Source organism: Plecotus auritus, assembly GCF_963455305.1.
Source record: "Plecotus auritus genome assembly, chromosome: 14".
Taxonomy (NCBI): domain Eukaryota; kingdom Metazoa; phylum Chordata; class Mammalia; order Chiroptera; family Vespertilionidae; genus Plecotus; species Plecotus auritus.
This window is the reverse complement of record NC_137780.1, coordinates 8,615,158-8,759,336: the sequence shown is the minus strand read 5'-3', so window position 1 is coordinate 8,759,336 and position 144,179 is coordinate 8,615,158. Positions and strand designations below refer to the sequence as shown.

The following is a 144,179-nucleotide window of genomic DNA, read 5'->3' as shown; positions in this document are numbered from 1 at the left end:
GCCACTTGAGGACAAGATCAGATTCAGCTTCAAGAGTCCATCAAAAATGACTAAGCACCTTCCATATTCAAGATACTGGGATAAAAAATATATATATGAATAAGATATGCTTCCTGCCCTCAAAGAACTTATAATCTAATTTCAGCAGGTAGAATATGAGGAGAGTAGAAATAGATAATTTCCACATACAAGAGTCCAAGTGATCATTGAGGTATATTCAAGGTCATATGAGAACACTAGAGGCCCAGTGCATGAAATTCGTGCACTTGTGAAGGCAGGGGGGGGGGGGTCCCCCTCAGCCCAGCCTGCGCCCTCTTGCAGCTCAGGAGCCCTCAGGGGATATCTGACTGCCACAGAGGCGGGAGAGGCTTCCACCACTGCCGATGCCATGAGCCCAGCTTCTGGCGCACTGACCACCAGGGGGAAGCTCCTGCATTGAGCGTCTGGCCCCTGGTGGTTAGTGCGCATCATAGCGACTAGTCTGTCCGCTGTTCGGTCGATTTGCATATTAGCCTTTTATTATATAAAAAAAAAAATAGGAGGAGAGCCCAGCAAGTGGGGGAGGTCTCCTTGCAGAAAGCAACAGCTCTGTCTGGAAAGACGAGTGGAAATTGACATGGAACAGGTAGAAAGGAAGGGATGACAGAAGGGTGCTTCAGGCAGGAGGCAGGGCCTGAGTCTAATACAGGAGTGGGCAAACTTTTTGACTCGAGGGCCACAATGGGTTCTTAAACTGGACCGGAGGGCCGGAACAAAAGCATGGATGGAGTGTTTGTGTGAACTAATATAAATTCAAAGTAAAGGAGCAGAGGGGAGAGCAAGAGAACCGGATAGAACAGCCGGATCCGGCCCACGGGCCGTAGTTTGCCCAAGGTTGGTCTAATACCATGGTCTGTGCCCAGCCTACCAGTCATTTTGTCTCCTGGAGTCAAGTTCAAGGCAAGGAGCAATGGGAAACAGGACAAAGAGCTTCAATTTACTTACGCTGAGGTTCACTGGGGGGTGGGAGGGTGTCACAAAAGGCCAGGGAGTGGTGTGGGGTGATTTGCATCTCCTCAGAGAGAGAGGAGCAGGAATTAGGGTACCTTTTATGTAGTGGAGGGGGGGGGATTGGGGAGATTAATTTCTTTCTATGTATAGTATCTCCCCTTTAAAATATGATGAAGAGTTAATCCAGGAAGTTTAATCTGGCTTACACTTATTTCATCACATTCCATAAGAATTGATTTAGGGAATATTTTTACTCAGTGGTGGAAGTGAACAAAAAGTCCACAGGCCCCAAAATGCAAAACCCGTCAGCCCACAGGCAATTGGTGCACAGTATGCAAATGTTTTCCCAGCCATCCCTGCGGAAATCGACCCCTTTTGCAATTTGAATTCGCCCGTGGGAGCTTTAAGACTGAAAATCAGAGGTTTCCTTTCACCAAAGGTCAGCCCTGGAAAATCATTCCCTAACCCCCAAAACAAACTCCGTTTGGGGATTTCCCAAGCTGAAGTTGATTTCCGGAATTTACCAAGTGCTTACTCTCATTACCGTTTTATGTCCCCTAATGGAGAAAATTCTCTTTCCAAAGGCGGAACTCTTCCCAATTATTGTGTGAGAAGCTGGCCAGAGTTACTGCTCTACATTTCAACACTCCGGGCTCTGCCAGCTGTAGGGAGGACCTTCACCAACATCATCCCCTCCCTCAATCAAGACTTATTTATTTCAGCCCGGCTGATGTGGCTCAGTGGTTGAGTGTCGACCTATGAACCAGGAGGTCACAGTTCAATTCCTGGTCAGGCCACATGCCCTCGTTGCAGGCTCAATCCCTAGCAGGGGGCATGCAGGAAGCAGCCGATCAATGATTCTCTCTCCTCATTGATGTTTCTATCTCTCCCTCCCTCACTCTTCCTCTCTAAAATTAATAAAAATATATATTTTAAATGCAATAACAAAATGTTATGTCTCTTTAGTCCCTTTGAACCTGAAACAGTTTCTTAGCCTTGTGTGTGTGTGTGCGTGTGTGTGTGTGTGTGTGTGTGTGTATTTCTTTCAATGGTGCTATTTATAACAAAGGTAAGCCAGTTCTTTTGCAGAAAGCCCTTCAATTTGGACTTATCTGATATTTCTCCATGATTTGATTCAAGTGATGCATTTGGGAGGCAGGAAAACCACAGGCATGACGTGGTGTCCTTAGTGAATTACTTCCAGAAGCCCATGTTATTGGTTTTTCCACTTTGGGTGATATTAACATTGATCCTTGAGGGATGTGTGCCAAGTTTCTTCACTATAAATAAAATTACCTGTTTCTCCTTTGTATGTTCTTTGTAGGTCAATACTTGGAGACTATCATACCTCTCCTCATCAACTTTTAATCACTAGTTATAACATTCATTGCCGATTTTCCAACATCATTATTCCTTCTACGTGTATTAGTTGGCAACATAATGTAAGGAAGACCTCTTCCATCTCTCCAATTTACTTACTTATTCATTCACTCATTTATTCATTAGCATAAATCATAAATATTCACTAGATTTATTGGTTTGTAATCAAATTGTGATGCTCAAATTGGCCCAGATTTCGCTAAAGGGAGCCTCTTCAAGCTGGCTGCTGTGTTCTTTTCCAAAAATCAATAATGAACTTGTACTTTTGGAGTCATTTTAGAGGTACAGAGGAGTTGCAAAGATGGTACAGACAGCTCACATCAACTCCTCACCATTCTACGTTACCATGCTACATCTGTCAAAGCTGAGAAACCATCCATTGTGTATTACTATGAACTAAACACGCCAGACTTCATTAAGGTTTGCCAATTTTCCCACTAATGTCCTTCCCGAGTCCAGTTCAGGGTACCACATGGCATCTTAGTCCACCCTCCTCTGTCAGTTTCTTTGATCTTTCCCTGTTTTTCATGGCCTTGGTAATTTTGAGGAATACTGGTCAGGTAATTTTTACAATATACCCCAATCTGAGGTTAGGGGGTGTTCTCATCATGATTAGACACGGGTTATGGGGCTGGGGTAGGAATACCACGGAGATGAAACCCTTTTCGATCACATCCTAACAAACCAGCACCATGACCTACCACTAGAGGCGTTGACCTTGATCGCTTTGGTTAAGGTAGTGACTTCCAGGTTTCTCCACTGTAGAAGGACTCTTTTCCCCTATGTTCTAGTCATTGGTAATGGTAGCCCAGCCCACACGTTGTTGGGGGCACGGAGGGGGTGAGTGTGGGAAGATTAAGTGCCATCTTCAAGAGGGGGTGAAATAGCTACATATATTATTTGGAATTCTTCTGTAAGGAAAGTTTGTCACTTCTCCATTTATTTATCTTACAAATGTGTAAGTTATTTACAGCATGTATATTTTATCCTTTGAGTGATGATTCTATTTTACATATATGTTTGTTGTAATTGTCCCAGCTTTGACCAGGAGTTCAGTTTGGTGCCTGAGTCCCCGTGACATGCCTCCATGCTTTTGGTTTTTGACCACATCCTTATTTCCTGCCACGACAAGTCTCCAGGCAAACCTTGAACTCTCCTTGCTCTATCCCTAGAATAAGCTTTTTTTTTTTAATCCTCACCCGAGGATATTTTTCCATTATTTTTTTTTTTTTTAGAGAGAGTAGAAGGGACGGGGAGAGACACAGAGAGAGAAACATCGATGTGAGAGAGAGACATCGATGGGTTGCCTCACACATGCACCCTCATGAGGACCAGGGATGGAGCCTGCAACCGAGGTACATGCCCTTGACCGGAATCGAACTGGGACCCTTCAGTCTTCGGGCCAAAGCTCTATCCACTGAGCCAAACTGGCTAGGGCTAAGCTTATTATTTATTATTTCTCCAAGGATCCCTGGCTCCCATTATGGGAGACAAGTAATTAGAAAACAAGATCTGGGGGCCTGGTGTGCTCCTGGAGTGTCACCGCGTCTACGCCAAGAGGCTTTCTTTTCCAATGTCGGTGAGACAGAGGGATGGTGATGGGAATGAAACTGAAACAGTTATCGGATTTCTGTTGTACTGATCCCAGGAACGGGCAAAGCCGTGTTTTACATCCTGGCTCCTCTGGAAACACAGAATGAACCCAACAGACCAGTTAGTTAGAAGGGAAAGTGAAGGCAGGTGGCCCGGAGGATGTGAGAATTTTAGAGAAACAGAGGATGGGGCAGGTGGCCAAACAATGGTGCTCATTCATCCCAGTTTTCTGAGCACAAGGCTGGTACATGCGGCCTATGGCCCCAGGGTGATGATTAACAGCACCCCTTTCACGCTCAAAGGGACCTCAATTTGCACAACAGATTATCTGGTCACCCTGGAAACTACCTTGAGGATACAGTTTGTGGTGGCTAAACCACTGATGAGGAATTTGAGGGTCAAGCAATGTAATCATCCTTTGCATTTCATAGAAATTTCCATGGAGATTTAAACGACTTTTCAAGATCCCTTGGATTTCAAATGTGTTTCTGCTAAGCTTTCTTCCTGGCACCCCGCTGGGCTATGGCCTCCAGAGAGATCCAGAGTGTCCACCTGAAAAGCTTATTGTTCCCCACTTGGGTTAACCCAGTGTCTGGGCCGGGTTTACACTCCCCCAGAGACTCCCACTAAGTCCCCTTTGGTGCTTTAAGAGCAGATACCACAAATGGAAAGGAAAAAATGTTCCTTTAACAACCTTTTCCCACTTACCCAATCCTCCTGCCACCTGCTCAGTGCCTTGGATTCATGTCTATACCTTCCTCCGCTGCCCGTCCTTGCCCCATCTGGAAGGACACGGGTGAAGTGAGTGTAAGCTTGACTTAATTTTCTACCATTCAGATTTTGGAATTTGGAATTTCAAAATTCTGATGTTTATACAGAGAAAAAAAGCGGGGTGGGGGGCGCTAGACGGTTTGGCTCAGTGGATAGAGTGTCGGCCTACAGACTGAAGGGTCCCGGGATCGATTCCAGCCAAGGGCACATGCCCGGATTGTGGGCTTGATTCCTGTGTGGGGCGTGCAGGAGGCAGCCAAACAAAGCTTCTCTCTCATCATTGATGTTTCTATCTCTCTTTGCCTCTCCCTTCCTCTCTGAAATCAATAAAAATATTTTTTTAAAAAAAGGTTTCCCCCTACTAGGTAAAAATGAAGAATGTCATTTATTTATTTGTTTGTTTGTTTGTTTGTTTGTTTGTTTGTTAATCCTCACTTGAGGATATTTTTTCTATTGATTTTCAAAGAGAGTGGAGGGAGGGAGAGTAGGAGGGGGGGAAAGAGGGAGAGAGAAACACCCCTGTTGAGAGTCGAGACACATCAATTGGCTGCCTCCCGCACGAGACCCAACAGGGGCCAGGGATCAACCCTGCAACCCAGGTACACGCCCTTGACCAGGAATCGAACCCTCAACCCTTCAGTGCTCAGGCCGACACTCTAACCACTAAGCAACACCAGCCAGGGCTCGTACAATGTCTTCTGAAAACCCCAATTGTCCACCCAACAATGTAAAATTCCAGGATTTCCTAGCAACGGCAGCACGCAGTGAAAATGCCTCGTGCTAAATTTGGAACCGAGAGGAACATTCGCATGTAACTGGGTTTTATAAAGCAATACTTGCTCCGGGAACTATGCGCCTAGAAAATTTAATCAACTGCAAAAGGACCATTACTGGGGTTTGTGCACGTTTAAGAGTTAAACGGTTTGCAAGACTTGGACCAGAAGGGTCTTCTGGTTTCTCTCAAACTAAGTTGCTCCAGCAAGAGTTACCTAAGTGCAAGCAAGCCCAGGTGACGTTTTTATATTTCCAGGAAGCCCTGGTGCCAAGATTCGGCCCACAGAGAAGGATCAAACCTTCGTTACAGCTCCCCAGAGTAGGAACCGAGACCGGGAAATGAGACGTTCTCACCTCACGGGGGCACTTAGCGCCAGGGCTCACGTTGTAAGAGCTGCTGGGGAATCAGGTCGTGGTCCTGGCCGAGGGTGTGTTAGAAAACCCACAGTTCCCCTGGCGCCTCCCCATTTCCTGCACGGAGGAGAGAGGGATCTTCCCAGAGGTCAGAAGGCAGGTGTGGCCCAGCTGGTGTGACCTTTGGACCAGGAGGTCACGGTTCGATTCCTAGTCAGGGCACATGCCCAGTTGCAAGCTCCATCCCCCATGGGGGTTGGAAGGGGGGGTTTGCAGGAGGCAGCTGATCAATGATTCTCTCTCATCATGGATGTTTCTCTCTCTCTCTTCTTCTCCCTTCTTCTCTGAAATCAATAAGAATATATTTTTTAAAATAAACCAACAAAATAGAAACAGACTCACAGATACAGAGAACAGAATAAACTGATGGTTGCCAAATGGGAGGAGGTTGGGAGGATGGGCTGGGGGAGGGGGGGAGGGGATCGAGAAGTACACATTGGTAGTTGCAGAAGAGTCATGGGGCGTGGATTATAGCATAGGAAATATAGTCAATAATACTGTAATAACTACGTGTGGTGCCAGGCGTGGACTTGAAATATTGAGGCAACACTTTGTAAAGTATATGAGTGTCTAGCCACTACACTGTACACCTGAAACTCATACAAAATAATACTGAATTGTAAACTGTAATTGAAAAAAAATTTTCATTAAAAAAAGTGCCATATAGAAAATACACACTCGAGTATTGGAAGTGGGATCTGGATTGCGGAATAGTCTGCGTGCGTGGTGCTTAAAAGCAGTGAAACGCATCCAAGAATGTGTAGAACTAAAAGTCCCAAGTGGAGATCCTGCTTTTTCATTTTGGGAAGAGAGAGATGTATTCATGTAGTGATGGTTCCTCAGGTTTGGGCATTTGTCGAAACCTATCTGATTGTGTGCTTTGAATATGTGCTATGCCAATTATATCTCAACTAGAGGCCCGGTGCACATGCACCAATGGAGTCCCTCGGCCTGGCCTGTGCCCTCTCACAATCCAGAACCCCTCGGGGAATGTCAGATTGCAGGCCAGGCCGAGGGACCCCACCAGTGCACGAATCCATGCACTGGGCCTCTAGTGTGCATATAGGCTCTTTAGTTAAACTTTTCCCGTCTTCCCCCTTCCCCCTTCCCTCTGAGATTCATCAGTCTGTTCCATGTTTCCATGCCTGTGCATTGAGTGTCTGCCCCCTGGTGGTCAGTGCGCATCACAGCTACCGGTCAATCGGTCTAACAGTTGCTTAGGCTTTTATATATACAGATAGAAGTGTTTTTGAAAGGACAGGTGGTGTTCAACACCATCTTAAAGGGACAGTCCAGCTGCTGGGAGTGAAGGATGGGGGTTGGGCACAGGGGAGAAGAAGTGAAAGGAGTTTCGCTTTTTCCTTTCATATCCCTCTGCATTGACTGATTCTGTTCTCATGTTCATGAACTTCTAATTTTATGATTTAACCCATTTCATTTAGAGTTGAGAATTTTTTTTCAATGCGCATGCTTATTTTAACCTATCACTTTCCAATTGCATCGATTTCTGAGACGGAAGGAGACACAGAGAAAGCCGTTTTGCTAACAGGCAGGAAGGAAAGGGGAGAACTGTATCACAGTCTCCCACACGGGAGGGGCAGGCCCCGGTGGGAGACTCCAGAGTCAGGCTCCAGAGGGAAGCTTTGAACATCAAGAACAGCCTTCGGAAGAACCAGGACTGGGAACCCAGAGGCCTTGCTTCCGCGAAGATCCCACCAGTAACCAATGATTGGGTTCCTGGGGTGGAGCCCAAGAATCTGCACTGTCGCTCTCCATGCGATGCTGATGTGTAGCTGGGGGTGGGGAGCCACGGCCTTGGATGGTATAAAAGATCGTTTAAGCCCTGACCGGTTTGGCTCAGTGGATAGAGCGTCGGCCTGTGGACTGAAAGGTCCCAGGTTCAATTCCGGTCGAGGGCATGTACCTTGGTTGCGGGCACATCCCCAGTAGGGGGTGTGCAGCAGGCAGCTGATCGATGTTTCTCTCTCATCGGTGTTTCTAACTCTCTATCCCTCTCCTTCTTCTCTGTAAAAAAATCAATAAAATATATTTACAAAGATCGTTTAACTTCCCTAAGTCTAGAAGGCTGATGCTCAGCTTTATTCAGAATAAAAATCGCCCAGTAGAGGGTGCTGCTCTCTCTAAAACAGAGAAACCCTCCAACATGCGTGACTACATCTTCCCTCTGCCATGAGTTTGGAGAAGATGGTTGAGGCAGGGTTGTAAAGAGCCCCCAACTGGCAGTCAGATCAGGTTTGAGTTGATGGTTCATTCGCTGTGAGGTCAATTGCACTGTGTGCAGGAGAAAGGAAGGGTGAAAGGCCTTTCTTGGAAAAGTTAATTGGATGGAAAACTGAAGGATGAGTTGTAGGATGGTGACTGGGTCAGGAGTGAAAAAGACAGAAGGGCTTTGAGCTTCCAGAGGCTCCAGACAAATAATAAAACTAACAATAATTACTATTGTGTATTATTATAGATGATTAATATAACATTAATAGATAACAAAGTATTGCCTGGCTGGTGTGGCTCAGTGGTTGCAACCTAGGAACTAGGAGGTCATGGTTCGATTCCAGGTCAGGGCACATGTCTGGGTTGTGGGCTCGATCCCCAGTAGGGAGTGTGCAGGAGGCAGCCGATCAATGGTTCTCTCTCATCATTGATGTTTCTATCTCTTCCCCTCTCCCTTCCTCTCTGAACTCAATAAAAATTATTTTTAAAAAATAGATAACTAAGTATTGTTTATTTAGTATTACTATTATTATAGAGCACAGACTCTCTGCCAAGCACCCTTCCAAGCACTTCATATAAAGGTAGCTATTTAGTTACAACAGAGCTATAAAGGAGGAATCATTATTATCCCAGTTCACAGAGGGGTAAACTGAGGCTGAATAACTTGCCCAGAGTCACCCGGCTGACATAAGTGCTGGAGCCAAGCTGACTTGTCTGACCCCACCATGGCTGGGTATGCAGACTTCGTCCTGTGGCCAAAAAATAGGAGAGGAAGCCAGGCCACTTAAAATGACCTTCTGCGCCCTAGCCAGTTTGGCTCAGTGGATAGAGCGTCAGCCTGCGGACTGAAAGGTCCCAGGTTCGATTCCGGTCAAGGGCATGTAACTTGGTTGCGGGCACATCCCCAGTAGGAGGTGTGCAGGAGGCAGCTGATCGATGTTTCTCTCTCATCGATGTTTCTGACTATCTATCCCTCTTCCTTCCTCTCTGTAAAAAATCAATAAAATATATTTTAAAAATAAAATAAAAAAATAAAAATAAAATAAAATGACCTTCTGCACCCTAGCCAGTTTTGCTCAGTGGATAGAGCATCGGCCTGTGGACTGAAGGGTCCCGGGTTCAATTCTGGTCAAGGGCACATGCCTGGGTTGAGGGCTCCATCCCCAATAATAGGCGTGCAGGAGGCAACCGATCAATGATTCTCTCTCATCATTGATGTTTCTCTCTCTCTCCCCCTCTCCCTTCCTCTCTGAAATCAATAAAAAATATTTTTTAAAAAAAGAAGTGAACATTTAAGATAAATTAAATAAAATGATCCTCTGCAAAGAGGCTCAGCTACTCCATGGGTTGTGGTACAGGAGGCTGTTCGGAGCTCTTGGAAAATATCTGAGTCCTCGAACAGAAGGAACCACAAGAATGAGGCCCCACTTCTCTGTCCCTGCTCCCTGAGTGCCCGAGTTGACTCCTCCTTCCAGGAGAACTGCTCTCAGGGAACACCTTCAGCGGAGGCGGGCGCCCGCCGGGGAGATTCGCCCTCGTGGGTAATCCCGATCCAGCGCTTTTATGGGGCTGTTATCAGGCTGCAGCCTCACACCTCAGGTCCACAAGTCTGTTATTACCTCCAGTATTTGCTTTGGCAAACCTTGGTTGCGAGGCTAATTTAGTTACATGGAATCAAAATGTAAGTTGTATACATACGTGCATCCAGCAGCGCCGAAGTCACTGTTCACTGTGACAGATCGTAACTATTAGAATATCCAAAAGGCAGCACTTAGGGTTCAAATATTGTTCTCAAGCCCATGCCTCCCGCCACCGTCTCCAGGAGTCAATGGACACACACTGAGAGTTTTGTCAGACACCAGAGGGGAAGGGGGAGACTCCAATTGTTGCCGCTAATTAAATATGCAGCCCTAGCCGGTTTGGCTCAGGGGATAGAGCGTTGGCCTGTGGACTGAAGGGTCTTGGGTTCGATTCGGTCAAGGGCACATACCTTGATTGCAGGCTCCTCCCCGGCCTAAGCCCTGGTGGGGCCTCGTGCAGGAGGCATCCAATCCATGTGTTTCTCTCACATCCATGTTTCTCTCTGTCTTTCCCTCTCTCTCCCCACTCTCCCTAAAAATTCAATGGAAAAATATCCCCGGGTGAGCATTAACAAAATAAATAAATCAATAAGTAAATCAATAAATAAATATGCAGGTGAGTTTGCACAACTTAACTTGTACAAGACAAAGTTTCCTTTATGACCCCCAAGTCCCCAGGCCATCGTAATCCATTGGCCATCTAGTCTCACATGATTAAAGTTAATCTAGCCCTAACCGGTTTGGCTCAGTGGATAGAGCGTCAGCCTGCGGACTGAAGGGTCCCAGGTTTGATTCCGGTCAAGGGCATGTACCTTGGTTGCGGGCACATCCCCAGTAGGTGTGCAGGAGGAGGCAGCTGATCGATGTTTCTCTCTCATCGATGTTTCTAACTCTCTATCCCTCTCCCTTCCTCTCTGTAAAAAAATCAATAAAATATATTAAAAAAAATAATAATAAAAGTAAAGTTAATCTAACGAGGGATGTTTTAAAATCCTTATGATTGCCTTGCTCCTCTTTTCCTCTTAATATTTAAGAACTAGCCGAAACCGGTTTGGCTCAGTGGATAGAGCGTCAGCCTGCGGACTGAAAGGTCCCAGGTTCGATTCCGGTCGGGGGCATGTACCTTGGTTGCGGGCACGTCCCCAGTGGGAGGTGTGCAGGAGGCAGCTGATCGATGTTTCTCTCTCATCGATGTTTCTAACTGTCTATCCCTCTCCTTTCCTCTCTGTAAAAAATCAATAAAATATATTTAAAAAAAAAAAAAGAACTAAAGGCCCAGGGCACAAAATTAGTGCACTCAGGCAGTGTAGGGGGGGGGGGGTCCCTCAGTCCGGTCTGTGCCCTCTTGCAGTCCTCGGGGGATGTCCGACTGACAGCTCAGGCCCACTCCCCACAGGGAGCAAGCCTAGGCCTTCAGTCAGACTTCCTTAGTGCTGCCATGGAGGTGGGAGAGGCTCCCGCCACTGTCGCTGCACTCGCCAACCGTGAGCCCGGCTTCTGGCTGAGTGGCACTCCCCCTGAGGGAGCACACTGACCACCAGGGAGCAGCTCCTGCATTGAGCATTTGCCCCCTGGTGGTCAGTGCACATAATAGCGACCGGTCGTTCCACCGTTTGGTCGATTTGCATATTAGCCTTTTATTATATAGGATTGTTTATATAGTATATATTAGTCACTCTGCTCCATCTTCATGGTTAGTAAAACCAAACCTAACGGGCTCACACCATGTCAGAGAGGCCCAGCCCTGGTACCATTGTCTGGGTTAAACGGTCTTCAACTGAGCTTATTTTGATTCCTCGATAAGAAAACCTGACTATCAAGGGGTCCACGATTCTCCATGACAAATAGAGGCATCCCTTAATGCAAATACTATGTTTCATAAACTTGCTTCATTTTCCCAAGGTATTTTTTTTAACAATATATTTTTATTTATTTCAGAGATGAAGGGAGAGAGAGAGAGAGAGAAACATCAATGATGAGAGAGAATCACTGATCAGCTGCATCCTGCAGGCCCCAATGGGGATCGAGCCTGCAACCTGGGCATGTGCCCTGACCAGGAATCGAACCGGGACCTCCTGGTTCATAGGTCAATGCTCAACCCCTGAGCCACGCCGGCCAGGCGTTTTCCCATGGTCTGGGTGTTTAAAATAGTGGTGGATTTGCAAGGCGAGGTCACAAGAATCTGTCTAACTGAACATAGGCCAAAGAAAAGAAAGTGTATATGCAACAAAAAAGGTGTTGTTACTATGATGCTATCACTTAAATATATGGAGAAAGACAGATTTAATTTGTAACTATTGTCTATGTATCCGAAGTGTCGGGGTTACATACTGGAAAGTTTAATTATAGAAAAATAACCAAATGAGGGATTTTATAGAAATACTTGGGTGACCTTCTGGATAATTGCAAGAGAGTATAAGATTAATGAAATTTCCTTAGGAGGCATGCTAACTCCAGGAGTTTTAACTTTGCTTTTTCCAGGCAGAAGTATTGCCTCATAGAAATTCTTAATCGATACAATTTCATGTTACACTCTGTGCCAGTTACTCTTACTTATGAAATTGCGCGGCAGCTAATATTCTTTAAAACAGATTGTTCTCTTCATTTTAAGACACTAATTTGAAAGTTTCGTTAAATAAAATATGAGGGTTTTTAGCTGAGTTCCTATCCAATTACAATATCAATTATTCAAGTTTAGAAAATCAAAATTAAGGAAACCCATATTTAAACCATATGTACTAGCTAAAAACCCTTTTCAACCCACCAAAACTTCCCACAGAAAGGATATAAAGAAAAGCAACATCTATTAGAGTCTAGTAACTAGTATATCCTAACTCTTTCTATAAAGCTGAGAGGAAGTTAATTCCTGATGTAGTGTTAAATTATTTCTTTTCTCCCACTTCGGTGGAAATGGAAAATAAGGAACACACATGGGGTGTCCTCGTTGCTGCTAACCAAGCACGGGTCAACTATGAGACTGGTTTATTACGTGTAGACCTTCCACCGCGAGTCTGAAACAGCTCCTAAATGAATCTCTCAGACCCTGACCCTTGAGATTTTAATTCTCAGTAAACACCTGATGATTATATTTCAGTCATACTAAAATGAAATGAGGTGTAAATTAGATGTATTCTTCAGGTGTGAAAGCAAAGACCTACGTGAATTGAAACTCTTGATGTGATCTCAAGAGTGTCTTCTGTCTAGCCCTGCCTTCTCGCCCAGCAGTCAAAAGCTTTCTGGGTTCCTAATTTGGTGAAAACCAGGAAACTTTGATCTCAGTGGAAGAAAAACAAACTCCCCCAAAACTCATTACAGGTTCAACTCGAAAAAGCACCCCCTCTGAATCCTAAGGGCTGCTGACCATGGCTAAACTACTCCTCCCCCAAAGCCCTCAGTACTGCAGTCCCCCCTTCTCCCCGGTCTCACTTCCAGGTGGTCAACCACAGTCAGAAATTATAAAATGGAAAATTCCAGAAATAACTCATAAGTGGCGCGACCTTCTGGGGAGGGTGATGAAATCTCGTGTTATCTCGCTCCATTGCGCCCGGGATGTGAGAATCATCTGCGTCCGGCATCTCCACGTTGTACATGCTCCCAGCCCATTTGTCACTTAGCCATCGCGGTTGTCAGACTGACTGCCACAGTATCACAGCGCTTGTATCCCCGTAACTCTTACTTTACAGAATAATGTCCTGTTCAAAATACATAGGTTAGGCAAGAAATAGCCTAGGGAACATTTTGGTTAGAGAATACACTGTAAAATGTTGAACAGATCTTCATTGTTGCCACGGGGCTGTTTATTTGATTCAGTCTCGCTATTAGGTTAAGGTCATCTTTGAGGTAAAAAAATACATATATATTTGACAGGCTCACCATTCTTTCCAAAAGTATAAAAAGGAACTAAAACCAGTGATGGGAGAAGCATAGAGAAAGCTGGAGAGAGGATCGTGATGAAAATGTGTAAGATTGGCATGCTTTTATAATAAAACATTGTTGAATATAATTATAAAAAATAAAATAAAATGTCTCATTCACTTCACTTCATCTCATCATGTAGGCATTGCATCACCTCACATCATCACAAGAAAAAGAAGAGGGATGCGTATGGGACAATAAGATATTTTGAGAGAGCCGAAACCGGTTTGGCTCAGTGGATAGAGCATCGGCCTGCGGACTGAAGGGTCCCGGGTTCAATTCCGGTCAAGGGCATGTACCTTGGTTGCAGGCACATCCCCAGTGGGAGATGTGCAGGAGGCAGCTGATCGATGTCTCTCTCTCATCAATGTTTCTAGCTCTCTATCCCTCTCCCTTCCTCTCTGTAAAATATCAATAAAATATATTTTAAAAAAAGATATTTTGAGAGAGACCGCATTCACATAACTTTTATCCCAGTATATTGTTAGAATCATTCTATTGCATTATTCGTTATTATTGTTAATCTCTTACTGTATCTAATTCATAGGTTAAACTTTATCATCGGTATGTATATCTAGAAAAAACAATATACAGGGTGCCACCGCCCCCCCCCAAAAAAATGTATACACATTGTAACAGCTGACAGGTCAATTTTGAAAATGAATTCTATTTTAATAAACACTGCCTTTATCATTATTCAAAGTGTATGGATACATTTTGGGGGACACCTTATATATAGGGTTCGGGACTATCTGTGTTTTCAGGCATCCACTGGGGTCTTGGAACGTATCCCCCACAAATAAGGGGGGACTGCTGTACATTTCAGAAGTCCCAGATGCTAACCTTCCAAGGCTGAAATGTGGTCACAGTCTGACCATGGGCGTCCTGAGCCCTGGCGCCCACTGGAAGCTCTCATTCTTGCCGTCTAGGAGGTTAATATTAAACCCTATGCCCTTCGGAGATGCCTGCCCTAATGTGGTTACATCTGTTTTATCCCACACACACACACACACACAAAAAAGCCAACCGTTAGAAATGTTATGAACAGTCACTGCAAAGATCATTCCAGGTCTCAGATAACACGGCAATATGGTGGGTGCTGTGGTTTTATGAGAGCCGTGCGAATGTTCTATAACTTTATGGCTTTACGATCCTTCGAACCCAAGGACCTCCTCCTCCCCGGTTACATGAACCCATTAAACCCTTCCAACATCACTGGGCCGGTGGCACGCCTCCAGGTCGGTTCCCTTGCTCTGGGCACCTCGGATGAACACGTGAACCTGCTAGTCACCGGTGGTCACCGGGTTCAGCGGGGAGATGACTGGGCGGCAACCTGGTGGTGTGATGTCTAGAACTCAGGACCGCTCCCTTCTAAGTGGGTCAGGGCGCGGGCAAGGCAGGCAAGGCACTCGCCCGCCTGGGGGGGCAGAACCAAAGAGGGGGATCAAAACACTTGCCCATCCAGATCAACCACACGGTGATGCAATATTTTAAAAAGCAAAAATGAATGCAAAAAAAAATCTACGATGAGCCTAACGTTGACATTGAAAATAAAGACAGATGTGGACTCTGCCCTTGGACGGTTCGGCCTCACTCACCTCACCAGGATCCTGGCCCTCCTGTCCTGACTCAGTGGTCCCAGAAATTCCACACTTTGGCAACAACCCCTTTTTACAGCATTGCCTGGGACCAGAATACTCAAGACTCAGCACATTATATCTGATGTTCATTGGTCTAGCAAATGCCCTCAAAAAAACAGACTTGGGGAGGCTGGAGAGAAAACAAGAATGATGATGCTGGGTCTTCGAGGACAGCAAGGGGACATCAGGAAGATAAAGCCCTTCTTGGTGTCTTACTCAAAGGAGACTTAATGTGTTGTATATTCTAGTTCCTGGACTTAAGGGGGCGCTGCCAGCCATTAGAGGAAGGCTCAGGATTACTTGCTGCTTTTAACTTCCCAATCACTACAACCTGTTGCCCTAAGGCCACGAGAACAGAATTTTTCTCAACAGACACATTCAGCAAGTACAGGTTTCGCAGCTGCTGCGAATGTATCTAACGCCAGAGCATTTGCAAAAACCCATCCAATTCGCAAGAACCGGTGGAAACGTACTTTGCAAAAATATGCAACGCCAGAATGAAAATGTATAAGAATAATGATACTAATAACAAAGCTAATATCAGTGTCCTCCACCATAGCTATCCACTGCTAACAATATAATTGTATTAAAGATTAGTTACAGCATTTTACATGAATCAGAACTCTCTGAAAATGGTAAAGATGCTTCTTTATATTTGGACATCTAATAGCATCGTTTTGTGGACGAAAGGGGCCACATGCTGACCTGACGGCTCAGGGGAGGCCTGCATGGCACTTGCAAACTCAGAGACCTAAAGTCACCACAAAGGATGGTCTGAAATTAAACTTGAACTAAATGCAGTTATGGTGGGCAGTTACATCCTAGGCCAGTATCTTCCCTGACAAGGTCAATCTTTACCTTAACTGAGCCTATCTGTCTTTTTGCATCTATGATAACATACCCTTGAAATGTCTGGGTAACTTGTAACTTCCCTTTTTCTGGACCCCTTGGGGCACAACCAAATGTGGTGGGCGCCAGGACAGAAACCACAGATTCCTTCATTACCATGTTAATTGTTCCTGCACCCACCTAAGTATGTGTCCATCATTTCACTTTTTATCCAATCCCAGGGGTTTCCTACCGATTTGCTTTATCCCACCTCCTTAATCTATCACCAATGAATTTCATGTAACCCACCTATGTCCCTCCTTTGATGGCAACGTATAAATACAAATGTAACCCACCATTCTCCGGAGCATTATCTCAATTCGTTAAGGTTCTGCTTCCGGGCATATGTCGACAGTTTGGCTCAAATAAACTCACAAAAATTCTTGACAGGTTTCAACGGGTTTTTTACGTTAACAGTTTCTTAAGGAATGGTGGACAGTGTCTCAGGCCACCAACGCCAAAAAAAAAAAAAAAAAATGTGCAGCAAGTAAGAATTTAGTCAAAACATCCCTGTACCTTGTGGCAGTCCTCCCTTCTATCCCCAGATAAATAGCCCCTCTCTTCCAAACAAAAAGTGGTTATTTGTTTCCTCTTTTAAACTAAATCCAGTACAAGTTCACATGTTAAAATATCAAATCATGCCGAAACCGGTTTGGCTCAGTGGATAGAGCGTCGGCCTGCGGACTGAAAGGTCCCGGGTTCGATTCCGGTCAAGGGCATGTACCTTGGTTGCGGGCACATCCTCAGTGGGAGGTGTGCAGGAGGCAGCTGATCAATGTTTCTCTCTCATCGATGTTTCTAGCTCTCTATCCCTCTCCCTTCCTCTCTGTGAAATATCAATAAAAAATATATTTAAAAAATATATATATATCAAATCATCTCTTCATTGCATTTGTAGGGATTTTTTTTCTCCCTTTCAAAGCGTCTAGAGATGAAAGAGCATGAGGTTCATTTCTCAGCCTTTTCTGTTTTCAGTTTTCCTGGGTCCTACCAAAAACATACAAGTATACACCGAACAGATCGAATGCAGTAGATCTTCTAAAACTAAAGGCTCATGTTAAGTTTTGATGCTTAAGTGCAGGGGGAGCCCTTTTCCTGAGAGAGGAAAATGGTTAAATCGACGCTGGAAAACTCAGAGACTATCCCCAAAGTCCGTGAACTGGGCAAAAACCAGGGCGTGCCACGGGGACCCAAGTCAATGGAGGAAGCAGAGCGCTCAGCGTGATCAGTCCTAATCTTACAAAACGAAGTTTCTAGACACGACATGAGGCTCCATATCAGCAAGCTGCAGAATGACACAGAGCGAATACAGGCACAAATCCCGAGGGAAAGAGGAATGACAGGCAGTGTCTTCTCTAGTCAGAGAAATTGGCTTGCATGTCTGTTTTCTATTTAGCCATGTCACTTCCCCTAAGACATTTTCAGAACAACACCAAGTACAGCTCCAATATTCCACTCAAAAACATGAATGAGAGCCCTAACCGGTTTGGCTCAGTGGATAGAGCGTCGGCCTGCAGACTGAAGGGTCCCAGGTTCGATTCCGGTCAAGGGCATGTACCTTGGTTGTGGGCACAACCCCAGTAGAGAGTGTGCAAGAGGCAGCTGAATCGATGTTTCTCTCTCATTGATGTTTCTAACTAACTATCCCTGTCCTTTTTCTCTCTGTAAAAAATCAATAAAATATATTTTTTAAAAAAAAAACACATGAATGAGAAAATGTAGAATGTGCTAAAAAAAAATGTTAAAGGTCTCCATCCAATTTGGTAGGATGTATACATTCAAAACTTTAGGAATAAATAAACCTAAATAGACAATGACCCTGGAGAGGAAATGAGGAGGTGTTAATACCTGTGTTTCACCAAGAGTATTACAATGGACCATCCCTAAATGAAGGGAGAATTTATGTTAAGGATTAAATATGTTTAGCTTTTAAAACACGCTAAACTATTCCAAATGATATGAGATGCCTAATGGAAAATGACAGATTCCTAAGAAGAGAAACAAGATGGTTAGCAAGGAGACGTGTTGCATTTCATATTCATCTCTAAACTGTTTTATACATATAGGAAAATACTGAACTCACAACCCATGGCATCTTCATGCTAGTTTCATGTCAGGTTAGCATGATGCCGGATATAAAAACTGATATCAAGAAAATGAAAACATGTGGACAAGTTAAGTTCCATTTCATATGGAATGTTCACATGATTACCAAATATGTTGTTGATTCTACAAGAGAATTAACTTCCTGGGTAAGTTCATTGACGGTTTGGCAATCAAATAAACGTTTCATTTTTTAAATATTTCCGGTTTGAAACATTAGTGAATGACATCTGAGTAACTATAACTGAAAACGCCTTCTTTAAAAAAGAAAAAGAAAGGAAAATTCCCTTCTTAAGTCTTAGCTTCCAAGCAGCCCCAGAGAAACTAACGGTTTTAAGAAATGTAATGGAATTATTGTCAGCATGAAATTCAGAAGCGCTCATTTGCCTAATAGAATGTTCCTACAGCTGTTCCTACTATCAACAATTCATTTTCCCTTAGCCTCTCATCAAAATGCTTGGGTGATGTTCTTGGCCACCTTGCAAATCAAAAGCAAATCCCTAAATAGCAGTGCATTCATATCCATTTTCTCATGGTGTAATTACTAACCATATATAATAAATTTATTTTATCTAATATAATGAAATGTCTGATTTATGATATTTGTTGCTTTGGGGTAATTTTTTAAATATATTTTATTAATTTTTTTACAGAGAGGAAAGGAGAGGGATAGAGAGTTAGAAACATCGATGAGAGAGAAACATCGATCAGCTTCCTCCTGCACACCTCCTACTGGGGATGTGCCCACAACCAAGGTACATGCCCTTGACCGGAATCGAACCCAGGACCCTTGAGTCCACAGGCCGACGCTCTATCCACTGAGCCAAACCAGACAGGGCAGGGGTAATTTTTTAATGGCATCTGCAGCCTTTACTTTCTGAGTGAAATTCAACGATAACACAAACTAAAACACTAAAAATGTCTAGGAATGAGTTAGAGCTGATTGGAAATTGTCTATTTTCTGAAACCTTTTGTAGTCTTTTTTGGAACAAAACTAACAAAAGTATTTCCGTTGCATCAAATAATTCCTTGCAGCCATTGTTCTAGCTCAGTGGTCGGCAAACTCATTAGTCAACAGAGCCAAATATCAACAGTACAACGATTGAAATTTCTTTTGAGAGCCAAATTTTTTAAACTTAAACTTCTTCTAACGCCACTTCTTCAAAATAGACTCGCCCAGGCCGTGGTATTTTGTGGAAGAGCCACACTCCAGGGGCCAAAGAGCTGCATGTGGCTCGCGAGCCGCAGTTTGCCGACCACGGTTCTAGCTAATCTTTGACAGAAAAAAGAAAAAAAAAAAGAATGTAGTCTAATCTATAATATAGTGAAAAGTACATGCCCATAAACTTTGTGCCCTAGTATGGGTTGTTGTTTTTTTTTTTTTTGGGGGGGGGGCCGCGGTGGGGAGTAAGGAGGTTGGTTTTCTCTGTATCTGATACCTGTTTTCTCATTTTACTTATTACATGTACCTTTCTGTGTGCCTCAGTAGGTATATACTAGCTGCTAAAATGCACCCGCAATAACAGTCTCCCTGTATTTAACTTGTAGAAAGCTCAACGTATTTCACTGGCATTACCTTACACCCTTCTGTCCTCTTGAAAATAAAGATAATAAAGGTAAGGAAGACCCTTTTTGCAATGACCATGGTTTTCTGATTTCTTGTATTAAAGCACAGTAACTTGTGAGAGTTGGTCTTCAGTGGAAACCTGAGGATACACAGCATGAGATACAGGCACAGTCATCTTCCGAGAAGCAGTGTAGCCTCAAGGTCAAGAGTGGGGGCACTGGCCGAAACCGGTTTGGCTCAGTGGATAGAGCGTCGGCCTGTGGACTGAAGGGTCCCGGGTTCGATTCCGGTTGGGGGCATGTACCTTGGTTGCGGGCACATCCCCAGTGGAGGTGTGCAGGAGGCAGCTGATTGATGTTTCTCTCTCATCGATGTTTCTAGCTCTCTATCCCTCTCCCTTCCTCTCTGTGAAATATCAATAAAATATATAAAAAATAAAAAAAAAGAGTGGGGGCACTGGAGTTAGACTACCTGGATTCAGAGCTGGCTCTCTCACTCACCAGCTGGACACCTTGAGGTAAATCACTTCACTTCTTTGCAGCTCAGTTGTCCTCATCTGTCACAGGGGGATGAATGATCATAATAATATCTGCCTCATTGACTCATTGGGAGGGAAATGAGTTTAAACTGTAAACAGCTTAAGACTGGCAGTGGCTGGTGTGTAGGAAGTACTTCATATATGCTTACTATTTGTGTTTCTTTTTTTTAGGTTTTTTTTTTACCTTTTTGTTGTGTTTTTCTTTTTTTTTTTCTTTTTTAATATATTTTATTGATTTTTTACAGAGAGGAAGAGAGAGGGATAGAGAGTTAGAAACATCAATGAGAGAGAAACATCGATCAGCTGCCTCCTGCACACCCCCTACTGGGGATCGAGCCCGCAACCAAGGTACGTGCCCTTGACTGGAATCGAACCTGGGACCCTTCAGTCCGCAGGCCGACGCTCTATCCACTGAGCCAAACCAGTTTTGGCGTGTTTTTCTTTTTTAATGCTTACTATTTTTTTAACGATGACATGCTTTTCATAAATTTGCCTTTAGTCTCATCAGAGTTTTATTCTCCCAGTTTTTCCGATGCTGTATAACATGGGTCTATCTTTGTTCTCATTCATCTTTAATATCTTATCACAGCACAAGGTAACAACTTTTCTCTTTCCTTTGCACCTAATTCAGCTGTTTAAGTCTTCTTGTGAGAAACTAGCCAGTTTTTTCTGTCTGGAGCTTTTGTTTATTATGTGTCTGGCAACTGGATTGGAAATGAGACAGCTATTAATTTGGAGGGGTGGGGGAGGTAAAGATGGTTGATCCTAACACTGTATTACTAGATGTGGTTATTGTTAAGGAGTTTAACGTATTTTTCTGTTACCTTATTCACATGCTATGAAAAATTCCAGGTGCGCATGAGTGGTTTTTAAGGCGTGAGATATCTCCCCGTAAATGGTCCCAATGGGAAAAGTATATTCCCCTGTCAATCATATGCCAAAATCATGTTTATTTGAAAAGTATCACGTGGGAATGAAAGGCTCATTCAAGAAAGACTTGCTGATTATCTATTATTTGCTAGAATAAACTAGACTTCCAAACAGGTCCTAGCATACTGGTAAAAATATCTTATAGCATCCAAAACCAATTTCATGAACCCATATGAAACCTTTTCTTTCTCACCAAGGAATCAGTCTATAAAGTCTATGAAAATGATGCTCAATTTGGACTCAAGTCTTGTGAAGTTGCCTCGGGGCTATAATAACAGCGATGGCTCCAGGCACTGAAAAGTGGGCTCACCCCCCCCCCCCCTACACCTTGCTAATTAAGTCAAGAATGGAAATGAATACATAAGGGAGCCACACAGAGGTCCCTGTTCAACGTCACCCTGCCAGTATCATGTAGTTGCCCCTGTTTTTAAAGTCTTCTGCCATCTCAGTGGAGCAGAATAAATCACTGCAGCCTGCTCCTCTTCTTTTCCTTGAAGGAAATACACACGGAAAAGCGATGGGTGAATGACAAATCTGTAATCGCGATGCGAAAAGGCACCGAGTTTCTTTAAGAATCAAAGGGCAGTCCCTCTCTTCCTGAACTCAATAAAGCCGCTTGGAAGCCACTGGAAGCCGGGATTCTGCGTCTACACGGCTCAGTCACCCAGGCAGCGGGAGGAGCTATTGCAGACAAGCCTGTGAGAACCCCTCACATGCAGTCCTTGAGCCAGGATAGCAGTTCTTTTGACTCGTACTGTTAGCTCCTCTGTACAACCCGAAGTCTGGTTAATGCTCAGGGGACTGAGGAGAGAAAAAAAGTCCTCTTTCTTCCAGAAAGAAAAAGAGATTAAAAACACACACATACAAAAGTACACTACTATGTTTTATACTTGGGGACAAAAATTTTTGAGGACTTCCATTGTTGGTTAAAGCAATATCTGTCCTAATATTAAGTAAATGTTTAAAAACATAAATTAGGTTATATATTTTAGCTCCTAAAATATACAACCAACACATTTAAAAATTTAATGGCAACAAAAAAAATCACATTGATGGCATCAATTTAATGTAATAAATTATGTATTGCTAAAACTGAATCACTGCCCATGATGTGAATATAGTTCTGATGGAAAATAGATGATTGCCTAAGAGATATATAGGATACAGTGAGAAGGTTTAAATTATAAATACTCATAGAAGAAGAGGAGAAGATAAAGCAGAAACAAAATTTGAAGAGATAATGGCTGATGAAAACTGCAAATGATTGATTCAAAGGCTATGAACTCCAGGTAGAAAAAAATTTTTTGAATCCACACTTGGTACATTATAGTAAAGCTGATGAAAAGCAAAGACAATGAGAATATCTCAAGAGGAATTTTTGAGGATAAAAGGAAAGACTCATCAAAACAGTAGAACAACAGCTGACATTTTTCAACAGAAACAATAAAAGCCAGAAGACAACGGAATAATATAGTATTTAAGCTCTAAAAGAAAATCACTGCTGACCAAAAATTCTGTAGCTGATGTAGGGACTTATTATAGAGCTGTAGCAATTAAGAGACTCAAGTACTAATCAAAGGATAAGCAAATACACCAATGTCAGATGACAGAGTTATGAAACAGACATATATATATATATATATATATATATATATATATATATATATATAGACACTTGATTTATGACAAAGGTCACACTGAAGAGCAGTAGAGGATCTTTCTAATAAATGATATAGGGTCTATTGGGTGCATATATAGAAAATAAATGAATGTTAGCTCCAACATATATATTCCAGACAAATTGTATATATAAATGTGAATTGTAAAACAAAGTGTTTTGAAAATACCACAGGAGAATCTTTGCAATCTTATGGTAGGAAAAAAGCTATTTAAACTTATAAAATCCAATAAATAGCATTATAATTAAAAATTCTGTTTATCAAAAGACATCATTAAGAGAGTTAAAAAGGTGAGCACCAGATGGGAAAAGATACTTTAACACTTACAATTAGAACAACTATAGCTTATTGGTTATAAAATGGTTACATTCCCCCCTTTCTATACAGATCATTATTTTTGTCCTAAGTAAATAATACTTTTTAATTATTATTCATTATCAAGGGCATTTGCTGAACTACAAACATGTATACAAATTAAAATCTGATATGAATGACATGAATGCTACTTTAGCAAACAGGGGGCTTCCTTATTAACACAAAAATTGAAATTTGTATTATTTCAATATGCATTGTAAATTAACTTAAAAATTTTTATAACCACGGAAGTGACACCTTAGAATGTTAATATCTTTCACTGCTGAGTACATATGAAAAATATTAGTATACAATTTAATTTCCCTAAACAGTTTGTTTTGCCAAAATCTTATTATTCTATATATTAGATTGTGTTCTGCATTTTTTAAAAACTCACAGTAATGATGCAATAAAGGCAGTGATCCACGTTAAAAAAAAAAAAAATGGTTGCATTTCTTTATCCCATCCCTGGATCCCAACCGGCCAGAAAGAAGAGGGAAGAATTTACACACACCACTTCTACACACATTCCATTCTCTACCACGTGTCACAAGGCCACATCAAGCTGCACGGGTGACTGGGAAGGTAGTCTTTATTCTGAGTATGTACCCAGTTAATACTCAGGGCTCCATTCACGAGGAGAAGAGGGAGAATGGGCACTGACAGGTAACTAGTAATCTCAGCCATGTTCTGGATTGAAAATATTCCCCTATTCTTTGTTTTTTATTTTTTTGGTAATTGCTTTACATTTTTGGAAAGATTTCTTCCAGTGAAATTTAACAATCATAAGCTCTGGGCAACTGACATGAATTTCCCAAGATGCTGAAGAGCTTAAGTTCTTTTTTGCTTTTCCATCTTCCTCTATGTGTTCCTCCACCAGCTACAAGTACATTATGAACAATCTTGGAGAGATCTATTTTTCACAACTGATAACTATATCATTGATGTAGAAGATTATAAAACCAATTGTTGTACTAGTATATGCACTGAGCTTGATGAATACTGATTTCTAGTTTGGAAAATGTTCTTGTTTGTTTTTTGTTTGATTGATTTTTAGAGACAAAGGAAGGGAGAGGGGGAGAGAGAGAAACATTGATGTGAGTACGAAGCATTGATTGGCTGGCTGCCTCCTATATGCCCCCACCAGGGATCTACCCCACAACCCAGGCATGTGCCCTGACCAGAATCAAACTGGCAACCTTCAGTGCACCGGACAACGCCCAGCCAACTGAGCCACACGGACCAGGGCTGAAAAATGCTTTAAAAAAAAAGAAGCTAACATTATAATCTGCTTAAGCTGCATATTGATGTCCTGATAGCCTTCTGGGACCTCAGAAAAATCAAATATACAAGAGATAAGGTTAGGAATTTCCAGCAATACCATAGGAGAACTTTAGCCTCTGGGTAGTCACAGCAAAACACTGAAACCCAATCAGAAAATTCACAGACATTTTTCTCCGAAACAAATGCAAGGCTTCCTTTTATGAGATTATGAAACCAGAGTTCAAGACAAGTTCAAATATCTAATAAAATATATAAGACACATCATTCGGCTGACTTGTCCCTTGCTAAATGTCACCTCGCTATAAAAATGACAAGGAAAGAGAAATGAAGGCAATCGAACTACTTGGAAAGCAAATAGAAAAGGTGAATTTTAAAAATGGCGTTGCTCTGAGTCTTCCATATGATCATGTTTTAGTGTCTGAATGTCTGGGTTTTGTTGCCTGGTTCTACCATTTAACACTTGTTTTGGGAAATGACTTATTTCTGGTAATTTCGTTTTCTCACCTAGAAGTAGGGAGAAAGGAGACAGGCAGTAAGTCTATCAATTTCATGTGATCATTTGGAGGATGCGATGACTTGCTACTATTCTTATAAAGTGCTTGGGACAGTAACACTCAATAAATGTGGGATGTTATTATTCTACGCATTCCAAAGAACATGGCCAGGCCGCGCCTAAGACCAATTTTAAATCAGACTCTTTGAGAGTGAGACCCAGACCTAAAAACTCCTCCCGTGATTCAAACGTATAGCCAAGGATGGAGGTGATGTGACCAAGAGCAGGCTGTACTAAAATGCAAGCCTTCAGTTGGAAGGCTACCTGCTAATATGTCAGCAATCATTCCTCTTAAGTCTAGAATTACTGGGGAGTTTTATTTTCCTTTTATATGTGTGTGTGGGGGGGGGTGCTTTTCTGTGGTTTCAAATTTTCCTATAATCAATATGTATTACCACATTAGTAAACATGCTATTGGAAACATTTTACACACATATGTGCCTGATGCCAATACAACGTCCTGGCACTCGAGATTGTGCAACAGCCCTAACTGGTTTGGCTCAGTGCATAGAGCATCAGGGGTCCCAGGTTTGATTCCGGTCAAGGGCATGTACCTTGGTTGCGGGCACATCCCCAGTAGGGGGTGTGCAGGAGGCAGCTGATCGATGTTTCTCTCTCATCAATGTTTCTAACTCTCTCTCCCTCTCCCTTCCTCTCTGTAAAAAGTCAATAAAATATATTTTTTAAAAAAAAGATTATGCAACAGTGAGATCAGGTGCACACAGAGAAACGTGTAAAACAAGCAGATGCCTCGAGTGCCAGGAAAATGCAACACGACAGCCGTTCAGAGAGAAACAGCACTTCCAGCCGGTGAAGGCTGGGAAGGAAAGGTGAACTTGACTTCCCATCAGAAGTTGAGACTCTTCCTGGTAGACAATGGGAACGAGGTAAAGGATTCTGAGACAGGAAACGGCACAGGCGGATCTGCTCTTGGTAAAGAGAACTCTGGAAACGTTGTGCAGGATGAGCGAACAGGAGGTACAAACATCCAGGGGACTAGAGAGACAATTGACCCTTGAACAACTCGGGGGTGAAGGGCACTGACCCCACTGAGAAACATCTGCAGATACGCGGACCAGCGCAATTCACACTCATGCTGTTCAAGGGTCAGCTGTTCATCGGTGGCGTGACCTGGTGTTGTCCGGGGTTGCCACCTGCTCATTGTCCCCGAGCCTATTGGATTCCCACCTCCTGGTCTCTCTCTTGCCAATTTTTTTAAACTTTGGCACCTGTTCATCTTCTCATCTTGCCATCGCCCCAGTAAATTCCATCATGCAAGTGGATCACCCATCCCAGGGCCACGCTTTAATTCCTCGAATCAAAGGACCTTCAGCTGCATCCCACAGTGGCCACCCAGTCTGAGGACCCACCCTTTCCACCAAGTCTGCTCCCCCTCTGCGACCTTAAACTTCAAGTTCCCACTCTGGGACATTCATCTCTCATTCCCTATTCACACTGGCCCTGCCCTTAAATCTCAGTCAGCCTTCCCCTCTGCTCATCCCTCACGCCTCTCTACTTCCAAGTGGCTCACGGCTGTACCTTCTCAATGGAAGTACCCCCACTTCTGAGTGAAACAGAGACCACCATATGGGGACCCTCTCAACTGACTGTTCCTCAGCTACCAAGTCACTGGCGTCTTTACTCCTTTCTTCCTTTCTTTCTCTCTCTCTTTCTTTCTTTCTTTCTTTTTTTTATTTCAGGGAGAGGAAGAGAAGGATAGAAACATCAATGATGAGAAAGATTCACCACAGTGAGTCAGTTGAGGAGCTGTGATTGGGAGCCAGCTCTGTGTGATTCCAGTCCTCCAAGGTCAAGCAGCTGTCTTACATGGAAGAGCATATACTTGAATGTAGAGCTTTGGGCCCCGATTCTGCTTTTCCCTATATGCAAAGGAAGTCAAGGAGAATGAAGTTCCTGGGGGGTTTTAAGTATTTTTTATATTTTTTTATTGATTTCAGAGAGGAAGGGAGGGAGAGAGAGATAGAAACATCCATGATGAGAGAGAATCCTTGATCGGCTGCTTGGTTCATGGGTTGACACTTAACCACTGAGCCACACCGGCCAGGCAAGTTGTTTTTTGTTTGTTTGTTTTTTGTGTTATTTTAATATATTTTTATTGATTTCAGAGAGGGAGAAAGAGAGAGAAACATCAACAATGAGAGAGAATTACCAATTGGCTGCCTCTCACATGCCCCCCACTGGGGACCGAGCCCACAATGCTGGGCATGTGTCCCTGACCAGAATCAAACCCAGGACCCCTCAGTCTGCAGGCCGATGCTCCATCCACTGAGCCAAACTGGCTAGGGCAAGTTGTTTTTTTTTAAGGTACCTATATTCATGAGGGGAGAAGGAGGGCTTATAAAATTATAGCCTTTTCAATCAAGGTACATTAAATTTCCTTTTCAGTTATTGTATCAGGGCATCTGGCTATTTTCAAAATGCTTAGCAAATCAAACTTTTTTCTGAAAATGCAATTGCCCCTGCATTAGTCATAGAGGTTTAATCATTGGTGAAGAATAACATGGCCCTATCTTTACCATATGCCACTGTAATCACTTGAGTAAACAGTCTGGAGCCATTTGTATGATTCCCTACGGGATAATGGGTTCAAAGTTGTAAAATCTGGAAATATTTTACCAGGAGAATGCTGCTATTGGCATTTCCCATTCTGAACCTCAGCTGGCGCTGTTACACCTTGCCGTTCGAGAACCTCGCTTGCTGATGAAATATGGAGCAAACAAATGAATTCTGACGCTACCCAGACACGAACTCCCAGAACTGGAACAGACCCCAGGAGACCAGCTCCCTCTCCATCGCCCACTCCCTCTATTCTGATGGAAACTCAGCGCCTTCTCTAGCAGCCCAGCTCCAGTCAAGGCCTGCACTCGCCTCCTCGCTCTGGTTACCCTGCACTTTGTTCTCCATGTGGGGAGCCCAGCAGCCATGAAATTCTCCATGCTGACCCGTGCTGGTCACTGATGGGGAGTGGGAGACAGGGGTCTTTTCTTAAGGCACCTGGCGATCGTAAATGTCAGAATGTCAATATGAGAGGCCAGGAAACTAGAAGTCATTAATGTGTATTTTTCATTTTTTTAATACATTTTTGTTGATTTCAGAGAGGACGGGAGAGGGAGAGAGATAGATAGATAGAAACATCCATGATGAGAGAGAATCATTGATCGGCTGCCTCCTGCACACCCCACACTAGGGATGGAGCCCGCAACCCAGGCATGTGCCCTGCCAGGAATCAAACCATGACCTCCTGGTTCACAGGTCAACGCTCAACCACTGAGCCACACTGGCTGGGCATTCATGTGTATTTTTCACAGACACCTACTATGCACTGACAACTGTTACTTTTTCTAATCTAATTCACCAATCCTGATGTCTCATGAATTAAAAAAAAAAACACTGAGATTCACAGAAAGGAGAAGGATTAATATGACTAAAAGCTTAGGCCAGTGGTCAGCAAACTACGGCTCACGAGCCACATGTGGCTCGCGAGCCGCGGTTTGCCGCTCTGTTGACTAATGAGTTTGCCGACCACTGACCTAGACGCTCGATTCCAATAATTACAGGCTGCTGTTGTTCCTTGTTATTAAGCCCCTATCCCAGTGGTCGGCAAACTCATTAGTCAACAGAGCGGCAAACCACGGCCCGCGAGACGCATGTGGCTCGCGAGCCGCAGTTTGCTGACCGCTGGCTTAGGCTATGATGAGCATTTTACATTTTCTCCATCCTTTGAGTAGAGATTAAGTGATGTATCCAGAAATTTGCAATTGATCAGCAACCAATCTGGCATTTGAGGTCTAACTCCAAAGCCCATGTGCTTTCCAGACTTCAGTCATTCCAGTGACTTATGGCAAGCCTTCAGGGCTTTTGCCAAAATCTTGTGCTGTATACTCTATGGTTTCCTTAGAGGCAGTACTGTTCAGTGGTTAGAACGCAGTCCTGAACTCAACCTACCAAGTTCCAATCCTAATGGTGCCTCTTACAAGCTTCTGACAACTGACTTAACCTACACCTCTCCTCGTGTTAAAACTGGGGTGAATAATTAAATGAAGTAATGCATGGTAAGGCCCTAGAGTAAGGGCTCAAAGTTCACTCGTATCATTTCAGAATTTCCTTCAGATCAGGCTTTTGCTACTTAAGGAGATGTATTTAGAAGGTGATATTTTTACAGCATAACCCTGAAAGGACAAACTTGATGTGGCCATTATATTTCCATGAACATGAAAATAAATGCATACTATTTCATTTTAATAACTCTGCATAGTGCCAGGTGCGTACTGGAAATATCAGGGGGAACACTTTGCAAACTATATGATTGCCTAACCGCTATGCTGTACACTTGAAATTAATACAAAAGAATATTGAAGGTAAGGTGCATTTGTAAAAAAAAAATTTTTAAGACTAAATAAATAAATAATATTTATTATTTTTTGAATATATATATATTTTTTTATTTCAGAGAGAAGGGAGAGGGAGAGAGAGAGATAGAAACATTAATGTGGAGAGAGAATCATTGATTGGCTGCCTCCTGCACGCCCCCTACTGGGGATCGAGCCCACCACCCGAGCATGTGCCCTTGACTGGAATCAAACCCAGAACCCTTCAGTCCGCAGGCCGATGCTCTAGCCACTGAGCCAAACTGGCTAGGGCTAAATAATATTTAAATAAAAATGTTTATGTATCACCTGAAATCATTTCCCATACTTCATCCTACTTTGGAATCATGTCCCCACACCAGGCTGCTTGCTATTCATAAAGAGATCATAGGAAGCTGAGCATTTAAAGGTTACCATGGAGGAAGCAGTTTTAAGCTTCCTCGATGTTTGGAAAAGAAGATAAAGTTAAGAAAACCAAAGGGTAGAAATGGGATGGACTGGAGCAGATGCCAAAACCAATTAGCAAAAAGGAAAGAAAAAAAAACAAAACACTGTTTGCAAGGCTACCATTTCCATAGAGCCAGCTTGACAAGAGAAAAGTTCTGAGATGCCCCAAGACTTCTCACATTCCTGAACGTTCCTCCAAACTTAGAGTCAACTTCCAGGTGGCTACTTAAAACAGTAGCTGACCTCCGGATGCCACAGCATTCAGCTTGTGCGTGAATGTTCCCGACTCTTGCCCACAACCGCTCGCGAGGCGGTACATATGTCTTCCTCACAGACTGGGCCCCTGTTCTAGAAGGGTCCCCGCTTCACTTTTCCCTCCCCTGTATCTAGAGCTAATGTACATTCTTTCAAAACAACTTCCATCTTTCTTCCCCAAACCCGTTGCGTAAAAAGCCCATCAGCCTCAGGACCATGGCCATGTTCATCTTCATCCAGCCCTGCTGCTGGTCGTCTAGACTGTAGGTCCCGGGACCCGGTCCTTTTCCTGGCTAATGTAGGGCTCCATCCAGGAGTTTTAGGATGTGACAGGGATTCAGACTGAAAGTGTTCAGCCCCAATTATTATTAAGGCTATGAAAACTCTCAACATAGACAGGGTTTTCCCTGACTTTCACAAAATATCTTTGCTCTCTTACAATATCAAACACTGAGAGTAATTTCAGGTAGAACAGCCTAGCAGGGGTCCTCAAACTTTTTAAACAGGGGGCCAGTTCACTGTCCCTCAGACCGTTGGAGGGCTGGACTATAGTTTAAAAAAAAAACTATGAACAAATTCCTATGCGCACTGCGGGCCCGGGACGAGTTGGCTGCTAAGCAGGACAGGCAGCGGCACCCGGCGGGCCGGATAAATGTCCTCAGTGGGCCGCATGTGGCCCGCGGGCCATGGTTTGAGGACGCCTGGCCTAGAGTATGGAATTCAATTGACAAGATTATGATTCCTGCCCTGGCCAGTACAGCTCAATGGGTTGAGGGTTGTCCCATGCAGCGAAAGGTCGCCAGTTCGATTCCTGTCAGGGCACAATCCAGGTTGTGGGTTTGATCCTGGTCTGGGTGTGTATAGAAGGCAGCTTAAGGATGTTTCTCTCTCACATCAATGTTTCTCTCTCCTTCCCTCTTCCTTCCTCTCTCTCTCAAATCAACAAAAAATATCTATATTTAAAAAAGAAAGAAACTATTATGATTCTTGGAAATGTGACTTGTACAAGACAAAGCTGAAACAATATACACGGTACTATCAACTGTGCATATCGATTCCCTGAGCAGGCTCGTGCTTGTGAAGGGGGAATACGGAAATTAGGGCACCACGAATCAGTTAGGAATGCTTTGAGCTTCAAGTAACAGAAAACGTACTAACAGGATCTTGAAAAAAATATAGCTTTACTCTTCTCATGTATAAAGAAGCCTAAGAGATCAGCAGCTACTGACTTCGGTTCGGTAGCCCGATGACATCGAGACCTGAATCCCTATCTGGCCATTCCTTTGGTGGTGGGGGCTGGAGGGTGGGAGTTGGGGGACGGGCAGGGAGCTTTCCTGATTTTGATTCCTGTTTTGGTTGCCTCTGCTTTGTGTATCCTCTGAAAAAAAGGGAGGAAGGGAAGTAACAGTCTCTCTCTCTCAAAAAATAAACGGAACCAACACACACACACACAAAAGCCTTCCCAGAACTTTTCCCTCCCCCACCTCAATCACTTACCTGCCAGAAAATGTTTAGATCACCCTAATTTTGAAAACAAGCTGCTCACTCATGTTGAGTTTTGTTTGTTTTCTGAACCAGATAAGCCTCACACTGCGAGGCAGGCATTTTTTTCCTGAGCCGAAGGTGAAGACTTGGAGTCCTTACCTGCTGCCTCCCAGGGCGAACCCCCACACACACCCCCAGTCTCACCCAGGCTATCTGGAGACTCAGGGGTTCCACGGGCTCTGGGATTTGACATGGAAATGCAGGAAGCTTTGGGTAACTGGTGGGAACCGTGCTCAGCTGAGCAACTGTTTCCCAAACCTGCTCCCAAGATCCAGCCTTTGACCACCTCTGCCCTTCTAGTCATTCCCTCCACAGCCCCGGCCCTCCCTGACCCTGGCTCCTTTCAAGCACACCATCAGCACACATGCAATCTCAAGGCCAAGGTTAATTTCCCTCATTTACTTTTATCTTTTCTAAGAAGTCCTTGCAAACAACTCTAATTCTGCTCTGTCGACTGTTTCTTTCCTCTCTCTCTCTCTCTCTCTCTCTCTCTCTCTCTCTCTCTCTCTCTCTCTCTCTCTCTCCCTCTCTCTCTCATTACTCCCTCTTTTCCACATTACCCCCATGGGAGCTAACATGCATTTTGCATGCTCTAGCATGCAAATTCTCCCAGACCTTGAAAAGACATTCAGAAATAAACCTTCTTAAGTTAGAATTTTATAAAATAATAACTTGTAGTTAAGGACAGACGACTGTATATCTCACACAATTAGAGATTCTCAAAAAAGAAGAACATCAAAGGGAAAGGAGGAGAAGGAAGAAGAGAAGAAGAGGAGGAGGAGAGGGAGGAAGAGGAGGAGGAGGGGGAGGAGGAGGAAGACCAGGACTCTACTGCAAGACATGACTTGTTGCCTGGATGATGTCACCATGAGGTGTGGTTCTTGTCCCAAGGAATAGCAGGTTCAAAACATTAAGTAGTCCAGAGTTTTTGCTTCCTCAGCAGCTCCCAATGCATGCCCTCTTTTACAACCAGGCAATTGTGTATTCTAATGAACAACTGTTAGATAAGAGGGTTCATTAATAGGCACCCCCACATTTCCATATCAGTGACTCCATCGCAGTCATTTGCTCTCATCTACTGAGCTTCACCCTCTGTCTTCCAGCAAACGTTTCCGGTTTCAGAAACCACCTTACCTTGGCCCCGGTTGCCGTTTCTCCTTCGCTGGTGAGATGTCTCAAGTCCAAGGTGCTGAAGAGAATTCGGTCGATAATACTGTAAAGAAAAGAAGTGTTAGTGGAGACCCATGTGGTCAGGGCATATCCTACAGACTTGGTCTTTGAGGAGACTGACTTGGGATGTGTGCCTTTAGAGGAAGTACTGCCCTCTGTCAGACTCCATCAACAAGTTGTAATTACACATATATTGTGTGTCCATCCCTGGGCTAGATGTTGCAGGGGAATTTCAAAGCAGGGGACAGCCCGAGGCAGGGAGAAGGGCCAGGCCCTGGAGTACAAGGGAGCTTGGTTCTAATCCCGCCCCCTCTGCACCTGAGCTGAGTGAATCATTGAAATGCTCTGAGCTTTCTTTTCCTCCTCACTAAAAGAGGGAACAGACTGCACAGGAGTTTCCTGTGAGTTAAATGAGATCACATATACATGTCAAGTACCTGGCGTGCAGAGGTGCTTAGTCAACATTATTATTAAAATACAATCCATGTGGACAAAAATCGTACACCTATGGATGAGGACAGCGGGGGGGGGGGGGGGGGAGGTAAGGGCAGAGGGTGGGGTGGGAACCAGGTGGAGGGGAGCTATGGGGGGAAAAAAGGAGAAACAACTGTAATAATCTGAACAATAAAGATTTATTAAATTAAAAAATATATATATACCGCCCTAACCGGTTTGGCTCAGTGGATAGAGCGTCGGCCTGCAGACTGAAAGGTCCCAGGTTCGATTCCGGTCAAGGGCATGTACCTGGGTTGCGGGCACATCCCCAGTAGGAGGTGTGCAGGAGGCAGCTGATCGATGTTTCTCTCTCATCGATGTTTCTAACTCTCTATCCCTCTCCCTTCCTCTCTGTAAAAAAAAATCAATAAAATATATTAAATATATATATATATATATATATATATATGAAAAAAAGAAAAGAAAATACAATCCATGTTCTCAAGGAAGATACTACTTATTGAAGGGATGAGGCATAGAATCAAAAACTAGATGGCGTCATAATACAGTAAGTACCATTGGAATTCAGAACTGAGCAAAACATTTGTGAAACAAGTACCATTTTTCAAACCAACCAAGACCATTTTTAAATAACTGTTTTTTGATATTATATATCACATACTCATTATGGAAAATTGGGTGCAAAAAAATATAAAGAATAAGCATTCTAATGGCATTAAATTCCAAATCCATACACACACAGTACCCATAAAGTGTTAGAGTAATGCCAATGGAATTTAAAGGCCACGAGATTGCCCGCCTGATGTGGCTCAGTGGTTGAGTGTCCACCCTAGAACCAGGAGGTCACGGCTGCATCCCCAGTAGGGGGCGTGCAGGAGGCAGCCGATCAATGATTCTCATCATTGATGTTTCTATCTCTTTCCCTCTCCCTTCCTCTCTCTGAAATCAATTTTAAAAAATGAATAACGTCCACGTGGTTTTCTAAAGGAAGTAAATTCCTCAACAGGAGAGTCGATATTTAAGTTGAGAGAGCTGTACAACGGAATACTAGATAGTTATATAATACAAAAAAAGAGTAGACCTTTGCATCCTAACTTGGAAAGACAGCCAGAATATAGTGTGAATTTTAAAAAGCAAGTTGAAAACTGATGGTTGACAAGTGAGGAGGGGGTTGGGGGACGGGTGAAAAAGGTGGAGGGATTACGAAGTACAAATGGGCAGTTACAAAATAATCACGGGAATGTAAAGTACACCATAGGGAATATAATCAGTAATATTTCAATAATTGTGTATGGTGCCAGGTGAGTCATCGATGTATGGGGGGCTGGGGGGTCACTTCCTAAGTTATATAAATGTCTAACCGCTATGCTGTACACCTGAAGCTAATATAATACTGAGTGCCAACTATAATTGACAAGTTTCAAAATTTTTTTTTGATATATTTTATTGATTTTTTACAGAGAGGAAGGGAGAGGGAGAGAGAGTTAGAAACATCGATGAGAGAGAAACATCGATCAGCTGCCTCCTGCACACCTCCCACTGGGGATGTGCCTGCAACCAAGGTACATGCCCTTAACCGGAATCGAACCCGGGACCCTTCAGTACGCAGGCCGACGCTCTATCCACTGAGCCAAACCGGTCAGGGCAAAAAAATTTTTAATAAACAAGCAATTTGAAGTCCGAAATGCATAATGGGAAAAGGGTTATGTTCGCAGGCACGCTTTCCTCTGAGATTTGGAATTACCTCAAACACTTCATACGTGTCTGTACCGTGTGAATACCATTTAGTGATTTTTAAAATGTCCTGAGGTCTGGGTGGTCCTTTCTGAACAACGCGACAGATGGCGGGAGTGGAGCAGAAGGTGAAACGGACCGTGTGCAAGTTCACCTACCGGGCGTTGACCTTGACCTGCGGCTGGACTCGTCCTGGGAACAGGTGACCCAGCGACAGGGAACCGGGCCTGCTGAGGTAGCCTCTGCACTGGCTGCTGAGGCGCCTGCGCAAAACCAGGCAGGAGGCCCCGCCCAGGGAGAGGCCCCGCCCAGGGAGAGGCCCCGCCCAGGGAGAGGCCCCGCCCAGGGAGAGGCCCCGCCCAGGGAGAGGCCCCGCCCAGGGAGAGGCCCCGCCCAGGGAGAGGCCCCGCCCAGGGAGAGGCCCCGCCCAGGGAGAGGCCCCGCCCAGGGAGAGGCCCCGCCCAGGGAGAGGCCCCGCCCAGGGAGAGGCCCCGCCCAGGGAGAGGCCCCGCCCAGGGAGAGGCCCCAGGTAGTGAAGATGCACCTGCGGGACCTGCCCATCCTGCCCAGGACGGTGGTCGGCCTGGTGGGCGTGTACAACAGCAAGACCTTCCACCAGGTAGAAATTGAGCCCGAGATGATGATCAGCCACGACCTGGGCGAGTTCTCCATCACCTCCAGGCTCAGGAGACACAGCCGCTCCGCCTTGGGGCCACCCACTCCCACTTCATCCCCCCTCGAGGAGCTAATAAAGGCATAGGCTTCTCTAAAAACAATGTTCTGGAGTGGATCCAGAGGCTTGGAAGCATGGAACAGAGTGCGGGATCTCGGAGGGAAGGTGGAGGGCATGTGGGTGGGTGGTGATCAACCAAGGACCTTGTATGCACACATGCATGGCCCAAGGACACAGACAATGGGACGAAGAGGGCCTGGGGCAGGGGGCAGGAACCGGCTGGAGGGGGTCAATTGGGGTAATAAGGGGACATGTGTAATATTTTCAAGAACAAAGAATTATTTTTTTTAAAAGTTTTGAAGCCAAAAGAAAAAGAAAAACAATGTTCTAAAGAAAGACAAAAAGAACATAAAGGAAAGTGAGGGAGAAAGAGGAACAAGCCATAAAGCCCCCAGAGTAACAAAGGACACTATCTTATCAAGTGAGCACTGGGGCTCAGAACATCTGTTTCAAACGCCACAGACGTATGTGGGTGTGGGAGCCTCAGCCAGGCTCTGCCAAGGGGAGATAGCGGTGTGGTCCCCCAATCTCTGTGGGGTCCTAGAGCCTGCAGATATCTGCTGAGACCATTCTTGCATTGACGTGTTAAACATGACTTGGAACCTATTCAATGGAGCCCATTTGAATGTTGGTGTCAAAGGACAAAGAAAATACCCCCTTGGGTGGGTAAGAGATCAACCACAGGACTTGTGTGCTTGCATATGAGCCTAACTAATGGACACAGACAGTAGGGACTGAGGGCATGTGCTGGGGTTGGGAGCGGCAGAAGAGAGATCAATGGGGGGGGGGGGGGGGAGAATGAGACATATGTGATACTTTAAACAATAAAGGATTTAAATTTTAAAAAAGAAAGAGCCCTGACCGGTTTTGCTCAGTGGTTAGAGCATCGGCCTGCGGACTAAAGGGTCCCAGGTTCGATTCTGGTCAAGGGCATGTACTTTGGTTGCGGGCACATCCCCAGTGGGGGGTGTGCAGGAGGCAGCTGATCGATATTTCTCTCTCATCGATGTTTCTAACTCTCTATCCCTCTCCCTTCCTCTCTGTAAAAAAATCAATAAAATATATTTTTTAAAAAAAAGTAAGAAAGAAAATACCCCCTTAATAGTCTGTGAGGTAAGAGGTAAACTACACTTCTACACTTTATTGTTTCATTCATTCATTCATTCATTCATTCATTCATGTATTCAACATGTATTGATGATTGACAGAGACCTGAGTACCTGGGTAATAGAGTAACCACTCACAAGCCATGTGACCTCCCTGCTGTGACACACACACACACACACACACACACACACACACACACACACACACGGGTGTCAGCCTCACTCTCTCCAGTTCATATCTGACACCATCATAGTGGTGACAGTGGCGGCAATGGCTGCAAGGAACGCATAGCCTTAGGTGTCTGGCAGGTCTCAGCATGATATTTAAAGGTGTGGGTGTGTTTGTTTTTCACTACTCCCATGATAGAAGGAAATAAAAACGAGGCAAAACAAGACAGTGCATTTGATTTATGTTCTGAAATAAGATAGTCCTGGAGGCAGACACATACAGAGGGGCTCCAGAAAACCAGCTGGCATTTTAAATCACTGACCCTCTGCCACGAGCATGCAAGGTCTCATGGAATAGGGAATAGCCACAGCACCCCTGGAAAAAATGGGTATCATTCCTCACGTGGAAAATGTGGAGGATCGTGACACTCCAAGTAACTTGCCCAGAGTCTCATCACTTCTTAGTGGCCTTTTAATCAGGAATTAAATGCTCATAACCTGCTCCAATAAAATGCACCAACAAATATATTACGGACGGAAATATAAGAGAGACAAGCAGGTCCCTGGACTTCAGGAAACCGACACTCCTGGGCCGTAGTGTCGCTAGGACTGGCCCGGCACTCAGGGCGAGGCTGGGGTGTTCTCCTGTCAAACCCAGTTTCTCAAACACCAGACCCAGCCAGACAGGAGGCCCCTCCGTACTCTCATCCAAGCACAGACAAAAACAAGGACACTTGCTCTGGCTGGTTTGGTGCAGGGGATAGAGCGTCGCCCTGCGGACTGAGGGGTTCCAGGTTCGATTCCAGTCAAGGGCACATGCGGGGTTGTGGGCTCAATCCCCAGTAGGGGGAAGGAGGGCGTGCAGGAGGCAGCCAATCAATGATTCTCTCCCATCACTGATGTTTCTATCTCTCTCTCCCTTCCTCTCTGAAATCAATAAAAATATATTTTAAAAAAAACAACAAAGAACACTCCACAAACCACAAAAATACCACCAATCCCTAGTTCTGGACAATATGAGTGACTAGTGAAACAGGAATTTTAAGGGTGAAAAAGACAGGTTAGGAAATTTTAGAAATTTTAGACATTAAGGGGCCCATGGAAGAAGCACAGAGCTGCAGAGCAGCAGAAGGTGTATCTCCACAGAATAGGGGAGCTGAAAGCTGCCACAGATGCATTTCCATAGAATGAGGGAGCTGGGACCAGCAGAAGGTCTATATTTACAAAATAAAGGGAAGGAGCCCTCATCCAGAGGCAGAAGAAGAAAGCCCAAAGGGAATAGAAAAACAATAAGGAAGGGGGCGTGGGGTAGAACCTCACACCTCCCCTGTGAGGTTCCACCTTTGAGCTCAGGCGTTACTATAGTAACCAGGCTACGGGAATAGTGACCAATCAGGGGGGATATCAAGGCACAAAGATCTGCAGCCTTTATAAGCTGTGGGACACTTTCCCCCTCCCCAGCTGGGAGTCTGTGCAGGGAGACGCTTTCCCCTTCCCCACGTGGGAATCTGTACTTGTTCTTCAATAAGTTTCCACCTGCCCTGACCGGTTTGGCTCAGTGGATGGAGCGTCGGCCTGCGGACTGAAGGATCCCAGGTTCGATTCCGGTCAAGGGCATGTACCTTGGTTGCAGGCACATCCCCAGTGGGAGGTGTGCAGGAGGCAGCTGATCGATGTTTCTCTCTCATCGATGTTTCTAACTCTCTATCCCTCTCCCTTCCTCTCTGTAAAATATCAATAAAATATATTTAAAAAATAAAAAAATAAGTTTCCACCTTTGCTATACCGCCTCCCATCTGTGGATTCATTCTTCGACTCCAACCCGGACGGACAAAGAATCTGGGGAACCATCCTGCCCAGGGGAACACCGCGTGTTCGTCCTAAAACCCCGCTTCACTACTGCTTCTTTGCCAGTTCCAGCTGGAGCCTTGCTTCATTCCTCCCACTTTATAGATCAGACTTACTAAGTCTCCTGGCTGGTGTGGTCACAGGTTCGATTCCCAGTCAGGGCACATTCCTGGGTTTTGGGCTCGATCCCCAGTAGGGGGTGTGCAGGAGGCAGCCGATCAATGATTCTCTCTCATCACTGATGTTCCTCTCTCTCCCTTCCTCTGTGAAATCAATAAAATGTGGATATATATATATATATATATATATATATATATATATATATATATTAATGTCATATTAGCTTCTTCTGAGTATCTTTGAACATGGAATTATAGCCACAGACTCACAGCCCTCCAGCAGGCCCATCTCTAGGCCCCCAGTCTTCTGAGGCAGATAAGAGCCCTGGTCTTTTTCGTCACCACTGCAAGCCTGTATCAGCACAGGCCACTCCGAGAATTTTCTCCTCCCCCACCACCCTTCCCCTTCCCTGAGAAAATGTAGGCAAAACGTCACCAGCCCTGCGGTTATAAATCCACACAAATTTTTATCTTGCATCTGAGCTTAAACAACATTTTGGCTCAGAATTGGAACCCATGATTATGGCCCGGTAACAGAAAATAAGCCCCACATTAGTAAAAAAAACCTAAAGAGAGACTGAGTGATACACTGACTAGAGGACCCAGCCGGTGTGGCTCAATGGTTGATCGTCGACCTATGAAACAGGAGGTTGCGGTTCAATTCCTGGTCAGGGCACATGCCTGGGTTGCAGGTTCTATCCACAGTGTGGGGCGTGCAGGAGGCAGCTGATCAATGATTTATCTTTCTATCATCATTTATCTTGCTATCTCTCTATCCCTCTTCTTCCCTCTCTGAAATCAGTAAAATAAATAAGTAAACTGACCAGAGTAAGTGACAAAGACGTTGAGCTACCCGGTGAATTCCCACAAACATCTCAGCCGTGCGTTTACTTCTCAAAATGTTTATTTGCAGCACCATCGAACATCTTTCACTGACAGGGGTACGCATACATTAATCTGGGGGACTTCACGTACAATTAGCACTGAGTTATTTCAACTTTATATCTTAGCGTTTTCCTAATTCCCCCCAAAATGTGACAATTACACTGTGGCAAACATCGCCTGTGGGGACAGAGGGAAGACTTGAAGCAACAAAACTCCACAATACTGTAACATAACTTGAGACGTCCCGGAGGGGGTCGCTCTCCCAGGAAAAACATTCTCGTCCTTGTTGGATTATTCCCATTAGGATGCAAAGCAGGTACCCAGTCTCCGGCCTGGCTTTGGACCAAGCAGAGAAGGCCCATCCATCTAGCAACATTCAAGCAAGTTCCGTGTAAACAAAAAGGTCCAGAATAAAACACCTAAAAAGGGACGCTCCAGAAAACGATACATCTGCATAAACTCCCAATTCATAAGAACATTTAGATTACATGAGGGTTACGGTTTGAGGCAAGTTCCAATTGAGCAGCCAATTTCCTGATTCAATTCCTACTTCATTCCTGGGGCTACTCACATGCAAATATACCGAGAGGCACAAATAGGTGACCATGTATCAGGGCTACGATGGCAATCGACCTGACAATGGGTCAGTGACATTCCTCAGCCTAAATTCCAAACACAAAGCAGGTCATGCTTTCCCATTTTTTTCCCAACCAGCCCCCCGCCCCCCTCTTTTTTTTCTTTTTTCTTTTTTTTTCCTTTTTTTGCAGCCTTCAATTGCAAAAGTGTGGAGATACATTTAAAGGCAGGATACTTTCAAAGCTGGAAATGCATTTTGTCCTCTGGGGGAAAAATGGATAGGATTTGACAAAGGGTTAAGTGAGCCATAAAGGATAAAAACTTGAATTTGTCGTGGGTACTAAAAAAAAGCATCCTCCTTGTTGGATTATTCCCATTGGAATGCAAAGTTGTTTGTCAGGGACCAATAACCAGAAACAGCATGAAGTTTAAAACGGGTGGAGAGCCCTAGCCGGTTTGGCTAAGTGGATAGAGCATTGGCCTGTGGACTAAAGGGTCCTGGGTTCAATTCTGGTCAAGGGCACAGGCCCAGGTTGCAGGCTTGATCCCCAGTAAGGGGCGTGCAGAAGGCAGCCAATCAGTGACTGTCTCTCATCACTGATGTTTCTATCTCTCTCTCCCTCTCCCTTCCTCTCTGAAATCAATAAAAATATGTGTATTTTTAAAAAACTGGCGGAGAATTAGGCACCTTGACCCCAAAGACCCAATGGTCTGATATTATTGGATGCCACTTTGTATGGGGTGCATCAGGCTGAGAATATTCACGAGTTGAAGAGATCTTCACAGACAAGTGAGAGCAATGCTTTTTTCTTCATTTCATTCCACGTCGTAGTGACGGATCTATACAATCAAATTTTTGTACAAATCATATTTTTTTCTTTAAATATCTAAAGTTCGTATGAAGAGATGGCATGATTATAATTCTTATAAATTATAATTCTTATAACTTATAATTTTTATAAATTATAATATTTATAAATTATAATTTTTATAAATAGTTTGATCTCATCTTTTACAATATATTCTGAAAGAGAGGGTTCTGCAGAATTGATTATATTACAAGAATTATTGGGGGTTGGCAGGGTTTTTGTGAACAATATCCTTCTAGCACCCTTAGATTGAGTCAGTGGTTCAGAACCCGAGGGCCATCCCCCCCACCCCCCGCCCAGGGGACATGTGGCAATGTCTGGAGAATTGTTGGTTGTCCAGTGGGGGTGGGGGGAGGTGATACTATCATGTTGTGGGTGAGGCCAGGGAAGCTGCTAAGATTCTGCAATGCACAAGATAGGCGCACACAACAGGGAATCAGCCAGGTCAACCCGCAGCAAAGCCTAGACTGAGAAAGGCAGACCCAGCCCTGACCGGTGTGGCTCAGTGGATAGAGCGTCGGCCTGCAGACTGAGGGGTCCCAGGCTCGATTCCGGTCAAGGGCATGTATGTACCTTGGTTGCAGGCACATCCCCAATGAGAGGTTTGTAGGAGGCGGCTGATCGATGTTTCTCTCTCATTGATGTTTCTGACTCTCTATCCCTCTCCCTTCCTCTCTGTAAAAAAATCAATAAAACATACTTTTTTAAAAAAAAAAAAAAAAGAAGAAAGAAAAGCAGACCCAAAGGGCAGCTGCTGGATTATAATCCACAATCGACCTCAGTAAACTCTTTGAGTTTCAAAGCACCCATTCCTACTGAAGTTCTGATTTACTCCAACTAGAATTCAGTTAGCTGGTGGGTAAAAAAAAGTAACTAAATATGGAGAATATCTTTAATTGCTCTTCAAACAATGTTTCTCTATTTTATTGATATTTTATCAAAAAAAATTTAGAGGGATAATACATTTTTTCCCATCAGCAATGGAGCCTGGTAGCCCTATGGATATTCACGATGGCCAATTATCATTAAAAAAAAAAAAAAATTAAGCTGCCCTAACCGGTTTGGCTCAGTGGATATAGAGCGTCGGCCTGTGGACTGAAAGGCCCCAGGTTCGATTCCGGTCAAGGGCATGTACCTTGGTTGCAGGCACATCCCCAGTAGGGAGTGTGCAGGAGGCAGCTGATCGATGTCTCTCTCTCATTGATGTTTCTAACTCTCTATCCCTCTCCCTTCCTCTCTGTAAAAAATCAATAAAATATATATATTTTTTAAATTAAGCTCTATTTTCAAAAACAAATGGAAAGTTGGAAAATAAAAGTGGATGTCGTACTTCCTGCAGCTGTGCTGAAATTCTGTGGAAAGAACTCTTTTTGGAGAAATACTAGAAGGACAGAGGGGCAATGCAAAACGTCATCCCTGCATCCTCCAGGCTAGCATGCAGGCTGACCGCACACAGACGATGCCCTAGACTTTTTAAAAAATCATTTCCAGTTCTGAAAAAAAGGGAGACAGAATATTCTGGAATTCACCTAAGTACACAGGGACACTAAACTGAGTGACAGTATTTATTTTCATCTCAAAGATGAAAACAGAGTTGTTTAAATCCACTGTTTATCACCTGCTACTGCCACCAAGCAGGGGCTGATTCAAAGGGAGAAAGAAGCCCTTGGCATTTCCTGGGAAGAATTAAAGTGCAGGACAACTGAAGGCCTAGGGTAAAACACCCACAGCAGGCGCCACAGGGCCTGAGATGGTAAGTAATGCACCGAACCCCGTCACACAGATATTGCACTTGCGCCGCCCTAACCGGTTTGGCTCAGTAGATAGAGCGTCGGCCTGCGGACTCAAGGGTCCCAGGTTGGATTCCGGTCAAGGGCATGTACCTTGGTTGTGGGCACATCCCCAGTAGTGGGTGTGCAGGAGGCAGCTGATTGATGTTTCTCTCTCATCGATGTTTCTAGCTCTCTCTCCCTTCCTCTCTGTAAAAAAATCAATAAAATATTCTTTAAAAAAATATATTGCACTTGCTTAGCTTGCTTGGACATTATTAAATGCACTCAGTCAAAATGTCTTACAACGGTATTATGTCACATCGGCTTCTGCATAATTTGCTATGTTCATAAGATACTTTCCTGAGGTTAGACTTAATGAGACTGTAATTAAGTGTCTTTTCCCTTCCAGAAAATAAACATGCATTCCTGTGGTCAGTAGCGCAAAAGTTAGAAAATGATCATTTTTCCCTTTTAATAAAAGCGGAGTAACCTGAAATCAAATTAAACCTTCAAGTTTGGGAGGAAGAGACAAATTTCTTCTCTGGCTCCAGACGGGCCTTTCAAATAACATTTATCCAGGAGAACTGGATCCACACATCACCATGGTGAGTTTCAAAAGCCCCTGTTTTGTGTGAGTCCCTGCCACACTTTTCGGGAGGGACGCACATGGATCGGTGAGGGAGGAGGGGGACACCCGCCTAGCCAGCCAGATCAGCCAAATCAACCCTGGCGATCAATGGGGTGACAGATGTCGCAGCCAGATCGCCCTCACATCCCCCTGCCACACTTTTAATATTAAAAATAAAAGGATGTCATATATCCCCCCCTTTTTTTCTTTTTAGCAATAAGCATATATAGCCTAGTCCCCTGGTCAGCAAACTGCAGCTCGTGAGCCACATGCGGCTCTTTGGTCCCTTGAGTGTGGCTCTTCCACAAAATACCACGGCCTGGGCAAGTCTATTTTGAAGAAGTGGCATTAGAAGTTTAAGTTTAAAAAATTTGGCTCTCAAAAGAAATTTCAATCATTGTACTGTTGATATTTGGCTCTGTTGACTAATGAGTTTGCTGACCACTGGGCCCTAGTCCAATAAACTCCTAGAGATAAAACATATTTAGGTATTTTTCTAATTCACCTAACTCATGGCCAATTTAAACTCAGATAATAGATTTTCAAGGAATAAAACTATTCTTATCCCCTATTGAGGATAGATGCTTACTTATTTTAGCCTTGCAATTTATTATTATTATTATTGTTAATCAGTGATGTTTGTGCTGTGAAATGTGAGTGCTTTTTCTGTTACCAACCCAGCATTTCTGATGAATACCGTGCAGGACTCAATGCTTAGGGCCTCAGAGGGGTTCATTTTCAGTCAACTTTGCAACCCATCAAAGAAGATTCTAGTTTTCTTGTGAGGTACCTCCCATTTTCTCCAACCTATTTTCAGACTTTTCTGATGAAAGTATTCTGCCTGAATTATGTGTTAAATGCTAGGCAGATGCTTCTCCAATTCTAACACAGGTCGGTTATAGTTATGGATCCAAATCAGAGTCTAATAAATGTATTTGAACTTGGTAACACGGGTCAGGCACATAAAAGTTTAAGCTCCTCAAAACACATTTGGTAAAGTCAGCAATGAAATTCCTTCTCATTTCCATATACTTTTCCATTAAGTTATTAGTTGGCAATTGTAATAAATTTTTTAAAATATGTCTAATTAAAGAAAAATCAACCTAGCTTAATTCGGGTGCAGGAATGAATACAGAATATTATATATTCTTCTACCCGGAAATGCTCATTTTACTCCTGGTAAATGCCTCATAGATTAATGTGATCGTATTTAAAAAAAAAAAAAAAAAAGACTCAAAGGAAATTTGGACAAATAAGTAACTCATTATTAAGTAAATAAATGAAAGCAGTCCCAATGGACTGAATCTCAAAGACAGTATGAAAACACTTGTGTCATACTTAAGTAGAAATATTCCTATATTTCCAAGTGAAAAAAAGGAAAATATTTTATATTTTTAAACATTTGAAACGCCCAGTTCACAGCAGAAACATTCATTTCCTTTCCACCTCACAAAATGAAATGCCCCAAGAGCATTTTCTTCCTGCCCCCCGCCCCCCTCCTAAACTGCACTTTTCCTCATGTTCTGAAAGTGGTCTCTACCTTAATAGGTATCCATTTTACATTTATTCAAAAATAATGCAAAGAAAAAATTGCTGCAGTGACAAGAGTATTCTTCCTCTTTTATAATCTTCCAGTGGAATGGGAAAAAAAAAAAAACAACAAAAACAGCCATTATGGCTCTTAAGTTTGTACGATATACTTGGCAATGAGCTCACCTGAGAGTCAGCTGGAAGCTCTAATCGGTGTAAAACAAAAATGACTTTGAGTCCCGTGTCCACACAGTCACTGAGTGCCAGCCTTCTACACATACCAGTGAGGTTGGCTTCAGAAAATCCATGAGCAAACGAAAACTCTGGAAGAGCACCATGAGACCTCCAGGATCACGTAATGGTTACCTTCTCAGTCACATAAAAGTTAACAGACAGGAGCAATGAACATCCCGTACAGCCAACCCCTCACTGACCACAGGCTGGACACCGTGGGTCTGGTCAGTGCCTACAACCCACAGGGCTGTTCCCACAAGCCAAGCTGTAGGTCCCCAGTGCCTCGCCTATGCAGTCTGCTTATGCGGGACCGGGTTAAAAATGCGTGCTGTTGCCATCACACTGGTCCTCCTGAGTTCTGGTGAAAGCTTGTCCATGGTCATGCACACGGACATCCAGAGAAACGTCAATCGCCACTGCCGAGATTTCTGGTCTCCCGAGGCCTTGGCTTTGGTACATGTCTAGAGGGGGACAGCCGTTGTGCTCAGCACAGCCATTGACGTGGGCCAGGGGCAGTGCCCGGGGGGGACAGCACAGGTGCTTGGCACAGCCCTTGGAGATGCAGGGGGAGCTGCAGAGGGACAGCGTGTCGTTCTGCTCCAAGGGCTCCGGCGAGTCCACGCCCTCACACTGGATGGTCACGTTGTGGATTCCCGCCATGTGGAAGATTTCTCGAATTTTCCGGCTGGCGTCCTGATACCCCCTGTCCTTCTGGTACTTGATGTGCAGGGTGGCAATGGTCTTCCCACTTATAAGTTCCCAGATATGCACTTCATGAACACTGCTGATGTCCGGCACGGCTGCGAGCTTACTCACTAGGACAGGGAAGAGCAAGCGACAGCTCAGGTGAGAGCTAGAACGGAAACATGGAACTACTGCAGGGGCGGGGGGTAGGGGTGAGGGGGGTCCCTTTAAGCATTCTCACCAAAATGATGTATTTACTAAGAATAACAGGAAGAAAAATAGCCTCATCTACTCAGCTATACAAGTACATTGCCCCATCATCTTTCTCCTCTTGGAATTCCTCTACCAAACATTTCTTTTTAATATATTTTATTGATTTTTCACAGAGAGGAAGGGAGAGGGATAGAGAGTTAGAAACTTCAATGAGAGAGAAACATCGACCAGCTGCCTCTTGCACACCTCCCACTGGGGATGTGCCCGCAACCAAGTGACGTGCCCTTGACCGGAATCGAACCTGGGACCTTTCAGTCCGCAGGCTGACGCTCTATCCACTGAGCCAAACCGGTTTCGGCTCTACCAAACATTTTTAGGCCATAAAAGGCAATTCAAGAAAATAAGTTTAAGAACAAGGAAAAAATGCCCAGGGTGCCCTGGCCAGTGTGGCTCAGGTGACGGTGTCGTCCCATGCACCAAAAGGTTGCCAGTTTGATTCCAGGTCAGGGCACATGCCTGGGTTGCAGGCATCGATTCCCAGTAAGGGGCGTGCAGGAGGCAGCGGAGCGATGTTTCTCTTTCACATCGATGTTTCTCTCTCTCTCCTTCACTCCCCCCCCTTCTCTAAAAATCAATTTAAAAAAATTTTTTTTTAAATCAACCTGAAAGCAGGATCTAGAACACAAGAGATTCATGGTTTTAGAATGGGGAGAATAAAAATGGAGTTCACCTTATTTGGATGAAAATAAATCTTTGACATGAAGGTAAGTAGCCCAGGTAAGTCCAGGAACAGGTATTGCCTGAGCACTACATTCTCAAAAAATGTGCAGGTGAGCCCAGCTGGTGTGGCTCAGTGGTTGAGCATCGAGGTCACGGTTCGATTCCCTGGTCAGGGCACATGCCCAGGTTGTGGGCTCAATCCCCAATCCTACAAGAGGCAGCAGATCGCCAAAACCGGTTTGGCTCAGTGGATAGAGCGTCGGCCTGCGGACTGAAGGGTCCCGGGTTTGATTCCGGTCAAGGGCATGTACCTTGGTTGCGGGCACATCCCCAGTGGGAGGTGTGCAGGAGGCAGCTGATCGATGTTTCTCTCTCATCGATGTTTCTAGCTTTCTATCCCTCTCCTTTCCTCTCTGTAAAATATCAATAAAATATATTAAAAAAAAAAGAGGCAGCAGATCAATGATTCTTTCTCATCATTGATGTTTTAGCTCCCTCTCCCTCTCCCTTTCTCTCTAAAATCTATATATTTTATTGATTTTTTACAGAGAGGAAGGGAGAGGGATAGAGAGGTAGAAACATCGATGAGAGAGAAACATCAATCAGCTGCCTCCTGCACACCCCCCACTGGAGATGTGCCCGCAACCAAGGTACATGCCCTTGACCGGAATCAAACCCGGGACCCTTCAGTCCGCAGGCCGACGCTCTATCCACTGAGCAAAACTGGTTAGGGCCAAAATATATATTTTTAAAATGTGCAGGTAAGTCACAGAATCAGAGGCTGCAAAGGACCTTTGGTTCCTGGAGCTGTGATTCATCTCACTAAGCTCCAAGGGACGAGGGATGTCTCTACCGCTGATAGGAATAATTGAGGATATGGCAGCAAACACTGCTCTGAAATAACACGGGCCCTTTGGCCTGAAGAACAGGAAGTGGACAGTGGTTCTAGATCAGACCCGTCTGACTTACTCAGCTCTTCCACGTTGACCCCTTTGGGGACCATCTGCAACAGAATGATGGCGGTCTCCTTGATGAGTGGGAAGGCAGACGACAAAATGATGATCACCATGACGATGGTCAGGCTGGGGTCAATGTAGCATTGCCAGTTGCAGGGGTCCTCCTGGCCCAGGGGCAGCACATAGAAGATGATGGCCGTGATCACCACCACCACCGACCCCAGGGCGTCGCCCATCACGTGCAAAAGCACACCTGCCGAAGAAAGCAAGACCCCTAATGCACACATCCAAGTTCAGGGGCCACGTGACGCTCCGTGCTCGGGGCCCCAAGCCTGTGAAGATCTGTTGCTATTTGTCTTCTTTTGGGTAGGAACGGCAGGATGGACTCAGTTTTTTTTAAATATATTTTTAGTGATTTCAGAGAGTTAAAGCGATGTGATGGCGAACTCAAAAATTAAAAACCTACAATATCTGTTTTTTAAACTGAACCTAAAACAAGAAAGATAAATAAAAGGATAGTGATTTTTTTTTATTACAGATGCTCTTTCCAAAAAGACTCCCCACCAAGTTCTTTAGAAACTCTCCTGTTGTTGTATACGATTGCCTAACCACACTGCTGTACACCTGAAACTAATACGAAATAATATTGACTGTAAACTGTAGTTGGAAAATAACATTTTTAAAAATTAAAAAATAATAAAAATAGTGGGTGAGGGACTAAAGATCTTAAAAGAAACTTTCCCAACTCCTGAGAAGAGCAGATTATCTATTGTCCAGAACAAAATCATGTCACTAAGTCATATATCATTTCAAACCCCAAAACTATTGAATAAGCTTAAAGCCTTCATCATCATTGGTTGACTCTATGGGTGTAAGACTACACAGCTTAAAAATGTTAATTTATTATTTAGAAATGTCTATATATCCTGTTCTACTCTAAGAACTTCCCCTTAGTTAATTTCATAATCAAATAAAAACTAGCCCTAACCGGTTTGGCTCAGTGGATAGAGCATCGGCCTGCGGACTGAAGGGTCCCAGGTTCAATTCTGGTCAAGGGCATGTACCTTGGTTCTGGGCACATCCCCAGTAGGAGGTGTGCAGGAGGCAGCTGATTGATGTTTCTCTCTCATTGATGTTTCTAACTCTCTATCCCTCTTCCTTCCTCTCTGTAAAAAATCAATAAAATATATATTTTTAAAAATAAAAATAAAAACTAGATAATTAAATATCAAAAAAAATTCCTCTGTTGTAGTTAAATTTCTAAAACTAATTCATTTAGAGTTTTTAGGAGCTCACATGTTGTTATTTTCTGATCTTCCCTATAGATCCATCCTGGGTATCACTTTGTAAAACCGGTGTGAGACTCTCAAAAATACAGACGTTTCCTGGATTATTAATTTTTCTTTATATTATTTCCATCTAAGCCCTCGTCTTCCCCAAACCACCTGAAAGTAAAAGGTAGCATGGTATTTGTTGAAATTCTCAAAATCAAGGTTGGGCATTGACCCAAAGCAAAACAGTCATTGTCTGAAAAGTTGGAAAGACAAGATGTTGGTGCCCGGTGAGAAATTCACCTCTGAACCTCCAGGGCTGACCTTGGCCCAGCGCTGTGACCTTGAGCTCTTGGTAGGAGAAATGTTAGGGATGTGCCTTCCACCTGTCTCCCCAGAACCCCCACTTTGGACCTGGAAGTGGCGATTCAAGGGAGTCAACAGACCCATCACAGAAGCAGGTTTTTGGCAGAAATAACGGAGGCCATGAGGGTCGTTCAGCAATGCCACGGTGGATAGCTGCCCACCTACCCACTTCGCACCTTATCAAAATGACACTCAGTGAGACTGGGCTGCATTTTAGGTTAGCAATGCCCACAGGTGGGCAAAATCAAGAGAAATGGGAGCATGTCACCCATCTGGGAAGCTCTTGAGCAGGCAGCGCTGGGGCGGGTCTCAAGGAGCAAGGGTCAGTGGTTAGCAATGAGCGTCTCCCTCCCAATCGATGTGGTGGTGAGGCAAGAGCCGGGTCAGAGTCTACGCACGCAGCCTGCCCGCTTTCTAACCGGCTCAGAGGCGGACAGAAATTGAAGAGACCAGCGCAGACCAGGTGTAGCGCTGAGGGGCTTTCCAATCCGCCCAAGGTCAACCCTACCTCTGATATTCAGGGCTTCCGACTTCTTCTCCTTTCTCATCGGCTCCTCCGGCTCATGCTGGATGTTCAGGGGATCACCTGCATTCAAAGAAGAAACCTTGTGTTGTGTATAAGTTCTACAAACAAAAAGAACCAATGGTCTCAAAAAAAAGGCTTGTTATTTCAAATTCCTCCTAGCTTATCTGACCCCCCCACACACACACCTGTACACACACACACACACACACACACACACGCACAGGCACGCACACACACGCACACACGGAGGCTCAGAGCCAGGAACAGGCCCTGCTGGCCTTGACATAAGCCTTGGGATCCACCTTTGGACTCATTCACACTTCTAAACAATTGTAACGCAAAGAGGCAAGTGGGGAAACCCATCTCCACCCCAAAACCCATCACTCCCACGGGAACGGAAGGATGGGCAAAAGGGGGGGGAGAGGGAAAAGGGCAGCTCCCATCTGAAGAAGGGGGAGGGGTGGGGCGTGATAGCTGCTGCCCAATAATAACTAATTTCCAACACAATCAATCAATACTGTACAGGAAGGACGAGGGGGAGGGAATACATGCAAAGCGGACCCACGGATCCAGGAGAAAAACAGACGTCCTGGGCATTACAAGAAATCGTGGGGAAATGTTGGCTTAGCCTTAGAGGGCTGGAGCGGACTGCAGAGGAAATGCATTTCTTTTTAAGCCCAGAGGAAGGGAAAGAGGCGAGGGGAGAGGGGGAGGGGACCGCGTGATGGGGCGATGGGGAGGGCAAGGCGGAGGATGCACCCGAAAGGCACCTGCTACGTTCGCGAACACAGTCGCCCCCTTCTCCGCGGTCTTTCCCACGCGCAGGCTGACGCCAGAGTCCGGGCTGGGGGCTGCGCGGACGGCTCCCTGCGGGCCCCCCCAAGTTCCCTGGGCCCCGGGCGGCGGGGGGCGGCGGCGGCGGCGGCAGCAGGCGGACCAGGCGCTGCAGTCCTGGAAGACCAGCAGCCCCACCACGTTGACCGCCAGCCCCAGGGCGCCCACGATGAGCACCAGCTCGGGGTCGTCGATGCGCTCGGGCCGCGCCAGGCGCAGCGCCGCCTCCACGAAGATGGTGAAGCAGAGGGCGGTGAGGAAGACGGCGTTGCTGAGCGCGCCCACCGCCTCGGCGCGCGCGTAGCCAAAGGTGGCGCGGGGGCCCCGCCGCGCACGGCGCGCCAGGTAGCCGGTGCCCAGCCCCACGCACAGCGAGATCAGGTCCGACAGCATGTTGAACGAGTCGGAGATGAGCGCGATCGAGTTGCCCAGGTAGCCCGACACCAGCTCGGCCACGAAGAACACCACGGTGAGCACCAGCATGGAGAGCAGGCGGCACGTCTTGCCCGAGTAGCGGCCCATGTTCTCCGCAGCGCGCACGGCGCCCGCCCGGCCCCGCGCCGCGACAGGTGGCGCCCCCGACCCCGCGGAGCCCGCACCGCCTCGGGTTCCCGCCGCCCTGCCCTGCGCCCGACTCTTTATAAGGCGGAGCTGCGTGCTGGGTCCCCGCGGCCAGAGTCTAAAGGAGGGGGCCGGGCGGCGGCCGTATCTACAGAGACCGCACGCCGCCTCGGCTGTGGCCTTTCCCCCTCCCTCCCGTCCCTTGGCGGGCTGCCACGGCCGATGTCTGTCCCTCCGGGACAGAGCTGGGCACAGCAGGGAGCTGCAGAGAAGAGGGCGCGTGCCTGGATGTCACTTCCCCCAGACCCCCAGTCCTGGCCCCAAGCCGGTAGGATCCACCCAACCACCCACTGGCTTCTCCAGGCCCTTTCCAGCACCGAAGCCTGACTGTTGACCCTCAGCGATAAGGGCCTGGACTGCTGGGTGTGATCGCTGTCCTGGACGTGGCCTCCTCGGCCTACGTGCCCAGACACCAGCCGCTGGCATTAGATTCCTCATTAACCGGGGAAGGCCAGGGCACCCAGCTGGCCAACCCTGCCCTCCAGGGCGCTTCCTGTTTGGTGAGGTTTGATCTGATCCCTCACTCATCTTATCCTCTCTGCTTGCTCACAGCCCTCATAAAGGGCACATTACCATTTCTGTCACCCCCTCTTGGCACAGTCACTCCCCCACCCCCTCACCCCTCTTGATAGATAGATAGATAGATATAGAGAGAGATTTCAGAGAGGAAGGGAGAGGGTGAGATAGAAACATTAATGATGAGAGAGAATCATGGGTCGGCTGCCTCCTGCACGCCCCCTACTGGGGATCGAGCCCACAACCCGGGCATGTGACCTTGACCAGAATCGAACCCGGGACCCTTCAGTCCGCAGGCCGTCGCTCTATTCACTGAGCCAAACCCGCTAAGGCCTCACCCCTCTTTAGGATCTTCATTCACGAGGCCGCCTCTCCCAGGTGAACTACAAACAGCCCTGGGGGACAGCACCCGTCCCTTTTGTAAGTGTGGCTCTGCCACCCAGCACCCTGAACCCAAGATCTCCGTGGGAGGCACAGGGCCCTTGGCCCCCAGAGAACCAGGACAGGGCTGCGCTGTGTGCTTGTACCATTCTCCGCTGGAGAGAATGTTCCGCTCACCCCACCTGTCCCTCACAGCACGACCTGACGCTCACAGGTCAATGGGCGGACCTCCATGAAGGTTTATTCCAAACAGAGTCTTTGGTGTTGACAAAAGGATCTGTTCCAAGTAAAAGTTATCCTAAAGAGGACCGTCCCACCCCAGGACTGCGGGAGGCCCGGGAAAGGGACCTTCGGAGAGGCTACGGCAGTGAACCAAACAGACAAAAGGGTGCTTGCTCTGGCAGTTTAGGGAGTGAGGTGGGGGAGCCCTTGTGGTTTTCTTTATTGGTTTGTATCAACTTGTCTCATTCCAAAAAGGATCTGAAGGTGAAGTCTGGCCATTTCTATTCTCTCTCCCCAGTCCCCAACCCCTGAGCTTGAACCATTCCTGCAAAAAACACATTGCGTTTTGGCTTGGAAATGAAGAAAGCACAGAATGCATTAGCAGAACGTTTTTATTCTAGCCCCACTCACTGCCTCAGCCTTGGAAAGCACAGTCTTGTTTTTGTTTGTTTTTTGGTTTTTTTTAAATATATTTTTATTGATTTCAGAGAGGAAGGGAGAGAGAGAGAGAAACATCAATGCTGAGAGAGAATCATTGATCGGCTGCCTCCTGCACACTCCCAGCTGGAGATGGAGCTCACAACCCGGGCATGTGCCCCCGACTGGAATCGAACCTGGGACCCTTCAGTCCGCAGGCCAACGCTCTAGCCACTGAGCCAAACAGCCAGGGCACAGTCTTGTTTTTTAAAGCTCTCTGTGCTAAACCAGCCTTGATCTGAGGGCCTCACCTTTTACCAGGTAAGCCTCCAATCAGGGCTAAGCATCCCCCCCGCCCCACCTCCAAGAAAATAACCCTGCAGGAGAACTTGAGGAAATGGGCTATGTAGAGCATTCTCTAAAAATCAGTATTAAAATGATCAATAATTTAAAAGAAAAAGATGAACATTTTGGAGCTGTGTAGCCTGGTACAAGACTCTGAAGTATCTGAGCCAGTTTTCATTGCTATTAAACGGGAGTAAATATCTAGGAGCAGAGGTTATTGTAATGAACCAAACAGACAAAAACCCTGTCCTCATGGATCTTACACTCTAAAGAGGGTGAGAAAGACATTGAACAAAATAAGAAAGTGTGAACCCTGACAAAGGAGACACCTACTAAGAAGGGCTCCTGCTGGCTAACTGGGCTCAAAGTCAAAAACAACCCCCTCATCCCCCCAATAACAGAGCCAACCAGCCATTCATGCAAACTGCACTTCAAGGAGAAGCCTGCACTGAACAGCCTGCACTGTGTTTCTGGATCTGAGCCAGCCCCTTATGAAAAAGTTCTGGAAATCCTATTTCAACCAATAGGACTGGGGCTTTCCCCATCCAATCTGATTTCCACAGCTTCAACTAATCAGAGCAGCTCTAGTCTGACCAATCAGGACATTGCCTTTTGGACCAATCAAACTGCAGGAATTTGGAGTCCTCATTTGCATGGTGACTGACCAATCAGGGACCAGGAGCATGGACTTTTGTCCATAAAAGCCAGCTCCACGCTCGGGCTCTGGGAGTACACTTTCCACCAAGGAGTGAAGACTGTCACTCCCTTGCTGAGCTGAAACCAGGCTGGAGATGTCTCCTTGGAGCAAACCAGAGCAGAGGGTCACGGCTCAGAGCCTACCCGCCTACCTGCACAATGCAAAGCAGGCTGGCCAGGAGCAGAGCCCCAGAGGGGCCTGGTCCCACCCCCCCACCCCCCCCACCCCTGCCACCTCACAGCTGTGCTGTATCCCAATTGAGCTGTAAAGTTTTAGTCTTCACTGCAAAAATAAAAAATAAAAAGGAGAGAGAGAATAAGTAATAGGATTAATTGGGTTAATAGTGGTAAAGTGATTATAACAGCAACTGGCACATAAGAGGCACTCAATACATGCTAGCTGCTTATTTACAAAAAAAAAAAAAAAGCCGACAGGAAGAAAACGAAGGTGCAGGCTGAGGAGAAAGAGCCTGGGCGGGAGAAAGGAAGGGTAGAGGTCCAGAGGTCCCCGCATTATCATTAGCATGTTAGTGTTATGACAGCACATGTGTCAGAGAATTACCGTGGAGTCACAGGTGGCACACTAATCTCAAACAGGAAGAGGTGAACCAGGCACCGCCCACTTCCCCCTTTCTGCCTCTCACTGTCTTCCGACTCAGAAACCTCCCACACATGCAGCGGGACAGCTAGCAGGACAGTCAAAGGAGAGAGGAAGCCTTAGGGGAAAGGCGGGACTGTGAGGCTCAAGCATCCCCTGCTGATGGCATTCTTCTTCGTTCACAACTGAAAGAAAAGCCTGAGGTCAGCAGAAAGGTACCTGGGCAGAAAACAGGAATGATGTCACGGCCCCAGGAGGGCCTTGAGGAAACTAGAAAGCCAGTGGCTGGGGGACCACAGGAGGGAGCTGTGTCTTCCATGCCCTGCCCAGGGCCTAGCTGCTGACTTCTTTTGTTTTTAATATGTTTTTATTGATTTCAGAGAGGAAAGGAGAGGGAGAGAGACAGAAGCATCAATGATGAGAGAGAATCATGGATCAGCTACCTCCTGCACGCCCCCCTACTGGGGATCGAGCCCGCAACCTGGGCATGTGCCCTTAACCCTTCAATCTGCAGGCTGACGCTTTATTCACTGAGCCAAACTGGCTAGGGCTGTGGGCCATTCTTGTCTCTTTCTTTTTTTTTTTTTTGTTTTTTTTTTTACAGAGAGGAAGGGAGAGGGATAGAGAGTTAGAAACATCAATGAGAGAGAAACATCAATCAGATGCCTCTTGCACACCCCCTACTGGGGATGTGCCCGAAACCAAGGTACATGCCCTTGACCGGAATCGAACCCGGGACCCTTCAGTCCACAGGCCGACGCTCTATCCATTGAGCCAAACCGGTTAGGGCTGTGGGCCATTCTTAAAGTCAGGAGCACCCTAGCCAGTTTGGCTCAGTGGATAGAGCGTCGGCCTGTGGACCAGAGGGTCCCAGGTTTGACTCCAGTCAAGGGCATGTACCTTGGTTGGAGGCTCTTCCCCAGCCCCGCCCCTGTTCAGGGCTCCTGCAGGAGGCAACCAATCAATGTATTTCTCTCCCATTGAGTTTCTCTCTGTCTTTCCCTCTCTCTTCCACTCTCCCTAAAAATCAATGGAAAAATATCCTCAGGTGAGGAGTAACAAAAACAAACAGATGGACAGATAAAAGGCACTGTTATCCTCGTAATTATGAAACCCTGGCAGGGTGGTCCTCATAGGATTGCCTCATTCTTTCCTCCTGCTTTTGCTATGTGGTAGTAGAGATTTACAGTTTATTTAAGCAGCCCTCATGTCCATGGGTGGATATTTCATTTTCATTTTAATCCTCTTGTATTTTTTCATCATTGTGGTCACTATTGTGATTGATTATGTAGTAAAGAATCCATAGTATATGTGTATCCTTGTGCATATATCATTTCACTTTTTGAATGCTTTTTTTTTTAATATATATATTTTTTTATTTTTTACAGAGAGGAAGAGAGAGGAGAGGGATAGAGAGCTAGAAACATCGATGAGAGAGAAACATCGATCAGCTGCCTCCTGCACACCTCCTACTGGGGATGTGCCCGCAACCAAGGTACGTGCCCTTGACCGGAATCGAACCTGGGACCTTTCAGTCCGCAGGCCGACGCTCTATCCACTGAGCCAAACCGGTTTCGGCTCATTTCACTTTTTGGAGAACAAATTCCTAGAAATACTAAGTCAAAGAGTATGGGTATGTGTAGTGGGTCAAATTACTACATAAACATTGTACAAACTTCTATCAAAAATGCATGCAATTGGTATTTTCACTTTATTTTCCAGTTACTTGTTGCTAGTGTATAAGAATCTAAATGATTTTTAATATTAACCTTTTGACTTTGCTAAATTCACTTTTTTAAATAAATATATTTTTATTGATTTCAGAGAGGGAGAGTGAGAAATAGAAAAATCAATGATGGGAGAGATTCATTGATTGACTGCATCCTGCATGCCCCCTACAGGGGATCAAGTCCACAACCCTGGCATGTGCCCTTGACTGTAATCCCACCCGGGACCCTTTAGTCCACAGGCCAACGCTCCATCCACTGAGCCAAACCGGCTTGGACCCAGGTCAGTTTTGTGTGTATGTGAAGGAGACCCTCCACTCCGCTCTGCAAGCTCCCATTTATTTCTCCTCGGGCACCTCTATAGGAGCAACCTGCCTGGCTTCTTGCTGTCACTTCCCAGACAATTGAGAGGCAGGGTAACTGCTCAGGTTCGTGAGCCTGGGAGAGAGAGAGTGGAGCGCAATTCTTCTAGGCCAGTGGTCGGCAAACTCACTAGTCAACAGAGCCAAATATCAACAGTACAGCGATTGAAATTTCTTTTGAGAGCCAAATTTTTTAAACTTAAACTTCTTCTAATGCCACTTCTTCAAAATAGACTCGCCCAGGCCGTGGTATTTTGTGGAAGAGCCACACTCAAGGGGCCAAAGAGCCGCATGTGGCTCGCGAGCCGCGGTTTGCCGACCACTGTTCTAGGGTTTCTTTTTTTCCAGATGTGCTTCCCACAGAGCCCTGAACTCCTGATCTGTGTGTACATGAGGGCAACCAGATGGGGCAGCTGGGCCCTGTGCAGGGAGGCCTGGGGCTGGGTGAATGTAATTCTGGGATGGACTATTGAAAAGTTCTTGGCTGCCCGGCCGGCATGGTCCAGTGGTTGAGCATTGACCTATGAACCAAGAGGTCATGGTTCGATTCCTGGTCAGGGCACATGCCCGGGTTGTGGGCTTGATCCCCAGTGGGAGGCATGCAGGAGGCAGCCGATCCATGACTCTCTCATCATTGATGTTTCTATCTCTCTCTCTGAAATAGATTAAAATATGTATATTTTAAAAGAGCATTATAAAAAGCTCTAAGCCACAGCCTTCAGTATCTGTCATAAAGCTGACATTTTATGTTCAGAGGGCATCTAGATCTTACCTATCCATGGCTTCCAAGCGCCAGAGAGTAAGAAAAGAGTACAGGGGGGAGCGAAGGAGGTTTGCAGTTGTGAGCATGTGAAACCCGGAGTTTATTCTTGTATTGTTATAATTTATTTATTTTTGCATTATTTTCCATAATGTTACAGAAAACCGAAGAAGAACAAAGCAATACTTAGAGAGATGGAGTTACATTTATTACGCGTGGGTCCAGAGGAAAATGTCTCTCAAATTCTGAGCCCCGACATGCAGGAATTTTCCCTATTTATATGTTTTTACCTTCTTTGTCTCCCAAATATGGGGTGTTTCCGGCCCCTTGTGCAAGTTCTTAAAGAGCCCGTATGTGCTGGGGCCTAGAGACCTCAACCAGAGGCCTGGCCTGGCGCCAGCACTGATAACCTCGTCTGGGGAAGGTTTAATGGCCTCTCTGAAGTGGGAGTAGTCTTAGCAAGCAAGAATTTACAGAAGCCAAATAGCAGGGTTAAAATTTCAAACAGCAGTATTTATATAAGATGGATGCTTCAATACAAACTACTGCCGACCCACTTCTGCCCCACCCTGTGTTATTTATGAGTCCCTAAGGCCCTAACACACTGGTGAGTTGGCAAGAACCTTGAGAAGATAAAGGTGAGAAGCTAGAGGCCAAAGTAACACATGGAGATTGAGGCTTCCAGTAAGACCAGGCCACGAGCTGCGGGTTTGAAGGCCCCAGAAAGTTTTCCAGTTTGTATGCATCGACCGCTCCACATCCGTTTTCCCTTTTGATTGGTAGACTTTTATCTCCATTTAGTTCAGAATGAATCTTCTGTTGTATCTTTGAATACCTTTTCTGCTGCATGGGTCTGATCTCTACCTCGGGAAACACCTCAGCCGTATGTCTATCTCAGTGTGAGCCAGGCAGTATTTTGACCTTGGCAGATCATAGCGAGCAATTCCTCTGTACTCCCTTCAGAAGAGTGGGGGGTGTTCCAGAGAGAGGGCTGTTTTAACAGGCCTCCGTGAGTGCGAGGTTTTTTTTTTGTTTTTTTTTTTTTAATATATTTTATTGATTTTTTACAGAGAGGAAGGGAGAGGGATAGAGAGTTAGAAACATCGATGAGAGAGACATCAATCAGCTGCCTCCTGCACACCCCCTACTGGGGATGTGCCCGCAACCAAGGTACATGCCTTTGACCTGAATCGAACCTGGGACCTTTCAGTCCGCAGGGCGACGCTCTATCCACTGAGCCAAACTGGTTAGGGCGAGTGCGAGTTTTTAAGACTGGGTTTTACTATACGCTTTGGTCTTAACTGTGCAAAGAAAATGAGGAGAGGGAGAGAGCAGTTTGTAGTCAGAAGCAACAGACAGATGGAGCTGGAGGAAGAGTTAGTTTTCCTGAGGCTAGGGGGATGCAAGACAGAAAGGAATGAAGGGAGGGAGCAAGGGAGAAAAGGAGGAAGGAAAAAAGGAAGAGAGGGAGGCAGGGAGGGGGGAGGGGGAAGGGAGAAAGGGATAGTGAAGGAAATGTTCACATACTTAAATGTTATTTTGTTGTTGTTAATCCTCATCTATGGAATTTTTTCCATTGTGTTTTTAGAGATAATGGAAGGGAGGGAAAGGGAGAGAGAAACATCAATGTGGGGAGACACATCGATTGGTTGTCAACCACACTCCCACACACCCCCCAACTGGGGCTGGGGATCAAACCTGCAACCCAGGAAATATTCTTAAAGAGATTAGATTAGATCAGATCAGGGGCTGGGATACAGACACATTACCCGAGACAGGAAGGCAAGTTGCCAAACAGCTGCCTGAGATCTGGAATGGCCCCCTCCCCCCACCTCCGCCCCGCGCCCGCCCCCCACCCCCACCCCGTTGCACCACCACCACCACAGGAAGCCAGATCCAGGAAGTATAAAAAATCACCCCCTTAAAACTGTGAATACTCCAAAGCTCCCGTGTCTGTCCGGCCACTGTACGCTGGGTGTGTGGACAGCGGGTCCTCTGTTCCTTCAGCTCACAGAACTGCGGGGGGAGGGGAGACTCAAGGAGCCGGACCGGGGGACTACACCTGCGGAGCCCCGTTGGCCCAGGCCCCGAGTAAGATGACGCGATCCTGGGTGTGAGGCTGATGCCCAGGCGGTGAGATGTTAGGGGGCTTGAGGAGCAGCCAGCGTATCAGTCTGGGAAGTGACCTGAACTGCAGCTGGAGGGCAGACTGTGCAGACTTTTCGAAGATGAAAGCCAGGACCTGGCTGGTGTGGCTCAGTGGATAGAGCATCAGCCTGCAGACTTAAGGGTCCCAGGTTCGTTCGATTCTGGTCAAGGGCACATGCCCGGGTGGTGGGCTCAATCCCCTGTAGGGGGCGTGCAGGAGGAAGTCAATCAATGATTCTCTCTCATCACTGATGTTTCTCTCCCTTCCTCTCTGAAATCAAATAAATATAACCAGAAGCTAAGGGAAGGAGCCACTGCCTGTCAAGTACCTACCACCTGGCCACAGCTATGCCTCCTATTCCCCATGGTCTTCTACAGGTGACCTCCAGGTTCCTTCCATCCAGAAGTGAGGCCTGTAGGCTAGACACTCCCCACCCCCGCAGTCTTGTCACTGGCTTGAAAAGGCACTGAGGCATCCACCTTATTTAAACCAACACACACGTTGGAAACTCTGAGCCATCACACGTGATGTCCCGAGGCCACACGGAGAGATCACGTGTGGGTGGTCCAGCCAGCAGCCTTCTAACCAGGAGCCTTCGGATGCTGCAGCCTGCTGTCATCCCATCACCCAGACTTTGACTCCTCCCAGCTGAGCTCTCAGACATCGTGGGGCGCACAGGCTGTGCCCACCGCGCCCTCTCCAAATTCTGGCCCACAGGGTCCCGGATACCATAAAACGATTGTTGTTTACAGCACTAATTCACGGGGGTTCGCTATGCAGCAACCGGAACAGGAATCCACTCTGTAAAGGGTGGCACAGCTTGGGTAAAATGTGGAACTACTGGAGAGAATAAACCTAGGAAGGTTACCATGGACGTTTAAGGTATTACTCATCGCGCTTCACCGCACAACAGCTATTGTGGCCCTAGCCGGTTTGGCTCAGTGGATAGAGCGTTGGCCTGTGGACTGAAAGGTCCCGGGTTCGATTTCGGTCAAGGGCACATACCGGTTGCAGGTTTGATCCCCAGCCCTGGTTGGGGCGCATGTGGGAAGCAACCAATCCATGTGTCTCTCTCACATCGATGTTTCTCTCTGTCTCTTCTCCTCTTTTCCGCTCTCTCTAAAAAATCAATGGAAAAATATCCTCGAGTCAGGATTAAAAATAAAAATTAAAAAACAACTATTGTGGCCCTAGCTGGTTTGGCTCAGTGGATACAGCGTCGGCCTGCAGACTGAAGAGTCTGGGGTTCGATTCTGGTCTAGGGCACATGCCCGGGTTGCGGGCTCGATCCCCAGTGGGGGGCGTGCAGGAGGCAGCCAATAAGTGACTCTCATCATTGATGTTTCCATCTCTCTCCCTCTCCCTTCCTCTCTGAAATCAATAAAAATACTAAAAAACAACTATTGTGGGTGGAGGGGTTGCCTGTGTTCCAAGGGACCAGGGCTCCAGGAAGGGGCAGGAAGAATGAGACACACTGAGGGTGGTCGAGGAGAGCAACCGATGTTCCGACCTTTGCTTTCGCTGGAGATGCCTTTCGAGTGAGATGGTCCAGCTGGGAGAGGCGAGATTGACAAGATGTGTTTGGACAGCAGCTGCTGCTGGCAGCCCCCCGACACACTGACTTCATTCCTCTCACTGCGATCACAACAACAGCATCCACGTTGGCAAACAAATGTCTGACCCAGAAAACAATGGCCAAGCCAAAGGGAAAAGTCCACCAGCAAGGCCAGCCTTCCGTGTGATGGAGGAGGAAGGAACTGGGCTAACCCATTCAACGCTAACAAGGCCACCGAGCCTTCCCGAGAGGCGGACACCCAGGGGGCAAACACTGGAAGCATCTCCCAAGCTTCCAAATAGAAGGTTGATGCAGGATGATGCGCTGCTCAAGGCCCACGACGCACAGCTGTGGAAAGACAGCATCTAGAGGCGCCCCCCGACAAGCGCCCCCCGACAAGCGTCCAACATTCCCAACAGCTTCAGGCGGGAAACCTGCCGAGGCTGCCCCCCAGGCCCTGACAAAGAGGAGAGTGACGAGGAACCCCCTTAGGAAGCAGGACTCACGGGCCTAAGCAGCTCAGGGAACGTGCCACCAACAGATCTGGAGCCTTGCCCTGGCCGGTGTGGCTCAGTGGATTGAGCATCGTCCCATGCACAGAAGGGTCACTGGCTTGATTCCGGTCAGGGCACATGGCCCGGTGGCTGGCTCGATTCCCAGTAAGGGGCATGCAGGAGGCTGCCAGTCAATGTTTCTCTCTCGCATCGATGTTTCTCTCCCTCCAATATCAATAAAATCATATATAATTTTTTTTCATTTCGAGCCTAGAATATCATGGAAATTTACAAACTGTAGTAGGCAGGAGTATGGCAAATGCCACTCCCGGGTAAAGGATGTGCTGTGTTTACCAGACACGGAGAGAGAAAGCAACAGCATGGGTGGGCCTGAAGAGCATGATGCTAAGCGAAATAAGCCAGGCAGAGAAAGATAAATATCACAGGATCTCACTCATTTGTGGAATATAATGAGCAACATAAACTGATGAACAAAAACAGATCCAGAGACAGAGAAGCATCGATCAGACCGTCAAAACTCAGAGGGAAGATAGGGGAGCGTGGGGGTAAGGGGGAAAGATCAACCAAAGGACTTGTATGCATGCATATAAGCCTAACCAATGGACACAGACACCAGCGGGGTGAGGGCATGAGCGAGGGGATAGGGGTGGGGTTGGGGGGGAGCAGTGGGGGAATAAGGACACATATGTAATACCTTAATAAAGAAAGAAAAAGATTTGGAGTCAAAACAAAAGTAACTTAAATGAAATTGGAGGAAAGGCATTTTGTAAAAATACATACATACATACATAATAAAATAAGCAGGTATTTCCGATGTCCATCTGTCATTTATAAATTCGACAAATGGGAAGTCTGAGCTATCCCCGACGGAGCTGCACACACACTTTGGTTTTAAATAAAGGCCAAGGCACAGCGAGGTGTCTGTTCAGGTACAAGTCAAGGGCATAGAGAGATCTACTCGTGACATTTTAAATAAAACCCAAGCCTGGAAAATTATCCACAATAAAATACATACATAAAAAGACAGGAAATCCAAGTAAAGTAAACAAGGAGGAGAAAAGCACAGACTCCAAGCAACTTTAGTCCCTCAGCCCAGGGAGAGAAAATAGTGGGGCCACCTCTTTCCCAGGGTCTGAATCCTAGGAATGCTGGTCCCCGCCTTCCCTTCCCCAAACATAACACACAGTCACCCACATGTTGAACTGTAAATCTATTTTGTTTGTTTTTTCTTTCATGCTTGCAATTTTTGCTTTTTTCATGTTGCCTTCACGTTAGCCCCAAGCTCCTGCTTCGCCATCATTTTTGTGTGTCAAGGGTGAACTCACACTGACTGGGTATTAGTCCAAAACCTCCAGGCTCTCTCATCTCAGGCAAACCTTCCAGACATTCTTTTCTCCCAGGTGTACTTTTTTTTTCTTTAAATATATTTTTATCGGTTTCAGAAAGGGAGAGGGAAGGAGATAGAAACATCAATGATGAGAGAGAATCATTGTTGGGCTGCCTCCTGCACACCCCCTACTGGGGAGCAAGCCCACAACCCAGGCATGCGTGCTGACCAGGGATCAAATCGTCAACCCTCAACCACTGAACCCCACCGGCTGGGCTCTCCCAGCTGTTTTTAAAAATGTCTGTCTGGTCTGTCTGATTCTCCAATGAATTTACTCCATGAGTCCCAGGGATGTTTAAAGTCTCAACTGTATATACACTGAGTGGCCAGATTATTATGATCTCTGAACGCATAATAATCTGGCCACTCAGTGTATATCCTATACAATAAAAGGCTAATATGCAAATTGTCCCCTGGACCAGGAGTTCAACCAGCAGGCAGGCGGGCCAACCACCCATGTCCCCTCCCCCTGGCCAGGCTGGCCAGACCCCACCCATGCATGAATTCATGCACCGGGCCTCTAATATATACTGTATATATATACTGAGTGGCCAGATCTCTGCATTCAGAGATCATAATAATCTGGCCACTCAGTGTACAGTCTGTGTTGTTAATATTTAACTTAAAGTTGGTGGTCTTATTTTTTACTTTTCTAGGACCGCAAACATGAAAGATAACCGGTGTCACCAACTCCTACACCAGATAGACAAAGCAGGACAAATACACGGTCCACGTCCACAGAAACAGGGGAGGCAGAAGGCTTGCTAAGTCACAAACTCTCTCCAGCCACAGGTTTCACAGAAATGATGATTACCTGACTCCAATCACTAAACCAGGAGATACCACAGTTCTCTAGTTGAGAGGCATTTCACACGATGCTTCAAGCCAGGATTCTAGACATATAGAAGTTCTTTATCCTACATTTACATTAAGTCTTTTGAAGCCAACATCAATTTTCCCTATTTGAAACCTCCTAGTAGCAATCAGTATGTATGGATTAATTACATTTCTTCCTGGAATAGAAGACAATTGAAATTGGGTTAATGTGCCCTAACCAGTTTGGCTCAGTGGATAGAGCATCGGCCTGTGGACTGAAAGCTCCCAGGTTTGATTCCGGTCAAGGGCATAGACCTTGGTTGCGGTCACATCCCCAGTAGGGAGTGTGCAGGAGGCAGCTGATCAATGTTTCTCTCTCATCGATGTTTCTAACTCTCTGTCCCTCTCCCTTCCTCTCTGTAAAAAATCAATAAAATATATTAAAAAAGAAAAGAAATTGGGTTAATGTCAGTTTTTGAGACCATCTAACTCAAATGTTTACTCTTTACTGTAAGCTTCTTTAGGTGGTTAAAAGAATATTTTAAAAAATGTATGTTTTGGTAAAAGTGATAAATACCTTGAGACATAAATAAATGCTAAGAAGCTAACTAACTATCCTAAAATTACTCAGAGGGGTTTAAATACTCTAAGATTCCTAATAGAAAAAATCAGCAATACCAAAGGCTGCCCAAATGAACATGAACCTTAAAGCACTAGCTAGATGTGTGTAGTTCTTATTGCACTTAGGTATTTTATTTTTTAAATATGTTTTTATTGATTTCAGAGAGGAAGGGAGAGGATGAGAGAGATAGAAACATCAGTGATGAGTATCATTGATCAGCTGCTTCCTGCACGCCCCCTACTGGGGATCGAGCCCGCAACCCAGGCATGTGCCCTTGACCGAAATCGAACCCAGGACCCTTCAGTCCATAGACCATCCACTGAGCCAAACCGGCAGGGCACACTTAGTTATTTAAAGTAGAATACTGTATAGCATCAAACACTTCAAAAAAAGACAGAAGCTTTGAAACTAAGACAAGAGAAACCCATATGGTCAGGGTGGAATATTTGTCTTCAGCCTCTTGTTATGTTAGCATGGACACAAAGCCGAACTAAGACCTATCCAACAATCCCCTATAATAATAAAAGGCTAATATGCTAATTAGACAAGACGTCCTTCCAGATGTCATTCCAGATGTCCTTCTGGACGAAGCCGGGGCCGGAGGTAAGCAAGGCCTACTCTTGCACGAATTTCGTGCATCGGGCCTCTAGTCCAATTTATAAAAACAGAACTATGGTTGTCTACCAATTCTCCTGCTGGCCAGAGTCAAACCCTTTGCCTAAATTGTTTTTGTTATGTGCAGAAAGATAAGTCGAGAGTAAAGACAAACTGGAATTAAAAACATAATGTTTAGTCATGGTGACTCTGCTGTTGTCTGTAGGAGCATTTGTTCGATGTGAGCTTTCTCACCTTTATTTATAGTCAGCAACAAATATATATATATATGAAATATGTGGATTTTATGATGTGGAACCTCAAGTAGTAATTCTTTCTATGACTGATGTAAACAAGGCATAAGGTTTCACATTAACTAATTATTGACTTTTTAAAAAGACAGGCCCTGATTGATTCCTTAGTTTGAATAAAGATATAGACTCTAGTTATACTTAACACATACTATAGGTGCTCTCAAAACATGCATTCCACCAGTGGGAAATTTTAGACAGAAATAGGAAAAGGACTGGACCCAGCCGACATGACTTACAGTAGCAGCAAAGACAGGAGGAATACAGGAATAAATGCAAACGTAGACTCAGGTTCCCCAGGCGAGTTAATGCCCCGGCTCGTGAGAGAAAACTGACCAGCATCCAATAAGGAAAGTCCTGACATTTCTTAAAATCCAGATGAGCCATTAAAACCCAACAGTACTGGATTATCACCGAATCAAAGGCTTGCATTGTTTTTTTTTTTGTGTGTTTTTTTGTAATATATTTTACTGATTTTTTTACAGAGAGGAAGGGAGAGGGATAGAGAGCTAGAAACATCGATGAGAGAGAAACTTCGATCAGCTGCCTCCTGCACACCCCCCACTGGAGATGTGCCCGCAACCAAGGTACATGCCCCTGACCGGATCAAACCTGGGACCCTTCAGTCCGCAGGCCAACGCTCAATCCACTGAGCCAAACCGGTTAGGGCCATTGTTTGGTTTTTTGAAAAACAATCGTTATTCTTTACCAAGTGCCTATTAAGAGCTAACGCCTCGGAATCTCATTACTCCTGTGACCCTCACACGACGGTGGGCGCCCGGCTGGCAATGACACTGGACCACTGCCCTGCGGTAGAGCCGTGCCTTGAACCTGGTTCTGTTCACACCATAGGCCTCCTTTTAAAAGCACTGGAATTTTCTCTTCTGCCAGAGCTTCTATGTATTTTCTAAAAGAACTCCTCTCATGGCAGTAAACACACGGTTCTAGCTAATACTTTATCTTGTGGATTGTTTTAGGTTGATTGTACTCTTACAGGATTTAAAATCCCACCTTTTGACCGACGATCCAGTAAGTTTGGTACCCGCTCTGAAGCCCCCCAAAGATCCACGTACACAGTTCTCCTTCTTCTCAAACAGGACAGATTGAGAAATACGTACAGATAGTTCCATCCAAAAAAGAACTAAGTTTACTAGGCCATCTCCTTCTTTTCCCTCTCCATGTTACTTAACGTTCCTTGAACACAGTCCTGAGTGTACCATCCTAGCCAATTGTTCCACGCATTTCTCTGCCTGAGCTGGCTATCGAGTCCAGTACTTTCTAAACATACTTTATGGTGACACTAAAACATTCTATTAAAATTCAAACAGAGCCAGGCCATATCTGGGTAAACAGAAGTAAGTCATTAAAGGAGACTGTTCTCAATGCCACGTTCACCTTCTTTCTCATCGCTCCCTCCGTGGCTGCGGTGAGCACCTCCCCTATCTCTCTCTACCTGCCTGGACCCTTTTTCCTTCCCTGTCACCAAAAGCGAAAGCAGACCCTCATGGTGGAAGTGGCCTGCTGCCACCCTGCTCACAGGGAACTTCAGCCTGGAGGCGATTGTTTGGCAAAGTCATGGGGACAAGAGGCCCCTCCGTGGCCCCATCGGAGGAGCGCCCCCCCCCAGGAATGCATCCACCAGGAACCCCAGGAAACTGCCAGCCCACCTAAGGCGTTTACCTGTGGCCGGGTCCTCCGGGGGCCGGCCTGATGAGCAGTAGCAACAGTCCAGGATGACATAGTTGAGCACATTGAAGAACAGCCCGATAATCCCAGCAGCCAGGACCAGCAGCGCCGCCTCCGTCTTCTGGGGGTTGATGTACCTCTTGATGGCCTCCACCAGGATGCTGAACATGAGCGCCACGGCGAAGATGGAGTTGCCAAAGGCTCCCACCACGTCGGCCCGCAGGAAGCCGAAGGTGCTCTTCCTGTGGTGTGTGATGGTGCTGGCCCGCAGGCTGAACAGGCCTATGACCATGGACAGGAGGTGGGAGAGGATGGCGAAGGCGTCCGAGGCCAAGGACAGGGAGTTGCCGATGTGGGCGATCGCCAGCTCCATCACGAACAGGAGGATGCTCACCACGCACATGAAGACCAGGCGGAAGGTCCTCCCGGAGTATCGGCCCATGGCTCCGGCTGGCGGGCCGTTCCCTCTTCCTGTCCGGGGAAGGCTGAGCTCCGAAGGGAGCAGCTACAGATCTTGAGATTACAACTCCTGGAAAACTCTCCCCTTCAGCCGTTCAGCACGTTCAGTCAGATTTAGAAATCACCCTTTATAGGCTGCCATAAAGCCATAAAGCAGTTTAAAGGGCAATTAAGCGGGAGATGTCATGTGAGCTGGGACTCTGGAAAGGGAAGGCTCGGCTTCAGATACGGACACGGACTGGAGGAATTTGTTTGTGTGTTTCATCCCAGAAGTCAGGAGCCTGTGTCTTCGAGTCACACAGTGGCTCCCCGGTGGCTTCAGCCCTCCCAGCTTCCACTCACACAGTAACCGGGAGACAACTCGGTTGACAAAGGCCATCAGGGTCCTGTCCACCTGGTGTGCCAAGTTTTGAGTGCTGTCCACCGCCTGGGTCAAGGGACACTCTGGATCACAGCTACCATAAGTGAAACCCAAACATGAAGCGAGGGGGAGTTTTCTACTGCCTGGGTGCTGATCGGGAATACACAAGCACCTACTTCCACACATTCTCCCAAATAAGACCCCAAAAATAAAAAATTCCTCATGGTCAGGGAAGATAAAACACTTTAAACTGAAGGACCTACAGACATGACCCCAGTCATTTCAGGAAGAAAACCCAATTATAATGACTTCACTGAGACAAGGAAATCTTTTTTTTAATCTTATCACCTGTCACTCACACTCAAAGGTTTGCTGGGTCCTGAATACTTAAAACAACAGCGGCCTCTATTGTTTTGAGCAGCCTGCCTACAGTCAATCCTTTAAAGAAATGAGACTGAAATGACTACTCCCAGTGTTTTCTGAATTTAAATTCTGTGATGATTAATTTTATGTGTCAATTTGACTGGGCCACCAGGTGCCCAGACATTTGATCAAACATTGTTTTCAGGGTTTTCTGTGAGGGTGTTGGGATGAGATTAGCATTTGAGTCCAAAGACTGAACAAAGCAGATTGCCCACCTGTGTGGGTGGGCCTCATCTAATCAGTTGAAGGCCTGAAGAGCAGACCCTCCCCAATCCTCCTGCTGACTGCCTTCAGGCTGAGACATGGGGCCTGAACTGAAACATTAGCCCTTCCTGGGTCTCAAGCCAGTGGCCCTCAGACTGAAACTATCCCATAGACTCTCATGAGTTTCCTGACTCACCCTGTAGATCTCCGGACTCCTCAGCTCCCATAACCGCAATTCTGTATAATCTCTATGTATACGCCCATCCTCTTGGTTCTGTTTACCTGGAAAACTCTAATACATTCAGTTATGCCTAAATCCTCACAACTTAGATGTAGCCTTAATAATTTCCTTAGCATCTCATACATCACCTCCAATTCATCTCCAGACTTCTAATACAACCAGGTTGTGTATCAAATCGCACCCAGACTATCTCATTCATCCATTCATGCAACAAATATTTACGGAGTACCTACATGTTACACACAGTTGTAGGCTCTGGCAAAGACAGCAATGAATAAGACAAAAACCAGTGCCTTTATGAAGCTTAGTCTAATGGGGCGACAGATAATTAACAAAATAAGTCATAAAATGTATTGAATGTCAGATGGTAATAAGATGGAGATAAGTGAAGCAGAGAAGGATAGAGTGTTGGCATGGGGTGGAGCTGTAACTTTAAATAAAGTGGTCAGGGAAGAATTTACTGAAATGCTCGAGTGAACACCTGAAGGAGGTAAGAAGCTCACTCCCTCAGCAGGTGTTTCTTCTTTTCTTTTTTAAATACATTTTTATTGATTTCAGAGGGAGGGACACTCCAGACTTTCCAGTCAAATGCCTTCTCTTCGCTGTTTTATGGAGTGTTTTCTGCTGATGTCAAGACTCAAAGCCTCTCCCCTACAGAAGGCCGGCAGCAGGAGGGATCCGGAGGGTCTGCTCAGTCCTTCAACTGATTGAACGAGGCCCACCCATACTAGGGAAGCCTGTCCGCTTCACTCCTCTACCAATTCAACAGGTTTTGTGACGTCTTTGTTAATGACCTGTCTCCCCCTACAATATGCTGTTACTGTCCGATTCCAGCAAAGATACCTGGCCTACTGGTTTTCTTTTTACTGCAGTGAACCCGAGGCACACACTCACGCCTATGAGCGTCAGCCATGTATGGTAGTTAATGGCTGTCATCTGCGAACAACAGTGACCCTTTCCTGAAGGACAGTGTTTGGCCGCAGGCTTCTGCATCCTCTGGAAAAGCACCGCCACTTCTCCGATGTTTGGAGTTTTGATATTTTAGCTGAATCTCAATGTAAGGGAAAAGTCTACCTCCTATCACGTGCAGATTCAGGGTAAAAGATGCCTGCCCTTCACATACTTCCTGACTGCGGAGTTCCTTTAAATAATGAATTCCTTTGAAGCCGCCAGCTTCAAACTTTTCTGCATTTAGTTGCTCATCGGAAGCTTCAGGAAATTCCTACGAATAGAGGTTATTTTCATCTCTTCGTAGGAATTGGCTTGTAGTACATAACTCCAATACTTCAGAAACGAACGAATACATAAAACGAATGAATTCATGATGTTTATTACTGGGGTGGTTTACAGAAAAGTCTTTTTTTCCACTGTTACTTGAGACATAAGAATAGGTGTTTATCTCGTGACCTCCTTTTTGAAGTTTTATTTTAAAAAATCATAAAACTCTGTATCTGGGAAGATATTAGTATCCATTTTGTAAAAAGTGCAGAGGGTCGGAGACGGGGTCGTGGCTTCGTCCTCAGTAACTGCGCCCGAACAAGGTGTAGTACTTGGCAGGGTTCTTGCCGCAGACGCATCTGGCTCCAGGCTGCAGCTCACAGAGCGGTTTGAAGGGGATGCAAAGGCTTTTGGCTCCCATGGATGGAGCACCGGGTTCAAGATCCTGATCCCTGAAATTAAAACAAACGAGAATTCCATTCATTTAAGCTGTGCATGTCTCCTCTTTTTCACAGCCTCACCTCACACGTCTTATCTGTTCATTGCCTTTACCTGGCCGTGGTCTTCTTGATCCAGTCTTCACAGTCAATTTCCCCACAGAAGGGGATCTGGACAATCTAATAGGAAAAGGAACAATATATAGTGTGTATCACTCCTTCCAGGCTGTAAATAGGACGCCAATTATTTGCAGCCACCCATCCCATGCGCAAGTTGAGTCCCTCCTGCAAACTCTTCCTTGCACCTGGGACTTGGTTAACACATGTTCCCAAAGGCTTTTGTAAGAACAAAGTGAAATGGAGACGAAGGAATTATAAAAACCTGAGTAATTCATCAGATGAACATTACTGCAGGGTAAAGAAGTTAGTTACCTCCTTCTCTCATGTTCATTCAGCAAAGTGTATTAGCCTGAGTCCCCAACTTGGTAAAATGTCATTTTGATCATCTGCCTTGAAATAATAAAGAAGTGATAATTTCAAGGCAAATCCTGGAGGGAAGGAATGAGTGGGTAAAGGGAAGGTGGAAGAGCTGGTAGTAATAAATATTCTGAAAAAATCGAATAGAGAAATTGTGCAATGCAAACTGAAGCAAAGACCAACCTGGGTGTAAGAGCTGAAATCACACAAAGTGAAACTTGGGAATCATTAGCAGTTGTGCAACCACAGAGCATGAAAAAAATGTATTTGTTTTCCACAAAGTATTGTTTAAAATTCATTACAAAAAACAAAACGGGGGAAATCTTTACTGTCACTATTTAGGCAATGGTAAGAATATTAAGATAATTACAAAAAATGCCTTTGGGTACTAAATTTGGTTTCTTAGAAATTTTTTTTTTAAAATATATATTTTATTGATATTTTACAGAGGAAGGGAGAGGGGTAGAGAGCTAGAAACATCGATGAGAGAGAAACATCAATCAGCTGCCTCCTGCACACCTCCCACTGGGGATGTGCCCGCAACCAAGGTACATGCCCTTGACCAAAATCGAACCCGGGACCCCTCAGTCCGCAGGCCGACGCTCTATCCACTGAGCCAAACCGGTTTCGGCAGTTTCTTAGAAATTTTTACTTTAACTCACAACATAGCTATATTTTTTAATAACTAATAAATTTTACAGTAAATAGTCTCATTTTCTTTTTCTCATGAGAAAACATTACTAAGCCTTGAGAAGGTATTCCTAAAATAATTTTTAAAATTTAAAATGATGTAGCATGTAAAAAATTCATCTTAAGTTATTAAGTGTATTTGGACTCATAAATGATAATTTTGTACAACACCATGTTTTAATTTTTTCTAGCTTCAAAGTAAAGTATAGATAATAAGACCTAAAATTTCTATTTATGCATATAAGTCATTAATATGAAAATACAGTATACATTTTTATGCTATTTATTCAGCCATGGAAAGATTCTTAATTTTTATTTTTTAATTTCTATATCTATGTCTTTAAAAAATACAATCTTTTGCAACACACAGTATCTTGCATTTTGTAGCAGAAAATATTAATGACAAAAAATAAAAAGACTATAAAATTATGATGATCAATAGATTAGTAATGTATGTCAACAGTAAATACATCTTACACATATAAATAACATTTGTTTTTCACCTAACTAAGACCATCCCCTTGGAAAAGTTACTGAAATCAAGTCCTACACACATTTTTTTTTTTCATTTATAAAAACCAACAGGGAAAGTAGAAAATCAAACTTTCACCTACATTCACGTTCCAAAGATCCCTTCCACCTTCTCCCTTCTTAGTAAATACCATTTTATTTACAGTAACTTCAAAGGCTGCTGGAAGGCCCGTCAACATATTTAAGCTGAGCAATATAAGAAGAGATGCGGACGGAATTGGCTACTGAATTCAAGAAACAAAATGTGCTTTGGCCTCTGTGCTCTTTGGACATACAACTAAAATATGTATTCTGCTTTAGAACAGATGCGGAAATTTATGATTCCACTAATATCTGCTGAGACTCATTTCTTTGAGAGCAATGGACTAACTAGTGTTGACTCTATTGATTTATTAACTCTTATGCAATGTCTTCACAGACTGTATTGCCACAGTGACTCCATATTTCTATAATACAGGAAATTCTAAAATTCAGTAAATAATGGAGCAAAAATAAAATAATCCAAACTGCAGTGAAAGGAGAAATGTACACGGCATCAGTGGCTACCCACTCTCTAGCCTTCTCTCAGAAGGACGGAGCTTGAGTCACGTGACAAATTACAGAAACCAGAATGGGGAGGATGAAAAGCACTATTCCAAGCATAAGAGAACGCTGGACACGGAAGAATAATGGGTCTGAAGGGCATTTTGAGATGAACTATTTTGCACTCATTTTATAAGTTAGTAAGCTGAGCCAGCGAGATTAACATGCTCCCAGCTCACGCACTGAGATATACTGAGGTTTTAATCATAACCAATTAAAACGTTGCCTATCAAGCATGAGAAAAAGCTTTTACATAATCAGTTCACAGTGTTATCCAAAAATGATCTACTGTCAAGTTTTAGGAAAACCAGTTGAAAGAGTATATAATGGCCCTGGCTGGTTTGGCTCAGTAGATAGAGCGTTGGGCCTGTGGACTGAAGGATCCCAGGTTCAATTCCAGTCAAGGGCACATGCCCTGGTTGTGGGCTCAATCCCCAGTGGGGGGCATGCAGGAGGCAGCCAATCAATGATTCTCTGTCATCATTGATGTTTCCACCTCTCTCTCCCTCTCCCTTCCTCTCTGAAATCAATAAAAACATATTTTAAAAAATGCTGAATACTATGTAATCCTTCTGTGTGACTGACCTTGAAAAGGGGATTAATAGCATGCTTAAGTTCAGTGGGTCTTAAAACACCATTTACTGAAATATTTCTATATTCAATTATTTTCAGAAGTCTCTTACCTTCCCAGAATCCAGCAGCTTCTGGAAGTCTTCCATTGAATTTGCCACAACCATATGAGTCTTAAGGTCTTCAGAAGCCCTACCAAAAAATAATGAGAAAAGAACACATCATTTCTCCTAATAATGTTATTTTTAAACAAGCATAGTTTAATGAAATAACAATAACCTGGAAGTGAGAACTCAGTTTGAACCTCGACTTTGCCACTAGCAATGACATTCAGTAAACCTCAGTGAACTCATCATTGTATAATTGTGAACATGAAATGGATGAGGAGTTTGCCATGCACACAACAGGTAATTTTTATTTTTGTTATTGTTGTTAAATCTCTATTGATCAACATTCTAGTCCTGCTATACCACTGACTACCTGAGAGTCTGGGTTGTGTGTTGTTTTGTCTTTAAAAAAAAAAATGGGGGGGGGATGGGGGTGTTATTTTTTAAACCTCTCTGGTCTTAGTTTTCTAAGTTTTTACAAACCTGGAAAAATACTCAAGTCAGTCTAATTACCCATACAGGATTCTGAGAATCAAACACGAAGGCATGAAAATGTTTTGAAAAGGAAAAACTCATAAATATCCATTATTCAAGCTATTTTCATCCACTAGGTCAGTGATCGGCAAACTCATTAGTCAACACAGCCAAATATCAACAGTACAACGATTGAAATTTCTTTTGAGAGCCGAAAACCAACTTCTGCGCATGGGCCACAAAGTTTCAATCGCACTGTACGTGTGCGCCCGCACGTGGTATTTTGTGGAAGAGCCACACTCAAGGGGCCAAAGAGCCGCATGTGGCTCATGAGCCTCAGTTTGCTGACCACTGCACTAGGTAATTCTTTTAGAAATGGAAATAAATGTTATTCACTTCTGCATTTGAAGTCATGCATGACATGAGGGAAGGAAGTAAGGCGCCACACAAGGACCCATCTTCTAGTGCCTCTGCATGAGACCTGCGATTCTAAGACCCCTTCCCATAGGTCAGGGCAGCCCTAAGGCCCCGCCTCCCCCACCCCCGTTCTGAGCCTTGGCCACACATCAATCACTTGGAAGCTTTCACTACTGCAGGTGCCAGCCCACTCTAGACCAATTGCGTTCACACAGCATGGTAGGGACCCAGGCACTGGTAGTTTCTAAAGCCTCCCAGGGGCTGCTCACATGTAGCCAGCAGGTGAGAATCAATGCCTCACTTCCTCCAATTTATATGTCATAAAAGTCTGGATCTAAAACGAACCCAAATTAGCCCAGGGGCCAGTCAGTGCACTGCAGCTAACGTGGCAGGGAGCAGAAAGCACTTAGAAAAACGTTCATAATACAAGTCAAATCACAAAGAGAAAGGCGCATTGAGAACCACGGGAAAGAGGACTTCCAGTTGGGACAAAGAATTCCTGGGATAGATCTCCTAGGGTTGGAAGATGAGAGACATGAGCCGCTCATTCTGAGGAACTGACTTTCTGAAGAGATTGGCGTGGATGTCCTCCAAAAGAGCTTGAAGTTTAGTCTCGGCCTCATCTTCAGCAACTGTGAGCTTCTCTCCAGTATCTCGTCGGACGGCCACAAACTGACAGCTCTTCATATCACGTGGCCCGACTTCCAGTCTAATGGGAACTCCCTAGGAAACAAAAGAGGCGGCTAAGGTGACACATGCACATCTCCAACTGGACACAGGGGGGTGGGAGGGGACCACAGGTAGGCTTACAGTTGTGAGCTCACAAAACACAGTTTATTCTTGTATTATTATTGTTAACCCTTTGTACGCCATAAGTGTCTAAAGACGCAAGCAGCAGACCTTCCCCACACGCCACGCACGTCTATAGCCGCAAACCTCGCATATCAACTCTGGTCGCCCAATTTTAAAATCAGACTTGTTAGTGACATCTCTGGGTGTGTAAAGAAAATTATGGTAACTTGAATTCGTAAATATTCCAGCGCATATGGAATTAATTCCAATATCGTCCTGTTTTGGATGCGTGACAGTTAACTGGTTAATTATAGCATTGTTTATTTGTATTACAACTATAAACCTACTTTTGCCCACCCTATACAGACTAATTTCATGGTTTTATTGACATAAATAATAAAGAAACAAAACAAAGGCATGCACAAACAGTATGAAAAAGCAGGCAATATTCCTGAGCCATTACAAAAACTCATTCCAATAAGGCATAAACCTAAGAGAAAACTGTACTGCCTGAGGTTTATTAAAACAAAATAAAAATAAGCTTCCTCAAAAACGAGTTCAAATTTAGCAACTGTGCTGAACACTCAGTTTCAAAGAACTCGTAACGATCAAAACAGAGGAAGTCATGAGAAAGACTTACATTTTATAAAAACACACGTAAAGAAAATCTAAATCCAACGGAAGAGTTTACCTTGAGCTCCCAGTGGTTGAATTTCCAGCCGGGCGAATAGTTATCTCGCAAATCAGCTCGAGCGCGAATGTTAACACTGAGTAGCCGCCTGCGATAATCATTGCATTTTGCAATCAGAGCATCTCTGTCTTCCTCAGAGAGTGCGTTTGTGATGCCGCAAGGAATGACCACCACCTGGAACCCAGCACAACAGCTTATGTTCACACAAAGACACAGCATACAAACGTGACTCTAAATCACAACACAAATCAACACAGGGTGGGAGTGGGGGGTAAGGGGGTGGAGGGGGGACAAAGGAAGGCTTACAGTTGTGAGTTCATGAAACAGTTTATTCTTGATTGTCATTTATTAATTATAGCATTGTTTATTTGTATTATAACTGTAAACCTACGTTTGCCTACCCTATGTAGACTAATTTCATGGCTTTATTGACAATCCTATATAATAAAAGCCTAATATGCTAAGTGTTCGGTTGTCCAGTCGGCCATTCAACCAATCAAAGCGTAATATGCTAATGATATGCTGAGGCTGCTCAACCGCTTGCTATGACATGCAACGACCACCAGGGGGCAGACGTTCTGACCAGTAGAATAGCTTGCTGTTGGGGTCCGGCCAATCGGGACTGAGCGAGATGGGCCGGACACGCCCTGGAGCCCTCCTGTGGTCCCTCCCCGGCTGACCAACCTCCTGCATCCTGCCCTAGCCCCAGTCGTGAACCGGTGGTGTCCCTCAGCCTGGCCTGCGCCCTCTCACAATCCGGGACCCCTTGGGGATGTTGGGAGAGCCGGTTTTGGCCTGACAGCAGAACAACCGGCCACTATGATGCACACTGACCACCAGGGGGCAGACGCTCAACGCAGGAGCTGTCCCCTGGCGGTCAGTGCGCTCCCACAGGGGGAGCACCGCTTAGCCAGAAGCCAGGCTCACGGATGGTGAATTTCGTGCACTGGGCCTCTAGTAAGTAATAAAAAAAACAACAAAGGCATACACAAACAATAAATTGCTGGTGTGATTTCTAATCTATACAGAATGTCTACCATGGCTTGTCTGTGCTAAATAAATCATTTAAAAAAATGATTTCTAAGCAAGTTTTATATAAAGAAGCTAAAAATTAAAAGTAAAAAACAAGAACACAAATGATATCCGTAGTTACACAACCGAAGTCTAGACTGAATTCTATGTTGTTTCTCTATTGGCAAAATCTACCCAGATGATATTCCGAAAATTGCCCTTTCGAGTTTGTTAGTAAATATGACCTGTATTCTAAGTGCTAACAGAAATACCTGCTTACCTGAACACAGGCTACCCGGGGAGGTAACACTAAGCCCATGTTGTCCCCGTGAACCATGGTCATGACACCAATGGTCCGCGTGGTCAGGCCCCAGGAGTTCTGATAGGCAAACTGCTTCTCTCCTGGCGTCTTTGGGTCTTCAAAAACGATTTCAAACATTTTGGAAAAATTCTGCCCTAGATGATGTGATGTTGCTCCCTGAAATAAAGAGAAATAGGAGCTTTAATTGTAATAACCTATTGTGCCTGCGAAAATGATAATAAAATCACATGCCTTAAAATGACCTATTTTGTCTTCCTTGATTTATTTATATATAACACATTTTTAAAGTGTAGCTGATACACCAGAGAGAGTAGGTTTAATCAAAAAGTGCTGGAGAAGTGTGCTGCTCTGGGCAAACCCTCTCAGAGGAGAGGCAGAACGTCAGTTACGAAGGTTAAATGGGATTCCACGCTCTGGGCAATTCAGAACACGGGCCTTGACTTAATCACTGACCTTGGAGACTAGAGAAATGGGGCAGACAGGCCTGAGATGCGCATGTGGGCTAGAAGCACATGAAGCACTGTGTTTTTAAAAGAGGCCACGGCCCTGAGGACAGAGAAAGGCGCTGGCTCTGCCCACAGGCTGTGCTGACTCACGTCCCCCGCGAACCCGGGGCGGCAGCCGGCACCTGGATGGCTCTCCCGCTGGCGGATATAAACGCCTCCACGGTGGTGGTATAGTCTCCTCCTGCAAACTTCTCCTTTTCCGTTTTTCTTCCTTTTACAACAGGAATTGCCAGGAGTTCTTCATATACCTGAGCATACAAGTCAAGTATCTGCAAGACCTGTAACAACATTTTAAATGCACAAGTGTTCAAGTTTCTGGCATACTTACTTATTACAGACCTATAACCCTGTACTATTTAAAACTATCTGTGGTGGGAAAAGCACTTCAAACAATAAAAACCCTTTTTTTGTGGAAAGGTTAAAGCAGCCAGTGGGAATTTATTAAGACATTCCAACAAAGCAGTGTAAAAAGAAGTTAATTACTTTTAAAAACCTACATAAATTGAGAGTGCAAGAGAAAATGAATGCTTTTGAAAGATGCACAGTAACCAGGATGAAAGTCTCCTGAAGAATAATTAATTTCACCCACAGGATTATAAATTCTGCTACATCCTGAAGTCCAAAAAGACTGAAAAGTTATAATAGCATTTTCATAAAAAATTTCAATAAGCAGTTTCTTGAAGTCCATACACATTTGCATTCACTAGTTTTTTCTCTTAACCTTAAGGTGATACAATTATAACAAAATAATTCATACCAAGAAATTCTTTTAATGCTATTTGGATCAGATCAGTTTCAGCTTAGCGTGATATACTGAAAGGTCACCTATCATAGACACACTGCAGTACTCACAGCTGGAAAAAGCAGCCCAGTGTGGACAAAGCAAAGGACACACACAGAACTGAGCAAGGACGACCACTCTTCATACCTCCACTGCCGCTTCCTCAAACGTGGCAAAGGCGCTGTGCCCTTCCTGCCAAAGGAACTCGCGAGTCCGCAGGAACGGCTGCGGATGCTTGAACTCCCAGCGCTGGAACAGGCAGGAAGACAATGTGGTCGTTAGAGAGAGCTTTGCCGCTCTCATTAGCAATTTTATGTGTAAGCAATCAGAAGTCATAATGTGATCCAAAGGACTTCAAAAAAGCTTCCATACTCGCAATCCTTTGAACATACACGTAAGAAAAGACCAATGAGTAGGCAGGACAATGGGAGCAGAGAGAAGGGTGTGCACCTACCACCACGTTGCACCACTGGTTGAGCCTGATGGGCAGGTCTCTGTGTGACTGCACCCACTTCGCATACGCAGGATACATGACTGAAAGACACAGGGAAACAAGCAGGCTTAGTCACTGAGGGCTTTCTTTCTCCCCGAGGGCTGCTAAGAGCTAAACTGCAATATAATTAACAGGAATGAGAAGGTCGTGTTTGTGTAAATGTGTTTCCAATGCCTGTAATGGTCAGTGAATGGTATTATTATGTATTTCATAAAGTGGGTTAATCAAGAACATTATCTAAACCTGACCATATTTTGTGTTCTTAGCAATGAGATTTACATTTAACATTTAATTTGCTTTTCTGTTGTTTCGTTTTTAAAAACACTAAGTGAAGACGTATAGTATGTACTACGTGCTATGTTAAGGTCTTTACATTCATTATCCTGTTCAATTTTCACATTCAACCCAGAAAGTTGCTATCACAATCTCAATACTAAAGACCTGTAAACTGAGGTTAAAGACGTTAAAGAGCTTGCTAAGTCAGCAGTTACGGGAAGAACCAGAATTTAGGGTGAATCTGTATGTTTGATGCATCTAGCTGGAGTGTGAAAGCTCTCACCTTAACTACTAATTTGAGTGAGGCGCCTGTCTTATCATGGCCTACTCAGGACTACCTATAGTTTGTAACACACACACATACACAAAAACCCTGGCCAATCTAGCATGTGAAAAACAGCTGGTGTCATAATTTCAATAATGCACCATTACAATAACATACGAGAGCGTCACCGGAAGTCTCCAAGAGCCAATAATCCTGAACTGCAGATGGATAATCTCGTTCAAGACATCAACAAGCCCAAAGGCTCAAACTCCACGGCTATGTGTACTTCTAGGAAAGTCACTTAACCTTTCAGACCTGTTTACCTGCCTTGGAGATAACAGCGGCTGCCTCATCCTCCTCACTACTGGTTGTAAGAGGAATACAAGACAGAAACATAACAATTAGTAACCTACCGAAACCCTACATGAATGTGAACGTGATACTAAAATAAGTAACAGGATTTATAAATATGACATTAAACATTCGCGTTGGCAATTTTATAACTAATTTCAAGAATAAAAATTATCCTAAGAATAAAATTCCTTGCAAAGTTCTGAAAAATTATAGCATAAAAACAAAATAATAAAACTGTGGTGTTTTTTGTTTTAAAATATATTTTTATTGATTTCAGAGAGAAAGGGAGAGGGAGAGAGAAACATGACAAGAGAGAATCATTGATTGGCTGCCTTCTGCACGCCCCTTACTGGGGAATTGAGCCCGCAACCTAGGCATGCACCCTTGACCAGAATCAAACCCGGGACCTTCAGTCCGCAGGCCAACGCTCTATTCACTGAGCCAAACCAGCTGGGGCCTGTGGTGTGTTTAAAAAACAAACAAACAAAAAACCTTTATCCTACTGCTGAAGAGCTCTGTAATGAATACTGTACAGAATAAAACTCAATGTCCGTTTGCATTCATTCATCTTGGCATACACATTCATTAAACTTTACGTACTGTCAACAAGGATTGTAAAGGTCAAAGAACGAAGGGGAGACCCACTCTACACACTGTCTCTTAACACCTCAATGCGCTCCCTCCTGCCCCAAGGCTGCTCCTCACCTGTTTCACTGGTAGGACGAACGGCAATGGGTTCTGCCAACTCTGTTTTGCCAGATCTTGTAACCCAAGCAACCTAGTAAGAGAAATCACTGTTCAGACATTGTACAACAGCACTCAGAGAAGTAGAACAAATGCTGGCATTTCAGTAGTTCAGCGTTTGCTCTCTCACTTGCGGTAAGGTAAATGCTGCTATTCACTGAGAGAAGGTAGATATTAACTGTCCTTTCAAACATTGAAAGAAAAGTAGAAGCCAGTTAATTACTTAATGTAACAAACATAATTAGACATAACTTGCCCTAAAGGCAGAAACATAATGTTTTAAAAATGGCTTTCAATTAAAAAAAATTTCTCTAAATCGGCTATTATAACTTGCCTTTTAAATTACTATTCATATGTGAACTGAAAATACACTTTTGAGTTTATATATAAAAAACGGCAAAAATCAATCCAGCCCACCCACCTCCGGGGCGAAGTCGGCCACATGAGTCTTCTCCGTCTCCAAGGCGCTCTGGGACACGAACATGGGGAAGTAGCAGTTCTCCACGCCCAGCTTCTTGATCTCGGCGTCGAAGAAGTCCTTGATGGACTCCCAAATGGAAAAGGCCCAGGGACGGAGGATGTAGCAGCCACTCACATCGTAGTATTCAATCATTTCTGACTTTGTGATGACCTTTATCAAAGAAAAATGCAGTCTTTAAGGCCGAAATGGAATCAAAATTACAGTACAGGTGCCGGGAGCATGATAGCCACGCTTCCCCCTGGAGGCTGCCAGCGCTGGTACATCCTCTTCACGTGCATGTAAACAGACCTTTCCATCCTCAGAAACACGGGGCCCTACACTCGTCAGAAGACTCGAATTCTAATCCTGCTCCTGCGGTTCCTATCATTGTGGCTTGGGACTATACTGTCACCTCACCACACAAAAATAAAAACAATGACTACCTCACAGGGCTACTTCTGATTCCACACTTATGTGAAGATGCTTTGAAAACTGTGACATGCTAGATTTCTATATTATGTATTATTAAAGGCATTACACTTTATTATTTTGTGTCTGGACTTCAGAACCGAAATATAAAGTTGCCTTTGAGAAATTTAATACATAAAAATCAAATGAATGCATACTCACCTGAGAATACCAATCTGCAAGATTTTCTTCTTTTTTTGCCTCAAGACCCAACCTACAGATATGAACAGTAATATATAAACTTCATTCAGCAATTGCTTCTAGGTTGAACAGAAAACCTCTGAAGGTCAAAATATTCATTTTTCTTTAGTACAAGTCATTTCTGTATTGTTATCTCTTCTATATTCATTCTATTCTAGACAATAATCCTTTTCTGGAAACACGAACAATTATTCAGGAACTGTCTTATGATGAACACAGAAAAATCTACCCATGAGTTGTTTTATAAAAAAGTACATTGTTTTGGAGTTTGTAAGCAAGGCTTTCTTGGTTTAAAATCTTCGTGTATTTATACTTGAATTCTCCATTTGAAACAATTCAAAAAAATGCCTATCTTAAACCTGCCCCTTCACAAGTAGTCATAAGGTAAAAGATGGAAATTCTAGTCTTTCTCCAACTATTCTGTGCATCTGATCACCCCATCAATAGGCAAGAAAAGCAACTGCTGTGTCCTCTTGTCTAAGAAGAGACTGTGTTTGATGTGAGCATGAGAGGCAGAACTTGAACTTCAGCTAAACAAATCTAAAACAGTCTCTCAGAACAGAAGCTGTTAGTAACAGTGCTTCCTCTTACTAAGCCGCTCAAGGAACCAAGCACAAGGTTCTCTACGTTCTGGATGGGCTTAGAGACGAGAATCACATGATTTGCACAGACTGGAAAGTACTGGAACACCACCTATCCCACTGTTTTGTTTTTGAACAAGCTTAGTTTTACATACAACTAAACCCACTTTAAAATCCTATTGAGTCCCCACAAAAGAATTGCATTAAAAAAAAAATCTGTTTAGGGTGCAAACATGTCTAGTTAGGTACCAAATGTGCTAAAAGGGAGAGGAAGGAACATGAATATGTTTGCTTTTAGTTAGTACTTAGTGGGCACAGAAAAAACTACTAACAGTGGTTACCAATTCATCACGATGGTAGGAGGAACTGAGAAGACAGAAAACAAGCATAGGATGGAGACTTCACTGAACTTTTTCTATCCTGAGACTCCTGAACCCAGCAAGTGAATGTGTTGCCCATTTAAGTAAATAAACAGAAAATTAACAAAAGCTACCTGCTGACACTACACCTTTAGCATTCCCTGACTTAGTGTGACAAGTCAGACCAACCACAAAAACATCCTTTTTTTCACGTAAGAGTCGAATGCATTCCAAACACCGCTTCCCGGCAAAGGGCGTTCCCGAGGTGGTTACCTGGTCTGCTTCCGGGGGCCCTGCCCTTCGCCGGCTCCGCTGGGTGGCAGCCCACCACCACCCTGGCTTTTAGAGGGCTCTTTCTTTGAGCCATCATTTTGCTTTTGAGGCTTATTTTGCTTTTCAGATTTATTTTCCTTTTCTTTCTTTTTCTTGTCTTTGTCCTCGGCCCCAGTGGCAGAGACGGGCTTATACTCGACGCCGGTCAGAGACTTGTACTGCGCCTTCCGCTGCAGGAGCTCCTGCACAGCCGCGTCCACCTGGTCCTTCAGTTCAACAAGAGAACAGGGTCTGTTTCACTCAAAGCCCTGCCCGAGCTTCAGAAGCAGATCTGAGGACACCACTGAAGGCCGAGGGGTGTGTGGCAGGGGAAGAATGCTGTATGTACTAACTTCTGAAAATACATGAGTGAGGATGAGAAAGAGGGACAGGACTGAGCAAGAGAGTGACTTAGAAATCGTGCTCTAACTGCACTGTCCAAATAGTCGTCATTAGCCCCCTGTGGCTAATTATCTCTAAACTGAACTTAAATAAATCAATTAGCAATCCGGCTCCTCAGTCTCATTGGCCGCACGGGACAGAGCTGTCACAGAGCACGCCTCTGAGAAGGCACTAGTGCAGAGCACATGTCCCTCCGCAGTGTAACAGCCACCCAATCACACAGGTGCACCATTACCAAGATGACAGCAGTCAAGTTGCTACATTACTGGTCAAATTTCAAAACCTGTAACGTTGTCTGTCTTCCACGCAAATGAATCTGTACCAAAAAGTCCTATTTGTATAAAGGTAATACAATTAGCACAAACCACACCATGGTTCAAAATAAAACTTGTCGTTCTAGACCAGGGGTGGGCAAACTTTTTGACTCGAGGGCCACAATGGATTCTTAAACTGGACCGGAGGGCCGGAACAAAAGCATGAATGGAGTGTTTGTGTGAACTAATATAAATTCAAAGTAAAGGAGTGGAGGGGAGAGCAAGAGAACCGGGTAGAAGAGCCGGATCCAGCCCGCGGGCCGTAGTTTGCCCACGGCTGTTCTAGACCAATCATGTCAAACTCGAAGGCTAACATGGGCCAAATAAACGAGGCATGTGGCCCGCGGGCCGTGAGTTTGACCTGCTTGTTCTAGACTGAAGAGTTTTAGGAGAATGAGTCCGACAGAGAGCACGGGCTGTGTCAGGGCCTACGTGAGCCAGGCACTGCTGGGGTCTAGGTCCCTATTCCCCAGGCTCTGGCAGACCAGAGAGAAACAGACAATTGAACTATTAAAATAACGGGTAATTAAGTATTATGTCAGAGAGAGGCCGTGTCCTAGGAGACTGTCCAGTCAGATCTAGTTGGGGGAGAAGGGACCACTGAAGGCTTCTCTAGCAGACAAGACAAAGGAGCTGGAAAGGGAAACATGAGAAGTTAGCCAGATTCCATGGGGCAGAAGTGTTCCAGGCAAAGAAAGTAGTGGGTAACGTGAAAAACAAAAACACACACAGAACAGCACACTCACCTTAGAGGCTTTCTCAGCTTTAAGCTTGCGAACGACTTCCCCTTGAGAAGCTACTTGGTCAAAAAGCACTTTGGCTTCCGCTGTTTCTGGACCACAAGGCTCAGAGCTCCGGGCTGGACTTGAACCTGAGCCGGGAGGTAACGGGGGCTGGCCAGGCACGTATTCCTGCCCGGTCTTTTCTTTATACTGAGCTTTCAGCGAAAGCAAGCACTCGACAGCTTCATTGACTTTAGCCTGCAGTAAAGGAGAAAGAGAGAAATATTTAGTACTGTAACTTTTCTTCTTCCTTATGTAAACAAATAAATGACAGGACAGCCAAGCAAACTGCCAGCGACCAAGCCCTGGGTAAGGAGAGGAGTCAGAATTTATAAAATCCGAGCACAGACCACCCCAATGGCTTGGCCAATATAAACCTTATTTTTTTCATTTCTAAATAGACAGTAAATACAACACTGCAAAAAACACACAATCTGGGCCCAACTGAAGAACAGTTACATCACTCCCTCTGATACTTCCAGCATAGTCATCATGAAAAAGAACGAAACAGCCCAAATGAGACCCTTGTGACTCCAGCAGGGAAGGCCAGCCACGCAGGCAGAGGCCTCAAGCCAGATGCCTTACCTGATGGCAGTACTAACCACCAACCAACATGCCACCAGGAAGCCACGCTAGAGAAAAAGCACCTGCAACTCACCCTACCCAAGTCTTACTGCCAATTCTACCAGAGCTGAGAGCCACCCATCGGAAGCCAGGACACTCATGTGGGGCCAAGGAGACAGGAAGCATCAGTATGCCTTACGAGAACGGGCTCCCGGGGCCAGCAATCATTTCCTTGTGCGGCTACTTTATGGGACAGTGTTCTGCCGCCTACAGACCTGGCGCCTGTCACAGCAACACAACCACAGAGCGAGCACAGGGAAAGGGGATCGCACACCGAGAACTGGGAGGCTGTCTGGTACTCCCGACCTGTCTCTAATTTACATTACTTTAGAATTCAGGGCATTTTCACAGCAAAACCTACCTGATCCTAAGAAAAAGGCGATAGTGCATCAGACATACAAGACTCAAGAAAAACAGAAACTTCCATCCGTTAAAAGAAAGGAAATGGGGGAAAGTGAAGGGGCTTTCCTGCAACCCTGTCCACAGAAGAGGCCTATTTGAAAGAAGTCCCACTTCTCCACTGTAAGTATTCAGAGTTTAAAGTCAGATGGCGCACATTTCACACAGGGAAACAAAAAACCACACCTTTGTTTGGCAAGACTGTATCTTGAAATATTCTAAAGGAGAAAATTAAGATGGCCAAACGACTTTATTGCGACTAAGACATTCCAGTAACAGAGTAAAAGTAGAACGAAATTCTAAAACTAGGGTATGTCTCCCGACAGAGAGGTATAGCAAACCGCTGGGCTCGACGCCATGAACTGTTTCCTCCTTCCCTGCCACTTCGCACCACAAGCATTTCTCAGCAATTTAGACATCGCGGTCACACGGCACAGGACTGTGCCAGCAAGCATGTCTCCCCCAGCCCTCCCCCTGCCACCAGGTGACGGCGAGCTGCTGCTTGTTAATGTTTCCAGGGCTTGGCACACGGCAGGTGTCAGTAAATGTTGACCGTTATGACGAAATGTTCAAGCAGACAGTCTACAAACATCACGTCCCACAGGAAGCTGAGTCTGCACTAGCAGCTGGAGGTCACGGGCCTCCTCACAAGGCTGCCGGGCTCCCCCCGAACACTGACCTTAGGGGCTTTCTCCGCTTTCAGTTTTCGCACCACCTCCCCCTGTGCAGCAACCTCATCGTACAGAGACCTGCCTCCCGGGGGGCTGGCTGAGGATGGAGAGGAAACGGCCCGTGCCGCCACCGCAGGAGGACTTCCAGGCTTGTATTCCTGGCCCGTCTTCTCCTTATAGTCGGCCTTCAAAGCCAGAAGCTGTTTCACGGCTGCATCGACATCTTCCTTTGCTGCTTTCTTGGCTTTCAATTCCCGAACCACATCCCCTTGGGCAGCCACCCTATTGTAAAGGACCAAGGGGTCCTCAGAGGCAGCACCAGCATTAGTCAAAGGGGGCGCTGGTCTTTCCTTAACAGGAGTAGTGGTCTACGGAGGCAGAAAACCAAAAGCATGATAATTATTTCATGGTAAATGTCTGCCCCCCAAATTAAATCAAACTGATTTGTTTCAAGTTAAACCTTTAAAATCAGAGACCAGTTTTTAATCTATGTAAACGAAAAGCTCAAGTTATGACATTCCCATTGTAAATAGTTTCAAACTCCTATCTCCTAATAAACTTTCATGCTCCTGCTGTCCCTAGCCTCAGATATTTTACCACTCAATTACCTAGTCACCAAAACAAAACTAGAAGTTACTGTCTTAACAATTCTACTCCCAGCCCTAACCGGTTTGGCTCAGTGGATAGAGCGTCGGCCTGCGGACTGAAAGGTCCCAGGTTCGATTCTGGTCAAGGGCATGTACCTTGGTTGTGGGCACATCCCCAGTAGGGGGTGTGCAGGAAGCAGCTGATTGATGTTTCTCTCTCATCGATGTTTCTAACTCTCTATCCCTCTCCCTTCCTCTCTGTAAAAAATCAATAAAATATATTTAAAAAAAAAAAACAAACAATTCTACTCCCAGGATCCATGTCCTACCCTATATCCTCCATACTCTCATCCTCTAACCACTTATAACACCTTCTAGTCCTACATCCCACCCACCCTCCAAAACAGCCGTGGGCAAACTACGGCCCGAGGGCCAGATCCGGCTGTTCTATCCGGTTCTCTTTCTCTCCCCTCCGCTCCTTTACTTTGAATTTATATTAGTTCACACAAACACTCCATCCATGCTTTTGTTCCGGCCCTCCAGTCCAGTTTAAGAACCCATTGTGGCCCTCGAGTCAAAAAGTTTGCCCACCCCTGCTCCAAACTGTCTTCCTCACTGATGTTCAATCTTCAGTGACTACCCAACTGCCAGATCCAAACTATGCATCAGGTGCTCCAGGTGCCACAGAAAATTCACAAGATGCCACGGATACTGTAAGTGTCTGAGGCAAACAGAGCAATATGCCCACATCTGTGTGTACAAGCTCAAGGTGTTTCAGCTGTAACATTAGAGCATGCGCCCTAACCAGTTTGGCTCAGTGGATAGAGCGTCGGCCTGCGGACTGAAAGGTCCCAGGTTCAATTCCGGTAAAGGGCATGTACCTTGGTTGCGGGCACATCCCCAGTAGGGGGTGTGCAGGAGGCAGCTGATTGATGTTTCTCTCCCATTGATGCCTCTAACTCTCTCTCCCTCTCCCTTCCTCTCTGTAAAAAATCAATAAAATATATTTAAAAACAAAAAACAAAAAACATTAGAGCATGCTACATTCTTTCAATGACATCCTATCTTGGCAAAGCTGGATTTTTCACAGCTGCTGTGTCAAAAATCAAATGCCAGGAAAAATCACTGTGGAACAGGAAATGGTAAGAGTCCAATCTGAGTCCATGGCTGAAGGAAGAATAAAAGCATTTCTTTCATTTTGTATATCACTTTACAAGTGAAATAAAGCCCTGCCGGTGTGGCTCAGTGGTTGAGTGTGGATCTGTAAGGTCACTGGATCTATTCCCAGTCAGGGCACATGCCCAGGTGCAGGCTCGATCCCCAGTAGGGGGCGTGCATGAGGCAGCCCATTGGTGTTCCTATCTCTCCATCCTCTTACCTTCCTCTCTCCCTAAAATCAATGAAAACATATTTAAACAATAAAATAAAATAAGCAAAAGGTTAGAACACATAACAAAGGTGAAATAAAAATATTAAGCATTTAAGAACGAAGTATTTTTAAAATAAAATGTCTTCCTTTTCTTTCAACTTACATGTATTATTTTTTCGAATGACTACCAAGTTGTTGGGATATAATATGTAAATAGTTGTTTGCACTTAACTACTTACTAGACACAGTATTTACCTCATTTTTCACTGTTTCCACCTTGGTCTTCTCCTTGGACCCAGAAGTCGGCATTTCCTTGGTGTGCCCGTCAGGGATGTATATTAAGACACAGGGCGCTTCTCTGCAGCTATGTGGGCTGAAGAGAACAGGAAGGGCCGGAAAAGTGCATTTGAACTGAATTCTCAACAGCAATTAAAACTGAATTCCTACATTGAGTCGATGACACTGTGTTCACGCTCTTAAATATAAACAGTCCATTCTCTTATTTAAATCAAAGGTTCTTCCGAGTAGTTTAAAAATAACTACATTAATAAAAATCATCCGTGCTAATTATAAACTTCCAATTTATAAACGTTCATAAATGCGAGCATGCTAAGCCCAGGACAAAAGTGCGCCTACTCCACATGGCACCAGAAAGGGCACCAGTGGTTGCTAACGGTCTCCCTCTTGACATAAAAGGCAATTCATCTACCTAATCTGCTTAGAAGCAGAACCAATCCTGCAAAGTATTTATTTTATGAGAATTTCTCAATTCTAAAGGGTAATTAGCAAACTCCACTGCCCTGAGACTATTTGCAAGCAAAGAATTTATTCAAATTTTGTAGTAAATGCCAAAGTAAAAAGAGAAAGAATGTAGTAACAATAGGATCTGTGCATTTCTTCAATATTTATTAGTAACAGCTTTATTGAGATATAATCTACATAACAAAAAATTTATCCTTTGTCCTGGGAGGGTAGCTCAGTTGGTTGGGACATCGTCCCATATACCAAAAGGTGGTGGGTTCAGTTCCTGGGCAGGGCACATACCCAGGTTGTGGGTTCGATCCCCAGTCGGGGCATGTGCTGGAGGCAACCGATCAATGTTTCTCTCTCACATCTATGTTTCTCTCTCTCCCTTCCTCTAAAATCAATAAAATAAAAACTTACCCTTTGAAAATCCACAGCTCAATGATATAAAGTGTGCAACCATCACCAGTATCTAATTTGAGAACATGCCTATCACCCCCCAAAGAGAAACTGAACCCTTTGTCTATCACTCCCAGTCCCCCATTCTTCTAGACCCTGACAACCATTAATCTGCATCGTTTTTATGGACTTGTCTATTCTGGACACTTCATATAAATATGTGGTCTGTTTTGATTAGCTTCTTTTACTTAGCATAAGCTTACAAGGGTCATGAACGTTTTAGCATAAGTCAGTACACATTTCATTTTTTTATGGCTACATAATATTCTCTTGCACAAACAAACCACCTTCTGCTTATCCATTCATCAGCTGATGAACATTTGGGTTGTTTGCACCTTCTGGCTATTATGAATAATGCTGCTCTGAGCCTCTGGGTACAAGTTTCTGTGTGAACACATTATTTTTCTTAAGTATATACTTGGGAGTAGAATTGCTGGGTAAAATAGTAAGTCTATGTTTTAAACTTTTGGAAGAACTGCCACGCTGTTTTCCAAAGTGACTGCATCATTTCACATTTCCACCAGGAACGTAGGAAGGTTCCAATTTCTCCACATCCTCAACACTTGCTATTGCCTTTCTGGTTATAGCCATCCCAGTGGGTCTGGAGCACATCTCACAGTGACCTTGATCTGCACCTCCCAAACAACTAATGATGCTCAGCATACGGGTCATTTGTGTATCTGCTCTGGAGAAATTTTTTCTTTATACTTGGACTACATGAAGATGAATTATAAGATGGTTTAGTTTTAGAAATGAATTTGTGAATATTATACTGTTTCAAAGATATCACTAATTAAAGTCTGAAATAGTAAATACAGAACAAATCAAATTGAATAGAGAATTTCCAGGTACAACGTTTTTGTTTAGTTCCATTTTTAAAGTATGATTTACTATAAGAACGTTAAGCATTTTCATTTAGTTGTTCAGCTACATTTTTTTACCTCACAGGTTCATAAGGCTGATCACATATGAAGAACCCTCTTCTCTGGAGCTGTATAATGTCCCCTTTTTTCAAATCCTTAAGGCAGGGGTCCCCGAGCATCAGTTCTTCATGCTATAAAGGTGATATAAGACGAAAAGTCACTTTCTCAAAATCAGAGCCCTAAATGCAACAGTTTTTTCAGTAGCTGGAATATTCCTATTTTACACAGATAGGTTAAAAACTTCACTACTTAAGCACACACAACGGAACAGAGGAGTATTAAAATAAATAACTACATTCATTGTAATTTTTGAAGTTAACATTTATAAACAGACGAGCTTCAGAAAACCTTTACACTAACTTGCTTGGTGTCCCTGCAGGTATAAAAGTTCCCCACCATAAATATGAACGATGCACAACAGACTGAAAAGCACTTAAGGATCAGGGCTCTGGAGCCAGGATGCCTCTGAATCCCAGCTCTACCACTGAGTGTCTGCCTCAAGCAAGTCACTTAACCTCACTGTGCCTTACTATCATCTGTAAAATGGAAACGTTACTCCTTCACATCTTCTTATTTTAATAAAATTCTACAAATCTCTTCCACTGTATTTGAGAAACCAAATACTTAAAACTAATTTTAAAAATTCTAAAGAGAAGATTACGGAGCAGGGCAAGATGAAGTACCGTTTCTTTTAGCTACCTTACTGTTCTTGTTGACATACTGCTTAAAGTCCTCGTCTTTTCCCAGCACTGGCTTCGTGATCAAGTGCTCGTACGTGACACAGATCGCTGGGATGGGAAGAGCACGGGCCGTCTCTGCAAGCCAAGTGATCTTAGTGGTTTTCTTGTAGTCTTTGTTCTCCAAATTCAATTTGGCATCAAGAGATACAATTTTTCCATTTGCATTTCTAGATGTAAGATTGAAAGTGTTTTTTAAACATAAACCCTAACTGCTATAACAGAATCTGTAACAAACGGATCAGGAATTTCTTTGTAAAAATTTCAAACCAAACACTTGAGTTTTTCCTATGTGCCAGGCATATACTGGTTATAAATAAAATATAATCCCTGCTATCAAGATACTAAGAATCAGCCCTGACCGGTTTGGCTCAGTGGATAGAGCGTCGGCCTGCGGACTGAAGGGGCCCAGGTTCGATTCCGGTCAAGGGCATGTACCTTGGTGGCGGGCACATCCCCAGTAGGAGGTGTGCTGGAGGCAGCTGATCGATGTTTCTCTCTCATTGATGTTTCTAACTCTCTCTCTCCCTTCCTTTCTGTAAAAAATAAAATAATTAAAAAAAAAAAAAAAGATACTAAGAATCCACTGGACAACAGACCCACATACATCTGGTGAAGACCATGAACATATTTACAAACTTTAAAGTCAGCCATACTAAGCATTTAAAAAATTCTAAAATAATGTATTTTAAAACATTTAGCAATTACTTAAAATCACATGCAATGACTGGGCAATTAAGATGTCAGAGTGTACATAAATTAATCTTCGCATATTTTGTTCCATTTATGTAATCTTAAAATTTTAAGTATAGCACACTATAACCACTGTGAAGTTCAGATTCATCATTAAACAATTAATTTTAAAGCTGATTTCTGTATAAAGAATATGTTAAACTCTATCCAAAGAATCCCTCCACCAGGTAACTATAAAATGAGAATCAAATGATCAACAGGGACCCTAAAACATTAAAACTATTTTTATATCTAGATGAAATAAATTTCAGCATCATGAGCAAAAGCTATCCTGATATCCTCTTAGTCAACTGGAACATATATGGAAAAAACATTACCAAGAATTTGCAGTACTTATGCCTGGGTAAATTTACCACTCAGCCACATGAATATATCTGAACCAAGTAATTTTTAATAAGTGAATAAACACAGCACACTTTTATTCCATATTTACTTGAAAACAAACGAAAGTTCTTACTTGTGTATTTTGGTAATGTTGATGTTGCCCCAGTTTATAAATGTCACCATCTCCCCCTCTGACAACGTCTCTGCATCGGCACCTTCGATGAAAACTCTGGGGCTGTACCACACGGGCTTCAAACCCACATCAGGATTCTGATGAATAAAGGAAAGTGTTGGTTAAAATGACAACTTGTTGAACCATGTGGAAATGTACATATTCTTCCATTTTATTCTTTAACCAATAAGTTATCTGTGCTGGCTGGAATCCCAGACCTCAGACCTGGGTCAGTCAACTGACCACTGATGCCAATGGAGTTAGATGAGGTGGCCTGCCTGAGATTACATCCAGCCTAAAGCACTGTTTCCAGAGCTGGAACAGAAGTAGTTGTCGCTAAGTGTCCTAGACCAGAATCTGCTTTGCTATCCTCAGAACCTCACTGCTTTTGCAGGAAAGGAGAAAATGAAGTCATTCCTGACCTCTGCTACAGATTATAGGAGAGATATCACACCTTAGCAGGAAATTAGGGACCTTTGTGTGTTAGAAGACAAATTTTAAAGACAGAATTGTATATGTATAGATAAATTTTCTGCCTTTTCAGTATATATTAGATGAAGAAGGAAAAGAGATTTGGGGAATAAGAAGAATATGATACTTGCTAAATTTCAGGTTTTGAGAAAATTCTAAAGAAAAAAAAAAGTATGGCCCTGGCTGGTTTGGCTCCGTGGATAGAGCGTCAGCCTGTGGACTGAAGAGTCCCGGGTTCGATTCCAGTCAAGGGCACATGCCCAGGTTGTGGGCTCAATCCCCAGTTGGGGGTGAGCAGGAGGCCGCCAATCAATGATTCTCTCTCATCGATGTTTCTCTCTCTCTCCCCCTTCTTCTCTGAAATAAAAAAAAAGTATAAAGATCTTTTGAAATAAATGTTAGATAGCATGTGTTTAATAATTGTTCAATAATTGAACCAATGCATCTGAGAAAAATCAGTATGTTGTAACAACTTATATTATGCTGGGGTCAGAATAGAATACTGGCAGGCTAAATATAGAAACCTTTGTGAGGGAAATGATGACAATGAAAATTTCACAGATCAGAGTAATCTGCTCATCATATAAAGTACATTTCCCTATCAATTAATTCTTATTTAATAATAAGCACTAACGTCACTCATGCTATCTGACTACAACAGTCACTTTAACAAGTAAGCCCCTCACCATTCACATTTTAAAACATTCAGTGAACTTCACGTTTAAGCTAACTGTAGTGTGTGATATATGCTATATCGTATGGCCACTGTTCACCTAGCTGAATAATCAGATGCAAGATAAAGGCAAAGCCAAATCAATCAAGCTCTCTCTCTCTCTTTCCCCCAAATCTTATTAGGGTTCCCCTTAAAATAACTCAAATATTTAAAATTAAAAAACAGCTAATGCCACACACAGAAAGGCAATCACATAAGGCTACAGCCTAGAATACGTATAGCTCTTCATGATGCATATCGCCACATGTGTGAGCGACTCTAGGAGCATAACACGGTGATGAGTCAGGTCCTGAGTCTGTCAGTCCACTGGTGCATGACGGGGTCTATGGACACAACCTTCACTGTATAATGAGGATACTGACAGACCACTCACAAGGCTGCAATAAAAGGACCTACTTTTGCTTCAGGACAACCCAGGAAGTCCTGACCATCCAAGATGACAAGCATAGCTTGACTACGAGGCGCTCCCTGCTACCTACTTAAGACTTACATTCTAAATTTAGACAGATAACACTTTCACTGCACTGATATTTTCTAAAACAGAGCAAAGAGCAGTGTGATAAACTCTGGGTACGAGTTGTGACTTAATATGACTAGGTCCAATGTTCTGGCTTAAAGTCAAAGGTAAGAGTTAGTGAATAACCTAGTTAAGAGAGAATGCACCTCAGCTTCCACACGAAGAAAAGAACGTGAACTCTGATACCTCATCTTTCAAAAGGCCTCCAAGAAGAGATGCCTTCTCATTATACACGGATATGCTCTCTCTACAGAATAAATCAGGCACCAACTGAGTGGAAGTGCTGTGTCATGTGCTGTAGATTTTACTAGGATAAATTTCTTCAGCAAGAAATCCCCAAAGTCTTTTCTCCAATTAGTACCTCCTCCTGACAAATCATGTTGGAGAGCAATGATCCCCAAGCCACGCTGTGGCCACCAAAGCACACTCTCCCTTTTATTTACTCTCCTGCCCCTTTCATTAGACAGAGCGGCACGGCGCGTGCAGGGTGACCTTGGGGTGCTTGGCCACTTCTTTCATCTCCTCCTGAGCTTCAGGGACGTGCACTGGGATCACCTCTTTCTTCAGTAAGGCGACGTATCGTGGCGCCACTGGGTCAATAACCTGCAACAAATGTGCCCTCGTGTGAGAACATGCAGATATTCTTTTACATTTCATAAAAAGCACAGGAATACTAACTGGCTTCCTTTGTTACTGCATTTACTAATTTTTTTATTCATCAACTCACGCTAGCATTTTGACTGTCAAGTAGAAAAGAGAGGAACCATCGTAAATAAAGGCTATGGGAAGGACCGAGACCGCCTTTCCAAGAATGAGGACTGACAGGTGGAAAGAAACCAACTGCTTAAAGCATAATAGTATTTTGAAAATAATTTTTTGCTTTTATTATTTTTAAATGATTTTCAGAGGGAGAGAAACATCAATCCACTGCCTCCTGCACGCCCCCTACTGGGGATCAAGCCAGCATCCTGGACATGTGCCCTGACTTGGAATCATACCCGAAACCTTTCTGTGCACAGGAGAAAGCCCCACCAACTGAGCCACACCGGCCAGGGAGAAAAATGATTTTTAACTCTGCAATCAGAAGATAAGGAAAGATTATCCCGTGGGATTATATATTAATCCTACAGGTAGATATGATCTTCAATCCTGTATTGTTGGAAAAGTCCATTTTGAAGGAATATAAATATGTGTTTTAGTATAATTTTCTATAATCCAGTTTAGGTAATGCATCACCATCAAAAGCAGAATAGCATTAGGTCACTATAATAAGGCAATTCTGTAGGTTAAAAATATAAACAAAATATTTCTACGTGTCTGCATGCTCTATATACAGGGACCACTGTATTCCCAGTCCTAGCAAGGGCCTGGCACATACAGGGAATCAATAAATATTTGCAGATTAACTGAATGACTTGTCCTAGTCACTGTGTTCTAACCTATTCTACCTCCAACACAGCAGGAGCATGGCCTTCGGGTCCGATGTACTTTTCTCACTTCACTGCTCAAGTTAAAATTTTCCATGATGACCAATCACAAAAGCAGTGTTTAAAACACTAAACGAAGCACATGGAAGAAGCAAATGTATCTAAAAGGAATAGAAATTATTTCTTCCCATTTGAAGGATGCAGGAAATAGTGGCTATGATTGCTTTATTTTTTACTCATTTTTTTGTTCATTTTTTTGTTTTGCTTTAAAAGAATTCTGAAAACGTGACATTGTAGAAACTGAATAAACTCAGAGAAGAAACCATTCTCGGAGGGTCACTCACAAAACTATGAAAAGCTAGTTAATTTCCCTTGTCTGCTTCTCCTTCCCCCGTACCAACTCAGCACCAGCCTCTCTAGGTTGACAGCTTTCAGCCTTGCCTTCCTAGAGACTTACAGGTCATTCTTCCTAGTTAAGGGTTCTTATATGATCAAAGATTTAACTTGTGACCACTTGGTTCTGTGTTTAAGACAGAGACATACAATTGTTTTAAAGCTAAAACCAACCTGATAAACTTACTTCTGTCTCCTGCATCTGTTTCCTCGACTGACGAAGAGCAGAAGGCTGTTTCTCACACTAACGAGTTATAATCACCCCTTAGGCCTTGGCTAGCACAGATTTTCAGGCCACTTAAGCATAAAGGACTATGATTCTAAGGATCTGAAGTGTGGAAATCTGTTTTTTTTTTTAAATGTTTTTATTGATTTTGCAAGAGAGAGGAAGGGAAAGGGATAGAGAGATAGAAAGGTGGATGAGAGAGAAATATCTCGATTGGCTGCCTCCTGCACACCTCCTACTGGGGATCGAGCCAACAACTCAGGCATGTGCCCTGACCAGAAATCGAACTAGCAACCTTAGTGCATGTATTGATGATGTTCAACCACTGAGCAACACGGGCTGGGCAAGTCCAACTCTTCCTCTTAAGGCCTCCAATCACTCTTTTTGTCTCTCATGTTAAACTTGAGCAGATAACAGTGCTAACCAGACATCTGAAAAAATGCCTTTAATATCAACGAAAAACCAAAATAAACAACCTGGAGGAAACAAATGCTCTAAGTAAAAAGATACTATTAGCCCTAGCTGGTATGGCTCAGTGGACAGTGTCGGCCTGAAGACTAAAGGGTCCCAGGTTCGATTCTGCTCAAGGGCACAAGCCCAGGTTTCGGGCTCAATCCCCAATAGGGGACATGCAGGAGGCAATGATTCTCTCTCATCATGGATGTTTCTCTCTCTCCCTCTCCCTTCTTCTCTGAAATCAATAAAATTATATCTTAAAAATAAATATTATAACCATGAAGCAGGAAGGGGAAGTTATTTTGAAAATTCAGAGAAGAGAAATCTTGGAACTATGAGGACATAAATGAACAACTCAACGAAGGGTGGTTGAATAGATCTACCAGAAAGTAGAGCCAAATGTAGAGACAGAAAACAGAATCAGAGGACCAGTCCAAGAGGCCCAGCATTTGCTCAAGAAAAGTTCCAGGGAAAAGAAAACTTACTGGAGGGAAAAAAAAAAAGGAAAGAATGAATTCGAGAATATTTCCCCAAACTGAAGGAATGAGTTTACAGACTGGAAGCCCCATGTTCTTCCCATGGACATGGATGAAAACAGACCCAAACCACAGCACATCACCATGAAATTTCAAAGTGAACACATAGGCCACAGACAAGGTCTCAAAAACCTTCATCCAGGCCCCCTTTTCAGGGAGCTACTGAGGTAAAAGAGAAGATCCACGAAGCAGACGACCCACCAACAAACAAAAGCAAAGGGAACTGCAGGAAGAGGAGGAAGCCTGATGGGGGTGGAGATCAGGCCCAGCAGCACCGAGGCTGGGGCAGAGATGTCTCCAGGTGGAACCTGAAGCTGAAGGGATACCTGAGGCGTGCAAACACTTTGGTAGGCAACTTAGACAATTTATGCAGAGTCGCCGAAACCGGTTTGGCTCAGTGGATAGAGCGTCAGCCTGCGGACTGAAGGGTCCCAGGTTCGATTCCAGTCAAGGGCATGTACCTTGGTTGCGGGCACATCCCCAGTAGGAGGTGTGCAGGAGGCAGCTGATCGATGTTTCTCTCTCATCCATGTTTCTGACCCTCTATCCCTCTCCCTTCCTCTCTGTAAAAATATCAATAAAATATATTTTAAAAAAAAATTATGCAGAGTCTGGGACAGAATTAGAACACTCAACAAACACGGGAAGCCGGGGGACACACAAAGACCAAAACAATCAGCTGCAAGAACACCAACAAAGTTACGAGAAAAAGAAAGAGACCTCCTCTTGCGTGGTGGGAAGTCAACTGATGAGGCCCAGAACTAAAAAGTCAAGAAGTAGCAACACACATCATTTAGAGAAACGGGCAATAAATACCGAAAGAGTTATTGAAGGAGCTGAAAGTGATTTGTCCAGGGACAGAAAATGGAAGGAAGACAGAGGACTATACAGAACTGTATGACTATAGTGAAATGCATGTCATATATTGGAACAAAGTATACATCTGTAACTTTATTAAGACTTAAAACCTTTAAAATTTGGACTATTAATAAAAAGTACATCAATGTTAACTTTGCCTATAAATTCTACTTTATTTATTATTAGTAACTGCAGCAACAGAAAGAACCAATTAATCACTCCTTTATGGATCAAAAAACTGACTAAACACAAAAGACTAAATAAAATAAATTCAAGACACATGCGAGACAAGCAGCTACTTCTTGAGGCCAGGCATCAGCAAATCAAGCAGCAACACGAAAGAGTTTACAGAACACAATCACAGAAACCAGTCTAAAACACAGCACTTCAATGATTTGCCTTATTATAGTGTCCAAGCATCTGCTTCCAATTAGTATTATTAACAGTGTCAATATGCAGTATTCCTCATTTAAGTTCATTTAAGAAACGCTTTTTTAAAAGCTAGATTCAGTAGGACACAGGAATCATAGTTAATTCAACTCAATGGAATCTGTAACTTTAAAACTCTGTTCTCTCAGTTCACAAGGGAACAGTGGAATAGTCAAATCTGCCCTTGGCCAAGTTTTTTAAAACTAGGAATAGTGCATTTTCAATGGGATTGTATAAACAAGTCTTACTTAAATGTGATTGTGCTTCAAAGCTGTACAACAGCTCAGGTTATAAGATAGGCTAGAAGCTTTGTGCTAAGTAAGGCGAATAAAAGCATTAATACCTTCTTACAGAGAGCTCGCAGCTTGAAAGCAGAAAAATGAATGCAGAGTGTTCATAAACGATTTAAGGAAAAACCGTTACTGTTCCCCATCACTCCAAGTTTGCTTGCTTGAATCACTGTTTGGTACAGTTAATAGGCTTAAGCTCTTTATATGTTTAAAAAAGGAAAACATTCCATTTTCCTGTAAGTCTGCAAAAACGATAATATTCTTCACAAAACTGTTTCTACCATGAGGCGCTAATGAATTCTACAGGTAGGAGTTAGGCATGAGATGAGAGGCTTAAGAGTCAGAACACTTACCTTTTTGTTAAATGCCCAAATTTTGTCCCATTCCATGTTCACAACTGAACGCGAGGAACCCTAGGAAAACAGTAATAAAATGACTTAAAGGATAAGAAGTAATTACAATATTTCCTTTAACTTTAGTTGTGCATGTTAGAAAAAATAAGCCCAATAATTGCTTGCAAGTTTATTTCCATTGGAATATAAACTTATTATGTACAAGCTAATTTGGTACCTTCAGTAGGTAGAGTCAACAGTCACATACTGCACTGGGTAAAAATACTCCAGCTGCCTTTGTCCAACCCTGGCTTAGGCGTTTAGGACATTCCCAGTTTCCCATTCTCAGAGTATAAACAGTACTAAACATACTCTTTTTAAAAAACATTCTGCCCTTGCATTATAAGGAACAAACAAGGAATAGAGAGAATAGAAATAGTAAAGACCAAGGAGGTATTAAGAGACACTTGAAAATTCAAGCAGACAATCTGGCAAAGGAACCATCACTCACCTGAGCAGCAATAAACTGTTTCAGTCCTTCAACTGTCATCCCTCTTCTCAGCACACCACGAACCGTGGGAAATCTGGGGTCATCCCTGGGAAACGGACATTTTTCAGTATCAGTGAGATTTTTTTAATGTGTAGATGCAGAGAGTACAAAATACCTTAACAAGTAATACTATATTCAGCTTGTTAAATATTTGGACTGAGAGGTGGTTGTAATAATGGGTAGATCACAACCCAGAGCCCACATGCACGGAAGAGGAAAGCTGCTCCCCAGTCAACTACTGGAAACAGTACAAGTACATCTGAAGGAAGACACAGGGTGACACCTTCAACTACAGAAATCCGGGCATTAAACAGTAGGTGCTTTTTACTTCACAAACATTCAAGGTCCCTGCTGTACATGTGACCAGGAGACCAGGTCTCTGAAAAACCAGACTCACAAGTACTTTGCTATGAAACGCTGAGATCTGCAGGAAATGTACCCCTATGTGCTTTTCATTCCCACACACCATGGCCCACACTGTGCTCTATGTTTGCGGCATTGAAACAAAGGGGAAGGCCCTAATCGGTGTGGCTCAGTGGACAGAGCATCGGCTTGCGGACTGAAAGGTCCCGGGTTCGATTCCGGTCAAGGGCATGTACCTTGGTTGCGGGGCACATCCCCAGTGGGGGATGTGCAGGAGGCAGCTGATCGATGTTTCTCTCTCATCGATGTTTCTAACTCTCTATCCCTCTCCCTTCCGCTCTGTAAAAAATAAAATATATTTAAAAAAGAAAAAAAAACACAACAAAGGGGAAGGGGGACCTGATGCACTGGAGCAAACAAAGTGAAGGACAGAAACCCTACAGGCCTCACATTCCACCTCCTCCCAGCCCTCCCAGCCCGCACAGCAGTTAAAAAGTCGCTGAGATGCCATGCCCTGGCTTCCCCTCCATTCAAGGCAACAGTAAACATACCATCCATCCACCAGTCCTTCGTTTACAAACCAGGTGAGTTTTCTCTTGGACAGCACTGTGTTGTTGAGATTTAGCCGACTATATTCCCAAATGTACGGTTTTCTTATGCCTAAGGCTTCAATAATCCAATAGAACTGCTCATCACGGTCATGGTATTCTGTTGTTCTCAGAGCATGTGTAACCCCTTCAATGCTGTCCACTATAGGGCAGGCAAAATCGTATGTGGGATAAACACTAGGGAAAAAGGGAATATTTAACAAATCAATAAGAAGCATTTTAGCCTTTCTGTCTTAGATTAGGCATTATAAGCAGCAATACTAATTTAAAACATAGTCTTTACAAGTTAGGAAGTTCTTAAAACCCAACATGTTTTATGACTATTAATAATCAAAGTATGTCAAAATAAGATTAGATTTTGAAAATAATGAATTGGTTACCCACTCAATATTCAAACAAAAAAGCAAATTTGCAATTTAATAGACAATCAGGTATTGGCACAGCCAACTGTACAACCATATTTCTGTAATGACCAATGTACATCATGGTAGGAAGCAAGACACAATCATTTGGAGGGAATTTAGCTTTTCAATATCTTATTAATCTCACACTCAAGTAAACTAAATTACTTTTGTAATAACTGCATTCAAGAAGAGATGAGGGGAAAAAATTAGGTAAATTAAAATTCAATTTAAGATTGAATACACCTAATATAAATTTCTGCCCAAAAAAATGTACACAGCACATAAGCAGTTTTAATTTGAATTTTAAAAAACGTATTACTGCGTTATGGCTCCTAATTTTTAAGATACAGCTTATTGAAGATGCTCCTGCATTAGGTTTCACAATTATTTGATACTGAAAATGTGGATGCAAATTCACTTTTCCAAGTGTGTTCCAAGCATCTGCTTAGTAAACAAGGAGCTACACATCAATACCACCCAAGTTTACTTAAAGTCACACTAACTAAGCAGGTAATCATTGTATTCAACAATCTCTTCAAGTTATAAGTCAGTATGAGTATGCAGTAGGCTTCTTCAAAGTATAAGAAAACTTATTCTATGATTACTTTATGAAGTAAACTAATGAAGGAGGAACCTTTGAAAGAAAAAATTCTATTAACCTGAAAACACACACAGAAAACTAATAGAAACTAAAAACACATGATCCTTTCTTTTACTGTTCCTATTTCTGTAAATTTTCAATTCTATCACATTTATGAATGAATTTATGCCTAGCAGAATTGAAGTTTAAACTAAGAAGACAAGTATCTTCATCTAAAGATAAATAAAATAAAGGTATCACAGGATAGCTAACCAATACATTACAAAGCAACTGCAGGCAGCCTCGAGGACTGATACCAGGCATCTTGGAAATAATGTGGAACCTTAACTGGTAAGTGTTTGCTGAGAGGCTGCCTGCTTTACACAAGCCCCGTTCATCCACGATGAACAAAAACGAGGAATCATCACTATTCTCTTCTCTATCGACTCCGAGTTTACAGAGAGCATCAGAGCAGAGCCTGGCAGGCGATCACCTTACTTGTATCGACTTCCAGTCCTCGGGTGAGGCTGAATTTTGCAGCGGTACAGTGTCGGGTCCCTCATGCACCCATTGTTACTGTTCATGTCAATTTTTGCTCGCAAACAACAGGACTGGCCAAACGGGCTCCCTTTTTTCATTTCTTCCCACATTTGCAGATTCTTCTCAACAGCTATAAAGTGAGAGTTATATTAGTTTATCTAGCATATTACTAATCGAATTGAATTCAAATTTAAGAGTCCTATAATTTTATGTAAGTGTTCATGCTCTGGTTTTATATTATCAGCAATTTAAAAGTACGATAATAGTTTTAATATCTGGTACCAAGAGTAAATGCACTGTTTTTGTTTTGTTTTTTTTATGCAGAAGTTTCAAAAAACACTTAGAAAATGCCCTCTATAAACATCTTTTAGAAGAAGTCACTACATTGATGAAGACTAAGACAAACATGAGGCCTGGAGGTTTCCCTCATCCGCATTTCCCATTTCCCATCATGACCCAACAGGCCGGGCCCCCTCCAATTAACCCTGTGCCTTTGAAGTGGAAGCACTGTTCCGTTGCCACCTATTGCCCAGGGAGAGCCCGGTCTGGCCCGGTCCATGGGGCCCATCTGGAGAACAGGCTTGGGCTGAGAGCCTGAGCCTGGGGACTCCCTGAAAATCCCTCTCATTCCAGTGGGAAGCAGGACACCCTTGGATCTGAGAAAATGAGATGATAGAAAACAGATAGCGATACCAGTTTAATCCTAGAAAAAGAATGCTACATCCCAAGTGACTATGGTCTGACCTATGTCAGAATATGGAAACCTTCTGGATAAAAAAGACCCATTAAACAATGATTCTCTGGGGAAACTACTGAAATACGGTGGACACGTGACCTGCTCCCAAAGGATCAAGTTAGGTCTAAAAGTCCAGGTGGAAACTGAGAAAAGCTTAAAAAGAAAAAAGACTTCTATAGCCTTTTGATAAAAGAACTCTATAACTATTTGACTTCACTTCCCAAATGTGATATTCAAGATTTAACTATAATAGTGTGGAAGTTCTGGCAATATAATTATAGAATGAATATAGGCCAATTCTGAAGCCCGAGGACAAGTAGTAAGAAAGATGTGCCTTTTTGTCAAGTGCAACACCAAGATTATACATTATGTTCACATTTGCCCACATGCTGAAAGGAAGGTTTAAGGCATGAGTAATATTATCACCAAACACTTTACAAAGGCTAAGCATTTCAACTGAGGAAAATACAGAAATGCCACGGAAGGACTCACTCAAATAGAATGAATGAAGTGCACAAGGCTGCACGTAGTATGTGAGATGCAAAGGGCACGCGTACCTCACGCGCAGTTGTGATGCTTCCAAAATAACAAGATAAAGATGACAGAGAAAGAAAGAAGATGGGTGAGAGATGAACTAATGCATGAGTCATGTTCCCCAATGTGTTTCAAACCAGCGTCTTCCACAGACAAGAAACCACGTTCTACTAAAGGCGCAAAGCACAAGAACATGAATAAAACATAACACAATGACTATGCCTTACAGTTGTTTCTGTGTTTGGATTCTGTCCTCTGCTCTCGTTCCGCTTTCATCTGCTCAGCAGGAGTATCATCTGCATAAGCCTTCCCTTCCCGAATCAGCTTCTCGGCGTATTTCATTATGGTTTCAAAATGATCCGAGGTGTACGTAAACTGGTCTGGTTCGATATGCAACATCGCAACATCTTCCAGGATAACCTGCAACAGGAACCCAAAATCACCATCACTTTATCTTGCACATTTTCTTGTGTCTTTTCCTTCCTTGATACTGTATTTGGGCAAAATGTAATAACACACCATCAGTCTTATTTAGCCTGAAAACGGTTGTGGAAGTTGTATTAGATCGGAAAAGAAAAAGAGAGAGACTCATTCTACTAACTTCTGAACGGTCAGCTGAGAAAGTGGCCTCCTGATGGAGCTTTCCATTTACTCTGGAAAAGCTGGTTATTACAAAAAGCCGTTCTGACAATTACGTGCCCTCTCTGCACACCTTGCAGTGCTTCTGGATAAAAGCGACATGAGAGGTGAGGAGACCTTCCCATTCCCCGATACACAGGCGGTGTTTCAGCCATAAACTTAAAATTATATGACAGAAAGGAAACCTGCCTCTAGTTACCCATTCATTTAAGAAATTGGTACTTATAGGAAAATGGAGTACTTAGGTAAATTCTACAACAATCGAGGAAGAACAAATAAATTGAAGGCTTTGGTATCGGAGCTCAGGTCTTAGGTCTGAGACAGAATACAAAGGTGAAGGAAAAAAGCGTCTATGAGAACAAACTTAATTTAGTGTCAGGAATTAAGTTTCTATTTAACTCACGTACCATGAAGGTATCAGGTCACGGGCTAATGTGAAATTAACTTTTCTGACAAAGGGTTATCACTACACCTTTAATTACCTTCTCAAAATCTTCCTTTTCTTTTTCAGGATTTGTGTCATCGAATCTCATGATCAGTTTCCCTTTAAAGTTAACCTGGTAGTGCTGGTTGAGAAGAGCAGCTTTGGCATGCCCAATGTGTAAGTAACTAAAACAAAAACATTTCACAGAGACACTCATTAACACGTCTTGACTGAAGACTTACACTTAACCTTTCTGAGGAGATGAGAACTAAACAAAACTGCTTCTAGCTGGTATTCCAGCCGCATTTTCTTTTCGAACACAAAGCACGGGGATAGGAACTCTGACCTTGACAGGAAGAAAAACAGACTACCACAGTTACCTTAAGAAATCATCTCATATGTGAAATCTCACCAAGTTATTTACAAAAGGACTCTCACTAAGGGTCTCGTCCAGTAGTAAGGTCTCACTCCGTAAACCACAGTCTATGCAAACACTGCTCCTAAGGGCAGCTGACAATTATAAGATATAAATAAATAGAGGCAATGTTGATAATGGCACACACATCAACACCCTCCTCTATCAGTGAAGTGAGTGAAAAGAAATACCTCCGCTATTGCTGTTGAAAACATAATTTATCTGCCAGCAAACAAGGCATGGAGCATGGAAGTTTAATGGGCTCTCACTCCTTTTTACTAGTTTCAATTGATAAAGGTAGCTGCAGTCACATTGTTCTACAGTCACCTAATGTCACACACACCTCTGATCTTGGTTAATATCAACAAGGAAGAAAAAAATACAGCAACCTGTATGTTCCTATATCATTTTTAAAATCAACCCCTTTTAGAAATTCGTATGACATTCTAGATCAATGATTCCATTTTAAGAGTTTATATGTACAGGTTAAGATAGACCAGTACAATGCAATACATTTAGGGTTATTCAAAACTTCCTGCATAAAAAAGGGCTGTAAACGGTATCCCAGATGATATTCTAGAACAGAAAAAGAACACTAGGAAAAAACTGATAAAATTAAAAGAAGATACGGAGTTTAGACGATAATAATGTATCAATAATGGCTCATTAGTTGTGGCAAAGGGACAACAGTGATGTGAGGCATTAACATTAGGGGAAAACCAGGTGCAGGGTGTATGGGAACTTTTTGTACTTTTTTGGCAACATTCCTGTAAATTTAGAACTATTCTAAAATAAAAAATTCATTAAAAATAAAATAGAGAACCGAGTTTCAAGAAACAAACAGAAATACTGTGTTCAGTTTCCACTGAAAGCATTAAACCCATAACATGTTACCCCCCATTGTTAAGGAAAAAAAGATTAATAATCACTGACTACTTGCTTCTGGCAGTTAATTTGTTAGGCATTACACACAGGGATTAATTTAGGAGAAGTGACAAAATCAAACCATAATCTTAAACTTTAAGATATTTCTGACTCTGAAATAATGTGTGCAGTTCTAACAATTCAAACCTCAAGAAAGCTAACAGGACTGTAAAACATTCATTCCCAAGAGACAACCTGTATTAGAATAGCTGAAGAAAATACGATTCATGTTGTGCTAGTACTGATGCTGGACTGGGCTCCTGCCACACATGACAGACACAGGCATGTAATTTTAAGTCATATGGACTCTAGAGCCAGACAGTATAGGTTTGAGCTGGCAAGTTACTAAAACGTCCTATGAATCAGCCTCGGAAAGCATGTGTAAAATGGAGATACCAGCAGTGCCTTTCTCACAGGCTTATTAGGATTAAATAAGTTACTGTATGTAAAGTGCTCAGTAGCATTTACACAAGATAGGTATATATCATGTCTGCTAAGAATAAGAATAAAGGATGAGAGTCAAGCCTTCTGGCCTTTCATGCAAGACCAAAAAGTGATTAAAAAATAATTAAAGAATTCTTTAGCAATATAAGAAAATATGATAAAAAATATGGAAAACCTGAACATTGATTTATATTCCCAAATCCCAAAACTGTATTCAGATAAAACCATGCTCTGACACTGACATAATTTAGAACAAATGAGGAACTCGTTACCTCAAGTGACAGAAAATATAAAAAGATTCAAAAAGGACAAATGTTCAAATGGCATCGCTATAAACATAGCAGTAGTTGTTATCAAATCACAGAAGTCAGGACCCAACAGGACAGCCATGACCCCTCACCCCAGGGACACAGGAGCAAAAAACGGGGCAGGCTCCGTGGGAATTCAACCATGTAAGATAGGTAATGATGACTGATTCCACCCATTTGACTACCAATCAATCACTTAATGAGTTAGTCTGTGAATTTTCCAGAATCATTATTTCTCTTTCATCTCCTCTACCCACCCATTATTTCACCACCTAAATCAGCAAACTTAGAAAAGCAGACAGAAAATGGGGAATTCTAAAACTGGCTTTGCTATTAATGGCGCTTATGAAATAGTTTGTGAAGAACTATCAAGAATAGATGGCTAGCCCTAACTGGTTTGGCTCAGTGGATAGAGCGTTGGCCTGTGGACTGAAGGGTCCCGGGTTCGATTCCAGTCAAGGGCATGTACCTTGGTTGCGGGCACATTCCCAGTGGGGGGTGTGCAGGAGGCGGCTGATCGGTGTCTCTCTCTCACCGATGTTTCTAACTATCCCTCTCCCTTCCTCTCTGTAAAAAAATCAATTAAAAAAAAAAAAGAATAGATGGCTAAAAAACTGTGTATCTGCCACTTTCTATTGTCTACACATCCCATTCACCACAGATGGGGAAGAATTTGGCTATACAATACAAAACCTGAAATAAAATTCTTTGGGGAAAAATAATCATCTCATTTATAAAATGTGTATAATACCTTCCTAATGTCTAAGCTCCGTGGCTAACTGCTTTAACAAGAGGCATTAAATCGTATTAGTATCAGTGAAGGGCTCCGTTACAAAGCTTGTTCCTGTGTTCCAAGAGGCTGGCAGGTGTGTGAAAGCCAAGACTTGGGGATCTGGGCTAGGCCCGAAGCAGCTCCAGGCTGCTGACCGCCAGCCACAATAGTCTTTTTCCCAACAAGCTAGCAACCTCTTATTATTGTCTGTGGGCGCCAAGAGTGAAAAGGAGGGGGAAACCTGTTAATAATTTTTAGGACCCCCCTTCCTTTATTTGGGGAAAAAGTAACTGAAAAGAATTGTACCATAACTTCTACTACTAATGACACAAATATAAGTCCTTATTAAATGAAAACCTAAAAATCTCAAAATGTAAGTAAAACTTAAGCCTTTGTACTTATGGAGATTTTTCTATCATAATTAAAATTCTGTCTGGGGTAAAACACAAACACTGTTTCTCTCCTGGAATTAATAAACTTAAAACTATAAATTTAATACATTAACTGTCAATAATTTTAAAAGGATTAAAATATTTAAAATTTTAACTCCCACAGTTAAAATCTTTTCGTCTATATAACCTATTCATATTAAAAATATTGTAGAACTATCTAAAGATTTTCCACCATTATAATTTTAAGTTTTGTTTTCTTACCCACTAGCCTCTGGAGGAAATCTGACAGTAACCTTTCCCATCTCAGCACCTGGAAGCTCAACAAACTTCCCAACATCTGGCTTTTTCTGAGGTGCCTAAAACAAACAACAAGATGGTTATATGGTTAAATGTTGAGGAATATATTAATTCAACAAATACTGCCCCCCCGCCCCCGAAATGACAAGAAGGCTCTGCAGAAGCCCAGCACTCGATGGTCTCTGGTTCAAAAACCAAAGAGGAGATTTGGGAGGAAGAAAAGATGGTATAGCTAAAAGTAACTTGGAGTTTGAAATTCCTGAGGGACACACGCTAGATGATCATCATCATTTACACCTAGAATTATGTAGATGATGGCTGTATGCAGTTAACCAGCTGCGGAGGCAAGCCAAGACTTACAATGGCAGATTCGTCCAAGAAGACCTTTTTTATTCATGAAAAGGAAATGAACTATGACTAGGAAGAACTTTCTGTTCCGATCTGGGGTCTCTGACAGCATTGTACAAGTGAAACTGGCTTACCCCTTTAGCTTTGGTGGCTGAGACATTCCACTTGGTACCCACGGACTGGAAGGCCTGCTGGGCTCCCAGAAAGCCAAACCAGCGCTTTACATGAACCGGAGCACTGTTCTGCTGCAGCTGCTCCTGCCAGGCCACATTTCCTGTTAGCAAACATAATTTTAACATCACTCAGGAAGTCTGCAACTTCAAAAGCAAAGCTCTAGCCGGGGTTAATTTAGGGAAAGGAGATGGCTCAGAGCTGTGCTTCTATAATGAATGAAATCAGGGTAGACACTGAATTGTTTTCCAAAACCTTAATATACTTTACAGAATTCACAGAAGTTAATTAAAAATATTTTTTTCAGGCCCTGACTAGTTTTGCTTGGTGGTTAGAGCATCAGCCCATGGAATGAAGGGTCAGGTGTTCGATTCTGGTCAAGGTCATGAACTGTCCGTGCATGTGCGGGAGGCAATGTCTGTCTCTCTCTCCTCCCCCCACTTTGCTAACAGAAAAATGTTTTCAATTCAAGTCACTGAAATCAATAGTAAATCGTGCCCTCACCACTGCCTCACACCCACTGTAAGGCCATTGCTACATTTCATCATTAAGGAAAAGCTTTAAGGAAGTCAACTAGAGATCAAAATAAAAATTAAGATCAAGAAGCAGCTCATTCCTTCAGATATAATATTAAAACAGGTACTGAAAGAAATTTGTTTAACTTTAACATCACAAAGTTATATCCTTAAGATATCTTTCTTTCATAAACATTAAGTCAAAAATCAATATATACAAAAATGTCATGACAAACCTATAGATGAAAAGGTCTAACTAGAAAAGGCCTTCAGTTTATGTTGGTTATTGTAACAACAATTTAATTTGGAGAAAAGTTTAAGCCACAAAAATGAATAGAAAATATTTTTAAAACCCCACATAACCCAAATTTAAAGAATAATAAAATGCCGTGGCATTATTTCCTTCAGGTTTGTTTTTACAGGAAGTAAATTAACAAAATTCAGATCCCCTTTGTACTGCTCCTCAATCCTACATGCTTACCTATTGCAAACTAGTCACAGAAGACGGAGGCAGTGACCTCGGAGAGGGACAGCTCCAGCTCACCCCCTCACTCACACTCCTACTGAGCAACCAGACAACAGTGCTTGGAGTACAGTAATGGCCGAGACAGGAGAGGCCTAACGTAAATGGGATGAGGCATCTTTAGCAGGAACAAGGCCAACTCCAAAGGCAAGAGGGGATCTGAGGTAGTGAGAGAGATGACCCCCAGGGGCACGGACATGGAACTCCGGTAACTGGACAGGGATGAAATAGCTGGGGTGGTCATTTCTTTGTAAGAAAATCCTAAGTGTCTGCCGATAGACAGATAAATGGATGTTTATTCAGATACAGAGAAGCATGTGTACTTCTTATCCAGCAAAACATTAAATAATTAAAACACAACATTCAAGAAGAATTATTGATACCTTTCAGGGTGGCCCAAACACATAAATCAGCTAAGCTCAAGGCGTTTCCAACCAAGTATGTCCTCAGAGACAGGCAATGATTGAGCTCATTGATGGCAGAAGGGAACAAATTACATGAAGACAATTTTGTGGCACTAAACTCCAACCAGTGATCAATCTGTGAACATAAAAGAAATGCATCCTGGAATTTAGATTTTAATAAAAACGAACAAACAACCTCAGTTAGAACCATGCCTTACTTTTAAGTGATAGAATTTACCATTACGTGGATTTAGTTCTAATTGCATGGGATCTAAACTGGCGTTTACAAACACGTTTTGTGGTTATTTTTCTATGCTATTTTTTCTGCAGGACATTAAGGGGCACTTTCAGGGAAGAAAAAGAAAAAGATAGGAGAACTGGCAGCAGGAAAGAAGAACCAACTGATTGAACCAATAGGTGGTAGCTAGATGAAACAGACTCATCCACTTGCAGGGTTTAAAAGTAAACACTTGGAAACTATTCTTTGTATTCTGAATTTTATAAGAATTAGAAAAGTTAGAGCTGAATACTAACAGAAAAAAAAAAAAAGGCATTGCTGTAATTAATAAGGTATATACTTAGAAAGGAAAATGGGGTCCAACCTAGGTGTGTGACCGTGGGAAAACTCTACTTGAACTTTCCTAGGCCTGTTGCCTCATCTGTAAAGTAAGGGAATTGCATAAAATGATCGCCATGGTCACACCCAGCTACGAAATTCTAGGAATCTAGGAAGAGGAAGAAAGCACTCAATGACCCAACTATGGGATTAAACGTTCCAAGTTAGGAGCTAAGTTTTTTTCTGAAAATAAAAATGGGCTCAGAATTCCTTAACTTGGTCTATAACTAACACTCTGTCAATATCCTTAAACAGAAGGACAGCACATAAGCCAACGGTAAAATGAAGTTCTCAAAAGAGCAAAAGCATAAATCAAAACCAATCACACGCGGAAAGGGTTCATTCCGCACCTCGGTGTGTTCCATCAGGTTAGAGCCGTAGAGCCTGGCCGTCATTGCCACTCTAGCCAAGTAGCGAAGAATGGAACTGGTGTCCGTGAAGACCACGTTTCTAGAACGTAAGCGTGAGACAAAGTATTACTGGCTCTAGCACATTAGTAAGACTCATGAGACTTATGAAGAAACATAAAGATAGAAATCTCCTATTTACCAGGTATTTTCTACTACAGCCAAAAAACGTAATTTGTTCTTTACTCTGTTTCTGTCAAATTCCAATTTGTTCTGAAATGTTCAGCTGAATCGAACAACTGACTCCAGAGTAGACTATCTATATGATGCAACCTCCTCCTATTAGTTTCTGTATGTTTATCCAGTGGTACAAATATGAAAATATAATTGGAATATTGAGAATAACTGGTTTGCATAAATCAAAGCAACAAAGCCAAGGATATATTCTCAGAGAGAAGCTAGTTTGATCAGGTAAAGATAGAAGATCAAACCCCATCAAAATTGTTTTTTAAGAAGTATTTTAAAAGATTCAAAACCATAAAGAAAAAAAGATGAGAAGAGACAATAAAATAATTCTTACTAAATTTATATCCTATTACCACTGACTTTAAATTTTTACAATTTCCCACCAGAGTAAATTATAATGGAATTTTAAATCCTTATATATACTTTCAACAATGATTTTTTTTAAATAAAAAAATAAAATCCATATATATATATATATTTGTACAGTTTTACTTTCTTTCAAACAGATTACAAATATAAGTCTCTAAACAGAGTTCTTTTAGAATGAAGAAAAGCATTCTTTCTAGGGACTATCTACCAATTAGCAAGTAAAACAACCCTACAATATTTAATCCTGAATGTTTTTTAAATGCTGTTGAGTACTGAAAACAAAGATATAAAAGCACTTACTCAGACACACGAAGAATATTCTCTTTCCCTTCTTCCACAAAAATGCTGACGTTGTCTTTCACATGTTCTACTGCCAGCAAAGCACCTAAAAATAAGATGGAAAGATTTCTCTTCATAAATACTGTAGTATTTAAAACCTGAATCATAAAGCAAGTCATCAAAGATGACTTAACACACCCATATTAAGTCTTGCAAAGGGTAATCTTTTTTCCTAGGAGTCTATAAACAGAAAGTACTAATCTTCTGGTTTTGGAGAAAAAAACGAATCAGAAACCATTCCCTGGCACAGTCCAACTGCTTTCGAAGATGCTCAGCTTCCAGTTAGGGACTCTGCAATTAATCTTTCCCTCCTTCAGGAGGCAAGAAAAAATTGGAATAGTGCTTTATAGAAAAGCTATTGTTAATAGTATTTGAGTGATTACTATATGGTAGGCAGTGCTAAATGTTTTACAGACTTTAAAATTTTTAATCTTTGTAGTAACCTTAAGAGATAGACACCTTTATCTCCATTTTACAGGAGAGGAAACTGAGGCTTGGAGGAGTTCTAGCCCACACTCCTTGGCTAAATATGTGGCTGTTGGTATGTGAATGCAGGTCTAAAGCAGTCCAGAATTCAAAGTCTAAAACACGGTGTCATCTGCCTCTCAACACATATGGAAGTTTACTAAATTGATTCATTAATCCTTTGTCCCTTGGTTCTGGCAACCAACCCCATGTGGAAGATAGCATTCCTCCTTCCTCAAGGAAACTGGGGGCAGCCAAACAAGGGACTTGCCATGCTCCCGCCACTAGCAAGTGGCGGCCAGGGTTGGACTCAGGTCTCCAGGAACCAATGTTTTTGCTCTCAACCGTGAGACCAGCTCGGGAATCAAACCCATTTCTTTCAGAGTGCATTGATCTGTGTGAGGTTAGCCCATAATTACTGGAAACAATATGCTAAAACAATAGCATTTAAAAAAAAAAGAATGTTTAAAATGGCTTTTCAATTGTGGTTTTTATTACAGTCCACTCAGACCACCACCAAAGTTGAAAATGTAATGCATACTTCGTTAGCCCTTTGTGGCCAACTGTATCCAAAGATCTGGCCCAGCTGGCATGACTCAATGGTTGAGCGTGGACCTAGGAACCAGGAGGTCACAGTTAGGTTCCAGGTCAGGGCATATGCAGGCTCATCCCAGTGGGAGATGTGCAGGAGGCAGCCGATCAGTGATTCTCATCATTGATGTTTCTATCTCTCTCTCTCTCCCTCTCTGAAATCAATAATATATATATATAAATTTAAAAAAAAAGAATCTGGTCTTCTTAAACATTAGCAAAGCGCCCATGTGTCTATACTATCTATAGGCATTAACAAATACGAGATCAAAAAACTAAATTATTTTGTGCAACTTTCCCAAAGTAATAAAAAAAAAAGCAGAAATTCTAAGCTCTCTCCACAAAAATGCAATTCCAAACTGAACTTAAGTCATATCAGGAAGATGACAGCTCCTGATTTCCTCCATCTACAGGGCGAGGAGCCAAGCAACCCCGCCAGCCCGCAGGGTGCTGGGGTGCTCCAGTCATGACCCCGGCACCTCCAATTAAAAAATAAATACAACCTCCGTCGAAACTGTAAATGCTGCTGTGATCGTCTGCCCCGCTCCCTTTGAACCCAACGAAAAGGAAAGAAAAGTCAAAGCCAGTGGATTGCAGAGCTTTTCTGGAGGAAGCGAGGAAAGGAGAGATGATAGAGAGACTCCTGGGGGGAAAGTCTGAAAGGCGGGGGGAGGTAATGGGGTTTGAAGTTTTGAAATGTTATTCCTACGAGCAGCTCTCGGTTCTCCAGGGAAAACCACTTCAAAGAGGGAGGGAAGTCGACTGGAAGTGGTCCCTCGGACTGAGAGAAGGTCCCGGGCTGAGCCCAGCGTCGCCCTGCCGTCGCGGCTCGCCCCGCGCCTCCCTCCGCGCCCGAGAAAACTGGCTTCAGGAGCAGATCCACCCGCCGAGGCAGAGGCGATGGGCGCGGAGCCGACTCTGAGTTCAGGGGTGTGGGGGCGGGGAGGGGGGGCCGGAGGGGAGGAGGCCTGGCCTCCGGGACCGGGACCGGGATAGCCACTGCGCAGCCAGGCGCGGCGACCTTCCCGCCCCGCACCCTCCCCGGCTGATGCAACCCGCCCGGCCCGGGCCTCGGGCCCTTACCCAGAGGAGGGTCCCCTGAATTCACGGTCAGACACAGCGTCGCCATCGCCGTGGGTCTGCGGGTCCACCTGTTACTGCGCCTGCCTGGCTGCCGAATCCACTCAAGACGCACGGCGACAGGGAGAAGCCGCAAGGTGTGCGCACGCCGGACGCAGCCGCAGTTCTCGCCCCGCCCCTGCGCCCCGGCCGCCGCGTCTTGGCGCACACTGCTTACGTCATCGCCGAGCGCTCTCTGCGTCCCACGACCCGTCCCCTCCCCTCGCCCCGCCCCCCGCATCTAGGGACCAGGGCCTACGTGGCCTTCCTGGTTGCCATGGGAAAGACGCTGCAGCCACGGCATTTACGACACTCCGTAAAGCAAGGAAAGCAGGTGGCGAGGCCAAGTTCACGTGAAGTACAATGTGAAATAAACAAATGGTGTTGTTTGTTGCCCTGAGTGTTAGGAGCAAAAGTAGAATATTGGGGACTAGTTATGGTTATGGGAAATATTAATCATGCTCTGTTACCATGATTGCCTGTGCTCGTTAAAGAAAGGGCATTCTTAACCTGGCTGGGAGTTTTATGCTCCTGGGACCAGGGAGTCACCTTGAACCTAGGAGTCAACCTTGGACCTGGGAGTTAACCTTGGAATGTGGTCCATTCTCATTCAAGAACTGCCTATTATCATGGAAAGATTAACACCTTGTTGCCCAAACAATAGAGTCCCACCTCAGCCTGCATTGCCTCCCTCTTCATGCCTGTAGTCCCTACTTCCCCGTGTAATCTTTGTCCTACTCTATACAAGCAGCTGGCTTATGGGGGACTGCTGCAGAGCAGATTTCTGTGGGTGACCTGCTGCTTTCCCATGCTGCCGGCATTATTGGAATAAACGCTCAGATATGATTCAACCCTGTCTCTGCTGAATTGGCTCAAGTAGTGAGAGGCAGCCCGTACCCACTGTGAGTATGTAAACACGGAACAAGTCCTGGGCGCACACACCAAGCCCACAGCTATGGTGACACTGTGCATGTGGAAACTGATCTCGTGTTTCCTCCATTTTTTTGTTCAAAAGGAGAATGCATTTTCAATAGTTCTTTTTGTACTTGAAAGTAATAGTTATAAAGAAAGGATTTATCGGACTGGGTGAAAAAGGTGAGAGATACAGACTTATAGTTACAAAATAGTTCATGGGGATTAAAGTACAGCATAGGGAATATAGTCAATAATATGGTAATCATTATGTATGGTGCCAGTTTGATACTGGAAATATCAGGAGGATTGTCTAACTACTTTGCTGTATACCTGAAACTAACACAAAATTATAATAAATGTAATCTATAATTGAAAAATTAAAAAAAATCAAAGAAAGGATTTATTGATAAAAGGCATTACTACTAAGAGCCCCTGTCCCCATTTGTCTTGGCGTTGTTTGCCTGAACTGCGCTAGCCTTTCAGAGGGTCATCTGTTTCCTGCTCTTAAGTCCTCAGTAACGAGTGTGTGTGTGTGTGTGTGTGTGTGTGTGTGTGTGTGTGACCACACACACTTCAGGGGCTGGTAGTCAAGCTCAAGGGGCTGAGGATTGATTGCAAAAATCATCTCAACCTCATCACCACCCCCACTTTCTCGTAACCTCCTAAAGACACCCCTGTTTTTACTATAGTGCTGCTTAACTATGGGACTTAATGCAGCTATAGAGGAGTTATTTGTATCTGTCCCAACCCACCATCGAAGGTGGCTGCCTCTTTATAGCCAGCCCCTAGAGTAGATAAAGTGCTTGCATCAGAGTAAGACTCCCCCCCAACCCCTTACGTTCCTATCAGAATCTCTAGGGATGGGATCCATAATCTCATTTTATTCTCTAGGTCATTCTGTGCACACGAAACTTCATCTTCCTACCTCCCTTTGTGCTGAGGAACTTAATGCTGCCCAAGACAGGACCCGCTGTTTCTAAATACCTATTACTATGCACCTAGGAATGCTTTTCTGTACCTCTGTCCACTTTCCTCTCAGGCTCTCCAGAACAGGTCTGGAGCTCCCACCTGACCCTATCATATGTCAAAGGCTGTCCTGTCTCCCATGCTTTTGCTCCCTAGGTCAGATGTCTCCAGTCCATTCAACAATCCTTCAAATGAGAGTTTTAATCTATTCCAGCTGCCCTTTTCCAAATACACTCCTGTTAGTCGATGTGCCTTTTAAAATGTGATACTCATAGCTAAGCAAAATGTTCTGGGTGTGGTGTGATGAGGGCTGAGTGCTGGCAGAAGCACACTCTTAATGTTGCCCATTACAATGCCATTAAGGCACCACATTCGCTCTTTCCAGCTTTAGTAAAGTGTCCACTCACATCAAGATTATAAACAACAAATCCCGAGTTCCCCATTCTCCAGTTATCTAATGTAAGACATTGCATGTATTCATTTACCCTTGTCTCGGTCCATACAGGATTTAATGGAACTAATTTTCTCATTTTAAATATCATTGCTAAATTTTAACCTTTGAGATCATTTATTTCCACCTCTATCACTCAGTGCATCCAAGTCATCTATCATTGTTGATTTTTGAGAGAATGGAATCAAGAAAATGGATGTCATCAATAAAAAATGACTTGTAGAAAGCGTGCCAAAAGAAGAATTAGTTCAGAGCTGTGGTACACAAATAGAAACCTGCTTTCAGGAAAGCAAGACATAGCAGTAAGAGTGCTAGTGATAGAGACCTTGTTGGATGCTTTTATTAATTACTTCCAAGAGTTCTGTGAGGTTGCATTTTCTGGATAAATTTTTCCTTCTATCCAACACATTTTTAAAAATATATTTTTATTGATTTCAGAGAGGGAGAGGGATAGGAACATCAATGATGAGAGAGAATCGTTGATCAGCTACCTCCTGGATGCCCCCTACTGGGGACTGAGCCAAAAACTTAAGACATGGTTCATTGGTGGATGCTCAACCACTGAGCCACCCTGGCTGGATTCTATCCAATATTTGTATCTCTTATATGTCATCTTTTTCCTTGTCTAGGAATTCAGTATAATGTTGAATAAGAAGCATGATGATGTTGAACAAGAACATTTTTGTCTAATTCCTGATTTTAGTGGGAATATTGACACTTAAGGGAAGGAAGATAAAGAAAAACTGAGACAGGAAACTGAGAAGGAATTAGTAGAAAAGGGAGGGAAAATATCAGGATGAAGAGAAGAAAATTGCAGGAGGGAGTAGCCAAAGTGCCAAAGCCAAGACCTCTTCAGGCTCAATTACAGATGCTCTCCGTAAAATGACACTATCTCATCAAGGGAGTTCTGAACTTTAATGCCGTGTGAATCTTTGGAGTAGTCTTCTTAAATGATTCAGAATCACAATTGCTGGATGGAGCCTGTGACCATTTTTGCAAAGCTTCCTAGGTTGATTCTGAGATGCAGTTGGGGTTGGGAATGATTAATTTCAGCCACTTGCTTAATCCAATAACAGAACAATTTATTTAAAAGCAGTTAGATGGGTACTACACTTACAGGGTTGATAATTTTCTAAGTTATATAAATGTCTAATCACTATGTTGTACACTTGAAACTAATACAAAATTGTATGTCAACTGTAATTTAAATTAAAAAAAATAATAAAAGCACTGGACAGAGACCAGTTAGAATGAAATAATTTATTATAAAGAAGCCATTTTTCCATAAATCTGTTTCATCAACATATATAATATTTTAGTATATTCATAACTGGAAAATTTTAAAAATTACTGTGAAAACAAGACTGAGATTCAGGTAACAATTTGTGCTTCTGTGCCCTAAAAAAATCTGGTTTATACAATAGGAATGTTGATTAAACAACTGACAAGGATAGTCAATTGGAACTAAACTTTTCTTTTACTTCTCCCAATAAAAGGAGGAACAGAAATGTCACAGACAGACTTTATAGATTCTCCAGATGTTAAAATTGGTCTGGTTGATGAATTAATCACCAAGTTCTTAAAACCTATTTTCTACTCCTAAGTACCTAAAAACAGATCACTGATCAATGCAGAATAAAGTAGGTGGAGCTCTGATTACACCCAATTAGTCTTAAACTGTATGATTTTGAGAAGCAAATCCTTCTCTTAGCTAAGTAAATGAGATGTTCCCTTAAAGAATGAGTGCATGTTTTTAGGTTGTCCATGGTTTATTGATAATATTGCGGCACAGCAGACAGATTCCAACGGCTCCACGTGGTGTCTTGAAATTCATCCCAAAGGTCGGCTGAGTGACCTGAAGGCTGGACAGACTGCCCAAGTCCAAGGGTGTCAGCATTTCCTTAGTGTCAGGATCAACTTCTAGGACATCCTCATCCAAGGCTGAGACTTCGGGAACGTAGTCCTCTCTCCTCCCTCTCCTCCTGCAGCTGTCCCCCTAGCTAAGGCAACGAGATGTGCCTTAAGGGACGAGTGCATTTTTAACAGATTCAGGAACGCGGCTGGCATAGTAGTCATGGTTCCTCAGCGAGGCCAGGACCCCAGCGGAGTTCATGTGCTTCACTTCCTTGTCATACTGAAGGGCATTGCCATGGACGTCGGTTAACTTGCCTACAGAAAAAACACAGTGCATTAATGGTCGATTCTCCCATTATAGTTCATTATTTGTAAGCGCCTCTTGCTTCCCTGTGCGATAATATCCAATTAATTCTGGAGAAGGAAGATAATGGGTGTTAATTCACAGAACAATTTTAACTAACTGAAGGATAAGACATTTTTTCTTCTGATTAAAATCATTTCACTTAGCCTTTTCAATTTTTATTTCTCAGTATCAATTTCTATCTCTTTTCCTGAGCTGATCGCTTTTCCTAATGGTTATACTTCATCATCACTATTCCCATTTTTAAAACTACTTTCTTTATTCTACCATTTAATATTAACACTTTATTTGGTAAGAGTTTAAATGAAGTATGTTCAGAAAATATAACTATTATATTAGTTTCATTTAATAATTCTAATGAAAATGGATTGTGATGAATTTAATTTCTTTGTCATGTAATGTTAATAAGATATTGATAAGACAGAGAAACCAAGATGGCGGCATAGGTAAACACCTAAACTGCTGCCTCGCACAACAATTTCAAAACTACAACTAAAAGACAGAACGGACACCATCCAGAACCACAGGAAAGCAGGCTGAGTGAAAATTCTACAACTAGAAGGAAAGAGAAAAGCTCACAGAGAATTGGAGGTACGGCAAAGGGGCTTTGTGCGCGCAGAGAGGAAGGGCGGCTGAGAGCCTGGCTGACTTCCTCTGGCGGAAGGGGGAAGGAAGCCTCCGACGGCACTGAACCCCAGTTCTGACTGCACTGAACCCCAGTTCCGGGCGAACCCCTGGGGACCCACGCTCTTGTGGGGGGAGTCTGGACTCTCGGGCGGAGACTCGGGAGCCGGGGAAGGCGGAGGACTGAAAGTACACACTCGCGCGCACGCCGGTGCGCACAAGGGCTGCGGAGGTTGCCGCGGGTTTTCCCTGGTGGAGGGGAGTCAGAGGCTCCTGACGGCACTGTGCCCCAGTTCTGACTGCAGTGAACCCCGGTTCCAGGCGAGCCCCTGGGGACCCACGCTCTTGTGGGGGGAGTCTGGACTCTCGGGCGGAGACTCGGGAGCCGGGGAAGGCGGAGGACTGAAAGTACACACGCGCGCGCACGCCGGTGCGCACAAAGGCTGCGGGGGTTGCCACAGGCTTTCCCTGGTGGAGGGGAGTCAGAGGCTCCTGACGGCACTGTGCCCCAGTTCTGACTGCAGTGAACCCCGGTTCCAGGCGAGCCCCTGGGGACCCACGCTCTTGTGGGGGGAGTCTGGACTCTCAGGCGGAGACTCGAGCTGGGGAAGGCGGAGGACTGAAAGCGCACGTGCGCGCAGGGGCGGGGCTGACAGGAAGCCAAGACTGAGGCTCCACCCCATCCAAGCTGAGCACAGAGGCTATTGCAATTTAGCAAGTCTAATCCTATAGGGCTGTCTCCAGCACCGGGCTTCTCCCAGCATAGACACAGCTGATCCTTACAGCCAACTGACCCGGAGGTCAATTCTTCCCAGTGATACCAACAACAATAAAGACTTAATTACAACAAGGCTGTACACACAGTCCACAAAGGGGTGCACCAAGAGTGTCCACCTCAGGTTAACTGGGGAAGCAGACCCACTGGGCCATATTGGAAACCTAGCACAAATATCCACCTTACCAACTCAGGGAATCAGTGAAAATGCGGGGTCAAAGAATCAGATCACAAACGAAAGAAATGGAGGAAAACAAACGACTGGATATAGAATTCAAAACCACGGTTATAAGACTTTTTAAGAATATCCTAGAAAAGGCCGATAAATATAACGAGACCCTCGAAGATATGAAAAAGGACCAACTAGAAATTAAACATACACTGACTGAAATAAAAAATATTATACAGAGACCCAGAAACAGAATAGAGGAACACAAGAATCAAGTCAAAGAATTGAAATACAAAGAAGCAAAAAACACTCAACCGAAAAAGCAAAAAGCAAAAAAAAAAATCCAAAAAGTTGAAGATAATGTAAGAAGACTCTGGGACAACTTCAAGCGTACCAACATCAGAATTATGGGGGTGCCAGAAGAAGAGAGAGAGCAAGATACTGAAAACCTATTTGAAGAAATAATGACCGAAAACTTCCCCCACCTGGTGAAAGAAATAGACTTACAAGTCCAGGAAGCACACAGAACCCCAAACAAAAGGAATCCAAAGAGGACCACACCAAGACACATCATAATTAAAATGCCAAGGGCAAAAGACAAAGAGAGAATATTAAAAGCAGCAAGAGAAAAACAGTTAATTACCTACAAGGGAGCACCCATACGACTGTCAGCTGACTTCTCAACAGAAACTATGCAGGCCAGACGGGAGTGGCAAGAAATTTTCAATGTGATGAATAGCAAGAACCTACAACCAAGATTACTCTACCCAGCAAAGCTATCATTCAGAATTGAAGGGCAGATAAAGAGCTTCACAGATAAGAAAAAGCTGAAGGAGTTCATCACCACCAAACCAGTATTATATGAAATGCTGAAAGGTATTCTTAAAGAAGAGGAAGAAGAAAAAAGTAAAGAGAAAAATTATGAACAACAAATACATATCTATCAACAAGCGAACCTAAAAATCAAGTGAATTAAAAACCTGAGGAACAGAATAATCTGGTGAATATAATAGAATCAGGGGCATAGAAAGGGAGTGGACTGATAATTCTCATGGGGAAAGGGGTAAGGGGGGTTCATGAAGAGAATGGACAAAAATCATACACCTATGGATGAGGACAGTGGGGGGGAGGTAAGGGCAGAAGGTGGGGTGGGAAAGGGGTGGAGGGGAGCTATGGGGGGAAAAAGGAGAAATAATTGTAATAATCTGAATAAAGATTTATTTAAAAAAAAAAAAAAAAAAAAAAAAGATATTGATAAGATAATGTACTTGGAAAAAGGATAAGATAAAAAAATAAAAAGAAAATCAAGATTTGATCTGATGTCTATTTGAAATTTTAAAATCACCTAACTATGTACATATTTATAATATATTTTTAGTCAGATTTATAAAATTCTAACTCTATGACCTTTAGCACTTATACTGAGATATTTACCAACATTGGTTCAAAATAAATTAGGTGGTTTTTTCAAGAAAAAAACCCTAACCCTTGCTGATTTGGCTCAGCGGATAGAGCATCGACCTACAGACTGAAGGGTCCCAGGTTCAATTCCCGTAAAGGGCACATGCCTGGGTTTCGGGCTCAATCTCCAGTAGCGGGTGTGCAGGAGGCAGCCAATCAATGATTCTCTCTCATCATTGATGTCTTTATCTCTCTCTCCCTCTCCCTTCCTCTCAGAAATCAATAAAAATATATTTTTAAAAAACCCTAAAAGCATTAAAGCCGTAATTAATAAGGTTTTAATTAAATTAACTAATGCAGATCAAGGTCCAAAAAAGAAAACTATATGTAAAGAAAAATGAACTGGCTGAAAATCTACTTTCTCGCCTATGAAGTGTGGGGGTTGGAACAGATAATAGCTAACTTTCCTTCTAGCTCTTCTATCCTGAGAGTCTAGGTAAAGTGGCATTATTGTAAAAACTGTAATCCCCGCTAGTAAAATGGACTCACCTCCCACGGCGTGTAGAATAACTTCCGGGGCACAGGTATCCCACTTCTTACAGCCAGGACTTGCAAACACATAAGCGGAGGCTTTGCCTTCAATCAGCTGAATGATCTGTAAAGTGAACGATAATTATCCCTCAACCATGACATGAATGAGGTACAAATAAGAGAGGATTGCTGTTTCTATGAAATATATTTCAACTCCTTAGTTAGACTCCACGTAGGTGAAAGCCTTTAGCAGGTTTAAGTGACAAGACTATTTTGAAGAAACATACAGAATACATGCATCATAATATCCAAGGCAGAAAAAGTGGTCAATAAGCTACAAGAAGGGTGAATGAACAGTCTCCATATTCCAAGTTAGAGAAAATAGTTTTCTTTTTTATGTTGTCTTTCTTTCTTACTGTAAAAGCTATATATATATATATATACATATACATATATACATATACATGTATATATATTTCCAAAAGTGTACACACACACTTTGAATAATTATAAAGGCAGTGTTTATTAAAATACATTTTATTTTCAAAATTGAAGTATCAGTTGTTAAAGTGTGTGCACATTTTTGGGGGGCACCCTGTATTTACTGTAGAAAAATTAAGTTATTTAATGTTATAAACAATTGACCATTTTTATACAAGGGATAGAGAAGTATCAACTAGTACAATAATGTGTCAACTGTAATAGGTCCTAAGAGATGTGTGATGCTGACTAGTCAATCTAACAAGAAGTTAGTTACTTGTCTTGGGGCTCATATCCATTATTAGTTGCACTGCCAAAATATGAATTTTTCAATAGTCATCTTAATGATTCTTGTAATACTCCCATAAAACTGAGGCCACGCCGAAACCGGTTTGGCTCAGTGGATAGAGCGTCGGCCTGCGGACTGAAGGGTCCCGGGTTCGATTCCGGTCAAGGCATGTACCTTGGTTGCGGGCACATCCCCAGTGGGGGGTGTGCAGGAGGCAGCTGATCGATGTTTCTCTCTCATCGATGTTTCTGACTCTCTATCCCTCTCCCTTCCTCTCTGTAAAATATCAATAAAATATATTAAAAAAAAAAAAAAAAAAAAAAAACTGAGGCCACTGATAGAAACTGCATGACACAAAACTCTGGAAGCTTCTGTCAAGTCTGGTGAGGGATGATGATAGGTTTCAGCTGGGGCACTGACAGCTGAGATGGACAAGAGACATTAGGGAAGAATTAAGATCTATAGCTAGGTCCTGCTGGCCTGGCTCAGTGGTTGAGTGTAGACCAGCCATGAGCAAACTACAGCCCGCAAGCCGGATCCGGCCCGTTCAGCTGTTCTATCCGGCCCGCGGAGCCGAAAGAGCGGAGGGTTCTCTTGCTCTCCCCTCCACTCCTTCACCAGCAGCAGTGTTAACATGGCAACATCGGGAAACACGGCCGCAGCTCTGGGAATGCGTAGACACGTTATCGTGGTGATGTAGGGAGACACGCCCCTGGAGAGCACAGTATCAGAGCCTTTCGGAGGTAAGATTAAGAGCTCTACTCAAACACAATTTTTTCCTGTTCCCATATTCTGTACATCACAATGACTTGTTAATAAAACAACAAAGACTTTCAGCTTTTAGGGCTTGTATCCACTGCAGTTTTTTTCCCCACTGTGGACGTGCGCAGCAGGGAAAAAGACACACAGAGGACATGTCACACTAGCCATGCTGCGGCTGCATTTTTTTGCTGATACGGATGCGGTATCAGTAACGCTACCGTGGCCACTAACTGCATTTACTGTTTACACATTTTGTTCTTTTCTATTTGTTTTAGTTTTAAATTATTTTATTATATTTAAGTTTAATTTGAAAGGCTTTTGTACCTTTCCTTTGTTAGGCAACTTTATTTTGCCTTTGCCATCTTCAATATAAGGTATGTTATTGTGCTATGATTCCTCCATTTTTTGAAGTTTCAAATTATAATAATTAGTGTTTACATTCTTCTTGTTAAAATGTTTGAAATGAATAAAACTATTGAAATAAAAAAAAAAGACCGTACCCTTTTATGTAATGATGTTTACTTTGAATTTATATTAGTTCACACAAACACTCCATCCATGCTTTTGTTCCGGCCCTCTGGTCCAGTTTAAAAACCCATTGTGGCCCTGGAGTCAAAAAGTTTGCCCACCCCTGGTGTAGACCTATAAACCAGGAGGTCATGGTTCGATTCCTGGTCATCCCACTAGGGGGCATGCAGGAGGCAGCCAATCAATGATTTTCTCACATCATTCATGTTTCTCTCTCTCTCTCTCTCTCTCTCTCTCTCTCTCTCTCTCAAAATCAGTAATACACACACACACACACACACACACACACACGTGTATATATACATATATATATGTTATCTATAGCTAGGACTAATCGATAGGACCTGAGCAAAGGGGTCTAGGATGACTTTTACGTATCCGACTGGAACAAGTGGGAAAATGCTGGTACCATAAACCAGAAAGGAGTAGGGAGAGGAACACATCTGGGTCAGGCAGAAAGAAGGTGCGTTCCAATTGGACCTGCTACTGAGAGCCTGAAAGAGGTCATCATGAGGGTATCCAGGGGCAATTAGAGGAGATGCCGATCACACTGTGTTCCATTTCACAACTGCCTCAGGAGGATGGGAGCCTGGAGGAAATCATGGGGAAGTATCCAGGGAGGGGGGCGGGCGGGCCCACCTTTAAAATCTTTAGAAGAGAGGTCTAGGAAGTAATCCAAGAGGGTCCTTGAGAAAAAAAGCGTTGGCAAGGGGCATGGGATCTTATCCTAACGACATTTTATATAAAATTTTTTTTTTTGGTTAAGCCTCACCTGAGGATATTTTTTTCCATTGCTTTTCAAAGAGAGCAGAGGGGAGGGAGGGAGTGAGGGAGAGAGGAACATCCATGTGAGAGAGACACACTGAGTGGTTGCCTCCCACACATGCCTCACGGGGTGGGGGGAAGCCAACCTGAGACCCTCTGGTGGCCAGCCACGCTCTAACCACTGAGCCCACCAGCCAGTTGACATATTTTCTCTGAACTGTCTTCACAAGAGATTTGGATCTTCACATTAAAAAAAAAAAAAATTCAAAAATGTCGCTGAGCCCTAACTGGTTTGGCTCAATGGATAGAGCGTCAGCCTGCAGACTGAAGGGTCCCAGGTTCGATTCTGGTCAAGGGCATGTACCTTGGTTGCGGGCATATCCCCAGTGGGGGGTGTGCAAGAGGCAGCTGAATCGATGTTTCTCTCTCATCGATGTTTCTAACTCTCTATCCCTCTCCCTTCCTCTCAGTAAAAAAAATCAATAAAATATATTAAAAAAAAAGTTGCTGGCCAAAACCGGTTTGGCTCAGTGGATAGAGCGTCGGCCTGCGGACTCAAGGGTCTCAGGTTCGATTCCGGTCAAGGGCATGTACCTTGGTTGCGGGCATATCCCCAGTGGGGGGCGTGCAGGAGGCAGCTGATCGATGTTTCTAACTCTGTATCCCTCTCCCTTCCTCTCTTCCTCTCTGTAAAAAAATCAATAAAATATATTTAAAAAAAAAATAAAAAGTTGCTGAAATGTGCTCTGAATGGCAAATTACAATCTGCAATATGTCCTCCCAAACTCCTCTGTGACATTTGTTAAAAGCTCAGTGTTCCTTTGAGGGATTCCACTGCATTCCGAGTGGGTGGCGGACTGTTTTATACCTTATTTCCTGCCCCGCCCACGCGCAGCACATCGTCAGGGTTCATGGCAGTGACGCAGTCGGTGACCAGCTTGTTGCTGTGGGATCGCGTGGTGGTGATGATGTGCTTCCCAGCAGGCACTTCTTTCAGCTGGAACCCAAAGGCACCCAAACCTAGGACTCCCCAGATGGTCCTTCCCAGCGCAGCACCCGGCCCTGCCTGTGGAAACGGGGAAACACCAGCATAGCCTGTGATTACCCGGAGAACGTGTCAGCCATAAACAGAATATTGAGCTATCATAGCATCCTAACTTTTAGATCATAAAAACATGATAATGTTATACCAGAGCACAAAGACAATGTCATCGACAGAGAAATTTTCCCTAGAGAATAAACGGGTTGTTCTCATTGCTGTTTTGGTTGATAATTTGGTTTCAAAGGTACAGAAGGGAATTTCTGGTTATTCCCTGGAGTCCGGGGAAAGGAGATAGGCTAATTCCTGCTGCTCTCTGAATCATCGAATAAGCTCATTATCGTATGTGAAATAGCTCTTTGCAAAAGGCACTGAAGTCCCCAGGAAATGAAACGCATGTATTGATTAGTACTTTTCAATATCCGAGAAGCAGGCGGGATCCTGCTGACATGGGCAGAGGCGGTGGTGATAATGCATTTTGCTGCTATAGAAACAGAACAGCTGAACGGGCTGATACCGAAGAGCAGCCTGGGAAATGGAGGTCAAGGTTACAGACTTCACTGCCAATGGTGGTAGTAAAATGACAATGATGACGCAGCCTTAGAATCTGTACTTGCCTTTGCAGAGCTCGAAGCATTTTCTATCACATTGTTTATGACTATGCACTTCATGTAGAAAAACATAACCGCTATTTCATGCCAAGTAAAACTGATGCATAAAATGATTAGTGCAAAGTCATCAAAAGACCATTATTTAACACTAGAGGCCCGATGCACAAAATTCGTGCAATTTCATCCAGAAGGTCATTTGGCAGTCCTGTCTAATTAGCATATTAATGATTTTATTATTATAGATAATAGACATATCTGATAGGCATACAGACATAAGTGTGTTACTGAATACTTGACACATACGAAGTGCTTTACATGTAGCATCTCATTTAATCTCCAAAACAACCCCATGAAGTAGGTGTTATCATCCTTATTTTACAGACGAGAAAAAAAGAGATTGGAACCGTTAAATAAGGACTCTAGGAAGATCCTAACCAAGCTGAGGCTCTTCTGGGTTCAGAGCCGACAGTCCTCATCACTAGGCTGGACTGCCTCACTCTACTTGCGAAAAGCTCTCAAGCACAGCACCCTGTGTGTCCTGCAGCAGGACCCTGAGGTGGTAGGATGGTGAGGGAGGAGTGCCCTTGGGGCCAACGCCCGTGGGAGGGAGGGAAGGCAGCAGGAGTGGACAGAGGGGGAAACCGAGCTGTGATGCAGACCCGACAACAGCCTCCGTCGACCCTACAGGAGCTCTGGGGCTAGACTGGCCCTTCGGGGTTGTACCAACCGGGGTGAAATGCCAGGCCTTGGTCCTGCACTCATCAGTCACCGGAAGTGGACCACCTTGGGAAGGAGTGTGCCACTGGGTGAAGCAGCTCTTTGCAGGTGAGCGATCCCCGAGGACGCCGGCAACATCATGCCCCGCAATCCCTGGAGGCTGCCTGCCGGTATCATGCCCTGCACATGGGGCACCAAAGGCACCGAAGGGCCGGCACTGGGGGCTCCCCCTGCCCCTGGAGCCTGCGCTACAGGAGAGGCGGGGACCTGACACCCACCGATGGGCTCAGTGGTGGCTCTGGGTGCTCATTAGGCCTCAGATGGACTGCTGAGACGAATTCTCAGGAAGCCTGCTTACTTAGCTTTCGTTATTCTGAAGAAGAAAGGAAAACAATACAAACAGTGGGCACGAGTATTCTGGGCCTGAAAACGTCACATAAGTGAATATGGAGGCAAAGAGTACGGGACCTTGGAATCCGGCATCTGGTGGGCAGGGCCATGCAGGACCACGAGGCGGCCAGCCAGCTTCCTCTGTGCTCCCGATCTCCGTCTCCTCACTGTCTCTCTCCCTCAGAGGCTCCCCACCAACCTTCATCGAGGCGACTCATTTCACCTTAGCGACGAGTTAGTCAAGTCTCAGGACGGCTAAGAAGCTAGCGCCCATATAAAGATACATTGGGTTTCTTTGCACTAAGTCAAGTGTTTCCTTTAACTGCCTACCAGCTTCGCTATCTGTTAGAAGCAATAATGGAGTTTTAACTGTTAAAAGGTCTTTCATCCGGCTCAACAGAGCAATGTAGAGGAATCGGTAAGAGGTTGGACTGGGGTTTGAATCCTAGACGTGCATCGACAACCTGGGTGACCCAGAGAATTTACTTGCTTTAGTGTCCCTTTCTTTAAAACGGGGACAAGGGCCCTAGCCAGTGTGGCTCAGTGGAAAGAGCATCAGCCCGAGGACTGAAGGGTCCCAGGTTCGATTCCAGTCAAGGGCACATGCCCAGGTTGCGAGCTTGATCCCTAGTAGGGGTTGTGTAGGAGGCAGCCGGTCGGTGGTTCTCTCTCATCATTGATATTTCTTTTCTTTTCTTTATTTTTTTTAAAGGAATCTGGGGAAGTGCATCTTTTTTTTTTATATATATTTTATTGATTTTTTACAGAGAGGAAAGGAGAGGGATAGAGAGTTAGAAACATCGATGAGAGAGAAACATCGATCAGCTGCCTCCTGCACACTCCCTACTGGGGATGTGCCTGCAACCAAGGTACATGCCCTTGACCGGAATCGAACCTGGGACCCTTGAGTCCACAGGCTGACGCTCTATCCACGGAGCCAAACTGGTTAGGGCTCATCATTGATGTTTCTATCTCTCTCTCCCTCTCTGAAATCAATAAAAATATTTAAAAAATAAAAATGAAAAAAAAAAACAGGGACAAGGTGAAAGGATGATGGTGAGCATTAAGTGAGATAACGCATGTGAACCCCTTGAGTCCGGTGGGATACAGTAAGTTCTTGATACATTTTAGCTATTACGGTGATGGTGATGATGATGACTGGAAGTTGAATGTTCAGCCTTGCGCACCACCAGCAGAGCTGAGCAACTTCCTCCTGGTTGCAACGTATTTCAAGGCACAAGCAAGAGGGAAGGAAGAAAGGATAACGAGAGTGTGCAGAAGGGAATGTGGTGGAGGGACAGGCGACAAAGGGGAGAAGCAGAACGGGAGAAGATGAGCGGCTGCATGGGCTCCGCGAGGACAGGCTGGCAAGGTGGGTGTCCTACCTCTTTGCTGCCAGCTAGTGGAGCCAAACCCTAGCTAGTCTGCTCACCTTGGCGTCCTTCCTGTGCTCCCTCAACTTCTGCTTGTCACTGTTCTGTGGAAAATGAATACAACTTTTCTCATCTCAGAAGGGATGGGAGAGATGGACATGATTAACAACTTCTAAGCACTCACATCCTTTTTTGATGAAAGGTGCCATGCACTACAATGCGATCTAGGAATAAAAGTGTCTCTCGCCGAAATTGGTTTGGCTCAGTGGATAGAGCGTCAGCCTGCGGACTGAAGGGTCCCGGGTTCGATTCTGGTCAAGGGCATGTACCTTGGTTGCGGGCACATCCCCAGTGTGGGGGTGTGCAGGAGGCAGCTGATTGATGTTTCTCTCTCATTGATGTTTCTAACTCTCAATCCCTCTCCCTTCCTCTCTGTAAAAAATCAATAAAATATATTAAAAAAAAAAAGTGTCTCTCTTTCAAGCCACAGCGTTAACTTACTTTAAAGTTTCCATAATGGCCACAGACTCGTATCTGTGTAAAATATTACATAAACATTAAAGTCATAGTAAAATACTTAGTGGATACTTAATACGAGAAACTTTACCCATAATGCATAACTAGTTTTGCGAAATAATGCTAAGAAGAACGTGATTACAAATAGTTATTATCATACAAAAGGCAGAATAAAACAAAACTATCTTAGAAGTAGAGGTTATGCTCGCTCTTAACTCAAATTGGAAATTCAGAAGGAATAGTCCTCACTCCGGTTACTTTGTTTCTCCAAAGTTCTATCAAGGTCAGACTCATGTCAATACCTGAAGCAATTACCTCAACCATTTCCTTTAACTTTAATGGGATCTAATGATCTAGTCCTGCTTTGGAAGCACATTCATCTCCTGCTTCTAAGAAAGACAATTTCTTGGGAGTATAGTAGAAAGTCCAACTCCATCAGAGAGAAAGTAAGAGGAAGGAAGGGTGCAAGAGCGTCCTTAGTTCTGCTTCAACGCTGACTACAGTTCAGGCGCGAGGCAGTATTACCTGGCAAACAACATGGCTAGCATCTTTCTCGGTTCGAATGGCTCACTTCTTCAATGTGCTTGAAGGACCACCTGTAAATCAGGTCTCTCAATGACCAGGCTAATCCAGAACCACATCAGTAATTCCCAAACACCTGCATTTGAATGTTAAGGCATACACTGTGTGCATTACATATGCACCCCTGGTACCAATGCCCCCAGAAGTTCTGATTCCAGAGGTCTGGGGTGAATTTTGAAAAAGATGAATGCATGTGCAACCAAGCTAGAAACCACTAGACTAGATAATATCAGGAACCACATAACACTGTAATTATTGATCTAATAAAATATTTGTGTGTGGCTCCCCTGCCACCTCCCTGCCGGTGGGGGCTGCCATGTGTGGGCAACGTCGACCTGCTGGCCGCCTCAGCTCAGCTCTCATGTCTGCATGAGAGAGCAGGAGAGCACAGCCAGGTGCACGGCGAGGCCTCCGTCCTCACTGGTCACTGGCCAGAGTCCTCCGTTCCTTGACACCTGGACCCCTCCATGGCCTGCTCGAGGGGCCTTGTTCCCTGACACCCGGCTTCCCACGGAAGAAGTGATTCCAGTGGGAAAGAAATGGGAGCAGGTGCCATTGAGGCTTGGAGATGCTGAAACGTGGCTTGTCTGTTCCAACATCGGGAATCAGGAGACTGAATCTAAAGGTAATATGGAGGGAAGCCCAGAAGAGTCCAAGAAGTCTGTTCTCACAGGGGACGGCTCCTCAGACACCGCGCACCACGGCGATGCGGAAGAATTAGCACAGGAGTCCCGTGAAAACAGCCCTCCAGACCAAATCATTAACTCCCTTTACCTGATTCTAGACTTGTTTGGTTCCTCTCCCTTTGCACGGAAAGACCCCTTTTCAGCTCCTTAAAAACCTCCATCTGCCTGGGGGAAGCGGGTCAGGTCAGGCTTTCTCCCTTCCCACCTGGCTGCCGCTTGCAATAAACTCTGTCCTGTTGCATTAAAAAAACAACTGTATCAGTTAGAGTCATACCTGGTAGTTGTAATATGGCTGGTTAATAACTCCTGCTATGGCTTTCCCTTCATAAGCAATTCCAATAAGAACTGTTACATTGTCAAGAAGACCTATAAAGAAGAAATGAGTATCAATTATTCTGTAACTTTTTCATGTTATGAATCGTAATCAGCACGTGAATTGCTGCGGGTTATTTTTGCAGGAAAGGTATGGGATCCACAGTGATTCATCCATGATCAATCCAACTTCTGGCAAAATGCACAAATTATAAGAAAGCTGGCCAGAGAGAGAAGAGGGGTCTAGGGCCACTTCACTGGATTGCTACACCTCGTCTCATCAGCACACTCTGAAAGCCAATTAAATTGACAGGCCATAATTCCACAGCCATTATCATTGGATCCCTGTGCCCCCTCTGCCACCATCCAGCTCACTCCTGCCTGCTGGAGTCACTTTTATAATACAGGCTCTCCAGCCCTTTCCCAGAACCAGTGAATCAAAATCTCTAGAGGTGGGGGAGGTGGGGATCTAGACAAGCCGTGTAGGTGCTGTGTGTACCCTAAAGCTGTCCAGAGCGTCCCTGTTTCTCAGTGGAGATGTCTTCAGTGCACACACATACATCCACACGCACACGCATGCACACACTCTGCAGGACTCACTCATTGCAGATACGTCTCCTCCAAGGACAGAGAAGCTTTCTCTAGTAATTATGAAAAGTTTTCTTTTTTCTTTCTTTTTTTTTTAATATATATTTTATTGATATTTTACAGAGAGGAAGGGAGAGGGATAGAGAGCTAGAAACATCGATCAGCTGCCTCCTGCACACCTCCCACTGGGGATGTGCCCGCAACCAAGGTACATGCCCTTGACCGGAATCGAACCCGGGACCCTTCAGTCTGCAGGCCGATGCTCTATCCACTAAGCCAAACCGGTTTCGGCAAAAGTTTTCTTTTTTCAAGCCATGAAGCTGAGAACCAACCTAAGAACAACCAGGCAGATCTTTATTTCAGAAATAAAACTCAACGCTTACGTTATGCTCGTAAGATCTAAAACTTGGGCTCTGAGCCTGGTCTTGCTTACGTTAATGTTGCCCATTTTAGGTTAATTTGCTACTTTGTTCTTTTTCTCATCTTCAGTAATTTCAGAAGAGAGAAATATTGCACTGTGTTTCCAAACCCATCTGTACAGAAAGACAGTGAGGGGGCAGTGTGTGTGTGTGTGTGTGTGTGTGTGTGTAGGGGGGTGGGGGTGGGGTGGGTAGGGCCAATGGAGGAACAAGGGCAGTTCGGTTGTGCTTCTCTTTGGGGTCCACCAACAAAGCTGGGGTTCAGTCTGGTAACACTGGTTCAATGTTAGTTATTCTCACGTAAGGCCATTAGAATTGTGGGGCTGGTAGACTGTGTGTGGGGGGCGGGGGTGGGGGGCTCTAGAAGGAGATGAATTTTCTCTCTGTCTTGTGCCAATCACTGATGTATAACCACGGTTAGCTAGGATGGGCATAAATACAGCTTGAGGACACACACGTGACATGTAACACCGGCTTTTGACACAACATAAGAAATAGTAAATGTTTACACTCCACATCACAGGCTAGTCTCTCCCTCCTGCTTCCAATACAAACAGGAAAGAGGTACCAACCTTCAGTGTACTCCTTGGTGCCATCCAGAGGATCGACCCAGACCACGAGCTAAAAGACACAAGGAAATATCCAGATTAAGTCTCCAAAATACATATATATATGTGTATATATATATATATATATATATATATATATATATACATATATGTAAAAAGAAAAGATTTAAATAGACTGACCAAAACAACTCCCTTCTTATTTCAGTTCTGAAATTATATTATGGATGAATTATATTATGGATGGCTTACGCCAGCGTCATCAGTTTTGCGGCGGTAAAAAGAAATGTATTGTTTTGCAGTCATGGAAAAAGTCCCCTTCGTTTGGAGAAAAGTGAGACCTAAGAATTTTAAAAATGAAGTGCTTCCGGGTGAAAGTTGACTGCCAGCTGCCACTGGACACAATGCCAGGTACACGCTGAGCTCTAGATGGTGAGAAGGGGAAACTCCACCGTGGCACCAAAGTGTGCCGATTTAAAAAACGACAACGTGACTGACTTACGGGCACCGTCTGTATGTGACAAGTAAAAACCCAGTTTATGTAACGGACAGTAGACAGAAGAAGGAGTCCCTTCTACTTAGGACTGTTCACCTGATTCAGGCCAGGCGACCACGAACCACTAGAATTGTAACGCGATGTGCCTTTGCCAGCGAGGGCTACTTCTGAAGAAAGACACGTCTCGTTTCCTTTGCATCCTTCAGACCCCAGAGCAAAGTGCCTTCCTCACGGGGAGTATTCAGTGGGTGTGTGTGAAACAAATTAAAGGTAGAAAATCAAAGAAGTACGACAGCGATCGGAAGTCACAGACGTAACTTAAGCAAGGACAAAACGCAAGCGAGGCGAGTTGCACGGCCTTCCACAAATAGAAGGCGGTGGTCTGTTTCATCTCCTTCTGGCCCTAGATGCCAATGAAATGTTTTACTACCAAATCTACTACATAAAAAATTAGGTTTTTCTCCCTAAAAGTAGTTTTAGTAACAGCTTTAGAGTGAAGAAGAAACCAACAGCATGAGAAATTGAACTCTAAATGAACAGGTCCCACATTCCATGTAGTGTCTGACACTCCATGTTGGCTCTGAAAGTTTCCCAAGTCCCGGGTGTCTCTGTTTTATAACTACCAACTTCCCGTCATCACAGGCGAGTTGCATTCCCTTTACTATGGCAGAAACAAACACAAAAAGACGAACAGAGAGCTAAGCAATGATGTGGATCATACATCTTCCTCTTTAATCGTGCTGTACTGGGACGGGCATGGCTTCCTGAGTATTTCTTCCCACTGACCATCTTCAATCAGCTCCTGATCCACGTCCTCGGAAGGCAGGTCCTGCAGCAGAGAACACGGGTCACTGCAGCTGCCGAGTGTCTACCGAGCACTTCGGTGCCAGTGATGGAGGAAATCGCAGCATCCGTTTTCACTGGTCCTACCATTTAGGTTCAGCGCTTTAAAGCAAACCGAGTGAAATTGCGAACACAACCAGATAGGGCTCGTCAAAGCTGACTACAGAGAGTCCCAACTTCATTATGCTCAACAGGGAGAAGGAAAAGAATTTTTAAGCACTGTGAACTTTTTAAAATAAGTGGTTCTAACATCAGCTGCTTCTCGCTCAATTACATGAGTCATCCATTCTTTTACTTTCCCAGTGGTAGGGTGTTCGGATAAGTATGTAAGTAAGCCTAACTAGAAAAACAGATGCCCTGCAGGCATGGCTCAGTGGTTGAGCGTCGACTTATGAACCAGGAGGTCATGGTTCGATTCCTGGTCAGGGCACATGCCCGCGGATGGGGGCACAGTCCCCAGTATGGGGCATGCAGGAGGCAGCCGAACAATGATTCTCGGCTGCCTCCTGCATGCCCCATACTGGGGACTGTGCCCCCATCATCATCGATGTTTCTCTCTCTCCCTCTCCCTTCCTCTCTAAAATCAATAAAATATGTTTTGAAAAAAACAGAAACAAAATCCATCTTATTCTAAACTTCTAGAACTCTGCCCATCGTCCAGTTCAGATGCTGAATATTATAATAGACACCATATCTTTGATGGTCAAGAATTGAGACATCTGGCCTAGAAATGGACCAAAATATTTCATAATCAAACATTTCGTCAAGTCTTAAGGAATATAATTATGTTTGCATTAAAATGGTAGATATAATGCTTGAGATCATAACAGTGGTATGTAAATCACTAAAGTGGCAATTGTACATCTATATGGTAAACAGGCACTTAAATAAATACCATATCCCTGCCAACTCTCACCTCTTCCCCTATGATTGTTAGTTTGGGGAATTTCCGTGCCAGGGAGGAGCAGATGCTCATTTGTGCCAGTCGGTCAGCTTTGGTCTGCAGGTCCGTTGGACTGGTCTGCAACAGAGAGGCACGCGTTAGCAGAGCTCATATGCAAGGTCGTCCTCCGATGCCTAAGGCATGTCGGTATCATTTAAATGACACTGTCTATTGTTAGATTCATGGAACTTAACATCAAATGGTCAACTATTTTCTTGTCTTGGTTTTTCTCAAGGGATTCAAAGTGGTAAAAGTTTGGAAAGGAGCTTTCAAATTATCAGAAGATTTTCTTCCCAGGTCAGAAATTGCTTTCACGCCTGGCCAATATGGCTCTGTTGGCTGAGTGTCATCCCGTGCATGAGGAGGTAGAAGTTGGATTCCCGGTCAGGGCAGATGCCCGGATTGTGGGCTGGATCCCCAGTAGGGGGCTTGGGGAGCTGATCAATGTTTTTCTCTATCGAGGTTTCTATCTCTCTCCCTCTCCCTTCCTCTCTCTGAAATCAATAAAAACATATTTTACAAAAAGAAAAGAAATTGCTTTCATAAGATCTCTAGATCAATTTTTTTGCTTAAACAGGTTAAGAGATAGAAAATTCAAAACTTCTTCAAGGCAGTCAAAGCTAAAAAAAAACCTGTATCTTTAGTTACTTGAAAGGTATTCTTTATATGGATTCTTCCATAACTTTCACTCACTAATCCTAATCCTAGTAATTCAAGGGATCCCTAGGGCACTTCCTCAGTGTAAAGAAAAAAAAATCCCTATTCCTGAAATATAAAAATGAACAACTATAATATTTAATATGCTGCTCACCTATGGTACCCACTCAATCCAGAGAGTCATGCTAGTGAAAGACAGTGCAAAATCTCAGAACTGACAGCCACAACCTCCTTTGTTGGTTTCCTTTTAGAGAATTATGCCTTGCTTTAACTTACGTATGCCTGGTTAGGTGGATTTACAGATGATACGAATTTACGGACACAGTGGGATTTTTACAATGCTTTGTAACGAGTTCGGCAATGATCATGAAAATGAACTCTTTTATGGCATACTGCAGTTTTCTGCTTATCTCGATGCACAGTGCTCCAATGTAGAGATCTCTGTTTCATTCCCTAAAAGAATGATGCCTGGCGCACAGTAGGTACTCTATAAGTATCTGCTGAATGAAACCTCTGAAGAGAATTGTTGAATTGGAAGACAACATATATCCATGAAGTTTAGAGACCACCACTCCAGAGAAAAACGCACACGTTGGCAGCCATTTAACTATATGAGGAAGCTATTCGTCCTCTTTTCTTCCCTAGGGCAAATATTTCTTGCTCTTCCTACTGATAGCGTGTCAGACCTCACCATTCTGCATTCTCCAGAAGGGAGCCATTGATTATTTCAGCTTTTAAAGTCTGTCCAGATTAATACATCCTTGAGCGAAACCTCAAGGAACAAAAACGAAGTCGGTACTAAATACGATGAGATTTCTCAGTACCTTCTCCACGATTCCCAGGTCCCCTTCGGCGATCACACGTCTGACAATGGTTCCTGCCTTCTGAGCTATGGAATATGCAGAGGCTACCAACCGCATCAGCACGGTGTGACCGGAAGCCATGGTCAGCCCTAAAGGGAAAGGGAGAGAAAGGCTTTGTTACTTTCAAAGCCAACCACTGGCTTTTATTTACTTGAATTCAATTCAGCACGAATTTATCGTGTGCTTACTTGCGACTGCCCCATTTAACTGTAGAGATCATTCAGAGAGACCTAGAAAAAAAAACCCATTTCGGCAATAGCTCTCAATAAACTCTAAGTCTTCTCTCTCTGCAGGTGGGACACGTGGAAGCAACAGGTCCAAGCGAGGAGCACGCGAGAAAGCTTTAGGAACGAGGTGTGGGACGTGCAAAGACTGCGGTGGGTGCTTCCGGGGCTGAAATACATACCATCTTCCTTGAAGAGCGGATACTGTGGTGCGCTGGGAATAAAATACTGAACCCTCAGGTCCACAGCATAGAACTGGTGCCAAGACAGGTGTGAACAGCATGGGGGGTGTGGATATCCAGGGTGCCCCCCAAAAATGGATACACACTTTGAATAATTATAAAGGCAGTAGTATTATTAAAATACATTTCACTTTCAAAATGAAATCGAATCTACAGACATGGTGTGCATACATTTTTGGGGGACACCCTGTATGTGTGGAGTAATTAAAAAGGGGAGGGATTGCATGTGACTACAATTAGTTTCTGAAAAATCGGCGAGTATTGCTTTAGAGACGAAGTGACATTTCACCTGCTGGTTATTTACCAGCATGCTCATCAGTAGCCACACAGAGAGAACAGGCAGCGTAACTAACTGGAGTGAAGACCAATCATGTAGAAAAGTAATCAGAGTCTTGAGTCGTTTCTGGCTCCGGTAGAAAAATACGGAGAAAACAGCCTTTAGGATCAAATATGTTCATCTTCGAAGCTACAAATTCAAATCCTGCAATTTCAGTGACTGAGGCTGATTCCCTTCAGGACTGAAGGACTTATTTCCTTGGCTGCCGAGTGTCCCCAATGGGTAGCCTTTCGCTGCCACCTCTCTTTGGGAATGCATCTGAGAAGAGCCATTTCACCTGGAATGGGTCGACAAGGGGGTGAAGGGCCTCTCTCACTCAGACTGGGCTGCTGCCCCAACTCTGATGGGCCATCCCAGCTTCTGAAGGCTTCTGAATGCCCGACATGGCCACTGATGCCTTAGGGGAGACTGCATCACGGCCCAAGGTCTCCCCTCTCCCTGTGTATTCCTACCTCCTTCCCTCCCCTCCCTCAAGTGTCCCCAAGAACACTCCCCAATAGACCTCCGGTGCTTTCTCTCTGTCTCAGAGAACTTACCGAGAACCAACCTATCCCAAAAAGTCTCCCCATTCTAACCAAATCGTCCACATTATTTCAGTGTAAGAAGGGAACACAATTAGACATGGTAGACCTCAATTCAGCAATAGTCACCATTCCACCACCAATTTCTGACTGTATATTTGATGTGCCTTTTAGCCTTTGTTTTTAGAATTTAAATTTTTTTAAATTTTATTTTATTGTTTAAAGTATTACATATAGTACATATATCTCCTTCCCCCCCCCCACAGACCTTCCCCCAGCCTCCCCTAACCCATCACTAGCCTCTTTTCTTTCCTTTTTTTTAAAAAAAATATATTTTATTGATATTTTACAGAGAGGAAGGGAGAGGGATAGAGAGCTAGAAACATCGATGAGAGAGAAACATCGATCAGCTGCCTCCTGCACACCTCCCACTGGGGATGTGCCCGCAACCAAGGTACATGCCCTTGACCGGAATAGAACCTGGGACCCTTCAGTCCACAGGCCGACGCTCTATCCACTGAGCCAAACCGGTTTCGGCTAGCCTCTTTTCTTAAAAAATATATATTTTTATTGATTTCAGTGCAGAAGTGAGAGGGAGAGATAGAAACATCAATGATGAGAGAGAATCATCGATGGGTTGCCTCCTGTGTGCCCCCTACTGAGGATCAAGCCTGCAACCCGGGCATGTGCCCCCAACTGGAATCGAACCCCGGGCCCCTAGTCCGTAGGCCAACGCTCTATCCACTGAGCCAAACTAGCGCCTTTTAGCCTCTTTACATTTTTTTTCTATCATCCACGTTCTATTCACAGGGATTATGAACATCGATGAGACAGCAAACAAGCGAAGTGTTTGGAACCCTTCAGAAGAAAAGAACTGAAATTGAAATGCAAACTAAAAGGTAACGAATACCATACTGTGACCAATAGCTGTTTGGAATTAAGATGACAATAAAGTGGGTTTCAATGTATTTCAAGTCTGTTTACCTTATTACATCACAGGCAATATTTCGTTTTCTTGGCATACGAGGTGTTACACGTGGAAAATGGGTTATGATAATTGCTATTTCTCAGGAGAAATAATTTAACAGAACACTTGCCTTATCTCTTCTCCCTTATATCCACGACCAGCCAGATACCTGATTTATAGTATTCTGCACTGGAAAAGGTAGTATTCAGGCAACTAACCTGTACTATCCAGATGTCTTAACCATGAGGCTATTTCATTATTTTTTTAAAATATATTTTTTTATTGATTGCAGAGAGGAAGGGAGAGAGATAGAGAGACAGAAACATCAATGATGAGAATCATTGATTGGCTGCCTCCTGCAGGCCCCCCACTGTGGGGAATCGAGACCGCAACCAGGGCATGTGCCCTTGGCCGGAATGGAACCTGGGACCCTTTAGTCCACAGGCCGATGCTCTACCCACTGAGCCAAACCAGCTAGGGCCATGAGGCTATTTTAATGTGTTGTACACTCAGTCCCCGTCTTATGTAAGATGGCCTTGAGGAAGGCAGACCGGTTTCCCTCGCTGTATGGTGGTGTTCTTACTGTTCTCAGGTATCATTTACCTTTGAGCTGGCGGAGCAGTCATTACAGCCTTGCCAGGCTTCATATATGACTAAACCACTTCCCTTTCTTTTTGCCAAGTCCACGGTCACTTCTTCCAAAGAAAAACTTGTAGGCTTTGTCGTTCTCCTACATTCTTCAGAAAAAGTATATTTACGAACCACCATCTAGGAACGAACATCAGTTTTATGCAAATGTAGAAAATTAGGTTTAGTGCAAAGCGCACTATGATTTACAAAGAGATCCTGTAAATCGCTTTCAATTGGCAAACTGGAAAACATGTCTACCATTTCTTCTGAAGAATTTCTTTGGTCCGAACTGAATTAGTAAATAAAATGTTACTGTCCCCTAGCCCTCGTATGGTTCTTACATATTTTTTAAACAAATGAATACAATGTTGGCTCTTTGTATAAAGAAAATGTAGCTAATTATATTATCAAAATGCAAAATCTGTAACAGAGGTTCCTCTTAGCCTTTTTTTTTTTTTTTTTAAATATATTTTATTGCTTTTTTTACAGAGAGGAAGGGAGAGGGAGAAAGAGTTAGAAACATCAACGAGAGAGAAACATCGATCAGCTGCCTCCTGCACACCCCCCACTGGGAATGTGCCCACAACCAAGGTACATGCCCCTGACCGGAATCGAACCTGGGACCCTTGAGTCCGCAGGCCAACGCTCTATCCACTGAGCCAAACCGGTTAGGGCACCTCTTAGCCTTTTTAATTGTGACTCTACCCAGACCCCAAATGAGAATTACCTGTAGCCGGTACCGGTGGATACAGAACAAGGCCAAAAAAGCTACCTGCAAGTTAACTAACTTCCTTATAGCAGTTCAGATTAAACTCACCCTACTTCCTTCTCTACCATCTGTACTCCTCTGGGTCCTAAAATACTCCCGTTTGCTTACCTGGCTCAAAGGTGATACTAGTAACTGTGAACAATTAGAATAACACCATACAGCAGTGGTTCTCAACCTTTCTAATGTCTCGACCCTTTAATACAGTTCCTCATGTTGTGGTGACCCCCAACCATAAAATTATTTTTGTTGCTACTTCATAACTGTAATTTTGCTACTGTTAATGAATCGTAATGTAAATACCTGTGTTTTCCTATGGTCTTAGGCCAGCCTTGGGCAAACTACGGCCCGCGGGCCGGATCCGGCTGTTCTATCCGGTTCTCTTGCTCTCCCCTCCGCTCCTTTACTTTGAATTTATATTAGTTCACACAAACACTCCATCCATGCTTTTGTTCTGGCCCTTCGGTCCAGTTTAAGAACCCATTGTGGCCCTCGAGTCAAAAAGTTTGCCCACCCCTGTCTTAGGCTCTACAGCAGCGGTTCTCAACCTGTGGGTTGCCTAAGACCATCAGAAAACACAGATATTTATATTACGATTCATAACAGTAGCAAAATTACAGTTATGAAGTAGCAACAAAAATAATTTTATGGTTGGGGGTCACCACAACATGAGGAACTGTATTAAAGGGTTGCGGCATTAGGAAGGTTGAGAACCAATGCCATACAGGAAGGGAACCTGATCTGTCGTATGCAAGTTTACTGAAAACCAGCATAGTGGTTACTGGCCTTGGAGACAATTACCTGTGTCCCAATCATGGCTCTGGCACATACAAGCTGTGTGACCTTAGGAAAGCCACTTAAACTCTCTGTGCCTCAATCTGTAAAATGGAGCTATTATATGAGAAGCACCTGTAAAGCACATAAGACAGGCCCCAGCACAAAGTAAGCACTGAATTATACTGGCTAAAAACTTCCTGTAGCTTTTGTAACATTATTTTAACCCCGAGGATATTCTGTGATAATCAATATGACCCTGAATCATAGGACAGCTTCTTTTAAATCATATTCGGGGCTTGAGGCTTAGAGTGTGTATGAAAAAAGGTTGTATGATCACTGAAAACAATCAACCTAACATCCCATCTTTTAAGAAGTCTTTACAGCTGCCAACGTAGCTAGTTCAGCAATCCAAGGATCCTCTCTCTTTTTTTTTTTCATAGCCTGGGAGAGTATCTTGAATTCTGTTTAAAGGTGGCGAGCATATGCGGATTAATGATTGTGCGATCAAAATACTGAGATTATTTATCTTTGGAACCCAACCAAATGATGATAAAGTTCAAGGTCATCTGGAAATATAAAAATGTGAGCACAACAGAGCAAATTTTGAAAAAAGAACAATGAGCAGAGATACTCTCCTTACCAGTTACCAAAATAGGCTATAAAATTATAGTAATTAAAACCATTTAGTCCTCGGCAGAATTAGACAAATTAAGGGAATCAAATAAATCCCAGAGCTAGAACCAAATGCAATAAAGCTGATATTTCAAATCAGTGGGGAAAGTTAATTAGGCATACATGCGGGGCAATTGGTAACTTTTTAAAAATGCTGGATCCTTTTTGCATTCTTTATATCAATACAAATTCCAGATCAGTGCACGATTTTAAAAGTAAAGAATGAAACTCTAAAAGTATGGGAGTAAAACGGGTGAAATGTTTTATAAGTTTGGTAAAGGGCTTATAAACATGACGAAAACCAAGAATCCATAAAAGAATGTACAGATAAATTTGACTGCATATACAGTTTTGACTGTACTGTCACAACACCATCAACAATGTGAAAAGATGACTGACAAAATATGTGTATCACATACTAGATACATGAGCTCATTTTTGTTACATAAAAAGGACTTTTATGCATCAATAGGTGAAAGATGAATAATGCAATAGAAAAAGGAGCAAAGGACACGAAGAGGTATTTCCTAGAAAAAAAGAAAAGCAATGGCTGGTAAATACCTGAAATGCTCAACTTCACTATTTATGATAGAAATGCAAACAAAAACGGTGAGACATGACTGTTCATTTGTGAGACTGGCACAGGTAAGAGAGTTTGCCCCAATTTGGCTGGAGTGTAAGGACACGTCGTCTTGAGCACTGTTAGAAGGATGCAAAGTGGTGGCTATAAGAAGTTATAAAAATCGCATTAAAAGCCAAACGTACAGGTTTCGAACTAGCAATTCTATTTTCTGGGAAACAAATAAATCAAGCAGGTCTACAGATGTGTAGGGAAGACAGTAGGAAGAGTGCCTGCTATGTTAATGAAATTTAATTGCAGGTTTAGGACAGTCTCTCAATGTGGGTGCCCTAAACCCACAGTTTAGGTTTGCCTTGTTATTTTCACAAAAGAGAGCCATAAAGACCCCGGAGAATGAAAATAAAATCTCATCTCCACAATTGAAATGTGGACACTCACAAACCTAGGTCCGAAACAGGACTAAATGGAGACGCAAACCAGATTCACGCTCATCTTTTCTGCACAGAAATCCCTCAAATCTGTGCAAAGGGGTGGAGTTAGGGGATCTGCCTAGGATTTGCCCTTGCCCTGACCCGCGGGGGAGAAGCTTACTTACGCTGACAGGCCTGGAACAGAGTTAGTCGAAAGACACTTCAGGGATAACCCCCCCAAAACGCGTTATTAAGCAACAGGTCCCTCGAGGCGTCCGGTACAGCTGTCTCCCAGTCAACCGGACGTCGGTGGCTGAAAGACAACCCTACCTCAGCTACTGCGCATGCGGCAAACTCGGCGCAGGCGCAGAGCAGCTGCGTCGCCAAGGCCCCGTCCGACTCCCGACCCGGCGAAACTCCACTTCTCCGTGTTTTCCTTAAGCTCTCGGTTGGCGCTAGTGGCCCGCAGCCGAAGTGGAAGGTGTGTCTACCTTTTAAGGATTCGTGCTGCTGTCAGCGAGTCTCCCAGCCCACTTTGTGCACATAGTCCACTCTTGTAATGTCCCCCGGCTTAGTGATGTCGCCCTCGAAGGGGTTAACCACGACACCTCCACCTCCTCTCCCAACAACAAAACAACTTTATGCAGAATTGAGTTTGCATTTGCCTGCTGGTAACTCCCAGGATAGGGCCTCTTCCTGGCCAGGTGTACCATATCAATGATTTTTTTTTTTTTTTTTTTTTTTTTTGCTTGATGCACTGCCAAAAGTTAAAACTAGCAAACACAAAAATTCTCTCCCTCCCACCCCACGTAGGCATCCACTGTATGTTTAAGGAGCACACTTTATGCTGCTTGAGCAAAGCGAATAGCCAACCATTCTTTTTCCAAGATTAAAAAGCAGGGCAACTGTGATTAGAACATAACCAATAATGCAAAGTTAGATGGCAGAGTTAATAGCAAACGTATGAGTTACAAATGTAAGTTGCTTAGCCTCCTCCATATAAACACAACTTCTGCAATTGATTAGAAAGCCAAGACCCCTGCAGTTATACCTCATTTTATTGCACGTTGCTTTATTGCGCTTCACGAGTGTTGCGTTTTTTAATAAATCGAAGGCAAGTTCGAAATGCTAATTTGGATTCCTCTTTTGCATAAATTGGACCAATCCCGGACCTGGCCGGGACTGTCGCTATAAAATTGGGCCTCCTTTCCCCCTCCTCTCCCCGCCCCCTTTGCCTCAAGGGAAGCTCACTTCCAGTTTCCTCCCGAGGCTGTGTTCTCAGGTTGGCAAACAGTTCATCGGAATAAAATATCTCCTTTACTGCACCCCGGACTGGAGACACCTGTTGGCATTGGTTTGGTGGCA

General features: G+C 43.8%; 3 protein-coding genes across 9 annotated transcripts; all 3 read right to left on the bottom strand.

The window, feature by feature from the left end:
* Nucleotides 1–40,799: 40,799 nt before the first annotated feature.
* On the bottom strand, nucleotides 40,800–67,937 carry SLC30A10 (solute carrier family 30 member 10; the record flags this gene model as incomplete). Of its 3 annotated transcripts, XR_013959616.1 has the most annotated exons (5): nucleotides 40,800–41,452; nucleotides 45,598–46,460; nucleotides 48,232–48,471; nucleotides 50,364–50,441; nucleotides 51,152–51,822. XR_013959616.1 is itself a non-coding variant. In XM_080651097.1 (4 exons), the coding sequence occupies 4 exons, from the start codon at nucleotides 67,935–67,937 to the stop codon at nucleotides 45,961–45,963; spliced, it is 1,266 nt and encodes a 421-aa protein (XP_080507223.1). In that variant the 3' UTR covers nucleotides 44,804–45,960. The 3 variants fall into 3 exon arrangements, 2 of the variants coding, with proteins under 2 accessions (XP_080507223.1, XP_080507222.1); XM_080651097.1 differs by lacking the exons at nucleotides 40,800–41,452; nucleotides 51,152–51,822 and adding an exon at nucleotides 67,490–67,937 and having other exon boundaries at nucleotides 44,804–46,460; XM_080651096.1 differs by lacking the exon at nucleotides 40,800–41,452 and having other exon boundaries at nucleotides 44,804–46,460; nucleotides 51,152–51,825.
* A 2,560-nt stretch (nucleotides 67,938–70,497) lies between these two features.
* On the bottom strand, nucleotides 70,498–114,364 carry EPRS1 (glutamyl-prolyl-tRNA synthetase 1). 4 transcript variants are annotated; one of them, XM_080651284.1, is made up of 33 exons: nucleotides 114,178–114,364; nucleotides 112,000–112,084; nucleotides 111,088–111,187; nucleotides 110,101–110,257; nucleotides 108,643–108,782; nucleotides 108,125–108,219; nucleotides 104,667–104,793; nucleotides 103,773–103,965; nucleotides 102,234–102,405; nucleotides 100,695–100,928; nucleotides 99,742–99,826; nucleotides 99,252–99,311; nucleotides 98,952–98,972; nucleotides 94,776–94,886; nucleotides 92,524–92,660; nucleotides 91,276–91,483; nucleotides 90,595–90,707; nucleotides 88,706–88,823; nucleotides 86,503–86,862; nucleotides 84,765–84,998; nucleotides 83,264–83,529; nucleotides 82,012–82,063; nucleotides 81,343–81,552; nucleotides 80,883–80,955; nucleotides 79,244–79,323; nucleotides 78,937–79,038; nucleotides 78,131–78,286; nucleotides 77,461–77,658; nucleotides 76,170–76,343; nucleotides 75,249–75,409; nucleotides 73,802–73,880; nucleotides 70,954–71,018; nucleotides 70,498–70,853 (listed from the first exon to the last, which is right to left on the bottom strand). In XM_080651284.1, exons 1-33 carry the CDS (start codon nucleotides 114,221–114,223, stop codon nucleotides 70,703–70,705), a joined length of 4,563 nt encoding a protein of 1,520 aa, XP_080507410.1. In that variant the 5' UTR covers nucleotides 114,224–114,364; the 3' UTR covers nucleotides 70,498–70,702. The 4 variants fall into 4 exon arrangements, with proteins under 4 accessions (XP_080507410.1, XP_080507411.1, XP_080507412.1 ...); XM_080651285.1 differs by lacking the exon at nucleotides 98,952–98,972; XM_080651286.1 differs by lacking the exon at nucleotides 104,667–104,793 and having other exon boundaries at nucleotides 114,178–114,359.
* Nucleotides 114,365–117,607: 3,243 nt separating this feature from the next.
* BPNT1 (3'(2'), 5'-bisphosphate nucleotidase 1) lies at nucleotides 117,608–143,165 on the bottom strand. Of its 2 annotated transcripts, XM_080650952.1 has the most exons (10): nucleotides 143,000–143,151; nucleotides 136,650–136,777; nucleotides 135,142–135,246; nucleotides 134,104–134,211; nucleotides 132,893–132,941; nucleotides 131,276–131,367; nucleotides 129,277–129,321; nucleotides 125,956–126,153; nucleotides 122,282–122,387; nucleotides 117,608–118,714 (listed from the first exon to the last, which is right to left on the bottom strand). In XM_080650952.1, the coding sequence occupies exons 2-10, from the start codon at nucleotides 136,767–136,769 to the stop codon at nucleotides 118,566–118,568; spliced, it is 972 nt and encodes a 323-aa protein (XP_080507078.1). In that variant the 5' UTR covers nucleotides 136,770–136,777; nucleotides 143,000–143,151; the 3' UTR covers nucleotides 117,608–118,565. The 2 variants fall into 2 exon arrangements, with proteins under 2 accessions (XP_080507078.1, XP_080507079.1); XM_080650953.1 differs by lacking the exon at nucleotides 129,277–129,321 and having other exon boundaries at nucleotides 143,000–143,165.
* Nucleotides 143,166–144,179: the final 1,014 nt, after the last annotated feature.

Bases quoted from the DNA above. Each gene is read 5' to 3' on its own strand.
- EPRS1 (XM_080651284.1), bottom strand. From the start codon at position 114,223: ATGGCGACGCTGTGTCTGACCGTGAATTCAGGGGACCCTCCTCTGG. The intron at 99,312-99,741 runs GTGAGTGATGGT...CTGTTTTCCTAG, and splicing joins AACAGTTTATTGCTGCTCAG to GGTTCCTCGCGTTCAGTTGT. The intron at 82,064-83,263 runs GTAACCACCTCG...TCATATCTGTAG, and splicing joins GGCCCCCGGAAGCAGACCAG to GTTGGGTCTTGAGGCAAAAA.
- BPNT1 (XM_080650952.1), bottom strand. From the start codon at position 136,769: ATGGCTTCCGGTCACACCGTGCTGATGCGGTTGGTAGCCTCTGCATAT. The intron at 126,154-129,276 runs GTGAGCAGACTA...CCGTTTCCACAG, and splicing joins AGCACAGGAAGGACGCCAAG to GCAGGGCCGGGTGCTGCGCT. The intron at 118,715-122,281 runs GTGAGTCCATTT...TTTTTTCTGTAG, and splicing joins TATTCTACACGCCGTGGGAG to GCAAGTTAACCGACGTCCAT.